The following is a 142,483-nucleotide window of genomic DNA, read 5'->3' as shown; positions in this document are numbered from 1 at the left end:
CTGCAACTGCAGGAAAGAGCATCTGACCGCAGGTGGCATTACACAAATGTAAGGTGCCAAGGGATGAAGAAAACAGGGAGAAGAGGAGGCAGATAGCTCTGTCAAAAAGCAGCTCTTTCTTGGAAAGAGGTAAAAACTGAAGCAGAAAGTCAACCTGAGACCAGCTGTCTGAGAATGGAAAGATAAGAAAGGAAGCAATAAGAAAATGGCTTTCCTTTCAAAGGGTGTGAGAGAGAAGATCCCCCATGTTTGCTCTGTAGTCTGGAAAACACTCCAGCCACCTTTTCTTCTGCTAGAACTAGGTTTGTCTGACTCCTCAGTGCTCTGCTGCTGATTGAGAAGGAGTTTCTCTCTACTGAATGTTTTTCCTAATCTTCCCCATACCCCACATTAAGGTTCTGTGGAAGGGGTAGAGGAAGAGGTACGGAGAAAAAAGCTTTTTCTCTTGCAAGCATTTGTGACAGATGATACAAGCAAAGCACATTCAGCCCAGACAGGAGTAAAATCTTACTTGGATCCAGCATTCTCTGGGCTGTCATGGAGGTTTTCTTACACAGGATCTGGAGCTGCTAGAAGGACAAAGCCACTCTGCTGAGTGCCAAGACATGCAACCTACCTGCCTGGAGGGTGGAGCTGGGATCCATACCCCACCTGTGGCGTTCAGCACCATCTCTTCCTTCAGAGAGCTGAGTGGAGGTTGAGTTGTTCCTGTCCTGCCTCCCTGGGAGGGGAGCAGCACTTCCCAGCCTTAGCTGGAGTCAGACTGCGGCCAGCTGGGAGAAGACAGTGAGCGCTTCTCCCAGATCCGTGAGAGGTGGCTGAAGACAGGACCACAGTCTCCACTCTCCCTGGCAGTTTTTCCCTCCCTCTCCACAGGAACTGCCACCCTCACAGCTCTGCCAGCAGCAGAGACCTCATACGTGCTCCCACACCTCTGGCAGTGCCAGGTCAGGCACCTCCACTCACAACCCACCAGCAGCAGCAGGCTAGGCTCAACAGCTGAAGGGCACCCACGTGCTCTTTTTCGGTAGCAGAGCAAAGAGGTCCTGTCTTGAGTCAGCCTGTCCTACCCCTTCCATCTGGGACAACAGATGATGTCCAAGCTGCAGCATTAAGAATCCCTTGGCAGCTCCCCACTCAGGCAAGCCCCTCTTCCTGCATGGAGGGAAGGTGGAAACGCTTCCCTGGAGTATAGGCAAATATGCCAGAAGCAGAGCTAATTTACTCTACAGCACTCAGCAGGGAGTTGATTGGTCAGGAGACCTCTCCTGAAATTGTGTTGCAATTACATCATTTTTCTCTCATGGGAAAATGCTGGAAAAATCTGTTTCTTGGCCCTTCCCTTCTCCACGCTCCCAGCTTCCAAGGGGGAGCACTGTGGGTAGGAGCCATGCCAGGTTTCACCTGCATCTAACTGGCTAATACCTCCAGTGGGAAGCAAATTGCAAGTGGTGCGGTTGCAATGGTGCAACAAGATGTAGAGACGTCTGTTAGTAAGGGATTGCTGACCAGAAAGGACAGTGGTCCCAATCTTTTGGCAAAGTGGCTATGTGGTTAGATGGTACCATTTTGCAAAGAAAAAAAAAAAATTTCATCACCTGGCCTGCATAGTATGAGAAAGTAGTGTTCCCCTCAGACATTCAGTGTGTGTTAGGCAGTGGGAGCGAGAGCCACAGCGAGGGGCAGAAGGGAAGGGCAGGCTTCCTGGGGCTCAGCGCTGTACGTGCTGTGGCTGGACATGACCCGTGCGTCAGAAGAGAAGACAGCAGGAGCAGCAAAAAATGGAGCATCTCATCACAGCGTCTCCCCAGGTGTGGGGAGGGAAGGGTTTCCTCCCACCAGCTGCCCCTCTATGGGTCATTGCATTGTGCCATTAATGCTTTCCCTGGATGAGCCAGCCCGGGAGGCAAGGGGTCAGGGCCTGTCCCAGGGTACCGTGGATGAATGACAGGTTCTACCCTGCACTCTACTACTGGATAATCTCAGACTGCGCAGCTATACGTTCTCTCACCGGTCCTTTCACCCCACCTTGCACCTCCTCTCAGCTCCACCAGTGCAGACATGCTGCTTGCCTATGGACCTGCCTCCTGTCACAGGTCTTTCCCCTCGAAGAAGAAGTTACCGATGACTGTCCAGCAGGGATGCAACTTCTGTGCAGAAGACAGGCAAGAACTTTGCAGCCCCTGAGATTAAGCTGCAGGGAAAAAGTTTCACCTACAGACCATATCCTATCAGAAACAAATACAGTGCAAGGGGAAAATAAAAGGAAAATGAAAGGTCTTTGCTTGCTGTTTCTCTTATTGCCCTCTGATCGCTGTGTGTGGCTTCCCACAGCAACATGAGAGGCAGACAGCTGCAGAGCAGCTAGGACATGCCCCGACTGACCTACAGAAATGGTCCAGCAAAACAGCCATGGGTGGCAGAGCTGTGTGCTCTGCCTGGGGTGCCCGAGGTGCCACAAGCAGGCAGGGGAGCGGCAGGAGGGGAACACAGGAGCTAGTGGGTGAGATGGGGGGAGGCTTGCCCTGTCCCCACCAGTGGGGCACAGCTTCCTGCAGCACACACGTGCAAGGGCCCTGCTGCAGTGGGCCTCCCAGGCTGCCCCAGCACCACCATTGCAGAAGGGAGCCTCAGAGACCTTCCCACTCCCATGGAAATGGGCAACCATTGAGAAACAGCCTCCTCCACTAGCACCCCACCCTGCGCATCCACAGACACCCCTCCGCATGTGTGCATGGTCCCCCTCAGAAATACACTGCAGCACGCCCGCCCCGATGCTGTTCAGGGCAAGCTGCGCTCCCAGGTGCATGCAGGCAGATGGGGCACAGCCGCCCACAGCCCGGGGTGCTGCCAGCACTGCGGGGTGCGCTGGGCAGGCACCCTGCGCTTCTCGTGTCAAAATCCCTGCTGGAGCACCCTGCAGCGCTCCAAACGCCTTGCGCTGCGCACAGCGGGTGGGAAGATTAGTCTCCTGGCTTTATTTCCCAAAAAATGTTTGAGGACATGAGGAGCTTTTCTCAGTATGTAAGTGTACAGTGGCTTGTGGTGATCTTTGAAAGCCCACTGCTCACCACTCTGCAATACCTTGTGCATTTTTCCTGCTGAAAAAAATGACTTGTTTGACTTCATATGCTGTATGATGAAAGCCTCCTACATGGTTCTCAATGAAACTGAGACATAGACATGAAATCATTATTAGTAGCGTATTTAGCTTTCACGCATGTGCACAGGTTTCTGTATTTTCCTGAAAGACAACTTGCTGCTCACAGAATTGCTGCATAGTGATAAGATGTAATTCTTGCTTACTACACTGAGACACAGATAAATGATCACCAGGTACCACCAAGGGTCTAGTTTTCCTTTTACTTGCAGTATTTTTGTAATGCAAAACAAGATACTGAAGGGTAAAAGCACTGAAGGTAGCAGGAATAATAGAAGAAGAAGAAGAAAATCCCCAGCAAAACAGATCTCCAAACACTTTTAAAAAAAAGGGAAAGAGAGAGGAGCAGAGAAGGGTGTGTCTACTGCTACAAGAGTGTAATTGAATGTTCTAATATGGTTGCGTGAACAAACATGAAAACTAACTTTTATCTGAAATAAAAGTCTGGAGGGGAATCTAAAAACCAGACATCTCAGAACAGGAAGAGGAAAGGAAGGAGGATTGGTACTGATTGGAAGAGGACTGCGTTAAATAACATTGGCATTATCAGGCAAAACAGAACAAATTTAGGAGATGCCACAATTCAGGTTGCTCAGGTAACTGTAACTGGAACTGTAATGGGTAATGACAACACTGTTGTCTTACAATCACGTTAGAGACCGAAGCCTTGTTTAGCACAGTGTGGATCCTGCTCACAAAGATGGCAGTTACTGGGTGTTAAACGAATGGCTCCATGCTTTAGAGCAGCCACCTATCCAAATTCTTGAAGTGCGTGCAGAACTATTATCTCTGTGAGTGATCTTGGATTTACATGGAATTGTAACTTTTTAGAGCAGTTCAAAAGTTTTACTATGGTCAGTTTTCATGCTTTACCCCTACCCACAGGTTTCTTTCTGATATCCTCACAGATACAGGCTTAGATATGATAAATTTGGCTCTCCTTCAGTTTTCCTACTGTGCGGGCTATGGTTGCATACATTGTCAATCACATGGGGTTGTATGGAGCAGGATATGAATTCAGCTGGCCCCATCAGCTTTGGGGTAAGAAGTGTTTCAATGGAGGCAAAATAGTCATGCAACCTGATTTATTGGGCCAAATGTTGTTCTGACTTGCCATATGCCACCTGACATCAGGTGCATTACATGGAGCAAGAGACAGGACGGAACTGGCTTCTCACCATTAGGAAGAGATGCAATTAAGGCAAACAAGATCTAGCCCCTCCCTGGTTGGTCATAAGCCTAATTAAAGTAGCAGAACAGTCCAATCAGGAATGTATTTGTACGCCATGATTTTTTTTTTTTTTTTTTAAAAAAAAGCATGGGCATTCTCATTTTGGGTGGCATATATTGCATTGATAATAGATCTAAAGTATGCTACAGGTTTTAGAAGCTGGAGCTGTTCCTCCATTGCAGGTTATTCCATCTGCCATATAAAAAGAAACACAGAATTAAAGGTACAGTCATAAATGTCCTTCTCAGTCATTACAGGAGGTTTTTAGCACTTCTAAGTTATCTAGTGATCAATGTAGGTCATACCTATAGTAGCCATACCTAGAGCTGTGCAAAGTAATTGTACAGTTTACACTTGTACAGCCTTATAAAAGTAAGGTTGCTTGGAAAGACTGTTTTAGAGTTAGTAGAAAGCTTCCTTACTTAAATACTTAGTCAGGAAAGAATTCCTCAGAAATTTCCCAAATCATAGCTAAAGCACTTAGTTTTGATATTTTAAGTTAATTATTATGAATTAAACTGATATAAGACATCTAGACAGCTCTAATAATTTCTAAACTGTGTCATTTGAGGAATGTCCACCCCATGGGCTGCTGGGATTTTGGTTCTGTTTGGAACAAAAGGAGACTTCAGATGCAGTCTCTGTGGAGTGGAGGCACCAAGTTCTGACAGATGTTTGCTCAGACACTTGGGAGAGGCCAGGAGAGCTTTTGCTTCCACCTTTCTGAGAGTGAAACAAATGCTCAGGCTACCAAACAAGCTTTCACCCAACACCCACTGCAGCTGATGGATTTCAGTACTACCCAGACTGGGCTCACAGAAGAAGAAAAATGGATTTGACTAAAATAAATTGCTACTACTAAAATAAATTAGGTACTGATACTACTGCTTGCTTCTAGGTAGTACCAAATCTGGGCCAGAAATGGGATGAACTGTAATTCCTCAAGTGTTCTCCCTAGGAGTGTGTTAGCTTTTCTTAACTCCTTTTGCTTCATAACCTGTGGGACAGCGCATCGGCCACAGCCCCAGTGTACAAAGAGCTGTCTCTCTGCTCTTTTCCAGGGACATACGTATACTGCAAAGGACTTTCTGCTGTCCCCAGCTGCATGGCCATTCATGCTGAGTGAACTCTCACTAGTTTCTCAGGCACTAGCTCCTGGGCTTTTGAGCAGGTGGCCTTTTTGACAGCCTGTCATGGTGTCAGGTTTAAAAACAAGGTGTCTTCAACCTTGCCAGTGGAGCAAGATTGAAGAAACTTGTTCTGGGCATCTGACTTTGCCATGTCAGCAAAGCTTGCTGCAGATCTGGAAGAGTATCACATAAGTATGTTTTTGAGTTAGGAATGAAAAACTAAGTATTGTTTCTGACCTTTCTTTGCAGCCAACTTCTCTTCCTCTTTTTTCTTCTCTTCCTCCAGAGCTTTCATTTTTGCATCATACTCATCAGCACGGGTCTTCCATTCATTTCTGTTGTTCAGCAGCCCATCAAGCATAGGCTGAATTTCCTCGTGGAAACGGGAAAATTCCTAACCAAAACACACCCATCAGCACAATGCAGCGCAGAGTCCGAGCTTGCCCATCATACCCCAGGACAGACCCCAACATCTCATCTTCCAGGCTGGCTCATGCAGGGAAAGGGTTAACGGCATGAAGAGAAACCATGCTGCAATGCCCCAGAGAGACGCCCACACACCTGGGATTTGAACCCCTGTTGAGAAGGATGGGGTGTGCAAGGGAGCACTTTGCTTACCTTATAGACAAACGTGCACACAAAGTCGATGAAACCCACTTGAAGCTTTGGAAGCTCAGCAGCTTTCCTCCGGTCCATCATGGGCTGTTGGAGGACACAAGCTCACCATGATTTGTGAGAACACTTAATTGAAAAACACACCTCTATTTTCTTCCCAAAACTGCCTTGTTTTTTCAGCCTGGCAGTTCTGCCATGACATCCATAAAGACAGGGCATCACAGCCCTCTTCCTCCACTGCAGAGGAGTGAAGTGGGCTCATTTCCTTTGCTATTTTAGCAGGAATTTTAGACAGTTCTTTCAGTGTCTATGGGTGGGGAGAAGGACAGCGATTTTTTCCCTTGTGCCTCTCCACCAGATACCTGAGAAAAGGTTCATGTTATAAAGCACTGAACAGGTTTTAAATTCTCTAAAACATAACTGAACATAAAATTATATTCTTATAAGGCCTTGTTGCTTACTGTAGCATTTGTGATGCCTCTGTGTGTAAAGGGTGTGTATGAAAGTCTACTTAAAGAAAACCCAAACCACACAGGTGGAAGCCACATCAAAGAATGACTCTTGGCTCTTTCAATACCAAATTTAAGTATTTGTTATTATAGCAGAAGAAAATGTGTTAAGAAACATTGCTTTAACGCACTTCCATTAACCAGAAATAATTTCTGGACTCTATGCAGTTCGTGTTTGTAATTTTTTTTCTTTATTGGAAACTCTGCTTTACTCTATGATGTATGTATTTCATTTTCCTTTTTTCTGTAAGGGACCAGCACAAAGTCTCCAGCGGGACAGTCACTCCTTGCTGGTTCACAGCCACTGGGACTCTACTGTGGAGAGCTGGAGAAGAGGCTCTATCGCAGAGGGTCTTCCCTAGCTGAGTACCCACTTTTCCAAGACGCACAGTGCTCTGAGAGCAGCATTGCTTGTAGTAAGTCTCTGCTGAGACTTGCTCTCTGAACGGAACTGTCTGGCTCTTGCATGGTACTTACAATAGGCTGTTGCTGAAGGACACTTATTTCTAAGTCTCCTTGCTCCCAGAACTCAGCTGCTACCAGGAGAGCTACCTACATTGCCAGGGAGGGAAAAAGAAAAGTTAGCACTGACTTTGGCTTTATAACTTGATGTGCTCCAGGTCTCCACCATGATGCAAATCTCAGTTCTAGGTGCCTCTGTTACTTCATGTCCAACCCCCGCCCCAGCTTTTCTCCTGGGGAGGGCAGCAGTAGCAATGGGACAGGCCAACAGCTTTATTGTAGTGGACGCTGCTCATCTATTAAGAAATATTTCCAATGCATCCCCCTCAAGGATTTGCCTCTTGGTCACAGTTGTGGCTGCCTATTACGATTTTCTCAGTTGTCCTTTCTCCATGCTGAACAGGAAGGTGGGTTTTATTTCTTTTATCCTCCTTTAAATTTTCGTGTTTATTACTTAGCAATTGCTTAAGTACAGTTCAGGAAGGAACTCCTAAAGGAACTCAAACAACTGAACAAACAGCCGGTACTGCTGTAAAAAAAACAAACCATGTTATGTGCAAAAACCCTTAGTGTAACCCAAGAAGATAAGTACTTGGTTTTTTTTCTTTTCTGTGTTGATAAACATGAATTTTCTACAGAATTCACAACTACAATCTTAAAGATTGGTTTGTCCATCAAAACCATAGTTATTCTAAAGTTCTTTTAGTAGTTTTGGTATGACACACTGATTTAGCTTCTAGGCAGCTTAGGAAATGGCATTACTTTGAACTATAAGCTAGAGAAATCTGACAGTATGTCAAGCACCTGACCTTACTCTGGACTTCCCAAGGCTTTGTGATTGCTGACAAATCACAGGCAGTCATCATCATGGCCCTAAAAAGAGGAAAGAAATTAGTTTCTTCTCCACAGCCTACACCCTACCTCTTGCAGGATCAGGTTGCTCATACCCCAGTACTGTGTCAGGTATCCCCCAGTCCCTGCTGAAGTGATAGGTAAAGACAGACAGGTTGCTGTAACAGCCTTGGCTCTGACTGGGACACTCATCAAGGATTGCTCTCTTGATTAAAATGGATTTATGCTAGGGAACTGCTTGCTTCTGGCACTAGGATGTTTGCTGCTTTAGTCATTGCTGGGCTGAACTTCTTGGCTTTGGAGTAACATCTTTAGTTCCCTCATGGATGTGTAGCAGTGCAGATGGCAGTGAGACTGCGGGTGCACTTTGTCACCAGTGCAAAGCGTCCTGCAAAAGCATCTGTCTGGTCACAGCAACCCAGATTTGTTGCCACTGGGAGGAATAACTAATGGATTGGATTCCTGTAGATCTGCCATTGCAGCCTGCCCCTGCTTGTGGCCTACAGGGTGGTCTGGTAGGAGTATATGGCCAGAAGGGATCTGGTATCTTGTTAGGAGTATACGACCAAAAGGACGCTCCAAAACCAGCCACTTATCTGGATGAAGAACCACTTTAAACTTTTTTCCCTGTTTTTTCCCTGCTTCTCCAGATCAGATTTGAGTGGACAGTAATGTATCATGTTCTGATTTTGTACTAAGTCCAGCGCAAGGCATGTTCTGGAGATCTTGCCAAGTGACCGCATCACTAACCTTTCCAGAGCCAACTACTCACATGACAACCTCTTTCTTTGTTGTCTCCAAAGACAGGTATTCAGTCCAGGCAGTCATGCTATCGTACGTCTTGGACTCGTCAACAATCTTTTGAAACATTGTTCTCTTTCTTTGAGGGGGAAAAAAAAAAAAAGAAAAGGTCCAAAACAAGGTAACAAATGTGTTAAACCCAGGTGGCTGATCCTGGTATTGATAACACTTCCAGAAGGGTTTCCAGTAGTTGCAGTCCTAGCATTTAGGTCCTCAAAGAAGCCCCCAACAAAACCGAGCACCATCACCTGCTTCTCTTAAGAAGGGAAAACTATTGTAGATGACTTAAAAATAAATATAGTGGTGAGACACGAGCAGGAACTTGAAAGTATGAGCTACTGCAAGTTAGCTGAGAAATGTTTCCACCTTTGTTGGCAGCACAAGAAAGCTTTTTCCCTGAATCTTAAGCAAACTGTGGAAACCTAGAGCTGGTTGGAGTATTTGTAAAGCTACCCGGCTTTATATACTTAGTCTGACCTTGTAAACCTTGTATATTACCTAAATATATGTAGCAAATTCTGGGGAGGGGTTTATACACAACACACCCATGTTTTGAGTGGCATGAAATCTGGAAAAATCTGCTGTTCAATGCTAGCAGAGAAGACATTTAGGCCAGATCCACAAAATGACTTGCATACATGTTCTGGCCCTATCATTTTGCCTGGGTCTGATCTCAACCAAGCCTTTGCTTGCAGACCATGGACCAAGGAGGGCAAAGACCGGCTTGTTCCCACCTAGGAAGGAAGTGGTGGTATCTGCTCCCATATAGCCACCCTACCTCTGGACTGAAAGGACTGCGTATTGCACCCTCCCTCATATTCCTTTTTTATGGACTGCTTATATTTTACATAATCATTCTTCAGTGCAAAACACAGAAGCTGTGTCTGGTCTTGGCACTCTATTTTGAAAGCATATTTTGAAAGCTCCTTGCTAATTAGGAAGTCATATGTTGTTGACTTCCAGCCTTATGTCCCAGGAAGTCAGCACATGGTGCTCCAAGATGTTTGACATTTTGGGCTTTTGGGTGTGAAATAGACTATGAACTGTTATTTGGGTTGTGCTGCTCTCCCAGAGAAGTTAATGTAGCCCTGGCCAGGACATTTGCCATTTATAAGTATTTTTAGTGCTGAAGTGCTAGGTAAAAAAAAAATATCAGGCATCTCTTTCCATTAGGGGATTATATAGCACTGCCTTGCTGGAAATAGAGTGTTAAAAAGTCACATATGTGAGCTAATGAGTAAAAGTCCAAAATTCTTTTGAACGATTTGAGCTCTCCCCACCAGCTCTGATGTCAGCATTAAAGGCAATCTCCCAGAGGTAGTGTGCGTGAAGAGGATTGCTGCACAGCAGAGCTCTCAGAGCAAAGCATCACATCTTGCTTTTGTGAAGTACCAGCTACTTTCCACCCTTCACACATGGTGTACATGACCGACTTACTTGAAGTAGAGTGCCAGGTCTGTTGCTATAATGGCAATTTCCATCAGGTGAATCACATGCTCATGCTGTCTGCGGTTGAGGTTCTGACATATATTCAGTGACTGAAAAGCAAAGGAAAAGGAGCTGCAAAATCCAAGCACTGTGTTGTTGTGAGTTACTGGCCATCTCCCTTTGACAAATGCGCTCACTTTTTTTTTTTTTTTTTTAATAATAGCTTCATCTTGCTGCCCTAAGGTGCAAGGCTTGTGAGCCCCATTCACTGTATGTTGGTGCCTAGTCTCCCCGTCTGTCCACTGAACCGGTTCAGTGTCCTGAAGGTTGTTACACAGCGTGTGCCCAAACCCTGTTCCCTGGCCCCAGTGTGAATTTACCTGAAATGAAAAGTTAGCTGGGGGAGTGTGTCAGCCTTGGCCCTGTCAGAGGGGCTACAGGAGGACAATCCTGTATTTAACATATTCCTATGGGGATAAGGATATGACTTCTGAAGAAACCAAGTCATGCATTTAGGAAGCCTACACATTTTGGTCCTGGGTGAGCACAGAGTTCTTGGGGAGTGACACAGCTGCAGTTCCTCACATATCCAAACCAGAGAAAGGTCTTGTGCTAAGCTGACAGCTCTGTTGTTGCTGAAAGACTTCCCTGCTAGTAAATTTTTCATGTCCTTAATTACAGTTCATTACCAACCTCTTCAGAGAGCAAGAATTTTCCAAATTCCAAGTGATGTCTCTCTAAAATTGAGGATCCATGAAGTTTAGCTAAAGGATTTTGAGATCTGGTTGCATAAAGGAAAAATTAAAGATGTTACTGCAGCACTTAAAAAGAAGTGTCCCATTTTATATTTAATTTTCTCACATACACAAGTTCAACTAATTTTAAAAGTCTTAAGAGTAATATTTTGAATAGCTAATGACTTCAGCCTAGTAAAAGACGATTGTGACACTGCTTATAACTATTTGTACACTGTATAAAACAGTATTCCAACCACAAATTTCACCTAAAATGTTGCTTATGACTGGACTGTTATTACGCAGCATAGTAAGCTTGTTTCATTCTTTAATATCTACATGCTGGTATCTAGTAATAAGAACAGAAAAACCAGCAGTCCTTGGACACTTTCCTAGCTGAAAAGTGAGACCCTCTTGTATCCAAAACACTAGCCATCTTCACTTACATTTTTCCAAGAAAACAGAAAACAGTAAGAAAACAGTAAAACAAGATAGCCAGCAAGCATTGCAGAAGAACTGTGATCTAACACTACTTTAAGTGAGCAACAGAGGCTTAACTGGTCAATGAAATCATGCAACTGTTTTTCTGTAGCTAGTAACTCCCTACTGAGAGCAGCACCCTCATACTCATAGGTGCTTTGTTTTTGCAGGGGGTGAGGGCAGTGCCATGCATGGCGCTTTCTCCATAGATACCTTCCAGCAAAAAGTAGGCTTCTTGTGCAGGATGCTTCTTGTGGCATCCCGAGTCTCTTATGATGCTCAGGCTACTAAATGCCTGTGCTGCACTTGTTCCACCCTGTAATAGTAACGTAGAGTGTTGTTTTAACCAAAGGAGGTTTACTAGGAGGTAAAGAAAGCCCCAGAGAGCACTGCAAAATTTCAGTTTCCCCACTGGCAAAAGCATAAGCCCAAGTGCTGTAGCAAGCTGAAAAGCAAGGTTATTTGCAGAAGTTGTTACCCCTGTGTATGAAACAGAGCTGTACTGGAGTTTGGTGTGATCACAGCCTGATCCCACTCCACACAAGAGAAACAGTAAATGGTTTGAAGTGGTAGGAAAGTGCTTACTTCATTTGGTAAAGGTTGTTGGTTCCCCTGTGGTCAATATCATGGCATAGAGCAGCAGTTACCATTGCAAGGGCTTCAAGGTCTGTGTAGTAACGCTTCAGTTTACCAGTCTGGAGGGTGAGAATTTGCATGTCGTCTGTTAGTATCTCTTACAGGAAAAGCTACTGAGCTATGACTGCCCTGTGCTGGGAATCTCCTTATTGAAACAGTCCAGGAGAATTGAAAATACTTGTGAAGCTAAATGCAATACACACTACACTTAGGTTAAAATGAGGAAGCAGCTGGAATGAAATGTTTCAGACTCAGAATATGTCATGCATATGTGCTCGATGCCCACCTGTGATGTTGGCTACCTGCTGCTATAGCAGCCTCATGCCCTAGGGACACCTGGGCCCTCATAAGCACGCCTCCAGTCACTGGACACAAAATACTTTGTGAAGGGGCTCTGCATCTTTCTGGCAATGGGGTCTCCAAGATTAATCACCCAAAGGATTGTCTAGTGGTGGTAGGTGTAATTCTGCTGCAAGCTGTGTGGGCCATACCATTTGCACCGGGTCCTGGTGCTGGTCCATCCCTGGTGTGAAGCAGCAGTCTGACACCTGTTTTTCTTGTTGGGGCACCTGTTTTTCTGAAAGCCTGTGAGAAATGTCACTTGCCACATTCATGCTAGTGATAGACTTACACCTGTGACTGTCCTGCCTGGGAATGGAAAGCCTGAGATTGTGTCCATTCCAGCCAGCTAACTTCAGTCTGGCTCTTGCTGTCAGAAGGTATTGGAGGAAGGGAAGTCCTGTAGCCTCTCTCCACTACCCTGCAGAAGGATTTAATCTGGAGGCTCTTCAACACTACACACGTCTGTACCTGTGAGAACTAAAGCACTCCATTCATTGGGCAGTACTGGCCACGGCTTTAAGTGTAACGCAAGGACTGTCACTTAAGGCAAACAGAGACCTCATTTAGCAGGACCTGTGCTAGGAGTGACAAATTCTTATCCTACACCAGGATTCAAAGGAAGCCCTGCATATCTCCAGGGCACCACGGAAGACCTCCTGTAAATAAAGCCATGCCACAGAATTAACTGGGGTGATGTTACCTTACCATCAGGAGCGTGAACATGGTCTGCGCAACGTTGAAGCCATGGCGCCAGTTGTGGTAAGTTATCTTCCGGTAGCCTTTGCTGACAGAGTACACAAACCTTACCAGAACCTGGAAATTGGGGAAGAAGATATTAGTTTGAGTGATGAAGCTGCTGCTTGTTGCTGTTGCAATAAAGGCCATGTACAGAAGTCATGGTGAGATTCAGACCAGCTCTACAGGAGGTGGCCCCAGAAAGGAATCTGAAGCTGTAATATCATCAGGCTTCCCTGACGGTGGTGTATAGTAAAGCCTAGTGGAGGGCTAAAGGGGACACTAAAATATAGCTCTGTGCTTTCTAATATCTTTTTCTCTCTTTTTTTTTTTTTTTTAAGAAAAATAAAACCACAGAGATACCTGTGGGAGAAGCAAGAAACAGCAATGTCTAGAGGAAAAGAGATTTCATCCTGTTGTTTGTGAATCTATTGAATTTCTGTGTTTCTCTATGTTGTCACTCACAAGATTTGTCCCTCCCATGTCTTGTGATTTACTAATTCTGATACTTTTCTTCAAGAGATATGGCTCCATAGATGTAGAGATGGGTTGTGTTTATATCGCCTAAACAATTAAAATATAGGGCATTAAATAACAAACTGTTTTTTCCCTCTGCATTCTACTTCTTCATGCGTACTGCCTCTTGTAGCTATATAGGTTTTCTCATTAGAGAGCAAATTAATCATGGATGAGTATTCTTTTTTTAAAATATCAACTGCCCAGAGTGGTAGCAAAGAATGACTGCTTTTCACACTTGTACCAGGGATTAGTTGTTGCAGAGTAGATATTTTGAATACTTTTTGACATTGACATGCTATAAGTAAGAAGCACAGAAGTAATTCCCATTCAGAGCCCTTCACTTCCCTCCTACTTCCCAGCCTGCCTTTCCAGGGTGAAAACACTTCCTGCAGTTACCTCCAGATCCCGCCAGATGGAAGTAAACCTCAGATAATGTGCTGAGAAATCTCTTGGGGAGCACCAGAGCTGCTGAAATGCCTACATGGCATTCAGGAAATGCCTGAAAGTCCTACAGGGGCTTGAGCTGTGGCAAAAGCTGTGAACTTGCACATCAGGGGCTATGGGGTCATTGTTCCCACAGGGTCACACCACTCCTGTTTCCAGCAGTCAGGAAGTTGGTGCCAACTGCACCAAATGAAGGCACATCTGTGTTTGCAGTGGGAAGAAAAGAGGGACCTGCCAGTGCAGGTTTCAGCATACGTTGGCTGAAAGCTATAGGGTATATGCTATAGCAAATGAAACACATGCACAAGTATGCACTGCCCCATGTTATGCCTGGAAACCATGCTTTCACACTGTGGCTGTGAGTGGCAGACACAGCAAGTGCAAGCAATTTTTTGCATGGTATAGCCCCCATCTGTGTAGACCCAATAGCAAACCCACATCTGTAGCAGACAGTGCAGAGCAGAAGAGGCCAGCTTCACACTCCAAACCTGCATGTAGTGACCAGGGCCTTTGTCAGGGGGTTCCCTGCCCTCAGCAGGGTGAGTGGGCTCAGGATGCACGCGCCTCTCCCTGCAAGCTCCCGTGAACCCAGACTTCTGGCTGCTCCATGAGCTGTGCAGCACACGCACAGGGACCTCAGCCACGCAGCGAGTCTGCCATCCAAGACGGGAGTCCCTGGGTGTTGCCAGCTCCTACCTCCTGTGGGATCTGGAACTTTTTAACCACGCCGAGCTCATAGTACATCTGAATGCCGCACTTCACCAGCTCTAGCTCAGTGCAGTCAAAATCGGAGAACCTGAACTCATAGATTTCGAACTTGGTGGGTCCTGGGAGTTCTTCTTTCTGTAAAAGAGGTGGGACTGTTTGTTGCTTGTGCTATTTACACCATCCCTAGAAACACCTGGAATGGGTTTTGCTTAACAAAATTTCATCAGTCTGATACTGCTGGGAACTTTTCTGTTTAGAATATTACACATAAATAGACTGAAATGCAGCTTTTCATGATAACCCCATTCGTGGGGGAAGAAAGAGGGCATTTTTGGTCAAGTGAAAGAAATATTGCTTGTTTTCTGTTAAGCAATTTTCTTGTTGATTTGATATAGTTTGGAGACTCCAAACTTGACATGTCTTACAAGGGAAGACTTGCAGCCCTCCATATTTACTCTGGAGAACAAAATGTGTGACAAGTCAAGGTGGCTGCTGTGTTTCTAGATGGACTTCAAACCCCTTGAGATAAAGTGGCAGAGAGCAGGTACTCCCCAGGAGCTGGGGAAGGCATTCACTGCCACCTGATAATACTAATCTCAAACTCACCCAGCAGAGGAGGGCAGGGTCTGCTTTGCCTTCACCCTTCACCAGGTGCCCTGTCGATGTGTACCAGTGTGCCAACACTGGGAACTCTTCCCTGCATCCACCCAGGCAATATTTGTTTGCCATGGCTGTCCATTCCAGTGCTACATTGCTCTTACCAGGATGCTTGCCAGCTCCTCTTCCTCACACTCACTTGGTTCCTTCCCCAGCTTTTCTCGTGTTGGCTGCAAAGAGCATGGATGTGTTAAACTGACGACTGAACCCCACTGGACTTTGCACTGTGCAGCTTTGGGGCAATCTAGGGCAGCTCTCATATGCAAATTTTGTTTTCCTCCTGGACCTTGCTTTTATTTCTGGTCTTTCAATCCATTCTTCCTGGTAAAAATGTTCTCCCTCTCCTTGATTATTGTTCTTGTTTCCCCCAATTGCAAATGTCCCCCTAGAGCCAGTGTCCCAGCTGGGTCCTCTAAGTCCACATCCTCTGCACTAAGCAGGTTTTGGGGAATAAATCAGCTCCTCTTCCACCCCTACTGTCCTGCCCTGAGTAACACCCGCATGAGCCCACATCCAGGGATGCCCTTGCTGAGGAAATTAGAAAGACACAGCATGCCAAGGTGGAGGGCAGACCACAGACTCAAAGTGTTGTTCTGCCACTGTGCAGTAACTGGGGCCCCTGGTGCTGCCTCCACACCGTGGTGGCTGGAAGCTTTTCCACAGGATGGGAGACCTGTGTCTGGGCCATAAGTCATGGGCCATGCCAGTTGCATTGCCATGCCATTGCCATGCCAACTGCAAAGCATTACCAGAATTTCCTGGATTTCATCCTTGTCACATTTCACATGGTAGAGCACCATATCCTGAGCAATGTCCTTCCGGTTCTCCAGCTTGTTCATCTTATCATATGTGTCTGTGTTGAGTACAGACCAGCCCAGGAACTGTGTCAAAGACTTGGTCAGGGGAAAAGAAGGAAATAATGAAATAATCAAAACCCCTGTTCCTCCAAGACACAGAAATATAACTGCATGATATATTTTTAGAGAAACACAGGCTCCACTTTGGCCACAAGTCTAGCAATGAACAACCATGTGTTTGCTCCCAGCTACTACTTGCTCCTCAGCAGAGCAGCTCCCCAGCTGTTGAATCTGCCCAGGCTTCCAGAGCATACATGCTGTGGAGGTTCAAGGACCCTCTGTCCAGTTCAGCATATGGAAAGCTATTTCTGTGTTGTTGCAAGTGTCTCCACGCCTGTGGAAAGGCTGGTGTCACAATGGTGACAGCAGGTCAGGAACCCTTGTATCAAGGGAAAGCAAGGTGGTCTCATCACCTTTCACATATGTTTACTCACACCCTCTGTTTGCTCTCAACTTGTTTGCTGTCCAGTGGCCAATTCAAACTGATTTTTTTTTTTTCAGTCTTTTTGTTTGGTAAGAAAAGCCTATTTCAGGAAACATTCTGATTGGTAACAGATGCCAAGAGCTGAATGCCTGTATTGAATTGAAACTAGCATAGGAGCATTTCTAAGCATCGAGGTCTTTAATTACAGCTGCTGTTGGTAGATTCAATAGCCAGTCATGCTTTGTATCTTAGCTGCAGAGACAATTTCTGTGTAATTTCTCGAGGGAGTTGCTCAGCCAGTGTGAGACAGCTGGCATGTATGTGAACACAGCTCAGAATGGTCATGGTAGCTGCTCATGGCTAGGTGTCCAGTCCAAGAATGCTGAAACAAAATTATGTGAACACAGCTGGGTTTCCAAGACCGACTCCCCCCCCCCCCCAAGTATTTCATATAGTTGCTTTCAAAACTTTCAAGCTGATGCATAACACCTCTATAAGCAACAAAGAAACTCAGCTGCAAAACACTGGGGGATGCTATGCAGATGTACAATGAGCAATAGTGACCTCTCTCAACCATATGAACTACTTCCAGCTGCAGCAAGGAACTATACCTCCATGAGGGTCTCGTCCTGTTCATCAAATGGTTTCCCATCTTTTCTGTTATAAAATGTGACAACGCCAACAATTTCTTCCTTTTTGTTGACTATTGGCATGGAGAGAACATTTTTGATAGTCCATCCTGATTCATCTAGAGGACCTTCCTTGAAGCAATAGCAAGCAGAAGACACCATGTACTTAATGTGTTTTCTAAATACATTAGCACTCCCATTTTACATCAAGACTACAGGCTAAAGAAATATTTGTATGCCTAATATTGAGTCTAAATTACATTTCTGCAAGCAAAGTAGAATCCTTGATGGGACTGGAAGTTTTCACGGTACCTGAAAGTTAAACATCTCATCTGCAGCAGCATTCATAATGTTGCAAATCTAGGGGATCACACAAAAGAAAAGGTTTTACAATATGGGCAATGCGAAGTTAAAATACCAAAACTAAAAAACTGAATTGATAAGAAAGCAGCATTAGTATGACTTAATCTCAGAAAGCCTTGATGAAGCCTAAGTTATGTACTTACAAATCCACTTTCAGCCACATAAGTTGGCAGTCCAGTAACTAGCGCCCAGTGATCTGGGGTAGGATTTCTGAATGAAAGAAAAAGCATGAGAGAAATTAAGGATATATATTTACTGAAGAATGATCATGGAGCTGAAATGCATCCAGCTGATTGCACAATCCACGTTTACATGTTTCACCCTCAGTTACTAAACAGTCCTGTTACTTTCAAAGGACCCATGTGTGCAAGCAAAAATTTTTCACTTAAGTAAATAATTTTCCTTCAAGGATTCAATACAAAATAACTCATAAAATATCATAGTCTGCTGAGACTTAAGAAAAAGTTGTTCCTGGGAGTGGGGCCCGTGTTTCAGACCTTCAGCGCAGAGAAAGATAAAAGAAAGTTCCTGTCTAAGAGTGTCTGCCAGCCTGAACTTTTTAACACTGCTGTACCTAAGCAAGGGAGGCCTTTCTTGCAGCACTTATACCGATGCAAAGCGGTGTGACCAGAACTGGGCAAAACTATTATGTCAGATTTGTCCAAGGTTCCTCTGAAAAATTCAGTGGCAAGAAGACAGGGTGGTTTTCAGAAAGAGGGAGCCTCAGTGTGGTGTCAAGAGAGGAGGTAATGCCAGAGGTAGCCTTGAGATGAGGTCAGTGACTGAAGGATAAGAGAGAAGCAAGGGGAGCAGGAGTGACCATGAGAGGTTGGAAGGGTAGCAGAGGGTGAGAGGCCGGGCTGGGACAGTGGGCGCCACAACACAAGAGCAAGCTGGATGGGCTCACCCACTGACACAGGGAAGGTACCAAGGAGCAGTGATGCCTCAGCCTGGCAAGGAGAGTTGCAAAACTGCAGGCAGGCAAGGCAGTTCACTTCTGCATCTAAAAACAATCACTGGTTGCAGTGACTTTTGGAGCCTGACTTGCAAGCCAGGATCCCAATGCTCTGGAGGAAATCTTTGTCCCACAGAAATGTGAGTTGAATCACCAACTTACTTACATTCTGGCTCTCTTACTCAGCCTTAGTTGGTCCTTTGCATATCTCCTCATTAATGTCTTTAAGTCCTGGGGAACCTTGGTTTTAGCTACACTCTGTGTCAGTACCTAGCATACAGAAGCTGGGCACTTACGGGATAACTTTAATGTCTTCTTTTCCATGTAATATATAATCAATGACTTTGTAAAAGACTATTTCCTACAAATAAAAAGAAGACCGGTGTTAAAATAAGTGGTGAGGCAATCCAGCCAGACAGGAAAGCATTTAAGAAATCTGATTCTCACGTACCCTGCCATCTGGGGTGCGAGGTCCTGAGTAGGGGGGAACTTCTCCCAGCAGGACTGGCCACAGGTCAAAAAATTCCTGGTTTTAAAATGAAAGAAGCATTTTTAGAGTAGAAAAGTGTGTTCTGCCTTGAGCCTCAAAGGAACCACTGCTCTACCATGCTACACAGTTTGGTACTGTGTAAACAAGGCATGAAATAATAAAACTAGTTCAATGCTAGGTAGCAGAATGGTATATCTAAACCAGGAAGTATCAGGTGCATTGTATGTCTATATATAGTCATATACTGCCTATATACAGGATGTTGCTTCATTCAGTCAACAGCACAGGCTGTACTCACAGAGCAAACAGCTATGTCAATATTTTATGTGTTCTTCATTTTCGAGAGTGTGACCATAGGGCTGACCTACTACTTTCTAGCTTGCTAAAGTGAAAGAATATTTTTTATTTTTCTTAGGCTACATTATAATGCTGATCAAAATGTCTTTAGCACACTAATGATGTTTTAATACAACACTTCACAAGACGGCGTGCTATAAAGGCTCTGGCAACATGGTGGAGATCAAAGTCCAACGTAGCTTGAGTCAGTCTGACTATGGACTAAAGCAGGGCTCCTATGACAAGGATGCTGTGTAACCCCCACATAAAGCTTGCCAAATGTGCAAACAATCAGAGCAAATCAGAGCTGCAGAAGTAACTTAGCTTCCTTCAGCTTATTTTCATGAAGCCAAATTTCACCTAAAAGCCTGGATAGCATACATGTGGATGAGTCCTTGAGGAAGGTGGCTGCTTTGTTGCTGGGGGTTTCCAAAGGTATCTCATTATACTTCTGATATCCACAGACTTTGTGAGGCTGTGCTTATGTTGCAGGCTTTGACCAGGATTGCCATGGTCAGACATGTTTGCCCTTCCTTTGTCTTCCCAATCTCGGGCTCCTTCCATAGTCTCATTCCAGTGATAAGCTCTTCCTTTTCCCTCTCTTTTGTTTATCCCAGGGTCTTCATTTGCACAATAGCAGGAATAATGACTCAAAGCTAGCTAGCACTTTGGCTGCCCCACTAAAACTTATCTCCTCACATCACCCCTCAGTGGATAGCAGCAATGCAGAAAGATGTGCAACACACATGTGAACCCTCACCTTCTGCTTCGTCATGTCCAGCAGACCTACTGAGTACCGGTCGCAGTTCAGGTATGCTCTCACTGTGTAAAAAGCCTTGTGAAACTGCCTCTCAATGTCTGTCAATTCCTCGAAAACCTTATTAGCTGACCACAACAGCACCTGCAGGATAAAATCCAAATGTAAGCATAGCCTCTCCTTGAAAGTAACAAGGAAACAATTGGGGTTTTATACTACAGTTCCTGAAAAGTGCAATAGTAACCTATACTGTGAAATGTAAAAGCATTGTTTATTCACACTGGGAATTACCAGGGAAAGATGCAGTCTGAGGAAGAGTCAGGTCATCATGGAGTGTTATGTGAAAGTCCAGTCTTATAGCACAAAAAAGTAGTACTGCCAGATAAAGAGATGGCCCCACTTACATTTTATATCCATAAGTAAAATCTTGCATCCAAAACCACTTGACACCAAAAGCGTTGCAAATTCCAGAGGCTGGAGTTGGAAATACCCAAATTAACACTTTCCTCAAAGTCTTTGCACAGCTGCTTCGTGTGTGCATCAGCCTATGATCCTTTTCCCCATCCCATGCCCCACAGATGTACCCTTAAGAAAGTTATTGCTATTAGGCTCTTTCATTTGTAAAAATGGAGGTTATGCAGCGAGTTAGGCAAGTATTTCTGGTGGCACAAGGGAGGTCTTTGTGGGCGTAACAGAGAACTTAATTTCCTCTGAAATGGCAAGAAAGCCACCTATGCAATTGCCTAGCTCAACTAGTGCATGTGTGCCTGTATCTGAATGTGTGTGCTTCGCTTTCCAAGCCCAGGAGACATGAGGAGCAGTACTTCAGAAGTGAGAGCAGCTACCTGAAGCTGGCTGGACCTGTGCTTTGAACAAGAAGTACTGTTACATGGCCACAGTCAGGGAAAGTGTGTCTCACCTCCTCATTGGGCACTAGTAGGTATTTTTGACAATTCTGAGCTGCATTGGTCTCTGTTTCTAATCCATAAATTGGGACAACTCTGCCAATCCTATAAAGTCTGAGGCGTTCAATGTCACTGGCCTCTGAGCATGAGATAGGATAGTGGGGTTGTCATACAAACCACTAGAGAAAAATGAGCAATGGGTTATTTTTTGCATTTTACAGCATGCAATAAGTAATGTTGAAAGCCACAAGCCCAGTGAGGAAGACTGAAAGAAACACCTGAAGAATGGCCAGTTCATGGAATAATGGAAAGAAGTTGGGCAAAATGTGTTATATGGTCTTCTAATAAGATTCTTACACAGTATCTGAGCACAAGCAGACTGAACTGTCTTTGCACAAGCCATTTTACTTCCAGTATCCCCCAGTCTTTGCAGTTGGGATTTGCAATATTAAAATCCTAGACCACCTTTGAAAATGTCATTTGCTCACTCTACTTCAGTACTTTTAAGTCTAACACAATGAACCGTATTAACTCTCACACAGACATAGATCTAGATGGCCAAAGGTCTCCCAATTGAACTATTGGGAGAACTAGCAGTGGGTCTTGCATCTTGTTTTCGCTTTCCTCCCTTTCTGTGGGACTTGCTGATGCAGCAGTGATATATATGAACGCAGGACTTCTGGGTTCAGCCCCAGACCAGAGCACCCTGCAGGAGACATTATAGAATAGAATCATAGAATCATAGAATTGTTTAGGCTGGAAAAGACCTTTAAGATCATCAAGTTCAACCATTAACCTAACACTACCAAGTCCACCACTAAACCAATTAAGAGTAGAGTAATAATTAATTTCATGTTTCCTGGCTTGGTGGCTGGATTATTTTTTAATGAAAGTAAAACTAGGAATCATTAAGGTTAGAAAAGACCTCTAAGATCATCAGTCCAACTGTCAACCCAACACCACCATGCCTACTAGACCATGTCCCAAAGTGCCGCATCTACCCGTTTTTTGAACACCTCCAGGGATGGTGACTCCACCACTTCCCTGGGTAGCCTGTTCCAATGCTTGACCACTCTTTCAGTAAAGAAATTTATCCTAATATCCAGCATAAACCTTCCCTGATGCAACATGAGGACATTTCCTCTTGTCCTATTGCTAGCTACTTGGGAGAAGAGACCGACACCCACCTCACTACAACCTCCTTTTCAGGTAGCTGTAGAGAGCGATAAGGTCTCCCCTCAACCTCCTCTTTTTCAGACTAAACAATCCCAGTTCCCTCAGCCACTTGTCATAAGACTTGTTCTCCAGACCTTTCAGCTTCATTGCCCTTCTCTGGACATGCTCCAGCAACTCAGTGTCCTTCTTGTACTGAGGGGCCCAAAACGCAACACAGTAGTCAAGCTGTGGCCTCACCAGTGCTGAGTACAGGGGGACAATCACCTCCCTGCTCCTGCTGGCCACATTACCTCTGATACAAGCCAGGATGCTGTTGGCCTTCTTGGCCACCTGGGCACATTGCTGGCTCATGTTCAGCCAGCTGTCAACCAACACCCCCAGGTCCTTTTCAGCCAGGCAGCTTTCCAGCCACTCTTCCCCATACCTAGAATCATAGAATCATCTAGGTTGGAAAAGACCTTTAAGATCATCCAGTCCAACCATTAACCTACACTACCAAGCCCACTCTAGACTAATCAAGGGTAGACCAGACTAAACCATATCCCGAAGTGCCACATCTACCCGTTTTTTAAACGCCTCCAGGGATGGTGACTCCACCACCTCTCTGGGCAGCCTGTTCCAATGCCTGACCACCCTTTCCGTAAAGAAATTTTTCCTAATTTCCAGTCTAAACCTCCCCTGGCGCAGCTTAAGCCCATTTCCTCTTGTCCTATCGCTAGCTACTTGGGAGAAGAGACCAACACCCACCTCACTACAACCTCCTTTCAGGTAGTTGTAGAGAGCGATAAGGTCTCCACACCTGTAGCATTGCATGCAGTTGCTGTGACCCAAGTGCAGGACCTGGCACTTGGCCTTGTTGAATCTCATACAATTGGCTTTGGCCCAATTATCCAGCCTGTCCAGATCCCTCTGCAGGGCCATCCTACCCTTGAGCAGATTGACACTCCTGCCCAAAGGGCCTTCTACTTCTTGGGTCTCCACTTTGTCTTCTAGCCCCTTTCTTACCTCCCCCAGTCCTACTGCTAAGCCCTCAACAGGAACAAACTTCTGCTAGTTCTATTTAGTTGAATTACTCAGCATTACTAGATGGCTGTATCACCAGACAATTGTTCATGTTTTTGATTACTGAAAAAATCAGATGAAGTACATGAGATAATGAATTAGTAAGTATAAGTGCTCTTCCAAAGCTTCTAAAATAAAATTTTATTCTGCATCCATTTTGCTGAAACAGGCATTTATCCCCTACAGGAAACCCCTACTGGAGGCAAGAGCATGGCTGCCATGAAGCATAGACACGGTTGCATGTCTTCTTCAATGACAACCAGTTGTCTGCTGCAGAAAGTGATTGCATGGATTCACATCCATCCCGATAAATTTGAGAGCCTTTTCATAACCCAAATCATGGAAAGGAATGGTGGCTGAATTATTTCAATTCAGAACACCCTAAAACCCTCATCTCTGTTAATTTCTACTGAGGGAGGCCACTACAACAGGCATATGAGAATCATTTTACTGGTACTAAGAAAAAATTTGATAGCAATTTTTAATAAGCAGATAAGGAAAAAATACCACAGTCTTAACTGTTTTGGGAAATCTCTTGGTGCTGCTGCCTGAAGTGGTTAAATGCCCCAAGAGTGTTTCATAGCCTGAGTTCAAGAAAACATCTGGAGCTCAGTCCTGCTGAAGCTGGTGCCACTGCATCGGCTCCTGCATTTTTGCCAACAGCAGCAGGAAGAGAGACTAATGAAGGACTCTGGGGAAGGAGCAGTATCCGAAAGCAGATGAGGGCACCTTTTTCTTTCTGCTCTTCAGGCACAAATCTCTGAAGCAGATCAGCTACATCTTTGAAATCAGAAGAACGCACTCATTTGACTTTGAGATACATTCCAATCTTACATTTTCACTCTTACCTGGCCTCTTCGAGTCTCACAATTGTGAAGATAACTCAAGTGATAAATTTTCAAGTTCAAGGAGGCAAAATTCAGGTACTTCAGAAAAAGCTGAAAAGGCAAACAATGAGATTGAGTCGAATGCAGTAGCAGCCTCGTGTATACTGGATTTCATAACACTCCTTTAGCAACGTCATGGTAATTCCCCTGGATAAACCTTTTGCTTTGCACTGGTGTGAGATGAGGCTTATCCCACTGTAACTTCCCTTAAAGATTTCTGAGATAAGCATCCTCATAATAAGCCTCTTCTGTTACAGAGTGAGTCCCCTGTAAGGAAATTCACACCAGTGGAGCTTCACTAAAGCAGACATCCCTAGTGTAGAAGAGTCAGTGTTACATGGCAAAAGCAACAACTGCTTGATAGAAACTGAGCTACTGACCACTTACTGTTTCATCAGAGCTGGTGAAGTATGGGCCATTCAGCTTGTTAATAGCCAAAATGACAGCAACTAAATCTTTGCCGTTCAAGATTGGTGTCGCAAGGATGCTTTTCGTAGTGTAGTCGGTGAGCTCATCAACAAATGGACTGAACTGGGCACACTGTTCAATAGAGAATTTACACATTAAACATTTTCTACTATGTCTGTAGTCTTAAAACCAAGTCAAAGCACAGCCTCTTGAAGTAAGCTGGCTAAAGAAAGTTTTGCTTAAAAGATTATTGAGGAAGAGAAATGAATTAGCAGAAAATTAGACAACGTACAGGTAATAAAGCTAGTATCAAGAGAACTGGCTGTGGCTTCTGATTGCAACACGTGCACTTTTGGCAGTTTTTGCAAAGATCTTGCAAATCATAAGCTTTAACCTGTCAAACTGTCAGAACAAGGAGGCTCTCCAGTGGTCATTCACTTCATAGTACCTCCTCCATCCTTTCCTCTGACTTCTTGTTAACACTGCGAAGTGGGTACAGCCAGTTACCACGCAGCACTGTGTAGGCAAAGTTTATAAACCAGTGCTGTCTGGTACAGTCACTGGGAAGTTCACTCACCCTCATTTTCCTTCTGCTTTTGCCTGGGCCCTGAAGCTGCCATCGGCTTGCAGCCTCCATGAAGCCATCTACCTCTTGATTCTCTTGAAAATGTTCTCCCAGGCATTCCCTCCCATGTTGCTGGGCCTTTGTGCATGGGGTGGTAGATGGGTAGGGAAGACATCCCAATGGAGGATGTAGCTGCCACCAGCAGTGTGTGGTTCTGGGCACTCTCCCCCTGCCCCTGAAAGCAACCCACTCCCTTCTGCCCTAGGAGCATTTTGGCAGCTGTTGCTATATGCAGATAGCATCTGTATGGACTGGGCTGCCCAGGGGGTCGCCCATGAAGGAATTGCCATCCAAACCACTGGGAGAGTGCTAGGTCATGGTGCAGGGGCAGCACAAAGGGATCTCCTCCAGTTGTTCCTTATGTGAATGTCACTGCCCACTCCCCCCAAAAAGAAAACAAAGCAGAGAAAGGGTAGTGCGGGGAAGGCAGATGGCCCATCACCTCACCTGCACAGGGTGTTATTGACACCATCATCACCTGCCAATAGGGAGTGCAGGGATGGTCTTGCTGACCCAAGATCTTCTCCCTGCACAGCTGCATAACTTGTCAGCTACGAGTCCTTCTAGCTGCGTTAGAAAAAGTCCCACAGCTCTGATCATATTCAGAAGGCTACACCAGAAAGAATAATCACTCCCTGATGCACCTTCTCCCCATACCTCCCTCACTGCTGGTCTTCCCTGCCAATTGGGGTAGACTGAGCATTTACCCTCTGGGTGTCCTTCAAAGGGAGTGCCTTATGGCAATGCCTGAAAGCACTAGAGTTGGCGTGCAGCACTTGGCTCACAGCACTGAAATCCTTCCATATTCTTGGAGAAATATCTGATGCCAGAGGGCTTTAAAAAGTTTAAGTCACATTCTGATGCTTCCCTCCTTTCCCCCCAAAATGGTTGCAAAACCAAATCAATATCTGAGTATGTTCTGTGGAGGACAAGAAAGTTTTTGCTGAAGCATTTGGATATTCTCGTATTGAGAAACAAATAGATGGGTAAACAGGTGGTCTCTTTGTAACTAGCAAACAATAGATGGAGTAATCCCAAATGCTATATTTGGGTCACATGGATCTTAGTTTTATACCTATGATTAGAACAAGCGGATTGTTATTGCTGCCATTCAGGTTTACATGATTCAACCCAGGAATATGGGGGGTAAATATTGTCATGAAGGCATAAAAATAAAGCATTAAAATTCCTTGGAACCCTCCTGGTATTGCAGTGTGCAGTGTCTGCTGAAAGGGGTTTTTTTGGTCAAAGTTTGTCTCTTGCTGCTTATGGTTAAGACCACCCCTACACAGGTTGCAGTTAATCCATCTGTTCTGAGGTCCGCTCCCTCTGGTTGATAAAAATGCCCCTAACTGCCCCCAGCCCAAGCTTCATCAGACAGCAAACATTTTCAAATTTCATTTATGGTGGAAAACCTTTTCTAGACGTACCATAAAGCATTTATGTCTCTTTGCCAATTACTCATGGAATATAAATGTGTGTGAAAAATTCCATGTGCATTCAGTGTAGATCTGACTGTACCTCACTCTCTATTCTCTGCTGGACTAGGTGTGATTTTTTTTTGTTTTGTTTTTTTTTTGTTTTTAATTAGACAGGCAAGGTGTGACAGTGCACTTGTTTGCAGGCATTAACACCTAGTGTAACTAATATGCTTATCTTCACCTCACTCCATAAATGAAATGGGAAGCAACTTACAAACTTGCTACTGGTGCTTTGGTTTCCACTACACAGCGGTTACACACATCTGTTAACACCACAAGAGGTTTGACCAAGCCCTGAGATGCCCTGCTACCTCTTGAACCCTTTGTACTACCAAGCATGTAATATTTTCTTCTACCAAGTGAATGAATAAATGGAAACCTACCTCACTGACATCCTTGATGTTCATGGTTTTCTTGGTTTGCGCAACGTAGCCCACAATGCCTATGTCCAAAGGATAGACGATCTCACAGTCTGGGGAGACCAGGCATTCCTCCAGGGTGCTTCCCTCTTGGATGTTGAAAAGCCTTGTTGCCAGTTCAGGCGTGCCATTTCTCTGCCTGTACATGAAAAGACTACAGCGGTCAGCGTGAATAAGGGACCTGATTCTTCTCAAGGTCTTGAAAACAACTTTCTCCATGTTTATACTTTCTTGCATATCTTGGATCAACTCAAAAAGGATTTCACTCTCATTGCTATCCCAGGAGTCTGTTCTTAGTTTCTTCTCAAAATACTGCTTGGCAAAAGTAGGGTTGCCATCAAGAAACTTCTCCACGTCGTCTTCGCTAATGCTCATTGTGAATGCCCTGGGTCTTGTGGTAGGTAGTAGTCCAAAGATGTGGCCTATGCAAACAGTGCTCTAATTTGTGATGTAGTTCCTAAGTTTTTGTAATAGAAGATGTTGCTTCTAGAATGACCAAGGGTGAGGTAACACTGCAAAGAGAGCTTGTCATCAGGAAGAGGTATTCCTTTATAGTGCCGAAGGCGAGTCTGTGGGAGGACAGATCTTCTCAACCAAACAGATTAGATGACCTCTACAAGAGCTTTGAGTCAACTTTCTTCTTCTTAATCTAAACGCAAACAAAAACAATACTCACAATATCTGAAAACACTCTCCTTTCTCTTGACAAGCAGAACACTTACTGAAACAATTATATTGAGGCAGCAGCAACAGGGAAGAACTGCATCTCCTAACATTGAACTAAGCTCTTTAAAGTCTAATTAAATATATACTGCTTGGGCCTAATCCTTGGCTAACAAGGTGAGCATCTTATTATTTCTGCTCTCCCAGCTCCCTGCAGTAGTAGGAAGTGCATGCTTTACAAAAGAGCACAGTGGTCACAACAAAAATAGTGAGGTAATGCTGCTATTTCAGGGCTCCCTCTACTATTGCATCATTCTTTATCTGCTGCTGTAAAGGCTGTTCTCAAACAGAAGGACCAATCGTGAACGATTTAGTCCAGGATTTGAACTGAATTTGCAAGGTCTGTGGCCTTTTCTTCTTGCTAGTAAGAACAAGGAGAGGAAAACATGCCTCTTAATGGTATCCCTTTAGGAAGGAATGTGAAGAGCTTCAGGTTGGGGTGGCTGGGTTGAAACACTCTGAAGGAATCATGGGAAGCCCTGCAGACAAAAAAAACCTAGACACAAATACCCAGGAAGGTAGAAAAGCTTCCCTTATCACTATCAGTGGGGAAAGGGTGGGAATTACAGCTGTGAGGGACAGAAGTTGTTTCACATCAATGTACAAACAGCAGGTGAGTGTCAGCATCATGCCATGGAGGCCACTTCGTCAAAAACAGCCCAAATGTGAATGTGGGTGCTTGGGAGGAGGGTGACAGGAGAAGGAGATGTGGTGGCAGTGTTAGAAATGCTTGTGCAGGTGGGTCTGGAGCTCAGGAGGGTGACAGGTGGGGAGGGCCTTGGCTCCCATCAGCAGGGAGGACAGAATAGATAGCTGCTGATCCATCCGTGTCCACCCCTGAAACAGGAGGTGAACACCCTCACACAAAGGCATAGGAGTATTGGGGAAGGGATTTAAGAGAGAAATCCTTTCAGAAGATTGCAGGTAAAATGTGGAAACCAAGACAAAGACCTACAAATGTATTATTTATAATTCCGTTTTCTCCTATTCCCTCTTTCAGTTCCCTGGATTACTGGAGAGGCAGTAGAAAAGTTGTTGGGCCAGCTAGTTGAATATCTTAGATACCTTTATGCTAGCATGGGAAAGATTTGCTCTGGTAATTCTTGTAGTAAGGATATTAAAATAGAATTATTGCTCAAGAAGACTTGGAGGAGGTGATGTGTGCCAAGCATGCATACACTGACTCCAACATCCATGTTCTAAGGGAGGGACAAAGACCTGCTCAGCACTAGCATGGTGGGGGTCTGCTCCAGGTCTTCAGAATGGGGCTGGATGAAGCCTTTTTGTGAGCAACAAGCTGGACTGTCCCAAGCACCGGACTTAGTGGCAGTGGGGAATTTTAGTTGCCTGACATCTGTAGGGATGGCAATGCTTCAGGCTGCAGGCTGTCCAGCAAGGTCTTACATGTTGCAGCAGTTTTCTTGTCACAAAAGGTGGCAGAAAGAGCAAGAGAAAATTTTCTTTGGTTTTGACTGGGGGCAAGAGAAAGAACTATCTGAGAACTTGACGATGGGAGACAGTTTAGGTGAGCAAGACCATGAAATGAGAGTTTGAAACTGGAAAAAACAGGCTATTTTGTAAATTATATGACCTAGTTAATCTTAAGCAAGAGAAAAACAGACAGAAGGTGTGTAAGCATGGTGAAGTTATTGAATATGAGTATAAAAATGCCATAAAGAAGTAAAAATGGGAAGTCAGAAAGGTCAAGATCCAAAATGAGATGAAATTAGCACGTGAAGCGCAATGAGCATTTTCTGTTATCATGTTGGGAATAGTAGGAATATCAAGGAAACTATTGAAGGACTGGAGTGCTTAGAGGGTTGTGTGAAGAAAGCTCTAAGCTGTTAATGGCTTTTTCTGACAATTAACAGAGGATCTTCTGTTCTGAAATGCTGGGAAAAGGTAGATGTAATGATTATTTCAGCAAAACAGGAAAAAGAAAGAACTGGAGAATTCCACAACAGGCCGTTTTAAATCTAGCTTCTAAGAAAATACAGGAACAAACATGTTTCTGTAAATAACTAGAGCAGATAAACAACAGCCAGTGTGGTTTTGTCAAGAGCAAACTGTGTCATACTGGCATAATTTCTTCTACACCAGAGTAAGAAGTCTGTGGACAGAAGGAAAATAATGACTGTCACAGCTCTTGAATCATGAGGAAATGACACACAAGATATTCTGTCTCTTAAAGTGAGGGCTTAGATGAAACAGTTAAAGGTGGTGGCAAATCTATTTGGAAGATGAAGAGTCATTGTTAGTAGCTTACTAGTGAAATGTAAGAACTTCTTGAGTAGGATTGTCCACAGAGGATGACTTAGATGTAGAGCATCTCAGTATTTCCACTGATGGGTGGAAAAATGCATATTAAGCAGCGTACGAGCTGCAGTCAGGTGTCTGTAAATGTGTTTGAGCACCATCTTAAACCTAAATTGCAGACAGGAGGGTACAGAAGAAGAGGACTAGAACTTACCAAGGGTGCGTGGAAAGCCCTACTTATGTGGAGAATAGTCACCTGGTGAATTCACGGGGATGAGTCACTACGTGGGCTTATCACAGGCTGAACATCTGTCAACAGTATCAGGCAGAAGGAGGTGTTACATCCATTAGGATGAACCTTCTATTGTATAACAGATTACGCCAAGTTGTACTAAACAGATGTATCACCTGGAAGACAGTGGGAAAATGTGACCTCTGAGGGAAGACTGAGGTTTGTCATGTCTCTTTTGAGTCATCTCTTTTCTAAACAAAACTGTCCCCAATTGAATAAAAGGCTACTGCTAAGAAAAAGGGAACAGTCTGATCTCCATAGTCATGTAGGATGGGAGATTTCAGATCTGTACTGAAAGGGCTTCCACAACAGTGGGAAGAGGTGGCTCTCACCTTATCCTAGATACCCCTAGAAACAGAGATGCCATCCTTTTTCCCAATAAACACCTCTTGTCAGAAGTGATGCACATGTAATGACACCAGCCTGCTGGAAGTGGTATGGACAAACAACTTCCTAGAGCTGGAAGGAAATGTATTTTTCTATGGGTCCACCCTCCCACAAACCACAGACTACCAGGCCAGTTAGATGTAAGGAAACCATTGCTTGGACACAAGGAAAAACTTCAGTTGCAGCAGTGTAAACGTGCCAGATGGCAGTAATTTTATTGATGATTAATGCATGATGAAAGCTGGAGGCATCCTTCTGCCTTCCAAGGCCTCCACCCCAGTATCAACCTGGGCCCTGCCAGTGTGCTGTAAAGTACAAGCCTTGTTTCATCCCACAATGATGGGGAGGAAAAAGGACTGGGTAAAGTAAAACCAATTAAAAAACTTGCCAGGGGATTAACATATTTTGGATTCTGGTATCCCAAAGGAATGAAGTTTCTTATCACCTGGACTTTGAAGAAGGTCTGAAGTGAAGTGTAGCTCCTCTTATGGTCTAGCATACAGTGGCCTAGCAGTTTTGCTGACCCAGTGTAATTTCCTTGTGCCAGGTCAGATTTGTGGAAGGAGAGAAAGTCTCCTGGGAGCTCATAGCTACATTCCTGAACTATTTCAATGTCCAGGAATCAGTGGGTGTATGAAATGGAAACCACAGCACAGAGCTATACTGGCAGAGGATGCACTCAGGATGCCCTGTGTCTGAACAGAAGGTCCTTTGAGCTCGATAACATATGGTGTTTTCCAGGCTACATGGCTTCACTCTTTACATATAAGCTGACATAAACAGGTTTAGTGGCTGTATTAAGGGGTACGCAAATCGTTGTATGCACATTTGAGTTGTGATTTGGGAGCTGAAAAATTGCAAATGGGTGAACTCTTCATATTGAATCAAAGCTAGCACTCTTTTGGATCCAAACCTCCCAGATATTCACACTTCATTTGGTATGAAATGTTCTGTTCAGTTCAAGATAAATACTTTTGTTTTGAAACATTTGTAAGAAAAACAAGCAGTGTCCAACAGTGACACTCCAGGTTAAAATATGAAAGATCCAAGCTCAGTTCCTTCCTCTGCATGTAGGATTTGAAACTTAACAAGAAGATTTCCCTATAACAAGGGGAAAGAATAAAGGTCCTAAAATACTAGTTAATAGTTGTGGAAGTGGAGAAACCGAGGCAATATTGGTTAAGCCAAGCCAGGGCTGTATAACTGCAGTACAATTGAAACCACATAGGAATGGCAGGTGGAAATCTAAATCATCTGTGCAAAGGCAGCCAGCAGTGCCAGAGAAAACCCCTTGGAGAAGGGTGGTGGGCTGACGTTCCCAGAATTTAAAGCATGGTGCAAAGGCTGCAGGTGTTCCCTAGGCCTTCAGGGAAACTTAGGTGGCACCATTGCTTGTATACCAGTGATAATTGAGGTGGATAAAGTCTAAGCTTGCAACAGGATAATGCTGTTTGATTGGACTTAGGCAGACAATGGAGGATTTTTGAGGAAGATGAGACTGCTATTTTAGGAAACTTGCACTAGGCTGTCACACAGCATAATAATATCTGAGCACATGTGGTTGCACACATTTGTTTTTAATAGCTTTAAAACTGAACTGCAGAGTTGGCATAAGACCTCTGCCTTGTTGGGTGTTGGTGGATGTCCTTTCAGCAGTGTTTCAAATGGAAACCTCAAATGCTTAAGCTGCCCTGAAGGCTTAGCTGGTTACTGGGAAAATGAGCTGGAGTCTCTGGGAATAAAATTCCTCCCCTCCCAACAACTTATATCCCACTCTCTCCCCAGTCCTAAGGTGGACACTACTAAAAACTCCAATTGTGAAGTAAAATCATCTAGCTGATGTGGTGCAAAACATACTGCCCAAGAGAAGCAGTACTGTTAGAGATATTTATGGGACTGTGTCCAAAGCAGATGGTGCAGATACTACCTGCAAAGCAGAAAGAGTGATGGCAAGCATTGGGGATGTTAGGTCCGAAGATGCTTTTGCCCCTCCTTCATAGGAACAATGCTTTCCTCCTAACCAAGAGGCTGTGGGGAGGGGACCTGCAAGTGACTAATTTGATTAGACATTATCCTTACAGGATACTGTATTGACAGCTACACTCAAACCTTTCTGGCCCACTCATCCGCCAGCATAACGAGATTGCAGCTTATCTGATTTACCAAGTAATATTCTTTTGCCACCTGCTTGTATCCAAGAATAAGCTCTCCTGCCTGGAGCCATGGGACCCCAGCAAGGATCAGAGCTGTGTCCCTCACCCCTCCTGGGCCCGGGTCTTCTTCTGCCCCCGAAGTCCAGCCCGCTCCTCCAGCCGCATACTGATTGTCCCTTGCCACACGGAGGGCTAGCCTGCAAAACCTCAGGGCTTTTGCTCATTATCCTCCCCCAGCCTTTCCTTCCCCTCCGTGGCTGGCCAGGGACCTTTAGATGGCACCACAGCATGACTCTGCCACCTGGGTCTCTCGCCCCCCGTGCCAGGCACCACCGGGGCCCCACTCCCCCCTGCAGCCCCAGCTAGTAGAGCCACCAGCGGGTGGGAAGCTGCCGCAGCCTCCCTGCGGGCACTGGTGGGCAAGGTGGCTGGAGATGGATGTGGGGTGGAGGGCACTCCGGCAAGTCTGGGGATGGTACCAAACTGGGGGAGCAGAGTGCAGGGCTGCTCTTCAGAGGGACCTCAAGGGCTGGAGAAGGGCACCGGGAACCTCCTACAGCCCAGCCTGGGCAAGCACTGAGCCCTGCCCCTGGTTGGCAGGAGCTCCACAGAGGTGCAGGATGGCAGCAACGGGGATGGGTGTCAGCTGGAACGCGTGCATGAGCACAGCCTGAGCTGCATACTTGTTTTAATGTAATCTGGCTGTTACACAGAAATGCAACAGCAGAGTACAGGAGCACTGCTTAGTGAGGATCCTAGGTCTGCAGAAAATGCAGCTTGAGCAGTAGCTGGTTATGCTACAGTTCTATTTTCTTGCTGGCTGGACAGGTGATATCTGGATTGTAGCAGGATCATTAAATACTTACAATGAAGTATAAATCCCATGCACTACTGTGGACAGGGGAAAGTATGCTGCTGGCAGTTCGGTTGCAAAGGGTCAGCAACGGTTTTAGAGTCAAAATTAGAACCTGGACACCCCTTGGAAAATTTTGCTTGCATTTTGTACAGAATGTTGGCTCCATCTTGTCATAACTTGGAATATCAGCCCTCCCTTTATTAATACTTTTGGAGAATTACTCTAAAATTAGCATACTGATTTAAGTATTGCATTGGTGAACTGCAGAAAACAGTCAGAGATTTGAATCTGAATGGTTCTCACAGAAAGGAGGTGGTGCTATGGACACACACATAAATACAAAAGTTTTGCTTTAGATAGTAGTGCGTTCTGAGTAAGCAACAATCAATAGGCATGCTGGGTTAGCTTGCCAAAATGCTTTCAAGCTCCATAAATCAGTAAGACACAGAAAGTATCTCTTCAGGTTAACATGAGGCTAGTTCTCAGTTAATTGTTCTATTTTATTTCTGAAAAAAAAGCCCTCTCCCTAAATGCAGAATCTTGCAAACTTTTAAAATAAATGCCAGGTTTTTGTTTTGTTTTGTTTTTTAATAATTGCCAGTGTTTAGAGGAGGTATAAGAGCACCTGCTGTACTGGAGGTACTTCACTCAAAGGAATGGTAGTGTGTAAGAGGCTGGACCCTGCACTGCCCAGTGCTCCAGGATAGGTCCTGGGTTTCTGAAAGTGGCAGCCCTTCCCTTGTGCTCTAGCACATAAGTCAGTTTGGGATTTTGCAAATCTGGCTGTTGTTTTTTGAAAGACATCTATCAGAAAAGGTATCTTTGCCACACCAGAAGACTGGAAATGTACCTGAGCCTTGAGTAAGTCCACCAGACCTGGCATGGTGATGTGCCTTCTTGTCTTTATCCTCCTTGTATATGTTGTAAACATGCACAAATTCTCTTCCTCTTAATTTTGTGGAGAGATGGCTCAGTTAAAAAAAATATTACAGTACAGTAGCAATGGCAATTTCTGCAATAAGACTACATAAGTTTATTATCTTTCAATTGACAGATTGCATCCAAAGCTCTTAGCACAAATCACTGAACCTTGAATAAGAAGATTACTTAGCTGGTCAAATGTCCTGTGAAGCTGAAGAATAAAAAAGATCATTAAACTCTTCCCAAACTCTGCCATGTGCACTCCTTGTGCAACCATCTTCCCCAAATACTCTGGGTATGGAATTGAGGAAAACACAATGTTAGGACACATGAAACTTTAATAAGGAATACTAACAACACAATACAGGTGCTCAGATCTACCCAGAAGTAGGTTTGCTCATGCAGTGTCAGGGGGAAATGATGAAGAGGAGAGAAGAGGCTCTAAGAAAAGGTTTGCAGATGTCTGCAGAACAAGATGAATGAAGTGATTTGTGGGAAACATGTCCACAATGGGGGGGGCGCGCGGTAAGGCAGAGAATAGGATTGTTTAGCAGAAAAGAAGTGGAGCAGAAGAGATGATAGAGTAATGAGGAAGAAGAAAAGGGCTATTGAGTCCATAAGAAGCTGTGGAAATAGCCAAGGACTGAAACCCAGGAAGGAACATAGAGAGCATGGAGACTACAGTGATTAAAAAGAGTAGTGATGAGCCAGGAGGGCCATGGGGCAAAAGCCAACAGAAAATGCCCATACATACTTCTGGAACTGGTTATTGAGGAACATCCTTGGGCATCTCATCAGGGAAGATCCAGGGGACAGAGCATTTCTGCAAGCCAGGGGGGCTGTTTGGTAGGGGAAAATCAAGGCTGAAAGGGTCCCACAGGGAGTACTGCTGAGTTTGCTTTTGGCTACTCAGATAGGAACAGGTGATGCTGAGTGATTGTCAGCACAACTGCTCCAGGACAACTAAACCAGGCTGGGAAGCTGCTCAGAGAAACACATGTTCAGGTGAGTTTAGAAAGAGGCTGATGGCAAACAGGTAATGAAGATGTAGGTGGCTCAGGGATAGGCCCTGCCAGGAGGAGGTGACAGTGCTGGGCACAGGGATGCAATCACAGAAAGTGGCTTTAACTCAAAGGACAGACTACTTTGAACAACTGGGGAACCAGAAGTGTGGGACTGAGGGTAGACACCATGGGTAAGAAGAGGTCAAGCCAAGAAATCATTGGAAGAAGCTGGGAGAGACTGTGTAGTCTCAGTGCACACAGCAGAACAGTGTAAAGAGGGGTGCAACACTGGCAGGTACAAGGCTGCAACAAAGGGGAAGCAAGTACTCATATTCCAGAGACCAGCAACAGGGTTGGTCATACAGGTGTTTTACTGGTCATAACAGGAGTGGCTGTAGCTCCCCATGGTGGGGCTGCAGGAAGAGAACTGCAGTAAATCCTGCAGAGGTTTTTGATGGCATTTGGGCATACTGCAGCCTGTCTCCTCCTCCTTCTCTCCTTGTGGGCAGAGGGATGCTTAATGTTCATTTCCTGCAGCAGAGGTTCCTGCAGTGATGGTATTTTTAACGGGCATTAGTAACCAGCTCTTTGAGGCAACACTGCAATTTTCAGTGTTTCCAGCTTGTTGCTCAGTCTGAAGTGGATGTAAGCTTGGTCTCTGGGTCAAGTGGATTCCAGTTGCAAGTTTACAGAGCTGGTAACACCTTGGGACCCTGAGAGTTGACTGGAACCTCTGGGCCTCTCTGTAAAATAAATTGCTTTGCTATGTAAGTGCCCTCAGCTAAGAAGCATGCCGTGGTGAAAACAAGTGGTTTCCTGTCCATGGAAGATTGACCCTTTCTCAGGTCTTGCAGCTTCAAAGAAAATCAGCTGTTTAAAGCATAAACCAAAACCAAAATCCTCTGTGAAAAAAAAAAGAAAAAAATTATCATCTTTGATAGCTTAGAAAGAGCCCTCACAGTTCCTTTCCCTTTTCCAAAGCAATATAATGAAGTCCATCCTTTTGTCCCACAGAGGAAGCAGAGATAGAAAGCTGAAAAGCAGCTGTATGTGAAAGCCTGTGCTCTGCGACTCACGAATCAACCTCACATTCACAACTGCCCTCTCCTTGGAGTGCAGAGAGGTGCTCTGACCTAAACCTTCACTCCTTAGTCTGTTTCCGCCTTCTGTTGCAGATGGAAACAGTGTCCTCTAATGCTTGCTAAGGCCAGGTGCCTGGCTAATGGCCTTTGGCTGCATGCACATACAGATTCCCCTGGCTTTGGTAATTTGTGCTTCTGGTTTTAGCTTTTAAATCCATCATCAGGGCTGGCATGGACATCCTGGCTTATCCAGAACTACTCAAGCTCTGTGCCAGCAGTATGACTTTTGTAAAGCACCTTGAGATGCATGCCACGTAAGGAGCTGTAAATATCACGTTGGAGTAATCTGGAGCAATAAACTGGAGGCAGCACTCAACTGTCTGCAATATGTAATGGAGGACATATGTTCTGCTGTTAGATTGTGCTTTGCAACAATTTAGAGCCTATAGATTTATTCCTGCATTTTTGGTGTTAAGCTGCTTCTGTTGCATGAACAGAAAAGGAACCAGATTTAGAATACTACATGCATGATTTACACCTTTGGGGATATTCACATACCCGCTGTGACTCTTATTTTTGGAAGGCATCCTGGGAATAACGCCAGGGATTAAATAAGCTCTGGTCCGTTACCTCACTGGAAGATGTGGCAGGGGGTACTGGCTGCCTCAAGGGAACAACCCCCTTCCTCCTGCCTTCCCCCAGGAGAAGAATAGGATCAGGCCATGGAGATAACCCACAGCTCTCTTCAAGGGAAAAGACCTTAGCCCCAGAGAGCTGAACTTCCTTCATGTTTGCAGATGCCACGCTCCTTGCCCAGTTTAAAACGGCAGGCTGTCCAGGCTTCCTGTGTTGAAAGGGCTGATCTCTGCCCTCCAGGAGCTGGCGCGTTGGCATGAAAAGACAAATACTGTATATTTAAACAAATGTTGCAACTAAAATTAATAAACCTCCCAATGTCTGCAAATGGACCAGTTCAGTAGTAGTAAACACTAGATATTTATATAGATATGTCAACAGTATGCCTAGTAGTAAATACTAGAAAACAATAACCAAAATCCACCCCTTTATTTGATGGTCATAAAAGGTCTCCTTTTCATCAGGTTGCCTCAGGCCTGGGTGGTCTTTTGGTACAGAGTAGCAACAAGCCATTAGGGAAACAGCCATCTCTTGGAGAGTGAAATCGAGAAGCTCACTGATCAAGCTGCAACCATCGTCCATACAGTTGTGCAGAAAACATGAAAACTGATCTGCCTTTTTGGCTGGTGGATCCCTGTATGTTAAAATCCCACTTCAGGAGAGATTTTAGCCAGCTCTGTATTCATGCTGTGCTGCCAAGATGGCAAAATGCTGAAGGGTTTGGAAGAGAGGCTGTAACTTAGTTTTGCTGCCAAGCCCTTGACAATGGCCCTCAGAAAACCATTCCCCCCAGGCTGGCTATGCATTATGGCAGAGGAGCTGAGACTCCTTGACTCGTCTGTGCTTTGAGCAGCCTCCTGTTTTCGCTTGCAAACTGTGCGGACATGTGTGTCTGCCTGTGTCTGAGACATGTTGGGTGCACGGGAGCATGTGAGCCCCTGCTTTGCCAATTGTCAATCAATACAATTAGCAAGAATGACATTATCGTAGTTCAGAAGGGAAAGGTACCTTTCAGTTTATGTTGTTTAAAGCTATGACGTATTTGAATGGCACCTTGAAAGTCATAAGACAGTGATTTATGATGCTTTTTTATCTAATGATGTAACACACCCAAGAACCTTACCCTTGAACCACAGAGGAACAGACTTCAAATGATTTCTTCTTCACCTGTGTTGCATCACTCTCTTCATTGGGAAAGATCAGCATTTCCAAGCAGAAGTCACATAAACTGAGAACCTCTTAACCAATGGCCTTCATGTGGTGTGCCACTATGGGAAAGCTTTATTTCTCCTGCACCCCGCCCTGGTGAGGAAGTAGAGCAGACTATCGCTGTCCTCTCAGTCCCTGGCAGACCTGGGGCTGGGACATGGGTCCTCCAGCAATGCAGGCACATGTGTGTGACACCCCAGAAGGAAACCCTGCATTCTCAGCAGCACAAATTAGATCTAAAGCTAGAGCAGGAAATCCTTCTGACTTACAATGCAATAACCACTACAATAGCTGTCAAGGGCAACTCAAAATGCATCTACATGTGGTTGTTCTTCAGCACCCTGGTAAACAAGCCCACAACTTGATTGCCTGCTGGGCAGCAGGGAACTTAGTGCCTGATGCAGGAGGCTATTTAGAGATCTCATACTGTGCCATTGGCTGCTGAGCTAGCACATGTTGCTAATCTAGCCAGCAGTGCAATTGCAGTAATTCCCAGAGTAGTTTACCCAATGCTTATTCCAATAATAAGGAAGAAGGAGGGGGGGTGCTATGGGTAGGAAATCCAAAACTGTTGCTGCTGTATTTCATAGAATAGGGCAGAAGATAAGATTAATCATGTCGTCTGCATACCTGTTTTACTGCAGGGCATTAAAACTACCAGTTACTCTTGTGATGAGTCCAGTACACTGAATATATGTTTTATTTGGTCAGGCCACCTCTTCTATTAAAAACAGCCAGTTTTGATGAGCAGGTCTGGAACAGGCCCTTGGATATCTTTTTTGACAACCAGACCCTGCAGTGCACCTTTGTTTTTATAAGATCCGTTTCATGTTACATCAAATTTAACAGGACCAGAAGTATGCTTCAATGCTTTGATGCCTCCCTTTTCTTTCTATGCCCACCACAAACTACCATAATACTGTGAAAATGAAGGTTAGTTTGATTCCCTTTTCTTCTTGCTCCATACAGCAAATAATGCAGTGACAGATGTTATGGTCACCAACCAAAATCTTGTGCTGTGATTAGCTATTATTAGCATGTCTCTAATCCCCAGGGGATTAAGTGGTCACCTAAGCATGGCTTCAAGTGTCACCTATGTCTCACATGGACATAAACTAATCTGTTTTGTTGGAAACAGATGAAGTAATAAGTGTTTCAAAGCCCTTCTAATTTACAGAAAACACTGCAGTTCGTGTTGTCTCAAATCCCTGTGTTAGGGTGGAAAAGCACACTTCTGCACTCGGATTCAGTGTCAGGGGAAAGTCCTTTGAAAATCTAGTGGGCATCTAGGCCTCAAAAACCAGTTTAAGAAGTTAGTTACTTTTTATGTCATTCTTTAAGTGGCCAAGCATTTTAAAGAAATTAAATGGGTTTTCTGTTGATTCTTCTTTCACTTCTAAATGAAGTAAATGATGCTGGTGAAGAAGACGCAAGTGCAAGGAACATGTGCCAGGGGAGCTGACTGTAGGCAGCACAGTGTGTGTGCAAGGCCATAGGTAACAAATGGTGCCTGAATTATAAGAGCTGGTTATCTTCACACTCGGTGCAGGAGGCCACCAGCCCTCTGCAGTCCTTTCAGGAGCCCTGCTCATCCCTGGAGCACAGTACATATGGTGAGCAGACAGTTGTAGCTGAAGGATTAGTTTGGCAAATGGCTGTTTGGCATCTTTCTAGAAAATCAGGCCAAGGGGTCCAGGCTGGACAAGGTGGATCCACATTGCCCAGGACACGAAGCAGCCAGTACCTTGTCACAACAGCTGGGTGTATGCCATCTCCCCACACCTCCAGGTCTTGCTGTTCCTGGATGAACCCAGACAAAATGCCCAGGGAGAAGAAGGGGCCGTTGTGCATTACAGTGGCCAGCGCCAAAGTGCTCCACCCGCCCCAAAGGACTTACACTTACAAAGAGCCAAGAGCATGGGTCAGGGGGTGGCGTGGCCCCACTGTGGCTGGGGAGGGCATGGAGGCTGCACCCAGCCCCTCTATCAGGTGGAGGGGGGGCATGCTGTGGCACTTGCTCCTGGTCACCCTGGGCTGGGGCAGGTGGTGTCACCTTCCTGTCCCAGTTACCAGAAGGTCACTCCCCTGTGAACTTGCCCAGGTTGCCTTTGAAGCCACGCAGATGGCATGAACAGGGTACGCTCAGTACCCCCACCAGACACACGCATGCAAAATACATTGCCTCCCTCTAAAGTGTAAGCAGAAGCTGCACAGAGGTCAAATCAAAGTTTCCTCTGGCAGCAAGTAAGGACTGTCTTTCCCAGATAATGGGCAACCCTAAACAAGCTGCCTGGAAAGCAACATAGTTCACCCAGCTACAGGGCAAGGTTGCATGCTTCTGTTCAGGAGTTCCTGGGCAAGTGGCTGTAAGTGATCTCTGCAGGAAGTCCAACACATCCAGAAGGCTTTAGCCCTAGTCTGAATGTCCAGATTGTTGGATCAGTACCAGGAGGTTCAGGACTCCCCAGACTTACTCCGTAGGAGTCATCCCTAGTGGGTATGTCCAACGCTCCCCACCACCCAGCAGCCCAGTGGGAGAAGTAACTGCTAATGCTGACAGCTCCTAGATGAGCGTCTGAAGTCTTAAATCTCCCAGGTAAGCCTGGGTAGAAAGAGTACGTGGGCAACCTTTGCAGTTGGGGAAATTCTTTGGGCCCTTGGGGAAATTGTAAGAATGGCAGGCACAGTTTGCTACCAAAAATGTTTTTCTAGCCATTTCTCCCTTCTCATCTTTTTGTGCTCTATTGCATCCCCATGGAAGGCTTCTTGGAAGAGCATCTTGGGAAGGAGAGAGCTACAGTATTTATGTAACTGGAAATGTTGACAAGATGAGCTGGGAAGAATGTGTATATGTTTCAGTACACAGGAGAACTGGGGACTCCGAGATTTTGATGCAAACGTGAAGGCAAAACCTTTACTTTTGCACTTTCTTTTTCCACCAGTAGATAATGCATAGCATCTTTCTACTCTTGCAAGGATCACCTTAGTTTGACAGTGCAGATATTGGAAGAGCTAATTATATATCTATCCTATGCAAGTTGTCAAATATGAACACGTGCCTATGCAGATGAGTATGTATAGTCCATGAGTTTTTCTGGTTAATGCTCTATGCTTATTCTCCTAACACGTGTTAGAAGCAGAAAGACTTCAATGAGACAAAGGTGCGGTACAATCACATCAGCAGACTTACTAGCTTTCTGGGCAGCTTTTTCCATTATGTAAAAGCCGTGTTTGTATTAGTATAGCAGTCAGACCCACCAGTGTGAGGATTACACTTGGTTTTTACATAATGGATTATCCAAGATTAAGCGTTTTATTCAGGCACACGAGCAAAAATAACCAATTAGTGACTTTGCAGATTCATTATTTAAAGGCAGCTGGAGGGCAATTGACACAAAACTCTCCTGCTGACAGCAGCCCAAAGACTGAAGCAGAGTAGTCTCGGGGATCTCCAACACCTCTACCCTAACAGGTAGGTCTCTCTTCAGCAGAGGCAGGCCAGATTAGCATCTCTTGCAGCAGGGAAATGTAGCTTGCAGGGCAGCAGCTGGGAACAGAGTAGCAGCTTGGGTATTTGGAAGTCCTGGGTTGGTAGCTCAGCTTGGATGCTGCAGGCAAGTTTTGGGTAACTGTGTTTTATCTTGGCATCAGAACAGGCATTCAGGGACAAATACTCTGCAAGAATGTATATGCAGGTGCTCTTTTCCCAAAGTGTGAGAAACAAATATGCTGGGGTATGGATGAGCTGGGATACCCAAGGAGGCAAATAAAGCCACGGCCACTTTGTGGCTGTGCTGCAATGGCAGACCAAGCCTCTAGAAATTGAATATTATTTGTCATGTCTGTAGAGGGAATGTTCTGAGGGCAGACAATACCAAGATGTATTTTGCCATTAAAGTAGGCAGCTAGGAAAAGCCTGTTTTGGTGATAAGAACTGGTCATAAAGAACATAGCCTTGCTGGCTTGAAAGCAGAGTGGATACTCACCATGAAATAATTAGAAACAACATCCTTACAACCTACAGTGCTTTACCAGAGCTCATCAGAACATTATTCTTCTTGTGAAAACAAAAATTTAAAAAATTTCAAATTTTTATCAATTCTTATCAACATTTTCCAGAGTCTGGCTTGATTTCTAATGCAAAAATATAATGAACTGCAGTACTAGTACTGGCAAGCAAAATACTTGCTTGCAAATTTGCAAATTACTCTTGCAAAGTAATTGCCATTGATGCTCAGTTTTGGCTGGATTTAGGCAACAAGGACCTAGTGGTTTCTCAGTGCAGGATTTGGTAGTATACTCAGCATGAAAAGAAAGTAGTTTTAAAATGAGGGCAACATATCTGTAGACACAGCACTAGCTACCCACATCTACTGCCTGAAATAAAATTCCACATTTGCTTTTGTCTTTCAGAATGAAATACGCACAGTATGTTTTCCTGGCCTCGATCTTCTCCACTGTTGAATATAGCCTAGCTCAGACCTGTGCAGTGGAGTCTTTCTCTGTGAAAGACAATTTTGATCCAAAAAGGGTAATTATGTTTACTTCAATGGTATATGTGAAGAAGCTTCATATATAAACTGTTTTTCCAGGTTATGGGCTGTGTTAATCTAAAGTGGTTCCTCACCAAGAAGTTAACTTCTTCTGTATGCTGTCTTCAGACACTGTTCCTGTAGTTTGCTTTTCTCACTACTATTTAACCTTCTGAGCATTATGGTAAAACTGGCCTTGAAAGTCAGGGGTGTTATTCTGTTAGACATCATCTTCTGTTAGCTTGAAGCTTGGTACAGGTCTCAGCTTTGAGCAGTTCCGTGAAATGAAACAATTTAGATCCCTCAAACACATGCCCTGGGGGACTTGCATCCACCAGCAGACATTCTTGGGAGTCATAGCACACTGAAAATTTGTCTAATTGGGTATCCTGAACACAGACTGACTCTTGTTTAAACACAGCACTTGATCTGCCTGCCTCTGAGGAGGAAATCAGGGCTAACCTGGTGTTGGAAAGGTCCAGACAGGTCTGCCAGTACGTATTTTGACTGTCCCTCAGCAAACATGACTTCCAGTTGCAGCTGGGGTAGGGCCAGCACTTCCTCTATATAAGATGGGCTTTGCTGGAAACAAACTCGTGTCTGGGAGGAGCTTTGGGAACATCCCAGTTTTAAAAAGTCAAAGTTTTTCTCAGGCTCCTGTATTTGGGAATTACAGATTTTGTTTCAGGTTTAAGCATGCAACTTGTCAAACAGATCTCATTATATTCACTGAAGAATCAAATTTAACACAGCCTAGTTCTGCTTTCCTCAGTGTTTCTACTAATAATGTTAACTTTAGGGGGCCTTCCTGTCTGTCAGTCACCTGTTTAGATCTTGATTTCATTTTACTAGGTACTGCTTGTACATTTCCAGGGACCCATTTTTTGCTAGAAATTTTCTTCCCCTGAATCTCATTTCATTACCCCCTGGTGCTAGTCTCCCCAACACACCCTTTCCTCTTCGTAGTGCACAGAGTCATTGCTTTCTGCTTTGCTGGGTAGACCCTTTTCACAGTCAGAGATCAACTGGGGCCCCTGGCAGCCACAAGAATGTCTCCAGCCAGCTTGCTATGGTCTTTGTGGCTGCAATTTGGTATCATTGATGGCATCTTCCATGGAAAAACAGGGGCCTGAACAGGAATGGGGAAGAACTGGTCTGACGCCTAGCAGGCATCTTGGGATGGAAGAAGCTTTCAGTGTGGGGTCACTGTGACAGGAACATCTCACATGACAATGAGTACATGCACACAGAAGTGCAGAGCTGCTAGACCCACTCCTCCTGGCACAGCGGCAAGGGTTCATTAGATGGCATAGCAGGACCGGTGTGCTACATACCCACCCAGACTCAGACTTTCTCCATAGGCCAGGCAATGGGTAGTTAGAAGGGCACTATATTTACAAAAATGCTTTTGTGCTAATCTTGCCATGGTGATTAATCCAGATATTAATAGTCTTTCATGTTAGTATGCAGGGAAATGGTATGCCCTGGCCAAGAAGGATCCAGAAGGCCTTTTCCTTCAGGACAACATCTCTGCTGAATACACTGTGGAGGAAGATGGCACAATGACAGCGTCTTCCAAAGGCCGAGTGAAGCTTTTTGGGTGAGCTCTCTTGACTTTCATCTCTAGCTGCTGCCATGAGGTACTAGAGGAGGGGGGCATGGATGGTGATCTATCCTGAGCACACAACACGACTGAGTTTTCTTCATCAAAAAGGGAAGCTCAATCAAGGTAATATATTAGAAGATTAGAAGCCAGAGGTTAGACACTTTTGAGTCCTGGGTTACTTCTCAGCCTGGCTCTGGTCTGGGTCCATCACAAAACTACTGCATAAAGTCAATTATAAAGTCAAATCTTGAATGATGGAGCAGTTAGGTAAATGAAATGCAAGCAAGTGAGAGGAGCTAGCAAAGCCTGTGGGGCTGCGAGGGCAGGGCAGCTCTCATTTCACTGAGCGGTTCAAGGGAAGGAGAGGAGTGTAAGTGAGCATTACTTTCACACATCTTTCAATGCAGTGTTGGGTGGACTTCTGAGGAAATCCAACACTTGGATGCCATTGTGACGCCTGAATAGACAGATGGAAGGAAGCTTAAGTTTTGCCTGTTGGTCATGGTTACTATAAGGAATTACAGCATTTGAAGGGATTAAATAACTTTCCGGGTGTAGAAAATAAAATCTGGGGCTTCCAGTAGGCTAGCACTAGTTCTGTCGTTCATTAACTACCAAAAACTGTCTAACTGCATGAATAATAGAGTAGAGCAGGTGGCTATGAACCTTTTAAGTCTCAACAGCACAGCTCTCCAGGATATTTTGGCATGGGGCAAATGAAGCTTTGCAGGCATGCCACACAGATGGTGGGAAGATTCCTGAAAGGACTCTTCAGAAACCAAGTGGGGTCTCAAGGCTGCCAGGAATTTGCTTCTGCAATGGCAGGGTAAGGGGGAAGTGCAGCCTGTGCAAGGAAGGGAACGAAGACCCTTCCACTGTTTCACAAATCCAGGTAACGCTTGACAAACTATGGTAAGACGCAGGTCGTATTCAAAGCAAACAGATGTCAGAGAAGGGCATTAGAAGAAATGGACAATGGAGGCTGTTCAGGCACCTACAGGATTCCCACAGCCTGTGTGAAGGTCTTTAACTAGCTTGGAGAGCAGAGTGGCTGTAATTAATTCCGTGCTTGTAACAGATGTCCCTGTACCAATAGAGCTAGGAAGGGTTAGAGAGAGGAGAGCCAACTCCCCGCCTCTGCCTGGGGACACAGCAAATGAGCCCAAATTGAGCCCAAATGCAGGTCATCTCACTCTGCAAACTGCTGGCAGGGAGCCAAGAAAAGGTGTCCATCATTTTGCTGCTTGTACAGAAATGGGTGGTAAAAAGCCTGCTGATCTGAAGGAGGGTCAGGGCACTGCCCCAGCTGCAGTGTAGTTGCACAGCACAGGGGGCGACCAACAGCAGCAATGCACTGTCATTGATGGGGTGCGTGTCACAGATTTGCATTGCTTAATGACAAACGGTGACTTTGCAGCAAAGCAAGCCATCCCACACTGAGGCAGTTGTGCTGAACCTCAGCCTGGTTCTTGCCCCCACGTCCTGAGTGAAGGACACCCATTTGAAGCTCATGTGATGCAGGGTTTTACCTTCAGTCTCATGGATCTCGTTGCAGGTTCTGGGTGATCTGTGCTGACATGGCTGCTCAGTATACAGTACCTGACCCAACCACTCCAGCTAAAATGTACATGACCTATCAGGGCCTGGCCAGCTACCTCTCCAGCGGTGGTGAGTGAACTTCTTCAGCCCCCCGGTGCTGGTCGATAGCTTACAGCTGCCCAGATTTGTGTCTTTCAGTATATGAGCAGGAGAAACAGTTGAGCTCAGATTGCTCCAAGTAGAGACACAGCATCCTTTTTTAGGGGGACACTTTATCCAAGCAGTGCTTTTTATCTCCACAGAAGGCGCAGGATCCAGACACTCCCCAGAGACCCCCCCCCATACACCAAATATATATTAACAGGGAGGATCATAGAATCATAGAATGCTTTGGGTTGGAAGGGACCTTGAGAGATCATCGAGCCCAACCCCCCCCTGCAGTAAGCAGGGATTGAACCTGTGAACTTGGCGTTATTAGCACCATGTTCTAACCAGCTGAGCTAACCCAGCTGGATGCAGCTTAGGGGCAATGGGCCATGCACATAGATTTTGTACAGCCAAGTGGGACGCTGAACCTAGGGAAGCAATACGTCCTGGGCCCTGCAGTGGGCATTATAAAGGTGCTGACGGCCAGTTGTCCTTGTACTCCTCATAGCTAATGGGAGGCAACATGTGGGCCCACGTCAGTGCTCCAGCAGCAAGGTGCAGTTCTCCTCAGACAGACACAGCTGGACTCAACAAAAGGGAGCTGTTAACTGAAGTCCCTGTGCAGAAACTGCTTGTGCTGCACCTCAGTTATGCACGCTGCACACCCCATACTTTGTGCCTGATCCTCCCATAGCTGTGGGACTCCCACCGTGGAAGTTGGGCAGGACTTGGCCTGCTAATGCATAAGAAAGAACTACATTCACTTAGTACTGGCAGATAAGCCACACCAAAATGCACTTAGTTGAGCAAGGCTGGAAAACAGGAGGCATGTTTTGCCGAGGCTTCTTGTATAGGAAATGTAATCTGTACGGCCAAAATTGAATATGTATGCCCTGCCCCCCCACGCTTGAGCAAGAAACATGAAGCAATTTTTTTGTCATGGAAAACATGGAGAGTCCTAGTCCTCCTAATACTTCTAGACTAAGAAACCAAAGGTGAAAATGCACTGAGCATCACGGGAAGCAACATGGTCTCAGGATGCCCTGTGCTTGTCCCAGTTCTTCACTTCATGGCGTGGAGATCAGCTAGATGTGGACAGTGACTGTAGATCCATTGGGAAGCTATGCCTGCCATGCGCTGAAGCAAGGTGTCTCCCTGTGGGATGACTGGGTCCACCTCTGCTCTGTTTTGCCCACCATGACAAACATGTGTTCTGATGTTTCAGGAGACAACTACTGGGTGATTGACACCGACTATGATAACTATGCCATTACCTATGCCTGCCGCAGTCTAAAGGAGGATGGCTCCTGTGATGACGGCTACTCCCTGATCTTCTCACGTAACCCCCGTGGCCTCCCCCCAGCCATTCAGCGCATTGTGCGTCAGAAGCAGGAAGAAATCTGCATGTCTGGCCAGTTCCAGCCCGTGCTTCAGTCAGGTACTTCAGGTTAATTAGCAAAATCACTGAAATGGCTGCACTGGCAGCTTGTAGAGTAGGTGGTTGCATTTGCTGTAAATGCGACAGAGCTGTAGCAAACTAAGTTGTACTCTTTTAGCAACTTTTTAAAATGTTATATCTAATAAGAAAATAGCTGCAAAGTCCACGCAAGGGAGAAAGCCTGTTACGGGGTGGTTCTGCAGCCTTAAGTTTGCCCTTACAGGAATCCTGTGTGCTGAAACTGGCACACTACCAAAGGAAGATCAGCTTTGTTACTCTGGGATAGGGATGGGTGTAACACCCTGGTGTTTCTGCACTTGGAAATGTTTATCTTGGCCACCTGGATAACAGCATCTTACCTTAGATCTGTGCACTGTCCTCCAGGAAAGGAGGAGAAGCTGCCTCCAGGAAGGAGCACCATCACCCTTCTCAGCTCCACCATGATTTGTGTCCTGGGCGGTCTGGGTAGCAGAGGTGAGGGGCTCTGAGCAGTGGTTCTGACTGCATCTGCTGGCAGTGGGAGTCAGCAGCTGTGCCATGCACATGCAAACAGAGGATGTCTAAAGCCCATTTTGAGAAAACTTTTTTTCTGGAGGCATGGGAGCTGATCTTATAGCTCATATGCTGTCTATGAGATAGGCACATAATTTTTGAGGGCTATGCTGGAGGCAGAAATTCGTCTTTGTTGGCAGCTGAGTGCCCTCACCCTTCACACATACGCTGCCTTGCCTGGAGATTGGTCCTTTACTAAGCCAGGTCTGATGACCTGGACTAAGGGATTGCCACAGTAACACACATATTCTGCACTGCTGGACAAGAAATAGCAGCTAAAACCTTCTGAACGGCACATCGTTGTGTGAGCCAGTCCTCCACTACAGAGCAGGTGCTGACATTGTCCAAGCTTATGGGACCGGTATAGGCATACCTGCCCCATGCCCCTCCATACTACTTACTGTAGCAGAGAGAGGGTAGCTGGTTTGTGGGCTCATGCCTAGGTGCTCATGTAAGCTGAAAATTCATGGCTAGCTGGGACTAGCAAAGGCTGCACAAGTGCTATGCCAGCAGACACAAGAGCAGTGCAAATAGCAACCTTTGTAACCCCCCTGCTCTGCCATCCTAATCTTGTACTGTGGTTCAGAAGTACCCTAGGAAGGTTGTAGCTACAGCTTCACTGAACAGGCTGCTAAAGGACTTTGCAAATTTACTTTCAAGGACTGAAGTTTACTTTTCTTTCTTTCCAGGGGCCTGCTGAAAGCACACTTCTGATCCTATCCTTAAGCACAGAAACCAGACCTCTTGGTCTTGAAGTTGCCACTCAGCTAATAAAAAAAGAAAACCATAGTACGGACTAGTGAGTTTTTCCTGAAAAACACAAGAAAATGTTGGGGATTTCGTGAACTGTGTGCAATACAGTACTGGTATTTGAATTTTCAAGGGAATACCTAATGTGGCATTTGTCAATAAATGTTTTTAAAAAAAACACCTCTGGAACTGCTTTTTGCTACCTGCTGTCCTGTTGGGGAGCAGGAAGAAGGGGCTGCTCACCGAGGGGAGGTCAGACAGCAGCCAAGGGTGGCCCCAGCACAGGCAGGGCAGTGTCCTTCCCTGGCACCAAGCAGGGAGAGCAAGGGCAGGGGTGGTGACAGGGACAGGTCCCCTGACAGCGCTGATCAACAGACAAATGCATGGTGACAGGGCAGGTCTGGGGTTCACCTGGGAAGTCCAGCCAGCAAGTGAGGGCAGCAAGGCACAGGGCAGGGCATGCCTGCGAGGTGGCTCCAGCCAGAAACAGGACTGGAAAGTCAGGTCAGAGGCAGAGCTACCTGCAGCAAGGCTCCCAAGGGGGCAGGGGCCTGGGCTGAGCTGAAGGGGGTTTGTGGCCCATGGGCAAGGAGAATGTGAGTGGAAGTCCCAGGTGAGGCGGCACAAAGCAACAAAGGCTCGTGGGTGCCTGCAGGGCCCTGGCATACACAGCGTACCCCTCCCACCAACATTTCTATTAAAATTCTGAAGCTAAGAAATCATCTTGAACAACCCTGAGATGAGGCTGATGGTGTGATCCTTGCTCCCTGATAATATCTTAGTTATTTCTGGTACGTCTGAATACTTAAAAGTCTGCACAGAGTATTTCCAACTAGCCCGTGAGTCACAAATGCAATAAAGTAGATGTTCTTTTCAGTAACACTGGGACATTGTTTTAAATGAGCAGTTCATTTCTAATGGCATAGGCAGTAATTTCCTCCCTACTGCCTTCATAATCCAGCCTCCAGTATGAGAGTTATAGAACTGAAAGATAGAGAACTGACAGGTTTTATGGACAAGAATTTCATAAATAGAGGGAACCAAAACAGTAGTATCGAGACAACTCCATGCAGAAGAAGGGTAACCTGAGTCAGCACTTTTGACATGTATTTCCCACTGCTCTTAGTAAAATCACATTCACTTTGAATGTTTCCTATGAATAAAACTACCAGTCCAGAACACCCCCAGCACCCTGCTGAACCCTGCAGTTTGTCAGCAACGCAAATTTTTACAAGTCATGATTACCAAGCATAGAGGGAAGACCAAGCTGTACAGCCCCTGCTCCTGAGGCTTTCAAAAGGTATGTGGCACAAGGCTGATGTTGAGTGAAGACCTTCAGAGCACTACACTATAAAACAGCTTCTGCAAAATGCTTGCACAATCTTATCTACAGTATCCAATGATTATCTACTGCATCTGTTGGAAGGAGCATAAAAACCACTGACTAAAGACTCTTCTCCAAGGCCAGAGACATAACAGAGATGCAGGGAAGTCTGCCAGAATTTCCAGGTGGGACTCCTATGGCTCTCAGCCAGCAATGAATAAAAGTGTTCCTTGCTCTTCTGGTCTAGGAAAAGCTACCCTGATGGGGAACAAGATTCTGAACTATCATCTAAAGCTAAGGACAGAAAAAGAAGAGCAGCAGCAGGCAATGCAAAAAAACCACATAGATGGAGACTATTGAGTGTTGGAAAAATACCAGCCTTTTGTGCTGGACTAAGTGCAAGGTCAGTGCATTGATTGAATGTTCATTGCTTGCCCCCCTCTCCCATCAGGAACTACTGGGGTGGAGATCTGTGAACTTAGGACTTGGATCACAAGTGATTAGACAATGCTAACCCTTAGCTGAAGGAGCCTGGCCTTTGGCCAGGACATTCAGATCAATACTACCAGTCATAGAGAAGTGGGATTTTTAATGTCTATGGTTATAATAACTGTATGACCAGAGCAGATGGGAGTTCTAGCAAGAAGGATCTGTATGCAGGGCCAAGTGCATCCTTAGTGTGCTTGGTATAGTTTGTCCAGATGAGTTAGGCAGTGAAATCCCTCCTCGGCCACACAAGGTTGTGCCTCCAGGTTTGTAGGAGGATAGTTGTGATTCTGGGAGAACGCACCATGGAGTTATACACGCCCCAGGAATCTGCCTTGTTCTTGGAGGAACTGGGGGAACATGTTCCCATCAGGACCACATGCAGGCCCTCATCATGTGATTTGGTGAGTTAATAAGCAGATGGGAGTTAGCTCATATTCATTTCTTTCCACTGACTGCAGGAAATGTGAAAGACAAGGTAGGCTAGGTAGGCAGCTACAAGTGTATTCTGATCTGATCTACACTTCTTTTGTCATTCCATTGAGTTCAACATAAAACATCTAGGGTATGTCTAGAGGCAGACACACTTCTGTCTGCTTTTTGAGCTGGCTGATGAGAACCAGTCTATTATTCCTGGTTTTAAGTGTGTGTATAGGTCCCAAGCCATAAATCCGTCCTGCACAAACTTTCCACTACCAAGAGAAAAGAAAAAGCTGTTTACAAATGAAAAGGACTGTTGTTTTGTCCTCAGAAGGTCTTTTAGTGCTAGCAGAAAGGCTACAACTGTGCATCAGCAGGAGGAACCCTGCAAGGATATTGTCCTTCACACACCAGTGAACCTCCTCCCAGCAAGGACACTGCAAGTCCTGAGATCTGACGCTATGATATCGTGTTGAGTTAGACCAGTTTTCCCTGGGCTGTGTAACGGACACAATCTATGCGTTTAAGTTCCTACTTCAGCCTTGAAATTTCTTATGGTCACACTCCCTTCATGCTTCATTTTTATGTAATGTGGGAACTTGCACCAATCAAGCTATCTTTTATACCTTGAGAACAGGTTTTACTTCCCATGATTAAGTTGTTGACACAGTAGTTTTGAGCAATTTCCAGAACACAATGATCAGATTCATGTGAAAGATTAAAAACCGATTTTATTGGGTAGCACAAAAGATGGAAACAAATGCAGTATATACACAATTAGACAATATAAAACACTCCTTTGAAAGGTTTTTCCCTATCATTCATCTTAACAAACAGTTGCAAAACTGTAACATAGCCTCAGAAGCTTTTGCTTGAAGAGCAGGCAAACAATCTCATCTTGCAGTTGCAGGTAGATTTTCCTATCTGGATTTATGGCCAGCAAGAGATGTATCTGAGTGCTCTCCAGTCTTGCTTTGGTTCTGATGCTATAGAACTACTAAGGACCTGCTACCTCCCCTTTGCGCTATGCACATCTGGCACTTTCGAAAACTCAAACTGTGGGGGGGCCTGATCACTGCCTGGTAATGGAGGAGATAATAGAGTTAAACATGCAATTCTGGAAGCCCTATCAGACAGAGTCAGTGACAGACAGTTATAGAAAACTTAAGTTTCAAGTATTAAATATAATTTTTCTGTAGACATTAAATTATAAAAAGACTAGGGCAGCCCAAAACTTCTATAGTTTGTTGGAAATAAATTCAAGCCTGGAAATACCAAATTCTCTTTGCTGCTGCAATTGTTTAGACTTGTTCATTGCTTAAAGGAGTAAGTTTATACCAAAGCAGCAAAGAAGAAGAAAAAGAATGTTGCTGAATATTTGAAACTTGTTTCTGAACAGACAGTGCACCATTTTTGGTGCACAGCTCTGCCTTCCATGCATATTTGCCACTGCCAGAAAAATACCTGAAAAAGCACTATGTCTCCCACACTTTGGATGATGTTTAATGTAAAAGCCCTAGTGACAGATTTTCAAAGTGGCTGGACTTGACCCTAAGAAACTGGATCTAATTTGCATCTACAACATGTTAAGCTCTGCCCTTGCAAATAAAATTTCTGCTTTTCTGTGGCTTCAATAAGCAATACAATAACATATGAAATTTCACCTTGAAACTTTAATCCTGCACCAGCAGAACTCCCAGCCTAAAATCTGCTAAAAAATGGCAACTTGCCCTAAAGGAAATCACTTGCCATAGGGACAGGCTTCAATTCACTGAAAGAGTAAGTGAATCACCATTTGCTGTTCTGGACCTTTGCAAAAGCCACACGTTCCACCAGGACTCATCAGCTCTACATCATTTGCCTCATATATGTCACTACTGACCTCACTTGTGTGAGGTATAATTTGTCTGCTAAATAAAGGAGGGCAGTAATTTTTCATCTTCTATTTTTCATTATTTGCACACCTATACATTTCCCACTACACCCCACACAGCAAAATCAATACTCTTCATGACAGCTATACTTCATTTTATTTTCAAACATTTGTAACTAGTGCATGGTCCTTGGATTACCCTTAACAGGGTAAATTGTCTTCTCAAGCTTCTGTGTCTTCCCCTGCTTCAGATACACTGAAGTCTCTCAAGGACCTGTACTTGAATGTTTCTAAAAGTCACTTTTTCTGTGGCTCCACTTCATACCGGCAAAACAGTATGTCCTAACTGCTAGATTTTCTTTAACTGCATATTCTGATTTTTCACTTGGGGGCCATTATAACAACTTTGAAATGTATTTTGACTATCTCCATCCAAGTACAACTTCTCACTAACTTTTCTGAAACCGAGAGTTATCAATTAAGCAGGCTCCAGTGGCCCTTTTCTGTTCTGCACAAGCCTTTATAGGCAAGGAATTGGCAGATTAGGATGTGACAAGTGCTCCTTATTCAAACTTCAGTGAGGTCAGAAATATTTCATCTGAATTTTGCGACAAAATGAATCTTCTAAGGCTAACTTTCAGCATAAGCACATGAACAAGTAACCAGAAGGTAAGGAGATACAAGACCTTATCTCATATATACTGACTTTTTGTATATGTTTCTTTTCTGTGCTGTAAAAGTGAGGCCATTTGACGTAGTTCAGCTCTCTCCTACCGTGCAAACTTGGTTTTTTTGTCTGAGACCTGAATGTTTCATCAAATACGCAGTCTTTGTTGTTTGTAGATGAGGTGGCTGATGTCAGCAAAGAGAGCAGTAGGGGATTTGTTTGTGCGACAAAGTTGCTCCTCTTATGGAAAACACTCCAGCTGTTTTCACTGGCGTTATCCTTCCCTCTGCAAGCATTTTAAAGGCACAGTTGAAACTGTGCCAGTTGTGAAAAGGGGAGAGTAAAAAAAACACCCCCGCAATTTCAGGGAACTTTGCTGTTACATAAAGTGTTTGGCAGCTGCAAGGACAGCCAGAGGTGTTCTGTAGCCCATGATCTGGGGCTATCACACGCTTGTGCACATGCTTTGGAAAGCACAGAAGCTCAAACTGTTCTTGGTTAATTTCCTAACCGGTTGTCAGTAGCAGCCCTGTTACATTCAAGAGCGTGCTCTCCCATAATATGAAAACACAAAAGGCTCTAACTAGCATTTCAGCTTTCTCCTGGCCACCCAAAGCTAAGCCTCAAGTGACTTACAATCTGAGAGGGGAGGCGTGCTAGGGAGAGTTGATAGCTGTAAGGGCTGTAGAAGGCCAGGCTAGGTGACAGCAATGAAGAGAAAGAGGGGCTTTCAGGCTTAAAGCCTCCACCACGAAGAAGCAGCGGCTGGTGGCCACAGTGTGAACAGGTGGCTTGGGCAAAAGCAGAAAGCAGAAAAGGCAGGGAATTCTGGAGGCTAGATCTTCCTGTGCCTTCTTCCCCTCTGAGGATGAGCTGCCCTCTGCCTGTGTGAGGAGAATAGCTCTGGCACCCAACTAACAGCCACAAATGCAGACAGAGCTGGGTGGAAACCCCTCTGTGAGAGGGTGAAGAACCTCATACATCTGAAGACCTGGCAAGTGCTCTGCAATAACCCACTGGAGAATGTGCGATTATCTGGCAGGGAAGCAGGGATCCTTCACTTCATGCTCTGGATGTGTCTGGTTGCTGTGCACTTTTTCATCAAACCATTATGTCAAGAGAGCCTGGCAGCTCAGGCAGGCAGTTCACTCCTTGGCACAGGTCCTCCTTGTGTCTTTGCTGCTATCCTCACTCATACAGTGAAGCAATGGCCCTGTTCCTGCTGCAGTTTGTGACCTCTATAAATCTTTGGTTGTCCTGGCCATTAGCTCACGGTAAAATAGGGAATAATAAATATTTATTCCCATAATTCCCAGTTACCAAGCTGAATCCCAGTTCTAGAGCAGCCTCTTACAATTGTACAAGTTGGGTTGTCAGTTGTGGCTGTTTGATAATGCTGTCTTTTGAGCTCTGAAGAGTTAATAGGGGCAGCTGCTTCTAACTTGCATTCCTAACTTGCTTCCTCAGGTCCTTTCAATACTCCCTCCTCAGCTTGGGAGGAGTTTATTTTTCTGGGGAGTTGTCATTTGCAGGGAGCATACACCACTCAGTCACCAAGCCAGGCACCACTCTTCAGAGTCACTTGAAAGCTTCAACATACTCCACAGGAAGAGAGGACAGGCCTGCCTTGCCCCAGTAGTCAATGGCACGCACTCTGTAAAAGCCGGAGACTGAGCTTCCTGCAAATGAAAAGGTTAGAAATGGTCACTGTGAAAGGCTGATACATGTGGTTCTTGGAGGATGTGGAGCAGGCACTACTCCTATAAAATGCAGGTTTGTGGAATGGGCTGGGGAAGTGGTGAAATCAGTTCTGCACCCTATGTAAGTGTGTCTGTGCCTGTCTAACTAAAAATTATTATAAATTCCTCATGGCGAAGTACTGGCTCTTTTTCCTTGTTGCACCAAGGACCTCCTCTCTCCTCATTGGGATTTGCAAGTATGGCTACAGGACTGTGCCCCAGCAGTCCCTTTGGAAGAAAGCTATGACATCTTCTGCAACCCACAACTAGTAATTTTCTTTTTTCTGACTTACATTTCTGCCTGAATTGTGCCTTTGGAACAGGATATGTGGAGACAGGATCAACAAAGAAGCAGAACAAGAAGCATGCAGGCTGACTGAAAACCCTCTGCTCAACTCAGGAAGCAGCACCACTTCCTCCAAAGGTATGTGAGTTGATCTTCTGTGGCTCTGCTGGTTTTCATCCTTGATCCAGTTCGAAGAACACAGCCTTCACTAGCAGAGTCTTTAACCTCACAAGCAATATAAATGTTTTTTCCCATCTATTTACTTGACTTTTATGTGTGCTTTAGTATTTAATTCTTTTTTCTTAAAGAAAAAGGATGCTAGAAACAATCAAGTGAGAATGAAGTACCTAGCAATAAAGGCTGCTGAGATGTGAGATTTTTTCAAGCAATCTTTTCTTTTTTGTTTTTGAAATGAACAATTGAATCTGGTAGGTTCCCCAGATGTGCAGCACTAGATGACAACGAATACTAATTTCAGAGATTTGCCTTAGCCATGATTTACAGTCTTTGCTTACCTGTGTAGCCTTTACTTTGTAATAATAGGTCTGAACTTTACTATGCACCCACTGCTGATGCTAAGCCTTTCTCAGGCTAAGATGAGCTTGTGTTTCTGGAAAACCTCTCTTAATTGTTCTTTATTGGTACCACTTTGAGGCAAGGTCCGTCTGTGTTTCACACAGCTCTGATCAGTGTATTAGTAATAGTTGTTGGGCAGTCACATTGCAGATTAGACCACATCTGGTTAAAAAAGCCCAAATAACAACAAAAAAAAACCCAAAGAAAACATCACTACCTTCTTTCAGCGTTTTTCATCTGGGTATGTTTCTATTGCATCTAGGCTGTACTTGAGAAGAAATGACCACAGGCTCTGGGAGAAGCTTTGCCTGTTGACAAAGATTAAACTCACTGCCCTCTAATATGAAACACCTAAAACTTAGGCAGCTAGTCAGGGCTAAAGAGAAAGCTCTAGGAAACAGCAAAGAGAGGGGTCTCCCCTTGGCTAGGTGTTCAGATAGCCAGGACAAACTGTCCTGCAGGAGGACCTCTTCTGTTCTTACAAGGGAGCACCTCAATAGTTTAAGATTGCCAAGCCATAAAAGGGTATGGGAACAGGGACAGGTGACCACAATGAGAGCAGAAATGTAGCCTTCCCCTGGAGCAGCTCAGAACATGATAAATGCAAGACAACCAACCCCTCCATGAAAGGTGGACATGACCTCCCACTTATTTGTGTGTTGATGCCACATATCCTTAGGCAGTCTAACACCTCAAGACTCCATGGTACAAAACAAATGTTACCAAGGCAGTTTGCTTCTACTGCCCTACCCCAAGAGCACTATATAAATTTAGGCAAGGGCATGGCCAATACCTGTGGGACTGAGCCCAAACTTCAGACTTGTCTTGCTGTGAGTCTACTACCAAGAGCACAACACCAAGCCCTGGTAATGTGGGGTGATTTTTTTTGTTCTCATTTTTGCATGCTTCTACACCAGCTACAAATAGAGACAAAAGCACTGCTTTGCCTCTCAGGGAGCTTGCCAGGCCCGTGGCTGAGTGCCTTTGGTTTCTGTGACAAGGAATTTACTCATGGCAATACTCCTAATAATGTCCTCATGACTATTTGTTAATTAGCGCTTATCCTTGAGAATAAGGCTTTCACTGAGAACATGGTCCTAAAGGAAGGGATGTGCTCTTGTTTGTGATGGGAGTGTATGTCACTAGCAAGCTATGTACTTTTCAGTAGTTACTAAATGATGTTTCATACACTCATGAGTGGCACTATTAACATGACAGATTACATAATATTTGTATTATTGCCTTACCTGGACTGTAGACCCAGAGAGTGAATATTGTGTCTTTCGCATTAATCCGCTGGTATGCTTTTCCATCCGGTGAGAACTCTACTTCAAATGTCTTTATACATCTAGAAAAGAAAATCAGACAGCTCAGTAAATACAACTGATAACATGGTGAGCAATCAAATCCTAATCTCAGGGACATTTCAATAAAGAAGGACAAAAATAGGAAAAATCCAGGTGACTCATTCCTACCAAATGTGGGATGGCACGAATTGTCAGTATTAACAAGAACCACAGCTCCAGCAGCCCACAGAAGAACACCCAGACTGACTTGCTACATTGGGTACTTGCAGCATCACAAACTGTTAAGCATCTTTTACTCCCAAACCAGGGTTATCAAGGCTGAAGAGTCTAAGTAGAATGTCTTGAAAAGGAGCTAAATCAGTGCTTCCTGAGGGAGTCTGGATGCACACTGGTTCACGTCTGACGGTTCACCTCTGACAGCTCACCTGCAGTTTCCAGTCTAGTACAGCTTGCTGAAGCAAGGAACTGGAGGTTTTCTCTTCCGGCTTACATCCCTTATAGGGATGTGCAAGAGCTCACTTAGGCACCTGCTGCTAATACAACTTTTATCATGGATCTTCCTGCCTGCTATGCTGAAGGCAAGTCCCTCAAAAATGCCATTGGATGCTGGTGAGCAACAGGCAGATTCCCTTGCTCAGAACCGCAAATTAGTCAGCGTTGCTCTCCGTAGCTATTGCATGTAGGTCCTACAGTTCATTTTGTCAGACAAATGCACTGTAGCATCTCTCAAGGAGCAAGCAGTCATTAATTTGTGAACTCCTTTCACTTTGTAGGACTGGTGGCAACTTAGGGAGTAATGTGCTGGTAACTCAGTTACATCCATTTTACATCCATTTTATTTTAAAAGCTACTTACTTTGAATTTACACAGCCATCGTCCCACAACACAATGACCTGCCCCTTTGTGAGAGGGATCAAACGAACACCAGTCACCTGTCCAAAGACACATGCCCATGTAAGAAAACTGTACAAACCAACCAGCCAGGTCAGATTTCTGTGTTCATCGTTCGTTACTGATTATTTGCTTTGATTCTTTCCATTGAGACTGGGGAAAGAAAGAAAATTCCTGGGCTCTGCGGCTTTGTACAACCTGTCAACCTTGCAGAGGACCTTCAGAGGCTCTGGGCACCACTATGAACATGGGTGGGACTGAATGAGCAGATACAGATGTCTAATCTACAACAGCCATGATTCCATTTTATTTTTAGGTATCAATTATTAACTGGAGAGCTGTTGTCAAGCCTGGCAGCACATGATGTGATTTTAAAAGATACTGCACTTTCCAGTATTGCATTATTATTTTCCCACCATGGATAAACTTGCATTTATCTCAGTGATGGCTCCTATCACTTGCTGTAGAATGCTTTACCTTGAATTATGCCTTGGAAAGCCTTCTCATGAAAGGAGAGAAGAATTGTTTATTTACTAAGTACTTTTAACAAATAATAGGCCCAAATGCTAGTCCAGCTCTTCTCAGCAAGACTTAAAGCAGGAAGCGGTTTCTAATTTGGTGAGTCTGACAGTAGAATACAACACATACTTGATCAGGAACAGATCTGGGTCTTGCACAGATGTGGATAAGAAATACTGAAGGAACAGGAAAGTCTTGCTTTAGTGTCAGGATGCCACCTTCAGGAAATGGGAATGGGCCTGTTGCCACCGGGTCCTGTGGAGCCAAAGAAAAGTGTTGTGGATAATCATTCATTACAGCACCTGAACGCCAACTGTTACATCAGCATAAAGTGACTGTGTATTTACTTTGGGACTGTAAATTTCCAATAGAGTGGGTGCTGATAAGTGGCTTACAGCCACCAAAGTTCTTCAAGCTGGGAGACTTTTCTATCTCACTTGTTTTCCAGCTCTTCAGGAAACAGAGGGTTTGTCCATCTCACAAACTGGGTTCATCACAAATGCCCTTCAGGTGCAGTCTGTCACTTTTAGTAACTTCCCATGGATGCCTTTCAGGCTAGTGGTCTTTACAGACCTCACCCCTGTTGCTGAGCTATGGATTCCCAGTGTGCAGTGAAAGCTACTGCTAGCTACAACAGCCACTCTCCGAGGATGAGGTTTCACAAGATGGCCAGGAGTTTCTAAAACCTTGCTGCTTCCCTGTTGAAGGAAGATCTGATGGCTCCTACAGTATCCCACAGGCCTTAGCAATAGTGGGTTATAGTGACCAGGAGGAGAAGACATAGCACTGCACACCAAAGTCAGAAGGCAGTTACTATCTATGGGCACCACAGGGGATAAAGGTGGCGTCCTTTATTTTAACCCATGGGTCTGAATGCATAGGGAAACTATAAGAGAGGGAGCTAAAGTAACAGGCTGCTCACATATTCTTACATACAGTAAGTGGTCTGGGCATGGCTTTTCTCAGTAGGGAGGAGAGGAGTCCTCAGAGAGGACTTTCTCCTCAGTTCCCTCTGGGGTGCATTTAGAACTGGTGAGGATGAGGGGAAACTGCAGGCATCCCTGTGAGCCCCTGAGAGATGCCAAGTCACTTCTGAACTTACTCAGGGAGCTGTTTGTTTTCTGTTCGCAGCAATTTCTTCTGTAATATTCACAGGACCATGTGACTTATTTGGGGAGACAGAACAGAAAGGGTCTCAAAGCTCATTGAAGTTTCAGAGAGAAGGTGGAACTTGCTGTGGAGCAACTCCGCCTCCTTAGTTAAGGGTAGCCCAGTAGCAACGAAGTTGGTCACGTACATTTAGTCTCACTTAATGTAAATACAAAGGCATCAGTTGTGTATCAGCTACATTTCTCTGCGTGACTGCAAGTGCATTTTCATATGTATATGAGATGCTCATGACTGTGGGCTAAGGAAATTTTGACTACCTGAGCGGATTTCTTGTCTCTTTAGCTGTAGTTAACCAATTCACAAGCACTTTACCCATACAACACTTCAAGCAAACACATGGACATACCTCAGCATCCCTTATTTGCTGGAACTGTTCTGGGGAAGGAAAGTCAGGGCTTCCTAGCTTTTTCCACATCAGGTAGGGATTCGTTTGGTTGTTATCCAGGTAATATGTCACATACACCAGCTCTTTAGGAACACAAATGAAAGAGTGAACTCTTTACTTGGATTTAAAGATTAACAAGAATAAATTTAGCAGAAGGTGTTTAAGTCTACCTTCTCAAAAATTATTTCAGCGCTTCGGAGCCTGGCTTCTGCTGGAAAGTCACAAGACTGGCACTCTTACAAGGCTCTACAATTTATATTTGCAAAGTTTAAATTTCAAGCTATTACTTCCATAATCAAGAGTTTAAACCCTCTTATTTTTTGGACAGGTGCTGCACACATTTGTTGGAAAACTGAATCAACTGTGTAATCATGTGGTCATGTTGGCTGTCTTGGAGTCATCCCAATACGGGAATTGTTGCCTGGCAATATCCAGCCAAGGACACTGATATTAATAGCTTTCCAGAAACGTAGCACTTGCAGCTGCCATTAAAGGCAGGGTCAAAGTGCAGACATTAGGAAAGAACCTTTTCTAGAAGAGCACCATCATATCTCAAAAACCTGGGAGTGCCCAAAAGATGAGGGAGAGAGAGTTAGCTAATGAAACTCACTCTTGAGCGAAAGGCAACTCAGCAGAAGTGATTCAGCAGATGTTCTATCCTAAAGATCAATCATGTGAGCTGACTACATGATGTTTCTTTACCTCTAAGTTTGGGGAAGTGGGTGGCATTCACTGTGATGGTGCTGATGTTGGATGATGTCCTGTTATCCTCACTTGAATACATCAGCAGAGTAGCTTGCCAACTGTCCGAGGGTTGCATTTCACTTGGGGTGTGCACAGATGCCAGGACACCAACTGTACTGTTTTGAGTGCTTTCGCCTTCACTGGTGCTCACTTCTGCAAAAACCTGCTTTTCTCCTTTAAAAAATGTGACAACTCTGTAAGCATCACTGCTAGTCAGTCCTGTATCAGCTTCTGATACAGGAAGGGTAAAAACATGGGGATCTATAGGTTGAGCTATGTTCTAGCTTATTTTACCAGGTATAGTATTCAGTCAGGCTTATTTTACAACAGCAGAGCATGCACGTATTACAGCAGTTCTTATGCTTAGCAGTTCAGGTAGCAACATCTAAGCATGTAACAGTGAATTAGGATCTTCCTTTAGTATGCTGCATGGGTCTTCCAGCTGTGGGGATTTCTTAAAAGACATTTGCATCTTGATGTGATGGCACAAGAGGGAAGTACCAGTGAAGAAAAAAGGAGTGGTTGACATACAGAGGGTATAAATGAAGCAGTAAATTAAATCAAATGTATAACAGACTGTCAGGAACATCTCCCAAGCTATTAATTTCTCAGAGGAAATGAAGTTTCATTTTTTTAACACAGCTGGTAAACAGAGGGTAGGAGAAAACCTGCTTTTATCAGTGGTGAGACAACTAGAATAATCTCTCTTAGGCAGGAAGCTTTTAGGCAGAAGAGGTTATTGAGTGTGCTTTAGTTAGTCATTACTATACCTAGCAGTGCCAGCAAGCCCATGACAGTCAGCACTGGTTTCCGCACCATCTGGACATGAGGTGGCTTTGTATTGTTCATCTGAAAACGTGCTGTCAGAGTCCGCTGTGTAAAGTAATGGGGGTAGTAGCTCAAGAAGGCATTGTCATTACTCAGCAGTGTGTAGTTGATGGTGTTGTTGGCCTTGGCGATGAGCAGGTTTTGATGCTGGATGATAACCTGCAAAGTCATAGAGAAGATGGAACTTCACTCTGGAGACAATCCAACAAACACATGATGTCTTTATTTTTTTATAATCTTTACAGCATATTGAAAAGAGCTGTCACTACCATTTAGAAAAAGTTTGAAGAACTAAACTGTTCCTCACAACTCTTGGAGAAACTATTCTTTAGTTTACATTAATCACTAGAAAATCTGAAGTGTCCACATAGTTTTGCCAGTAAAAAGTCTCTGAAATAACTATTACTAGTACTCTGCATAAATTATTAATATATTTCCCTGGCTACTGCACTACAAATGATGCTCCTCTGTCTTGAATATTAAATCAGTAATCTGGATTTACCATCTGAATTAAATCTAAATCGTTCTCCAATTTTGGAGTTACTTTGTACCCATTACACGAATGTCTGTGAGCTAGTCCTGGATTCTGTTCCTCAGTGAGTCATTTTACTCACTTGGTGCTAACATGGAATTAGTTCTCCTGGTATATCACTGGTTGCTGTGCTGCTTTTCTGCAAAATGTCAGAGCTTCCAAGCTCTCTGTTTACCAGATTGTGCCGAAATATCAGAATCAAACAGAACTTCAGAAGGCTGACAACTGGAAAGGTCTCACAATTGTGTCCCTGAAGGAACACAGGGCTCCAGCTCCTATCCACTCATGTGCTAATTTTCTGCTGGATGTGTTTCTTCTCCCTTCATATCACCATGTCATTATAAATACTGTTGTTTGCTCTCACAAACTCCCTGCAATGCAGTCAGTGACTTGTTGCTTTGGAGAAGACTGCTTCTGTATGCAGCCCTAGGAGCTGGGAGCCTTTGTCTTCACAGGAGCAGCTGGTAAGACGTATCTGGTTTCCAGGTCATATACGTGCTCCCAGGTTTGGGAATTACTACTTTGCACAGGAGCACTTGGACTCTGGATGCTGTATAAGGTAGTGGCTCGCAAGCAACAGGCCTGCAGTGGGAACTGTTGCTATGCAGGGGCAAGAGCTGAGCTCGCTCTGGGGCCAGGCTACAATTCCTGCAGGGGCAGGAATGCTGAGCATGCTCTTCTCCTTCTGCTTTTCTCATCAACAGCAGTAATTACTAACAGTAATTAATAAGACCATGTGTACAGTCGTTATCCAAAACCAAAGAATGGGCTTATGTTGAGAGCTCAAGAGACTTCTTAATTATACCTGATGTCTTCTGATGAGATAAACTTCTGAAGGAGCTGGGAAATAATGTCTCACATAAGTGAGGTGATAGCTAGCAGCAGTGAGATGATAGCAGTAGTATTACATGGAGAGAGGATGTGTGGGTATAGTCTTATCCCATGGATCTAACGGGGGTACTGTATACAATACCTGACACATTCTCCAACGTATGGAGGGCTAGTTCTCAGGGTTTTTTTTTTAAAGAGAAGTTGAAGAAAACTAATACAAACTAAATAAAGCTACTGAAAACAGCTTATTCAGGGAAACCCCAGCTGTTTCAATAGGGAGCTCTCCTTTTGTTGCATCTGTTATTCTGAGTAGCTGCCTAAAAATTGACTGTAAGTCTATTTTTGCAACTGCATTAAAGCATCAGGAGACCCTACTGTGACAAGGCTGTCAATGAACTGAGTTACCTTTACAACCATAGCTGCATAGGTCACATCAGCTCGCCACAGCTGTGGAGTGGACCATCCAACCATTGGATCTGCTTCATCGTTGTATATGGCAACAGAAGCAAAATTTGGAAACAGCTTCTGAATTTGTGCAACCGCTTCTGTTTCTTGTTGCAAGATGTAGAGAGAACTTCCACCTCCCTGCAACAATATTTCGTATCTGCTTAGTGACAGTGAGCAAACAGTAGTAAACACATAGATGTAACATACAGACATAAACATATTCTGAAAACATGTTCCCGGAGTCCCCTGGGGAGCTGTGGGCCAGACGGTATTAGTATTTTTACCTAATCCATTACAGCATGTGCTGTTTGCATGAGCTCCTCCTAGAATATAAAATGGAAAAGAGGTAGAGTTGTTGTTTACCCCTGGGAATTAGGCAAAGGCAAATTTGTTTTGAGGTGAAGTCTTGCAACTGACATCTTCAAAGTTTCGTTAGAATAGGTAGCCATGCTTCCTGCTATAGGCTGGACACGCACCTGAAAATCAACTTCATAAAGCAGAATAAAATGTAACTTGGATTGAACTGATTAAAAAAAAATCCTTAAACTAAAATCTTGGACTGACCTTCTTGTGGAGAGATATGTAATCCAGCCTTACACCAGTCTCCCCTGTGAAGAAGTTGGTTCCATTGTAGCAATGACACAGAAGACTCCAGCATATGGGTGACTTGGGTAAGGGGTGGAAGGAATCCCCAGGCCCTCCAAATTTTAGTAGAGGACTGGCTGCTCTTAATCCTTCTGAGCAAGCATCGTAATAGTTGAGAAACCCTGAAGTCCAAGCAGATGCATATATCGAAGATGATAACTCAATATAGAATCTTGATCTAAAACTACAGGGAGATGTTATAACTCTATTATTGCATTTATTGGCAGGACCTCACAACCTGGGTCTACTCTTTCCTATGCACTGACACCATGAGAAGACATCAAAACCTCAGCTGCATTCACAAGGTTCTTCCAAAGGTCTTGTGAGGACAGGTTCCTGAAGCATGCATCTGTCAATGAACAGTTTTGCTCTTACTCTACTCTTCACCTCCTTGCCCCCAGTAACCTTACTTTATATCCAAACAATGAACTGCATCTTCTTAGTGTAACTCCTGTTCTGTTCTCCCTGTTCTACTATCCCTGTATTTATACTGATGTCCAAGCAGGGAACAAAGTGTAATCAGTAACATGACCTTAGCCAAACAGACTAAGTATACCTTTCACATTCCTTATCTCTCCTATCTACCTTACTTCTTTGCCAGCATCTCTCCTTTCTCACTGTCACCCCTCCACCCATCCCACACACCTGACTCACTTTACTACACTAGTAAGTGCTCCAAAACATGCTTACCTTTCACTGTCATAGACACATTGTCAAAGTCATGGTGGTCTGGTTCATTCCATGTTTCAAAATTCCATTTAGCAACATGCTCCAATCCATACCTATCTGTAGGAGAGGCCTCATTTATCAGTGAGCTGCATATTCAGACAATCCTATCAATTAGGGCTGCAGGTGAGGTTCAGCACCCAGAGCTACAACAGGGTATAAATATTACCTGTTTTTAATAATGAGGGAAATGTGATTTTGGTAGTTTCAAAATGATCTCTCATTTTTGATGAAATACAGCAATATTTGAAAAAGATGAAGGGTGAGAGGGAGGTGATGTGAATTACAGCCTTCTGGTTAGGGCACTCACCTACCCTTAATTCAGGTTCAGACTTCTGTCTCATTAGGGATATTCGAAGGTGGCATATGGGAAGTATTCAGGTTATCATGTCCTAGTGCAAGCTGGTGGTTTACAACCACAACAACATAATGAAGTTAAAAGTCAGTCCTCAGAGCCACACCAAATGTGTGACCCAGAACACACTACTCATGCAGGATGTTGGTCATGGATCAAAAAAAAAAGGGGCTATTATCCCATTGTCTGTTCTGACATGGGTTGTTTCCTGTTCTGTGCTGAAATCCAGGGTCTTGAAATTGATCACAATACACAGAAATTTTTCAGGTAGTTAGAATGGATTACAACAGAATAAATAACAGGGCTTTTTTTCAACCTTTTTTTTTTGAACTTACCTATGTATCTGCTGGCCAGAAGTGTAATTAAGTTTCTCCATCTTACTACCTGTTCTTTATCTTCAAAATCTAAAAAATATCCTGATGGATTCCCCATCAATTCAAATCCTAAAAAAGACACAAAAGAGTGGTCTCCTTTTTTTGTGAATGCTACCTCCTTTTGATTAACAAAGGGGTTATTGCGTGATCTGAAACAAACTTGTTAATGAAGAAGCATCATTAAACGGGCTTTCTTTCCTGTTTGTACATGTCCCCACCAGGAATATTTCAGATTTGAGGTTGCTCACACTTGTTACTCGTCAATGACTATAGTAATCAATACTAATTCTTACCATCATAAATTCAGGGCTCACAGGGAACTTTAAACAATTGTCGTTTGCAGAAATTCAAGGGAAGCTATACCTTAAGTATCTGCTTCTCTGGCCCTTTTAGGTACGTATTAATGGGTACAAAGCTTTCTCCTCTTCAGGAGATCTCATTTCCCAACTCATACAGCTCAAACTGTTGTTGAAATCAATGTAAGACCATTTGTGCTCTCTCAATTGCCCTAATAGTGTTTTGCTCACACTGTTTACATTTACATGGACATGAGGTAAAGGCAAGTAGGAAAAGAATTATTTTTTATCAAAATCAGCTTTGGCAAAGTTCTCTAAGGATTTTCTGATGATTGCATAATATGGGCAAACAGATGTAGCAAGGTCTGGAGGTAGGGAGCTGCCCTTACCTGGAATTAGCTTATTTTCCCACAGCCGATCCATAAGGTTATCCAAGGCAGTAAAATTGTAGTGAAGTTTCCCATTCATCACTCTGAAGAATATAGGTAAGAAAAAGTACAGATGTAAATATTATAGCAAAGGTGGCCCTTTGTTGCAGATAATGGGTCAGATGGCTGCCTTCTTTTGACTGTCAAAATTTACATGTAACTAGGGTTCTTGGAATTGTACACAAACTTCCTTCCTCTAAAGTAACAGCTGTTCACCATAAGCAAGTCACGTTTCTTCATGTCCAATCCATGCCCTTTTCCTATTCCATCAGCAGCAATAGAAGCAAAATAATGAACTTGCTTGCTGGATTTTGAGTTTTTAACAGGATATTAAGATTCCTAACTCTTTGCTGAAGTGAAATTTACCTAGACTTCTTTGGGCTAAGCTGTTTTTTCAGTTTCCATTTGATTACCTACTGCTAGGGCAGCTGGTTTCTGCCTTGTCTCATATGCAATCTTTCCTGATGTTATCTTAATTTGCAATATATAATATAGCTTTCTTAGAAGCACTTCTATGGGTTTAGGTCCAGCTGAGAAACAACTTTGTACCTTTCAAAGAATGCTGAATTTATGCACATAATGTCTGTAATTTCTACTTCATTGTTAGCATCTGCTTACTATTTCTCCTGCACTCCCAGCATCTCAGGCTGCAATCTACGCAGCTTTGAATACATGTGTTCAAAGACTTAGGAGCAGCTCCATGATGCACCCCTTTGTGTCAGTGAATCTTGCAGGAACACAGGTAGTACAACTGGGGCATGGACCTGCATGGGAGCACTGGAGCTCTTTTACCCAGGGAATGAAAAATGGCATTTGCAATTTATCTGTGATACATTTGAAGATATGCTTTAAATTCCTGAAAGGCTTTTCTTGCGTGCTATCCAGTGAAAACGAATATCACATAATATGTGGGTCAGTGTATGATTTCCCATAACTTCTGCACTTGTGGCCTGATTTAACTGAAATCTGACAGGGCAGGAGAAGTTTTGCCAGTATGAAGTGCCAAATAGGAATTAAAAATGAACTTCTGTTGACAATATTCTGATAGTGTGACTGACTGCCATTTGGCCCAAGCCACAGCCTTGGCCTGATGCCCAAATTCTGACCTCATATGCCCTGAGCAAAAGGCTTTGTAAGCACCCTTGAGATAAGTCCAGGCCTGGTCATATAGGAGGGCTGATCAGGGTCTTGCCAGCGCCTCTCAAAGCTGGTTTCTCCAGCCTTGCCAAAGCACTACACCTAATTTCTCTGGTACAGTGCAGCCTGAGTTCTGCCTCTGCTGTCTTGCCTACTCTTTCCTAGGCACCTTGCCTCTGCTTGGGTGGAAAGCTGTACAAGTGAACTGCAGATGCCATGTCCTGGGTAGGATGGAAGGGGGAGAGACAATCACTTACAGTTCCTGTAACTGATCAGTGCTAGTAAGGCATGCTGGGCACACAGGACAAAAAGTGAGAATGGGGCAGCCAGGACATCTCTTAAATCAATGCTGGGCTCTGTGCTGAGATTCACAACATTTTTCTTTCTGTGCCTTCCCATGTGTTTCTGAGCCTCTTAGATTGAGACTCTTCCTCTGTGCTTTCTTGCCAAGGGAAGGTTTCAGTGAAGAACCTGTAATAGCAATCCCAGAGTTCTCAGAGAATTAAGAAGGGCTGACAGAATTTCCTAGTTAATAAAGAAGGGAACTGTGCAACCTGAAGAGGACAAAGTGTCATCAGCATCTCTGACTATGATCTAGAAGAGGAAAACAGGACAGGAAAAACAAATGTAACATAAGCCATATCCACTGTACCAGCTCCACCTGTGATGTAAGCAGTCTTTGCCCCAGCAGGGTCACACTCTTTTACCAAAGACCTGAAGCTGGCTTTTCTCTTTTAAAGTATGTCCTACCACCATGACAGAAATTCTCATGTCTGCAGCCACTGATGGGCTTGCAGTTCCTGCCAAAGTCAAATGGTGCAGCTGTGAAAGAAGCAAACAGCAGAAAGATATTTACTTTAGTATCCACAAGAGCATTTTAGAAATTACTGTTGAACTAAAGAATGGCCATTTGGAACTAGGGTTTTTTTTTGGCTTAGACAGAGGTTAAAAAAAAAAGAAGTCTGTCAGTCCTATTCCAAAGTTCAAAGACAAATATTTTGTTGCAAAAGTTAGCTCTGCTCCCTCAGATCCATTAACTATTTCCAGTTGTACCCTGTGTTCTATTGAAATATTTGCTTACATGCACACTTACAGTCAGTGAGCATAAGAATGATTAACTCTACTGTCTTGTAAAAACTTAATAATGCCATTTAGATAATAGCAAAGGAACTAGTGTCTTCCCGACTCCAGTCTAAGGTCTATACAGTACTATGTGAAAACATATGGGTAGATAAGGCCTTCTATCTGATGCATGTACACTTAAGATCCCAGCATATCTACATTTTTTCTCCGTATCAATTAAGTAAAACATTTACAATAGAATGCCATTGCTAGCCATGACTGAAGTGACGGTACACGAGATCATGTGTTATGTGTGTAGGTATAGCAGAACTTCTTACATCCTTTGGCTGATCTGCGACCTTATGAGAATCTTTTCTTGCTTGCAAATGGATTAGGCAGTATGTTCCTATTAATAAAACGATTACTTTACTGATAGGATTGCTGCTTTCTCAGATCTTGATCTTATCCTTACCCATACTACTGTTCTGATGTGAAATTGATGCTTTTTTTTACAAACCTATACAGGATCACTAGAATTTGGGTTGCATGCCATGCGGTGTCTGGAAGCCATGCTGACTGCCACACGTGAGGCGCAGCAGGAACCTCACAAGCTGATATTATTTACAAACATTCTGCATGGGGAAGATTGGCCCAACTGTCAGGCTGTTACCAGGAGTGCTATAAATATAATTTTAGGACACTGAAGACCAGATCAAAACTGTTACAGGCACATGACAAGGTAAATCCCTGACCCAGGATAAATTAACTTGACATTGTCAAAGTTGTTCAAAACAGCTCTGTACATCTGACCTAGGACCTGCTGGTGCAGCATTGCGTACCTATGATTGGGCCCTTGGCAGCAAGCTCACGGACTTTTACAGTCTTCCACCTTTTTTTTTGCCTACTCCTCTTGTGATCTCTCTGCCATTAAGTCATGGTTTCTAGACACCACTGTCTTCGTTTATGACGATGTAGAAGGCTATGTTCTTGTCATTTCATTTAGGTCCTTGCCAGACTGGGATTGTTCATCGTTTGCTGTTGGGTATTTCTGATGTGGAGTGGCAATCACTGTCCTGTCTGTGCCTAGCTTTCAAATGCTCCTCAGCTGGGCTTTTTCTGGGAGACTTGCCACATAAGGCATCCCTCATCTTCAGTAATAACAAGCAACTACACTAAAGCACATTTACTGGCATCCTGGTACCAATGCCCTTATAAGCCCCAGGCCTGAGGCTCCCATACTCCAGACACTGCTGCCTGCTGGTGAGGTGTCTTTCCAGTCTTTGTCATGGTCTCAGTTCCAGACCGATTTGTATGTGCTGCCTCTTGAAAGCAACAACCATGCTGTGAACATGAAGAACAGTGATGAGTAAGGAGGGGACTCCACCGGCTGTCACAAAATCTTGTTGCTCTCTTCCTTTGAAAGGCTTGTTTTGTTGGCCATCCTTTGCTGAGTCAAAGGTTACAGGCCCACGTTAACAGCTTTCCACTACTTCCCTTTACTGGAGTAAGGTTTTTCCGGTATGGAGGGAAATTCTTTTCAGGTGCATAGGCAGCTACTGGATAGCTTGCTAAAGTGTTCTAAGATAATCATGTTGTGCTTCTGATCCATGCCACTTTTAGCCTACTCCCATTCACAAACTTAATCTCTTGGGAGGGCAGGGGTGAGCTAGCTTTGGCTGTCAACACCCTGCACCACAGCCAGATCTGTTCCAGTTAGCACAACTGTGGATACTGCTCCTTAGCCTACAGATACAGTTTCCTTCCTGTGCCCAGCATCTGCTGCTTCTTTTCTGTCCTGGGTTGATCCTGTCCAGGGATATAGCTGCACACCCTGGAAAGCAAGTGCACACACAGACATTGGACCAAATATCTTATCTACAAACAAGAGAGCAAGAAAAACACAGGCAGGGAGTGTTTCCATTCCAGATAATCTTCAGTAAAGTATTGAATCTCTGATAACACATCAAGCTAACTTTATCAAACTTTATTGTAACGTACTGAACAAGATCTCCTGGGATAGAAAGCTTTATGGCTGACCCCTGTCAGTAGGTCACAGCCTCTTTAGGAACTCAAAGGTAACATGTAGGGTAACCGTCAACTATTCTATTGAAGAGAGCTTTCTCTGGTCTGGATTTGTCTGGATTGATATGATGGGGAAATACCTATATACCGGAGTAGTGCCTTTCTCATCCTGACATTCTCACTCAGCTGGTGTGGCCTCCCTTTGCATTTCTGGTGGACACAGTTACCCTGCACATCAGTAGCTAACATAATCTGGCTTGCTTTCACCACTGTCTGAGAACAGCTTCTCTTCTGGTAGATTGGCCATAGTGGCTGGCTAACACCACTCCCAAGGCAGCAGAGCCTGCTTACATCCTCACTGGGAGCTTCTGCTGCTTGCCTAGTGGCAAATGCAGCCAAGAAAGAGGGACAGAAAACTGGCACAAGGTGTTGGCAGAGGTGAGGTGCAAATGACACCTTAACAATAAACAAATTTTTTCAGCAAGGTATTGGCTGACCTCAGACTTGAAAGGCACACTCCATGAGGGAGACACCTAAAAAAGACCCTGCTCCATGGGAGGTTTTCTGTATTACAGTCTTAGAGAGGAGTGAAAGTGCAGTCTAAGATATTACCCTGCTATGGTGTCTGCCGAGATAATGATCATAGTACATACCACTATTCATTTGGTAGAGATGCTTAGCTGTGTGCCAGACCTGTCTAGCCTTGTAAGCCGGCTCCTGCAAACATACACTCCCTCGGCCATGGTGCCAGGATGTGGACCAATGGTAACACAGTCACTGTTGTTCTGATGAGTGTAAAGTGGACATGGCAGTGTTAGGTTAATGGTTTGACTGGATGATCTTAAGGGTCTTTTCCAACCTAAACGATTCTATGATTCTATGATTCTAAATATGCATGAAAATCAAATTCCCCCTCTCGAGAGTAAATCAAGAGTAAACAGTTGTTGCAGGTGCATCCTTAGATACAGTGTCCCAAGGAATTGCTTACCACCTTTCTAGAGTCCACGATGCCATTTTAGGGATCATAAAATTCCAGAACAGACACAAGTGCCCATCTAACCTGGAGAGGAGCTCAGTGTCCAAAGCCAAACGTTCACTGGCAAGACATAGGAACAAACACTGATAAACTATACCAGTTCAAACTTGCTGCTACCAGGTCCTCCAGAAGGAACTGTCTTCAGAAGTAACTGTTTTATTTCTTTATCCAGGAAAGCAGGCTGTTGAAGTGACAGTGAAGCACATAAGCTCTGAGCACAGCATCTCCAAGACGAAGGTCAAAAGCTCTGGATAGGAAATGTCAGCAAGTTTATCTTTTCCAAAAGGGCAACTTGTTGCCCTCCAAGTCCCTCTTACAACACAAAAGGATCCTGCCTCCTTGTTTTTTACTCACTTTTGCAGCTATGAGGAATGAAATTAAGCCAGTTTAAAGTTCAGGCTGTTACGAAGACCTTGTTTGCTGCAAACCCACCATCTACATAAGCTTCTTGTTCTGCTGAGTACTTTAAACACCTCCGGACCTTAAAAGCAGGCCCTAAGGGACTGTGAATGCTATGTAAATGATACCTCAGAGTACATGAAGGGCAGAATAGCCTTCATTAGCATTCAGCTTTCCAGAGGCTGCCTTCTCAGCAGTTGTTGTCCCAGGTTTCCTCAATGTCCACCAAAAAACCCCTACTAGACTGGTACTTCAGGTTTAAGCACAAGATCATTAATGAATAACTATGAAATCATCAGGGTTCTGGGTAATTGATAAACAACATTTTCCCCTTCTGAATTCAGTGGAAGCTGACAATATAGTACTCATTCACACCAGAGCTGCTTCTACCACGTTCTTGTTCCACTTGCTCTCGACCCTATGATCATTACACATATGGTAAATCGGCTCCCTTACACGAAATCCCCATATCCCAAAATAACCACGATCATTTGACCTTTTGCAGGTTCATGAACACTGATTCTTTCTCCCTGGCAGTCCCCAGGCAAAACACAGCCTGTGCCTTTCACACGAGCTTTGCAGACCAAAAAACTCACTCAGAGCCTTTTTCAAAGTTGCAAGGCCAAAGACTACTGCACCCATGCTAAAGAACTGGCATATTTTATCAGTTGTGGGTTTATTTATTAGCATTAATAGTCCTCTGCATTTGCTTCTCAGCTATATCTTTTGTGTACGCAGGGACTGAAAATCTGCTTGCTTTACAGTTATGGCACAGCTTCTGCACAGAGGCACAACGCTGAAGACTTCAGTCCATGCTGGGCCCATAGTACACATAATTCACTCACCCTATAGCATGAATGAGTCCGCCCAGCAATAATGGGAGGATGCATTATAAAACCACACAGCCAGGCAGCATCCAGCCCTTGCTGATGTCACAGCTTGTCACAGTTAATCCAACCACACAACCAACCAGCATGATACATGCGCAAAAAGAAGGACGGGTATGAATCTTTGTGGTTTCGGAACAAACTGGCTTCAAAAATGCAAAATACAACATCTGCTATTTATTCGAAATCACTGCCTCTTCTACAAGCCAGCCAGGAGGCTGTGCATTCAGATGAATCTTTTTTTTTCTTTTTTTAATACATAAAAATAGATTTGACTTGGATTTATACAGCCTCTTAATTAGCTTCTTTCCTCTTTGAAATCACTGTTATTTGACCTTTACCTTGCAAAGCAACTCACAAAATCCTTGCTGTGATCTGGCTAAAACTCACATTCACAGAAGTGCAAGCACACAATGAATGCTTTCAAGCTGATGCTAATCACAGCCTATGATTTTCCATTTCTTACTCAGCCGGCTTTTGTGAGCACAGTCTCAGTCCTTCTTTCAGCAATGAGCATGCTGTGTGTGGGGGGAAGAGAGAGTGGCAGACAAAGCATCAACAGCTTCCTGTGCCGAGGTGAGTTAGCTTGCTAGGAAATTATTGTTAGACTGTTGTGTCTCTTCCCCCCCACTTCCCCCCTTTTAAAACAAATTCAAGATGTAAAAGGGAAACAGGCTACGAAAGCATAGCAATTTAGGCAAAGGCATAAGGTATTTTAGTATCTGGCCTCTCCAGACATGCGAACATATCCAATCAGATAATCTACACATGGATAATCTAGACTGTTGTGAGATCTTGTTGTGATCCCTTGTTGAGATCTGTTGTATCTACATTCATTTACGAAGTAATCAAATAATGACAAGGCAAATCCAGTAGCAGGAAATGCTTTTTGACTGATTCTTCACTACAAATTCAAAGGCTTAGTCAGTGACTGAAACACAGGCTCAGTCACTGTATGTGAGCTGGGCTGCTAGAGGACACCTTTCTGTGAGTTTGATGTATGGAAGTGATTTCCTCCTGCATAACACATGGCTACAAGTAAAATGTTCATTGTGGTTTTATGCTGTCCTTGATGATGGAACTCCAAATAATGTCATCTATAAGCAAAAGTTTTGGAAAAAGGGGATGGGGAGACTAAATCCATAATGAAGATTAAAGGGTGACTTTTCAGATGCACAAAGAAGAGGAATGCTGACCAAGTGCTAAAACTAGCTTGCTTCAAGCACATAACTGCTTTTGGCACTGCCTGGTAAAGCTGTCACTGAACTTTTCTTTCCAAGCAGCAGCAGAACTGTTCTCTGTATGCAGCCAGCATTCTAATTCAAGCACCCAGCCTAATACTGCACCTTCAGTAATGAGTCTTCATGGTACATATTTGACTTACTGTTTTCATTTCACAGTACTGATGTTGTCACTCCTTCGTTTTCACATCTTTATTTTCTGTTTATGCTCCTTCTGTTCTTTTGCCTGTTAGCTGTACATGGAAATACAGTCCAAAAGTATGTGAATTCAAATACGGCACAGGACATAGCTTATTTACTCTTGTGTAATATCACAAGGAGTTGGAATGATTGCCCTCCCTGCTGGCAAATATACAACAAGAACCAAATTCAACAATGCTCTTCTTAGTCTGCTGTGTACACCTTGCAAGCACTCAGGTTGCTTATAGGTTCCACTCACAGACTGTAACTGGACCTGAAATTCTCCATTAATGCACAGTGTACTACTTTTATCAGGTGTTTAATTTTTTCCATCTTATGGTTCTCAAAACTTGTTTCCACTTGGTGAGATCTGTATTGAGGAGCATGCAATGGGACAACTAACAAACAGTCTAAGAAAAGAAAAACATGGAGCTAAATACTGAAGGTGTGAAGATCTGCAGCTAGACTGCTCAGCTGATGTAGTTCTCTAATGTCTGAAGTACAAAGAGCACGTGGTGTCTGACGAAGTCCAGCTACTCCTGGATCTATTTGCATGGCAGATATACTTTCGGGTGTGTGTTTCTAGACCAACCCTTGCATGCCCACAGGCAACTGTATGTCTAACTTGAATACATCACTTACTTGCAAAACAAAAAATAGGTCTTCACTAAATGATACCGAGTTCATTTCCTAATTTACTGATGTTTAATAATTTATGATGGTGAAAAGGCACAATGGATATGCCATCCACTGCCTTGCTCTTAATCTTGCAGAATTTTTATGATGAGTGATTTCTGAATACTTCAGAACTGATAAATGAGCACTATAACCCAATCTGGAAAGAGCAGCTCTTTAAATGGCATCCCAGTGTCTACTCTTGGCTCTTGACTCTTGGATGTAAAATACAGCAAACCCTCTTACAACTAAGGAGGTAAAACTAACCGATTGCATTTATAGACAGTTTTCAACGAGATGTAAACCTACATGACTCTCCAAACTCAGAGCTGGTAATTCTATTCTGAACCTGGTTTTGGCATTACAATTTAGGCTAGGGATGTATTATTAAATATGGCAGTGATAGCTCTTCCACTCCATAGTCTTCATGTTCATGCATAATCCTTTTTTCTTCTTTCTTCCCCTATCCCAAACAACTTCCACTAATATGAAAAATACTTCCCTTTTCAGTATAAAAGTACATTATATTCTGAGCTTATGAAACATGAAAATTTACCTCACAATGCAGTAAGAAATCCTCTATTTTCTTTGCACACAGAAATGTGTTTTGAATATCCAGTTAAGATTACAAATGAATGCAAGGAATGGGTGAAGAAGCTTCAGTATTCCTGAGAGACTATCCTTGCTACAGTAAATTTGCCTCTAAGATTTACAAATATCAGTAGTATGTTCATCCTAAACCAATCAATAAGCAGGGTTTGGTTTCACAGTTCTGGCTGTTTAGGGATGAAACAACAGGCAGTTTTGTTTACGAGGCAGACAAGCTCAGACATTTTATACTCAATGGCAGCTGAAGGTATGTAAAGTCTTCCTAGACATATGATTTATCAGCCAAGCCCCCTCCATGATGTATTTTAATAAAAATAGTTTTCCAAAGGACACAACTCCATTAATGGCCATGGACAACTCAGCACTGTGTGTAAGAACAGTTCCATACACCGCCTATCCTAATCCCATTTAACACATTAGAGTATTTCTTCGTCTAATTGAAGTAAGTATACAAAACCCCTGAAACTGTTAAAGCTAAGTCAGGACTGCATTTCTATTTGATCTCCACGTAGTACAACTGGCTCTATTAAAACAGAATAGCAGGGATAAGTAAGAAGGCAGAGATTACCAGCCCCTGTAATGTAATGATTTTAAGCTTATCTTCTACCTGTGATTATACTCTACAGGACAAAGATTTTTTCCAGTGCTACTATTTATTTATGTTATCATGACAGAATTTCTAATCTGCTCTTGAGAAAGCTGTGCTCCTGAGGAACTGTGCTACTGCATGCTGATAAGAAATCTGTTGCGGAACTATTGCAGCTACTTTGTGCCTTTGGTAAGTGCTAATCAATTGGTTCTATGTTTGTAGTGGGAAACAGAAGGAGGGATGCATAGTAAAGGATGGTCTTACTTAGTTTTGAATATATACATTTGCATGGAACTTTGCAGATCTCAAGAGTATCTCCTGCAGCAGGGACTACAGAAGATTTTTTTTTTTAAAAAAAAGCTAATCAATAACATGTCTCTCCCCCTTCCATATACACATCATTTTCAGCTGCACTGGACACTTGCCACACCTAGAGAAGGAATGTTAGGCATAGCACATAGGGGCTTTTAAAAGAGTGGATGCTTCTTTTTAGTGCTCCCTTATTTCCTATTAAATAGCAACCAAATGTGTGCTTTTTAGGCATATCACCTGGTCACTATGCTATGAAGGTAAATTGTAGACTAATTGAGGCTTGAGGCCATTTTAAATAATGCAGACATTAGGCTTAAGTGTTTTTTATAATTCGCTGAATTTATGAACTTCAAATGCTTCCACAGAAGGAAGAATAAGGCTATTACATTTGCACTATGTACTTTTGAAGATTTGATGTTATTAATTGTAATCCAGTAAACAAACACTTTTAACCTTCCCTGTATGACTAATTTAGCATTATTTTTTAAGTATATAATTAGGTTACCAGATATTAATTGTATGTAGTAATGCTGTGAATTGTTCTGAAATCTTCTGAAATCCTTAAGCAAATGTGTCAACAAAGCCAAACGTATTTTACCTCTTTACAGCATTTATTTCACAAATACCCTCAGGTATTTTGCTTTTAACCTTTTGCAGTTCTGAATCCAGCTAGTATTAGGCATCTGTTCATAAGGATAAATAGTAAGTCAAATAAAGGAAAATAATCTGTAAACTCTCAATTACCGGTCAACAGTCATCTTTTTTTTCAATGTAGTTTCTATTTTTAAAGATAGGTGTTTCATTGTAACATGTCTTTTGGTTATTTTGGCCAATAACCATTGTTTCTTAAATACACAATTGAGCATTGACATGGAAAGGCATTCCTTTCAGAATTTAGTCCTGTTTTGTTAGTGTCAGTGGAACTCAACCAGGACACCAGGAGCTGCTCACTCAGAAACTACTGTTGAACTGAAGCCTTCATGAATGGCTTCATGCTATGGAGTGTGAACTAGCATCTACATCATTAAAGCACTGATGAACCTTCTGCTGTCAGTACTTCTGTATGTTAAGTAAAGCTTAACGTGTATTTTCTTCAAAAATTGATTACTTTCACAACTCCTAGAGACAGAATAAGACACTGCTTTATTTTGTCACTTTTTCCCCATGTGGAATTGTCTTCTCCAGAGATATTTAGCCTCACTTGCATAAATAGCGTTCACATATTTCAAAATTGTAATTTAAAATTTATTTCTTTTAAAATTTCAGGAAGTGTTATTTTTAGGCTAGCTTGAGGCAAAACAAAGTTACAACCAACTCTATATGGTAGGGGTCAAGGGATTACCTGAACATCCTGTAGTAGTCTTAGGAGCCTGATATTGGGAAAAGTGCTGTCAGAGAAAAATGCAGAGAGGTCTCTTTCAAAAAGATGTTATAGTGGGGCAAAACCCAGTTATTTTGCAAATTCCAGGATTGCAAACAGTCGAAGTTGCTGAGTTTCCAAGTATTGGAAACATGTTGTAAAGGAGAACAGAGTAGGCAAGCTTACTTTGGTCCTGAAGCAGATGGCATGCCCATTTTAAGAGGTCCCTAGAGAAGATGACTCCTGGTTCTAAGAATTAGGTAGTAAAATGGATGAAAGGACAAATTTGAGAGACTAAGTTTAAGTTACTTTATCTTCAAGAAAGCAATACTGCAGGCCTGAAAAGAAATTAACAGAAGCAATAAAGCCATTTTCTATTCTGTGGTGCACAAGACCAAAGAGACACACTATCTTACTGCTACCAGTGTGCAAAATCCATTATGCAGATTGAGTGCACTACTGCTTCCGTTTTATTCTAAGAGCTACCTTGGGAATGGCAAAGGGACAGGAATGCTTGACAAGACTTTCTATAGGAAAGGGGCAAGAAAGACGATTTTACTAAGACTTAAATGGCCTTCGTTAGCTTTTGGGATTAGACTGTCACAACTACTTTCACCAAGTTTGAGCTCTTGGTAACAGCCAGTAGTTTTAAGAATCCGTGACTAGTTTATCGTCACAGAGGTGAGATGTGCTTCCCTTTCTTTTCCACCTTCATGTTGCTGTTTTGACATTTCCATAATTTTCACATTTTCTTTTTATTTTTAAAGACCAGCAAACAACTTTTTGCAATGGGATAAACAACAATGTTGGAACCTGGCCTTCTGTAGACATGCTTGTGCACTGCACCCCCCTGCAAGCACTCCTGAGGGCAGGGAAAGAGGAACCATCTTTGTCTATCCAGCAACACAGCCTTTTTCAGGCATCGCACCTCCAATCTCAGATTCTTATTGCAAGCATGTTGGTGTTCTTCCTTGGCTGAGAAACATACACATCTCCTCATCCCTTAGCTTGTAAGCCAACTGAACGCAGTCCCTGCAAGTCCTGGCCTTGTGCCCAATCTGTTCATCTGTACCACTTGGTTACCATTAAACATTACCTATCACCTTTGTCAAGAGGAAGAGATGGATGATTATTTGTCATTTCTGCACCTATCCAAAATTGGTCACATAACAAGAGAGGGGACTTGGTCATTTATATACCTCACAAAGAATGAACAGTCAGTCTTTGTCCTGCGGATCTGCCTACATTTTACAGTCTTTGGTTTACACAGAAGCAACAGAGATCTTGTGATCTGAATGTGCTGATGTGTAGGAATGGAACTCTGACCTCCAGTAGTCCCATCCTATGCACTGAGCAAAAGAGTACTTATTCCAGCCTGCAAAATGCACCAATCTCAGGCAAGACGGCAGTTCTATTCTTACACCTTGAATATGTAAAATCACAAGCTAATGCTGTATGAGGATGCATAAACCAGATCAAATCTCAGATGAGAAGCAGCTCCAAAGGTCAGAGATGTGCTAGCCTGAACTCAGCATAATTTTTGGATCAGCATTAGTTAATTAATAATCTTACACATTATTTAAACTCAAATCCTCAGCGAGTGCTCCATATATATCCAAGTTTTCAGAGCAGTGCAAGCAACAACAACACTACCAAGCAGCAAGTTCAGGATTCCATAACTACCCATTCTTCCCTTGATGAATATTTAGCTAATAATTATCTTTTATGCAAATAGAGCAATGCCTGACTGAAGACTTGCATTCATTCCAACGTGCAAAACCAGAGCTGAACATTCCTGTCAAAAAGCTATCCAGGTAAGAGATTTGCCTCCCCTCCCACACCTCTGAAATCAGGTTTTATTTGTTCTTTGCCTGTTTTGAAAGGTGCAAAACTGCCTCTTTTCAGTTATTTGGCACACTGCTGTTGCTTTTTAAGTTTTGTCATTATTCTGTTCTTCATAAATATTGCTTATAAGGTAGATACTGGGCACAGGTTTGTAAAACGTACTCAGCTGCAATTGGTATGGAAGTAATCTTTCCTGCAAACCCTGGTCTAAGAGTTCAAGACCAGCCATTTGGCTAGTTTTTATTTGTACTTAGAGAATTCCCAGTTCTGTTTAATATCAATGATCTGGACAAAGGGAGAGAGTGCACCTTCAGTAAGTTTGCAGATGACACCAAGCTGGGCAGAAGTGTTGATCTGCTTGAGGGTAGGAAGGCCCTGCAGAGGGATCTGGACAGGCTGGATTGATGGGCCAAGGCCAAGTGGATGAGGTTCAACAACGCTAAATGCTGGGTCCTGCACTTGCATCACAGCAACCCCATGCAATGCTACAGGCTTAGGGAAGAGTGGCTGGAAAACTGCCCAGCGAAAAAGGACCTTGGGATGGTGGTCAACAGCTGGCTGAATATGAGACAGCAGTGTGCCCAGGAAGCCAAGAAGGCCAACAGCATCCTGGCTTGTACCAGAAATAGCGTGGCCCGCAGGACTAGGGAAGTGATCGTCCCCCTGTACTCAGCACTGGTGAGGCCGCACCTTGAATACTGTGTTCAGTTTTCAGCCCCTCACTACAAGAAAGACATTGAGATTCTGGAGCATGTCCAAAGAAGGGCAACAAAGCTGGTGAAGAGTCTAGAGATCAAGTCTTACAAGAATCAGCTGAGGGAACTGGGGTTGTTTAGCCTGGAGAAAAGGACGCTGACGGGAGACCTTATTGCTCTCTACAACTACCTGAAAGGAGGTTGTAGTGAGGTGGGTGTGGGTCTCTTCTCCCAAGTAACAAGTGATAGGACAAGAGCAAATGGCCTCAAGTTGCGTAAGAGGAGGTATAGATTGGATATCGGGAAAAATTTCTGTATGGAAAGTGTTGTCAAGCATTGGAACAGGCTGCCTAGGGAAGTGGTTGAGTCACCATCCCTGGAGGTATTTAAAAGACGTGTAGATGTGGCACTTAGGGATAGGTAGCGTTAGGTTAATGGTTGGACTTGATGACCTTAATGGACATGAGCCAACAATGTGCACTTGCAGCCCAGAAGGCCAACCGTATCCTGGGCTGCATCAAAAGAAGCATGGCCAGAACGTCAAGGGAGGGGATTCTGCCCCTCTACTCTGCTCTGGTGAGACCTCACGTGGAGTACTGCGTCCAGCTCTGGAGCCCTCAGCACAAGAAGGACATGGACCTGTTGGAGCAGGTCCAGAAGAGGGCTTGAGCACCTCTGCTACAAGGCCAGGCTGAGAGAGTTGGGGTTGTTCAGCCTGGAGAAGAGAAGGCTGCAGCAAGACTTTATTGCAGCCTTTCAGTACTTAAAGGGGGCCTATAGGAAAGATGGAGACAATCTTTTTAGCAAGGCCTGTTGTGACAGGACAAGGAGTAATGGTTTTAAACTAAAGAAGAATAGACTTAGACTGGATATAAGGAAGCAATTTTTTACAATGAGGGTGATGAAACACTGGAACAGGTTGCCCAGAGAGGTAATGGAGGCCCCATCCCTAGAAACATTCCAGGTCAGGTTGGATGGGGCTCTGAACAACCTGATCTAGTTAAAGCTGTCCCTGCTCACTGCAGCGGGGTTGGGCTAGATGACCTCTAAAGGTCCCTTCCAACCCAAAGCATTCTATGATTCTATGATTCTTTTCCAACCTAAACAATTCTATAATTCTATGATTCTATGAAAAAGTGGCCTATATGAAGCTTATCTGGTTCTCAAAGTATTATTATTAAAACTGAGCATTTTCATAGTGATTAAATATGAAAGAGGGTTTCCAAAATATTGTCCTTATTGCATGTAGTAAAACTAAGATACCAGGGAAGGCAACAGGAAAAAACATGAGAATGGGTTATCAACTTGTTTTTCACTACAATCGCTTAATGTGACTAGACAAAGTCCAGCAAAACCACAGAGCAGAAAACACAGCTTAGTGTTTAGCTTTGTGACTGATGACTAAGGACTTGGAAAGCTGTCTTGAAAGATTTTTTTAAAAAGCAAACTTTCACTTTGGACCAGCTACCTTCCCAAAAGCAAGAAGTCTCATTTTTAGGAATGTTCTTTGACCCGACAGAAAATGTCTTTTTAGTGGTCATGCCCTAGGACTCTCCAGAAGAATAATGCTGCCCTCCCTTCAAGTATGTGCCAATATTTTGATGAGCACATTCTAGAACCCCTGAACAAACCCAGTCCCTGAAGAACCAGTGAAACTATTTGATCATTTATTTCCAAGGCCTGACCATTCCCATGGATGATCTGATGGGCCAGCCTTAACAAAAGCTGCTGGCTGATGGTGTGAGTTCTATTGTAGCCTGCTCATCACTTCTGGCATTGTTACATGTCAGTGACTGTCATCTTACTCACTGAGACACTGGACTGATAATCCTTGGGAAAACAGGAATTGAATCACAGCTGCCGGTGAACGTAGGAATTTGAAAAAGAGCGTAACTTGCCTTGGAAATCCTAGATCAATTTACAGCTGGAAGTAGAAGTTGTCAATTGGGAGATTTTAATTAGAAATACACAAATCTAAAAGATTGCTTGACTCTCACAATAACTCCTTAGTATAGCAGTGTTAATTTGTAGAGGACTTAAGACTAATGTTCTGGCTTTCCTGATGCATAGAGGCCAATAAACTGTAATATTTTTTCATCTTTCACTTTTGGATTAGTGTAACATTGAAACTCAACAGGAAAATGCTTTGAAGCCACAATATTTTGCCCAGATATAGCAAAAAATTAACTGAGCCCATCAAGTTTCACATGATTTTCCTAAAAAGCACTGCAATGTTCTTTGCCTATAGCCTGAAAGCTCGCCAGGTCAGTGTTTAAATAAATGGTTTTGGTTGCTGGCACCTTGCTTAAGTCTGCTTCCAGGCACACCTGGTGCTCTGAAGGTGAAAATACAATAGCTTATGCAAGACAGAGAGAAACATTAATTTCGCTTGTTCTGTTTTGTCACTAAAACTCATAGGTTATGTTGACATCTCTAAGTAATTCTGTACAACAAAAGCAGATTAATAAATCAAAGCAGTAGGTGCTGAAGCAGTACTGTATTACATTATGTGCATTTCAGGGGATTTTATTTCAGATTAGTCAGGTCCCACAGACTAAATGTCCTCACCGCATCTGTTCAAATCTGTCCAAAGAACCAATTGCTGGGTCGGTTTTTATGCTACCATAAAGGGTCAGAGTGCACTGGGGCAGAGCTTCTGGGTACTTGCCTCTGAAAAAAGTCTGGTTTGCAAGCATAACACGCCTCTTACATTGAATCTATGAGGCTAAGGAGCCTAACCAGGGATTTTTTTCAAAACTGTGTTAATCCTCAAAACCAGAACAGGAATGTAGTCATAGCCATTAGAGACCAAGAGAGGTTTCTTACAGGCAGAAAAGGTTGCTGATATGAAAGATGAGTAACATGAGCAGTTTAACTCAACACCTACAAGTGTTTTAAATCAACTGCTTAGCTAAACTGATGTCTCATGTTTTTCTGTGATTTGTGCAACAAATTTACAATGAAACCTCAGATGATAAGTACAAAACCTGCTCCACCCACATTGGTTTTTAGCTGATTTTTCATTGTTTGAACATAAAGAAAACTGTAAGCATCACTTGGCTCAAATTATACAAAGGGCTCTATCCTAACTTACACTTGCAATCACTATTTCAGCAAAAGTGAGCGATTCTAGTATAGAGTTGTGATATACCATCTGACTTCTGTCCCAAATACAGCATTTAAGAGATCTTAGCATAGAGAGACAGGCTCACACTGCCTACTCCCTCTTGGGGTTTCTAGAGATACAGCTTCAGATTTTCTGGTGGACAATCAGGATGGGGAGACAAAAGAATGCATCAGAATAAAGGTTTTTTGGGTTGTGCTGTTTCACAAAAAACAGCTCATCCAGCCAGAATGGTTATATGTGTACCAGCAGAAACTGCTTGCCAAGGCATCTGCAAAGAGAAAACCCACTGAACGTGCTGTGATGAATGTTTCCTCCCCTGCAGAGAGGTTTTTTCAGGTCAGTGGCATGGTGAAAGGAGGGGAAGAAAGGTGGGACTAAGGCCAGTTGGAAAGTTGGCAGTGTGTTTGGATTGAACGGGTCTTTGCTTTGTTTCTCTTATTCACAAGATAAACTGAGTCACTGCATTTAACCTGAAAGAATGATTGGTTCAGACAGTGGTTCTACTCAAGCAGGGGGGAAAAAAAAAAGCTTTTTTGCTTATATAGTCAAGGGCAACTTGAAAAAACTTAACTGTGAAGATTCCAAACATCAAAATACAATTAAAAATAACCAAGACCACTTTTCATTGTAATGATATGGATGATACGTATGTATATGAATGTGCACACATGTAACTTCCACTTGTATTAAACAGTTGAGAATGTTCCGATACCAAAGTCAAATGCAATGGATAAACATGTTCTACACTATAAGCTGCTTCATCTGCACACCCCTGCTAAGAACAGCTCTTTCAGAAACTGATGGGAAGCCTTCACTTGAATAAAATGCAAATATTATGTTCTGTGAAGCCCTGGGGGCTGAGGGAGAGCCTGAAATAGGGATTGTCCCTTTTCTTATAAACCACTTAGTATGGGCTGAGGTGAAAATGGGTCAGTTTGGTGAACCAGCAGAGGAGCCTATTTACTGACACCCCTAGGGCTCCTGAATATCACTCAAGTATTACCCCTGTGGAAGGATGCTGGTGTATCTCAGTGCCAGAATCAGAAGCTGGAGCCTACTCATGTGCACAGGAGTAGAGAGATCTGCTCTCCACCCTCCTGCCTTTGGAGATGGCAAGAGCATTGGAAGCTCCCAGCTCTCTGCTAGGCTGCACCAATGTACAGGGAATAGCATGCAGCCATGCTGGAATCCTATTTTGTTCAGGTGAAGCAACTAAGTTATTACTGAGCTACACGGATCACAGCCTGAGAATTCTTGCATTACACAGCTGCAAAGTATTTTGCTGGTAACAACGTCCCTTCCATTATTTGGTGTGGCTTTACTATGTTCTAAAAGTAACAACTAAACTCTAAACATGAACAGTTTATGGAAACCAGTAACATCTTGTTTTAGAGCTGAGTGTTTTACAGCTAGCATGTTAATTTGACATGGATTCTGAAAATGTATCTAGCAGAATAAATGGTTATTTACAGGAAGGAAACTGTTATTTTCAGGAGGAAAAAGAATTGAAGAAAATGACCCCTGGTCAGCATTTGGCTGTGTTTTAGCTTGAACTTACTTAATTCCACAAGTAAAGTTTTTTTGACCTTTGTCTAAAGCATCAAAAATGCTGAGAAGATACATGCTTTATTATACTTGCTTTTTATTTTGTTGGCTTTTACAAAAACTACTACTCTGATTATCCAGTAAAGCAGTACAGCCAAGATATATTACTAAATTATCATTCATACACAAGATCTCTTAACAGATTTCCAGAGAAGTTATATTCCATTAATGTTATGTATTAAAAACTACTGTCATCCCTCAGGAATCTGCAGAAGCAATGCACATGCGTGAATTTTAATGGTGTTTTTTTGTAAATACAATTTTACTTGCAAGTAATTGTGTGAGTTAAGAGAGGCAGACAGCAACTGTACAATTAAATATATGAGCCTAGTGTACAGAAGCCAATGCAATCTTTTTTATGCAGCCTATCAAAAGCACTCATTGGATATTGAACTGCCCACTAGCTTTTAAGTATGTAGAACAAGGGCACCGTATTTATTTCTTGGCTGTCTGAATTCACTTGGCTGTAAGAAGTGGGTGGCATTTGAATAGGACTTGCTGTCCTCATGCACAACCCTCTCATTCTCCAAACTAATTTCGGTAAGACAGGAAGTGTTGGTTTTTTGCATCTTAAAAACGAGTGTCTTTATTACAGTTGCTAGCATTCTGTATTTGGGAAACTTTAATCATATGGTCTTAAGTATTTCTCTTGGCGTTGTAAGTTATCTTTTCTTTCTATCTTTCCTTTGCATTCTAACAAAGACTAGATCCAACCTATTTCCTGTCCAAGCAGATCTTGCCTACCATAACCATGCAGTCATCAGAGTCTAAAGTAAATTTGGCATTACTGGTAAAAAATAGCCATCAATCTTTCTAAATAATTGCATTAAATTCTAATTAGTTTTCCCTTATGATGGAAATAAACCTTACTTACAAACATAAAGAAACTTATACAGTGGGAGCTAAAAAGTATTTAATGTAACTCAGATGGATAGAAATCTACTGATTTTTTAAAAATATATTTAGACTACTGCGCAGGTCATTTTCAACTTGGACAATCAGTCCACACATCTCTAACAAGAATCTCTTTTCTGCCTTTTACCAAATTATTAATTACATACCTGTAACACTTAAACATCCTGTTTCAAGTCACGGTTAAACTTTGCATGGCCTTAGAAATTATGCTGTGTCATTTAAAATAATACCTGGGAACTTGTTTAAGACTTTTGCACTAGTTACAGATACATATCTTCTTACTGTTTTCTATTTGCTGGCAAAAGGTATTTGTTAAAATGTTGGAAAAAATTTCTAAGCAGAGCAGACAGAAGACTTTGTAATAAGCCAGTCTCTGTTTGGAGTGCTACACATCAAAAGCTTACAGGCTGTTGGTAATCTATTCTTCTGCTTATCAATTATACTTCCAGTTGGGACTCATAAGCTCTTTGTTTTTTCTCAGCCTAGAATTCTACACTTTAACTGGGTGTTTCCAAACATTAACAAACCAAAGTACTCTTCTTCACAAAAAAAGAAAAGTATGCAATTTACACAGAGAATGATGACTTCTTGTCACCAGAGTCTAAACTTACTATTAACTGTTAAAATCATTAAAACATACCAACAGAATACTGCGCCAGTGAGTGTATGTCAAGTTTTAGGAAACTGATGGGTATGGCTTCTGCCTCGATACTGAAAGAGGAATGAAAAAGCTTTTGCTTGTAAGTGAAGACAAGCTTTGGCATTATATTGCAATGTCACACCTGGCATTAAAAAGCTTTGTTGCAGAGATCCTGGCTGTTTATGACACTGGGAGAGGCTGGGCTGGAGAAGTTCTTCTTTCCTAGAGATTCTGCGTACTGTTGTACTAGCACATACTCTCTTCTTCTAGGTCAATAGGAGCCATTCCTTATCTCCCAGTACTTATACATGGGCGTCCACTCTTCGAAGTCTTTTCCTCCTTTCCACTGCAAACCACAAGGCAAGATTTGCCACTTGGCATAGCCTGTTTGACATTTTCCACCTTCCTGCTCCTATTTTTACTTTTAGACTGTTTAAGGTAGGGCACTTGCATGACATACTGTTTTGCCTCTCAGTCATGTCCCCAACTACTCCCAAATGATTTATGAATGCACTAAGATAATTTCAACCTAATTTGACAGTTGAGCAAAACTGCAGAGACTGATTCTGGTGAAAACAATTGTGTTCATAGAGGCAAGAGACACCAAAAGCATCTCCATCTGGAGAATACAAATTTTCCCGGTCATTATGTATCAGAAAAGTGACATGCAGTAGAACCATAGGAAACACTGCTGCGTTTGTTCTGTTGCCCACAGAATATCTTGTTTTATCTTATTCCCTGGAGAGCAAAGCTAGGGTAACTATGGGTTTAAACCTGAAAATACTAACATGTGGCATTCTTCTGAGATGGTAAGAGATCTCATCATGGTGCATGGACCATATGTAACCAAAGTGGTATTTCTGAGGAGATGCTTATTAATTAATGGAAGCTGCACATCAAAACAATTCACAATTCAACAGGTCCATGTTATGTAGCAGCTTCTAAGAGTCCATCAATGGTTTGTGCACAAATTTTTGCTTAAGACTAAATCGTTGCTCTCCAGAAAACTCTGCTTTACAGGTTCTACTAGAAAAATTTTTCTCCTGTGCATTGAGGACAGCTGCAGTGAGAGATCACTATACCACATGTGAGTTCCACACCAATGACTACAAGATGCATTATTAGAAAGACCATAGCCTACCTCACTAGTATGTTTATTTCACACCATCAAGTGCTGCCTCTGATCACAGAGACCTCTATGATGGAGTATTTGGAAGAACTGATGGAAATATTTGTTGTACAAAGAAATGACTAATTTAACTCCATTTCTCCTTAGTAAAACAAACTGGATTCAATCAAATGTACTCTTAAATGTCTGCAAGAAAGGGCTCAATCTGCAGATTTATTTCTTAGTATTATGTGTCACTGGAGCCCTGGGGTGGTTTTCTTGTTGGGATGATGCTTCCTTAAAAGCACAATCAGGTGACAAACTTTTAGTGTTAAGCATCTGTGCTAAAAAAACCCTTAATGAGCTGCAACCTAACACCCCTTTTCTTCACATTGCAGGAACACATACATGAAGTAAACACTGGGACAATGGAAAGACCACTTGAAGCTACCAGAATGGAAAACAGCACCTCTTCCTGCTTTCTTATGGAAAGAAAGACTCGTGTCAAGATTAATAGGAAAGAAGTCATGCTAGCTAAGCTGAGGAAGAGCTGCTCCTGCACCCCAAAGAAGCTGAAGAACTTTGTCATGGACTTTCTTCCTGTTTTACGATGGCTTCCCAAATACCAGTGCAAAGAGTACATTTGGGGGGATGTTATGTCTGGGTTAGTGATTGGGATCATTTTGGTGCCCCAAGCAATCGCATACTCACTGCTGGCAGGTCTGAAGCCCATTTATAGTCTTTACACATCATTCTTTGCCAATATCATCTATTTCTTAATGGGCACATCCCGTCATGTCTCAGTTGGCATTTTCAGCTTGATAAGCTTAATGGTAGGACAAGTTGTGGATCGAGAACTTCTCTTGGCTGGGTTTGACTTGAATGATGATGCCCCATCAGCCTTGGGTGATGGCTCTCTGCAGAATGACAGTCAGTCCAACACAACTGCCTTCAACCTTACAATTGCAGGGATGAATGCTGAGTGTGGGAAAGAATGCTACGCTATTGGCATTGCTACAGCCTTGACATTTGTGGCTGGAGTGTATCAGGTAAGTGGTTGCTGACCTCCAGAGGCAAGGTATGAAGTTCCTAAAGTTTCTTTGCATGACCTAAGCTTTGGTTTGACTCTCTTTCAATGAGACGTACAGCATCAGTTCACTTGAATGATGGACTGTTTTCTCCAGGAAGCCTAACTGTAGGCTCAGAGAAAGCATGAGGCTGGCGGTTTTCTTAGCTACTAGCAAGCACAGGTAAAACAAGAGACTTCTGCAAGACCGTTAACATTGTTTTGATACTCTACTGCATCTTGGCCTTGCTGCTTTCATGGGACCACGACCTTGAGGGAAATTCCACGGTAGCTGTGTACTTCACCAATAAAGACACAATTCTGTTTCCCCAGATAATTTAATAAAGATGCAGACCAACTCACCTACTACTACACAGGTTCAGAATGTGCTGCTCAGCGTTTTGCTAGTGGGTAATATGTTCTACCAAACTGCTGTCCAAAGATAATTCAGAAGCAGAAAGGACAAGAGGGGAAATAGACTGACTAGCCTACTTTTCAGACACTGGTTGTGCTGGGCTCTTTAAGACTTACCAACCTGCTACCCATCCATCACAAGGATATCAAGAGAACACAGAAGGAAGCACGATGAACATACTTACCTATTAATTGTATATGTATATGAATTAAGAAAGAGCTAGCTACCTTCCTGTTTACTAAGACAATTCAGGTCACATTTATGAACAACAAAATGCCCTTGTGAAGCTGTATTTTCTAAAGCCATCAAAGGAAGGAGAAGCAACTAGTTAAGGACAGCATCCTGGGATCTGGGAAAGTTTGTTAGCTCTTTGGACGTTAGGCATGCCACGAAGACTGTCAGTGCTCCACTTTCCCTTCTGTTCACAAGGCTAAAATTAAAAGCTGTTTAATATAACAGTGCCACTAAGGTAGGGATTTTAGCTGTTGTCATTCAAGTTCTGTTTACAAAGTAATGGCTGTAAGTTTTAACTTTATTCACTTTAAGTCAGGAACAAAAGAAAATTGACTTTGGTATAACAGAAGCATTTTTTGATCCACTGCTCTTTGCATTGGAAATAAAATTCAGACAAGCCACTTCAGTGGAGTCACTTCAGACCAATGTTTGATTGACCCTGTCTCAAACTCCTCATTCACCTCTCGGGTTTGTAGTATCCCACAACAGTTAGGAATCACATTTTAAAAGCAGCCTGGAAACATCAAAGGATAATTCCGGTTTTAAGATTCAAATAGCCAAATGCTATCTCTGCCTCCAGCTAGTTCTCTCCCATCTGTACTTAATTATTTGCAGTACCATTTAAGGCTCATCTTTTTTTCTCTTTTTTTTTTTTTTTTTTTTTTTGTCTCTCCTCAGGTTCTAATGGGAATCTTTCGTCTTGGTTTTGTATCTATGTACCTATCTGAGTCCGTACTAGATGGCTTTGCAACTGGTGCTTCCTTAACCATTTTAACAGCCCAAGTGAAATATCTGATTGGAATAAAAATACCACGCAGTCAAGGGCATGGGATGCTTATTATTACCTGGATTAATATTTTCCGGAACATTTCTCAGGCTAACCTTTGTGATGTCATCACAAGTGCTATTTGTATCGTGGTGCTGGTCACTGCTAAGGAACTGGGAGATCGGTATAAGCATAAGCTGAAATTTCCTCTTCCCACAGAGCTGGTAGTTATTGTTGTGGCAACACTGGTGTCACACTACGGGAAGTTAAATGAAGTGTATGCATCCAGTGTTTCTGGAGCTATTCCAACAGGATTTATTCCACCCAAGGTACCACACTTCAACTTAATGCTCCAAGTCGCTGTAGATGCTTTGCCTCTTGCCATAGTCAGCTTTGTCTTCACTGTATCCCTTTCTGAAATGTGTGCAAAGAAATATGCTTACACCATCCGAGCCAATCAGGAAATGTTCGCTGTGGGGTTCTGCAACATCATTCCTTCTTTCTTCCACTCTTTTGCAACCAGTGCAGCTCTGGCAAAAACACTCGTCAAAACATCTACAGGCTGCCAGACTCAAGTTTCTGGAGTAATTAGCGCAATGGTGGTTTTGCTGGTGCTGCTCTTCTTGGCACCTCTCTTCTACTCCTTGCAGAAGTGTGTCCTGGCTTGTATCATCATTGTCAGCCTCCGAGGAGCCCTGAGGAAGTTCCGAGATGTGCCAAAACGATACCACGTGAATAAGGTGGACACACTTGTTTGGGTCATTACCATGTCTGCCTCTGCCTTGATCAGCACAGAAATAGGGCTATTGGTTGGCATTGTTTTCTCCATGTTATGCATCATTGTTCGGACACAGCGGCCACGGACAACTCTGCTTGGTCAGATCCAAGACACCAGCTTTTATGAGGATGACTTAGAATATGAAAATCTCTCTTCTGTTCCAAAGGTCAAAATATTCCGTTTTGAGGCCCCACTTTACTATGCAAATAGAAACTACTTCCTAAAGTCTCTGTACAGATTGACTAACTTAGATCCTAACCTAGAAGCTGCTAGAAGGAAGAAATATGAGAAGAAGGAAAAGCAGCATCTGAGAAAGGGAAATCACACAACTGCTAATGGACTGGGCATCGGAGAAACCACTCTGCAACTAGTTCCTAAGCAAATTGATTTTGAAGCCCTTGTTGTAGATTGCTCTTCCATCTCATTTTTGGACACCACTGGAGTGAATACTCTAAAGGAAATCCTGAAAGACTACAAGGACTTAAACATTTCTGTTCTCCTGGCTTGCTGCAATCCCTCAGTGATAGAATCTCTGAAAAGAGGAGGTTACTTTGGGAAAGATTTTGGAAGTATGCAGGAACTGCTGTTCTACAGTATACATAATGCTGTGCAGTTTGCAAAAGACCAAAAGCTTCCAGCAGATTGCTCAGTTTAATCCTGTGTCTTCCTTGACGATTCACTACAAAAGTGACAGCTGGGGAGGAGCAGTTTGCAATAATTAAATTATCAGACACACTGTTGGCTGTGTGCAGCAATGGACCTACAAGCCATTCTCCCCTAAAGAGCTCTCGTTTGTCAAATGCCACATAGAACAGCCACTGGGGATGCAGTCCAGGACCAGGATGGAACAGGTTGTATTACTACCTGCACCTTCACTTTAAAATGCAGGTGATGAGCAATAGGGAAGTTCGGGATTGTCTTGCCCCTTGTGCCATGATCATGTGTGACCCCACATATGCATCATGAGACTGTTGCGCTGGAAGGTCTGCCCAGTGTCAGCTGACTCTCCCAAGTGGTTAAATGGCTGGTTTGAGCTAAGAGGGCTAAGCCATCTCCATGAAAATGCAATCAATCTAGCATCTTGGACACATAATGGTTTAAATTCTGGCTTGCAAGCCCTGCCCCTTCCATCATTCTAGGTGTGCTCCTAAACAACTCCCACTATTTGCATACAGATAAAATGTATAAAAATATCGTGGAATGTAACATGTCTCTCCACCTTGATTACATAGGCTTCAAGACACAACCTGCCACAGGAGAAGAAACCATGATCCATCACAGGTTCCTCTCAAAACCATCATTTCCAAAAATTGCTGCTGAAGTCACCTCTGTTATTCGCTTCAGTCTGTGGTAACTAGTTACTGAAGGTTGTGTTACCCTTAATGATGCTGGAACAAATGTGACTCTGATACACAATGTTGTAACTAGTAAGAGGATAAACAGGATTAAGAAAAATGAATGGCTTTAACTGGCAGTCACACAGTTACCCAGGTAGTTGTATCATCCTGTAAAAGTATGTTGCCTCTGGTGGCCAGATGCAACTCCAATTCAGGGACACATAAGGACGATCAAACATAACACCTCAGAACTGTGATGCAGCAGAACATGTTCTTCCTACAACTGCCTGCCTGGGTGCAGAGAGAAACAGGAGGAAAGGGGATAGGGTGGGAAGGTAAATCTGTGATCTGCCTAGAAGGGGATGGGCCAGTCAGAACTGCCTGGCTGGTCTTCTCTGATGCAATGCTAATGAAGCTTTACAATAGCACACCTGGGTCAACTAAAGGGAGCAACACTTTTTAAGTTGTGTATCCCCATATGCTGGAAAAATCCCGCCACTGTTTGTACATACTACAGATGTTTGTTTGTTTGTTTGTTTTCTCCTATTGTATTACTCTTTGAGTTGAGGTCCACTAAACCATGTTTTCCAGGGCTAGGTTACTTTCTATAATAATTTGCATTAACTGCTGTTCATTCTGCTTTGTGTCACATGATACCCCCCGAGTCAGTTGTGCTGTTATATATGCATGTTCTCTCTTTACAAAGCATAGATTTAGATCTTGATCGTAACACGGTTAGTACTCAGTGTTCTGGCCCACAGCATTGGCAGAACATCCTCTCAAGATCTCATACTCAAGCTTATAAATTACCTGCACAAAAGGTAGGACAGCTGCCCCGTCTTTCTCTCCTTATTCATGGCTGGTTCATACACAGCACCAAGCATGGAATCTATGCCTCTTAAAACTAGCAGACTCTAGAAATAGGTTCCATGTATGCATGAGCCATTTCTCTGCTGTGCCATTTAAAAAAAATCAGATCAACACATCATGTGACGTGCTTATTTCAACTTCTCAGGTCACTGAATTAAAGAACACTCAAACTGAGGTTCTCCAGGTGCCCCCAAGCCTGTCTGGCTCTCTAGAACAAATATTTTGTTAAAGGAGAAGCAGGGCATTCCCAAAAGACAAAATAAAAAATGTCTTCACAGGGATTCAGAATAGCACAATATTAGGTAAGTGATTTAATGTTGACATTTTCATGCCCTCATTATTAAAAAAAACATTATCAGCTGTACACTGTTAGTACTGCCAGAGCAGCAAAACCTGACAGGAATGTCTGTCAACAGAATAAAGGATTGACCATTGGCAGCATTTTCCTGCCATAAAACAATTTAATTACAATAGTCTTTAAATTGCTGACTTGGTATGACTAGCTTCTTTCTGTCATAAAAGCAAATGGGCAGAGCCCAAGGACAAAGTATTGCTTTGTGTCTGCTTTTGTTTGTAACCATTCTTTGATCAGGGGATATCTCTTTTAAGGTCCTGCCAGGGCCTAGCATGAGCATCGGTTTACAGGAGTTACTGCCAGACAGTATCAGTATAGACACTTTTAGGCTGTTGTGCCAAAGCAAGCTGTCACTGGAAGTCAAATAAAATTGTTTCAGTACAAAAGAACACACATCCTAGCAATCTAGACTTCTTTTATGGGTCAAGCTACCAGCTTAGGACATAAAGGAAAAAATGCAAAAATACCCTTAACTCTAGATGAATCTCATTTTAAAAAAGAAAAAAAAAGGAGAGATTCCAATGGAAGATATATCCTTGCAACAGTCTCTGGAGAAAAATGAAGAAAGGCTGCCCTTCTCTTATCCAGCAGGCTGAGAAATTAAGAGTCAGAAGTCTCTTTTTCATCATATTTATTGTAAGAATGTCACCAAAGGATACCTAAGCAAAGAAACTTGGCTATGCATAAAAGGGGGGGGATACGCTTTAAGACTTCTACTAGGAGGAAACTATTGACCAGAAAAAAACATAAGAATAATTTTCTGTTTCAGTTTCATTGGCAGAGCTGGCTCACAATCAAGTTGTTGTGTTGGACAATGTCAAACACAGCTCGGAAACAGCTTTCAGTGCTATGATGTAGGGATTCTGGGAGACTGTAAATTATTTCTAAGGAGTATGTAAAAGGTAACTAAAAAAGCAAGCCTTTTTCTGGCATGTTTATATTTGCTATACTGCGTTATACCAAGAATAAGGGTCTGAAAATCGAAAATGTTAAAAACTGCTGATTCTGTTGTCTCCTACCACTAATTATGTACTGTGACTTAGAGAGGAGCTGGGGATGGGCTTGTAATTCCAACTAGGTTAATACTAATGTTGAAATAAAATCATTATATGCCTTTTAGGAAATGTTATATCCATCATGTAGATTGACTATATTTTTGTTCACTGTGATGCCTTGTATAAATCATGTATCCAACAAACTTCAGTACTGCTACGTAAGAATAGGAAAGGGTTCTTAACTTGTGGACTGTGTGGGTCCCATGGAGCTGGTGAAGGAGTTGGGAATCTTCACCTCAAACTCTCCTGTTGACTAGTGCAGCACGGCCAGAATGTGTGGTCTAGGTGTCAAAATGGCTGTATTTATTGGCACTGGTAACTAACAACCAGAGAACTGTCCAGTCCATGAAAGACACCTTGGGTTCCCCCATAACCATGAACATTCCTGTGACCTAGAGACAAATGTGTGCTTTTGGCTGGAAAATAAAACCTGCAGTTCTTTGAATCCAGTTGGCCTCATGGTATCCTTTCATGGGTGCTGAAGTAACAGGATAACTTGGAATAAAAAAAAAAGATAAGAGGTGGGTTTGCTGTCCTAGAAAAGGGTTAGAATATAGGGATGCACTCAGCAGTTTTTTATTGGAGCACATCTGCTTCTTGGGAGGAACATTTATGACACTTTTTTACAGATGGCAAAACTGTGAGGAAAAGCAATGCCTTTATCTGTTAGCCTTCCACAGTGGTGGTGTCTCCTAGTCCTCTGTTTTCTGTAAGTGATCTTCTTCAGGGAAGTACCTCCCATCACCTTCCAAGAAGTCTTCTCTACTCACTGACCCCATGACATAACATGATTTTGCTGTTACAGGGTTCTCACTCAAAACCTCTTTATGTCCTTCTGGAAATCACTGGTTCAGGAAGAAAATTGCACATGCACAGAATTCAGCATCAGCACTGAACTCCTCCTGTTCGGACTTGAATTCTTGCCCGTTGCTTCTTTCAATCCCAATGCTTGTCTGCAGGCCTCATGCTCTCTCCCTTTCCAAACCATTCCTGCCACTCAGTCCACTAGTTGCCCTTCCACAACTTAAATGTCTTCTTGTCTTTGACAAATGCACATTTTTGCAAAATGAGCCGTTTTAGCTTGATTAAACAGTAACAAAGTTTCTAATTGCTGTATGTCGAATCTGGGCTAAATATTGAGGCTAGTGGGTTAGAATCCTACCTTTGAGGCACTACAGCTTTTCTGGGACTTCTTGCTTGACTGCTAAGTTTCCATGTTCCTAGAATTTTGATTGCGTCAAGGATTGTGTCCCACTTTGAAGGACTCAGTGCCTCACACCCTATGAAGGCTGAGCAGAATCCATGACAGAAGCATTCCTTTCCCTCAATCATTTGGAAAGCCCCATCCAACACGTGGCACATCTGAAACAGGCTGCCAGGACGACTTTTGGCCTCTGAGTGTAGATGTGGCTACTTTCTTTTCAAAGGTACTCACTGACTTTTGTGTAAGTCAGTGGGTTACAGAAACCTGAAAGACCCAAGCCATCTCTCAGGAGAAACATCTGAGGTCTGAGACAGGGATTCCAGTGGTGGTGAGCAGTGACAGTTGTCCTTGCACCTGCTGGAGCCACCCAGCTTCAGTAAGAGTGAGTACAAAACCCATAGCCCAGTAAGAGAGGAAGACACAGCACAGGAAGGGGTGTTTGCTGGGAAACTTCCACAGGGAAAGACTGGAGGGAGAAGCTGTGTTATCTGCTGTATTCACAGGTGGACTAACATACAGAGGCAGCTCTGGGGTACAGATGCAATACCCATCTGTGTATGGGACCTCCACTCACCTTCCCAAACAAACCTACATACACAACCACACCCTCATACCTAGGAAGAAAACGTCTCTTGTTCCTAATGTCACTCTGAAACCCACTACTCCTCTGCTCACATCCCACTTCCAGAGTCCCAGCTCTCCTTCCCCTTGTTCCTTCCTCAAATTTACAGCTGGTAAATTCTCATCCTCCTGGGTCTGGGACAGCAGATGCAGTAATGATGTGGACTGTAAATATGCTCAGCTCAGCAGCAGCCTGAGCCAGGCAGAATTTTAAGAGCTATTACAACTTTTAATGGGGTTTTTATGGTTTGTCTTTCCTCACAGACCAATCACTCCTGTTCTAGGCATCTGTATTTGGTTCTTTCCACTGGGCTTATTGGTATGAATGTGTTTAAGCTGAGTTAAATGGGAGTTGAGAGGCAATGCATTCCAACGTTGTCCTCCTAAAGTCTGACAAATATTTGCCTAGAACTAGAAATGTTATTATAGAGTCATAGAATCATAGAATCGTTTAGGTTGGAAAAGACCTTTAAGATCATCCAGTCCAACCATTAACCTAACATTACCAAGTCCACACTAAACCAATCAAGGGTAGACTAGACTAAACCATGTCCCAAAGTGCCACATCTACCCGTTTTTTGAACACTTCCAGGGACGGTGACTCCACCACCTCTCTGGGAAGCCTGTTCCAAGGCTTGACTACCCTTTCCGTGAAGAAATTTTTCCTAATATCCAATCTAAACCTTCCCTGGGCAGCTTGAGCCCATTTCCTCTCATCCTATCGCTAACTACTTGGAAGAAGAGACCAACACCCACCTCACTACAACCTCCTTCCAGGTAGTTGTAGAGAGCAATAAGGTCACCTCCTCTTCTCCAGACTAAACAACCCCAGCTCCCTCAGCCGCTCTTCATAAGGCCTGTGCTCCAGACCCTTCACCAGTTTCGTTGCCTTTCTCTGAACACGCTCCAGCAACTCAATGTCTTTCTTATGTTGAGGGGCCCAAAACTGGACACAGGATTCCAGGTGCGGCCTCACCAGTGCCGAGTACAGGGGGACAATCACCTCCCTGCTCCTGCTGGCCACACTACTCCTGATACAAAACAGGATGCTGTTGGCCTTCTTGGCCACCTGGGCACACTGCTGGCTCATGTTCAGCCGGCTGTCTACCAACACCCCCAGGTCCTTTTCGGCCAGGCAGCTTTCCAGCCACTCTTCCCCAAGCCTGTAGCGTTGCATGGGGTTGTTGTGACCCAAGTGCAGGACCCAGCACTTGGCCTTGTTAAACCTCATACAGTTGGCCTCGTCCCATCAGTCCAGCCTGTCCAGGTCCCTCTGCAGGGCCATCCTACCCTTGAGCAGATCGACACTCCCACCCAACTTGGTGTCATCTGCAACACGACTGAGGGTGTACTCAATCCCCTCATCCAGATCATCGATAAAGATATTAAACAAGGCTGGCCCCAAAACTGAGCCCTGGGGAACACCGCTTGTGCCTGGATGCCAACTGGACTTAACTCCATTCACCAGTACTTTCTGGGCTCAGCCACCCAACCAGTTTTTTACCCAGCGAAGACTACGCCCATCCAAGCCATGAGCTGCCAGCTTCCCAAGGAAAATATTATGGGAGACGGTGTCAAAGGCTTTGCTAAAGTCCAGGTAAATGACATCCACAGCCTTTCCTTCATCCACCAGGCGGGTTACCGGGTCATAAAAGGAGATCAGGTTGGTCAAGCAGGACCTGCCTTTCATGAACCCATGCTGGCTGGGCCTGATCCCCTGGTTGACCTGCACTTGCCTGTTGAGTTCACTCAATACAAACCGCTCCATAATCTTTCCCAGCACTGAGGTCAGGCTGACAGGCCTGTAGTTCCCCAGGTCCTCCTTCCGGCCCTTCTTGTAGATGGGCATCACATTGGCAAGCCTCCAGTCATCAGGGACCTCCCCTATTAACCAGGACTGCTGATAGATGATGAAAAGTGGCTTGGTGAGCTCCTCTGCCACCTCCCTCAGTACTCTCGGGTGGATCCCATCTGGCCCCATAGACTGGTGAGCATCCAGGTGGCATAGCAGGTCGTTAAGTGCTTCCTCCTGGATTATGAGGGCTCCATTCTAGTCCCTGTCCCTATCTTCTAGCTCAGGGGCTTGAGTACCCTGGGGATGACTGGTCTAGCTGTTAAACACAGAGGCAAAGAAGGCATTAAGTACCTCAGCCTTTTCCTTGTCCTCGGTGACAATGTTCCCCCCCACATCCAGCAAAGGATGGAGATCCTCCTTGTCTCTCCTTTTATTGCTGATGTACTTATAAAAGCATTTTTTATTATCTTTTACAACATTGGCCAGATGGAGTTCTAGCTGGGCTTTTGCTTTTTTAATTTCCTCCCTGCATGACCTAAACAAGATCCCTGTACTCTTCCTGAGTTGCCCGCCCCTTCTTCCAAAGGCAGTAGACTCTCCTTTTTTCCCTGAGTCCCCGCAAAAGCTCCCTATTCAGCCAGGCCAGTCGTTTTCCCCGCTGGTTCATCTTACGGCACACAGGGACAGCCCAATCCTGCGCCCTTAAGACTTCCTTCTTGAAGAAGGCCCAGCCTTCCTGGACCCCTTTGCCTTTCAGGACTGCCTCCCAAGGGACTTACCCAACCAGCGTACTGAACAGGCCAAAGTCTGCCCTCCGGAAGTCCATGGTAACAGTTTTGCTGCCCCTCCTCTTTACATCGACCAGAATCAAGAACTCTATCATATTGTGGTCGCTAAGCTCAAGACAGCCTGCGACCACGACATCTGCCACAAGCCCTTCTCTGTTTGTAAACAGTAGGTCAAGTGAGGCACCTCCCCTGGTAGGCTCGCTTACCAGCTGCATCAGAAAGCTATCCTCCACACACTCTAGGAACTTCCGAGAGTGTTGCCTCTCTGCTGTGTTGTATTTCCAGCAGATGTCCGGCAAGTTGAAGTCCCCCATGAGAACAAGGGCTAGAGATTGCGAGACTTCTGCCAGCCGCTTGTAGAACGCTTCATCTATCTCTACATCCTTGTTGGGTGGTCTATAGCAGACTCCCAACAGGGCATCCGCCTTGCTGGCCTTCCCCCTCATCCTTACCCATAAGCACTTGACCTTATCATCACCACTGTCGAGCTCTATAAAGTCAGAACACTCCCTAACATAGAGAGCCACCCCACCACCTCTCCTTCCCTGCCTATCCCTTCTGAAGAGCTGACAGCCATCCAGTGCAGCACTCCAGTCATGAGAGTCATCCCAACATGTTTCTGTGATGGCGACTATGTCATAGCCATCCTGCTGCACAAAGGCTTCCAGCTCCTCCTGTTTGTTGCCCATGCTACGTGCACTGGTGTAGATGCACTTGAGACGGGCTATCGATTTTGCCCCCGATGTTGCCATGCCGCCCCTGGGCTCCTCACTGGTGGGCCCACTTATACCCCCTTCCCCCTTCAAACCTAGTTTAAAGCCCTCTCAATGAGTCCCGCCAACTCATGGGTGAGGATCCTTTTACCCTTTGGAGACAGCTGATCTCCATCAGCCGCCAGCAGACCCGGTGCCATGTAAACCTCCCCATGATCGAAAAACCCAAAATTCCGCCAATGGCACCAGCCTCTGAGCCATGTGTTAATCAGGTGAGTTTTCCCGTTCCTTCCAGCACTCTTTACTGCCACTGATGGGAATGAGGAAAACACTACCTGTGCTCCCGATCCTGCAACCAATCGCCCCAGTGCCCTGAAGTCCCTCTTCATTGCTTTAGGACTTCTCTCTGTAATTATGTATATGAATCCTTTTGGAAGAGGTTATTAACTAAAGTCACCCTGGTTTAGTTGTCATTACCTGTCACTTGATGCAGTGCACAGGCAGGTTCAGGATGCAAAAGAAGCTCCCAAGTGGAAGGAAGATAGAATTAGTAATAAAATAGCGGCAGCTCTCATTTGGACCTCTCAATAAGTCAGACTTGTTTTAATCTTCGTGGGACTTTTTTTGCTGTATCATGTCTCCTAAATTAAAACGCAAGCCATCTTTGTAGCCCCTCAGCACTGTTCTTAGAATGGCTAATGGTTAGCAAAGTACATAACAGGATGGGTGAGAAGTCTTGTTTGGGACAGTATTGCCACCTGAAATGCTTTGGTAAGGAAAATACTGAATTTATGCCTATGACTCTATTACATCTGATTTCTAGCTTCCACCAAAGACTCATATGACCTGGAAAGGGAGCCTAACACTGTGACCTGAATATTAAAAGCAGATCTACAGCCAGGGGGGAGCTCTAAGTACATGTGCGGACAGCCGGGATGTGGACAGGAACTGAACTCTCAAAGTCTGGCTTCTCCCAGCAGTTCTTCTCAGTACTGAGTAGTTGCTGGTGTTACTGCCCTAAAACCAAACTCTGCTGGACTTGAAGGAATGGCAGCAATAACACCCAGTATAAGTCCTGAAAACAGTCGGAATGACTGTTGCCTGGAATCCAGCTGAGAGCTCTCTCTGTAACACTGGGCATAGATGCCCTGACTGCAAAGCAGAACTCTTCCTTCCATAAGGAACCACTGGAGTCTCGTCTAGAGCTCTCCTTTCAAGGTTGTGCCAAGCAGTATTTTAGAAAGGATGCACCCAGTTAAAAAAAGCTGCACTAGAACCTTGGGCATGCAGTGGTCCATGAAACCCATTTCTGCTAGCCTGAGGCCTATCTGGAAGTCACGGTACAACTGGGAATCAAGATGCTGAGGCCTGGACATGGCAGCAGGGGAGACATGGAATGACTGTAGTATATAACCTGAGATGGTCTTGGTAAAACTTGACAAGCACACCCACAAGACTCTTCAGATGAAAGGAAACCTTAAACTGCTCCTTAACCTGTTGTTAGGATGTAATGCATGCAGGTTAGCCCCATCTTTCTCAATACAAGCTCTCTCTTTCCTAATCTCATACACCCCCAAATTGATTCACTTCCATTGGCACTTTCCTGAATTCCAAGGAAGCAAAGACATGCCCAGCTTGCAATTATACTAAGATAAATATCAAAGTGAGCACCCATTGGACACTTTAATGTGTCACATTTTTCTGGATTTTGACTTGAGGTGTTTGCTTACCTGAGAGCAACTAATTCCAGTAACCAGTGAATTCGAACTTGTTCAATGCCTCCATGCGGAACTGAAGAAATATAGGCAAGGTTCATCTCTTGGTCTTTGCTCAGGTCAAATAGGTCAGCACGGCTGTGAGGTAAAGGAGGGCTTCCGGAAAGAAGGGACAGAAAAGAAACAACACATTGCAACATTAACTAGCAGCTCCATTGGGTATCCAAAGATCCCTATGCTAAGTCCCTATACCACCTGCAAGATTCTCCCTGGCATGAGGAGCGCTGTCTAACATGAGATGAAAGCAAAATGGAGTTGCAGGTTATTTGGGACTAACTGGCTACACATGTAGTTTGGCAAAGTGGAACACAGCTCGGGTACATCTCATTGCCATGCTCAAAGGAACGTATTACAAGCAGTCACTGCTGCACAGATAGCAACCTCAGGCAGCAGTGGCCTGGAGAAGCCATACAATGGCTGTCATCTTGTCTCTATAATGATAAGGGAAGTCAGTGTCTTTTAGGCTTTGGAGTGGAAGTCAGACTGGCTGAGGTCTGTAGTAAGACAAGTATGGGCTTGATCTTCCTGCTGAAGTCCATGCAATGACATCAACTCTTGCTCTGCTGTGGAAGCTACACTTGTTAGAAGCAGAACTAGACCCTCAGAGCCTCAACATTCTTCAGCCATGTTCAACTCACCCCTAAGCATAAAGAAGCACAGGAGTATGTGGGTTGAGGTTTCTGCGCTTGATCTGCAAGCAGTTTAACCTGCTCATGGCTATAGGCCAATGATCACGTTAACATGACTTTGATATCTACTTATTCCACCGAAATTAAAGTAAGACTGGGGCAAATTTCTACTGCTTCTGTTTCCACAGATTAATAGCTGTGAGATGGAGGGAGATCTCACCCCCACCCTCCACAAGTGAGAAACTTAGAACACCGCCCAGTTCACCGGGTTTTGGCATCCTGCACATTAAGCCTCATGGTAACGTGCAAATTCCGAGTGCTAACGCATTTGTATTACAAGAAAGATAAAACAACATTGTCCCCAACGTTTGGTAAAATACTTCCACGTCTTCACATTGCAAAGAGAGATGACTTGTGCTCTAACTACAGACTGTATATTAACTGAATAAGTGAAAAACTAATACAGTTTATGCTTTGCCTACTGTGATCTGCCTCCTCTGATGGGTGGATCAGCTCTGTGCTGACTGTAACTATGCTGGGAAGAGTCATACTGTCATCTTCTCCTCTGTCCCCCTCCACATATTCATCCCACCTCCAAGGACCCCGCTGAATAAACCTGCTACTCTATAACCACCTGTGTGCAAAGGGGGAAAAGCCTGACCCCACCTGGACAAGAACTTGATGCAACTTTTGTCCTAGCTAAGACACTGCCTATCTATTACCCCATCTCCTGCACCCTTATCAGAAAGTGCAAGTCTTGACACAGATTACATCCTTGTAGGGCTTCATGCAAATCAGCCAGCACATGTGAGCCCCTCTGTGCAACTTCACCAGTATACAAGGCACTTAAAAATCATCTGCCTGGGATTGCTTAAAGTCACACAAGTGAGACTGAGGAGTTACCAATTCCACTCTTACTAAAAATGTATTAGCCATTTGGGTCTTTTTCATTGTTCCAGTGGATAAGGACAATGCTAACTGTCGGGTTTTGAAGGAGTGCTTTACTACTACTCTGAGATTCAAACCTGCTTCAGTTCAAGCAGTGGCAAAGATGGAAGTCAAGGCATAAAGCATTTACATATTTTTGCTTAGTCCACGCTGAATAAACACTCTGAAATTCACACTGTGCTAGAGAGAAATCTAGCAGAAAGCGTGACGAGATACAAAAGAAAGCTGGCAGAACAGTGGCTTTTGTCAGTGGTAGTACTAGTATTTGTCCTTTCCTGTTCTGAGTGGAAAGTGCCCATACAAGAGAACATCAAGCCTTGCAGTTTCCCAGGCTTTATCAGCAGCTGATCCACAGCTGTCCATTTGCTCAACTGTCTGAAACTGATGTAGAAAAGAAGCTTTAACAACTGGAACCCAGTTCTGTCACAGCGTGAGCTTTCAAGGGACCTGGGATCCTACAGCTTGAGAAATAGCGTTGGCCAGGTGTTATAATTGAATAGCTGCTGACCCATGGAGTGCCTCTGCTGCTGCTCCTCTGCCTTCCCCTGACATGCTTTTCATGTTTGCAGCTTTCCAAAGTTTCTTTCAGACAATTAAAATCATAGGTGTTTCTTGGGCTGCAGTTTAATTGGGCAAAACATACTATTTTTTAAGGTAGTTTTTCATTAATGTTTCCTAACATTGCAAACAAAAATTAAAACAAGTGAAACAGCAAAAGAAAAAAAAAGAATCCAGAAAGCCCAAACATTTCCCTTCACCAGAATGTATTTTAGGTCCTGTTCTGTTTTTCCACCAACATGGAAAACTAATGGAAAATTTTTCAAGTTTTTTCTTAGACCACGTTTATGCATTATACAAGTGCACGAATTCCTTTTCATCCAAAGCACACGCTGCTGATTCCATCCCTGTTGCAACTCTTGTTCCTACGACTTTTATTTAATCCACTGTATGCCTAAATGAAGGAGGTCATAATCAATTTAGAGTAAGACACGGACATAGCTGAGGAATACACTCTCGCTTTTAAGCCTGCTCGACACCTTCACGTATCTCACAAGACTTGAAGGCTGCTCAACCCCAGTTAGCTCAGCAAGACCGGGCTTTCTCCAAGAAGCAAAGCACTACCAGGATATGAAGCGGTGGAGCTGGCACTTACCCATGCTCCCACCCATCCCCCTGACTTAGCCCAACCAGACTCACTGGCCACATCAGGAAGACGGTGCGTGTCGAAAGTGTCTTGCAAGAAGAATGAACTCGAACTAAGCGGCAGGGAAGCTTTGCCTGGGCCTACTTAGGGACCGTGACAATGGGAATGCTGAAAAGGAAAGGGAATGAGTTCCGAACATCAACACACGTGCTGCGCTGGGGAAGAGAAACGGTTTCACATGTTCGAGGGCCCTGGAGGCAGCGGAGCAAGTCAGAGGGGATTTCGACGGGACCCATCTGGTGGCCTGCTTTGTTTACGTTAACTGGCCCCGTCCCACGACCAGCTCCACGCAGGTAGCACACAACAGGCTAAGCAGCAAAGGCCAGCAAGGCGCCGGGCCCTCCGCTCCCACAGCAGCAGGCCCGGAAAAGCCTAGGTTCCTCCGGAAAGGCCGCCTCCTCCCGCCCGGGCGATCCTTCGCCGGCGGAGGGCTAGCGGAGCGGCCTACTGCCGGCCGCCGGCCGCAGGGCTGCGCACGCTTACCAGAAGCCCGTGCTCCTCCAGAAGTGCTGCAGGGGCCGCTCGGCTCGCCGGACATCCACGTACACCACGGGCGCCGCGGAGCCCGCGCCCAGCTGCACGACCAGCCACAGCAGCAGCCCCATGGCGCCACGGGGGGCCGGGACGGGCCGGGACGAGCCGAGCCGAGCCGGGCCGGGCCGGGCCGGGCCGAGCGACACCGGCGCCCACTACCGACGCGGCACGGACGCGACGCCAGGCGCCCGCCCACGGGGCGACGGGGAGGGCGGCTCCCGCCCCCCAGGGCTGCCGCCGGCCCTGGGGCGAGCGTCGTTCATTGGCTTCGGGAGGCGCAGCTCGGTGATCCGGGCAGTAACGTCTCCGTCTGAAGCCCCAGGCCTCTCCTGCTTCTTGTTGTTGTTGTTGTTGTTGGGGCGTATCTAGCGGCCGGGAGTTACTTCCCTGAAGTTGCAGCACGGCATGCAGTCACTGCTGTGAAGTTGCAGCACGGCATGCAGTCAGTCACTGCTGTGAAGTTGCAGCACGGCATGCTGTCACTGCTGCTGCATTTCTCCTACAGACCACGTGGGGGAAGTATACCCTTACGCTATTGTTACCTCCTCTTGCTCTGTGTCGACAAACCTGTAGGAAAGAGGAGTAGCAGGTGGTAGTGCAGGTGATCAAAACAGCCTTCCCCGGAAGAACATAAGAGCAGAACTGCAACTATGTCCCCTTTTCCAGTCTCAGCGTATTTATTGATCTCAGTATGGCAAAGAGCTGGAAATGCACTTCATAATAGAGAGGCTGTAGATTGACTTTCCAAATGCTTACTTCTTATGATGTGTATCTGAGGACTGGGTTTTCCATGGGGGTGCGACTCTCTTCCTTAGGATCTCTCTCTTTTACGTATTGTACTGCCTTTGGGAATCTTGTCAAACCTGGCCAACATTTTTATGTGGGGAATTGGGCCCCCTTCCACATCCCAAACACCGTGGTAGCGTCTCATTTTGTGTTCATTAGTTCTGATTAGTTGGGTGGATGGGTTACTCCAGTCTGATTTCCAACAGAAGCTTTAGGTTAAGCAGGGGAAATAGCATGCCAACAACAGGGAAACTGCAGAGAGCTGCCAGGCAAAGAGCTGGGCTGCAGATGATCTCCAACGAGAGAACAAAGTGACAACTGTGTTCATGGAAATCAAGGCTGTCAGTCCTAGTGTAGCAACCAAAATTTGCCACCCCAAAAGCTCCGGCATTTCAGCCCCTTTCACCAAAGCTCTCCCTGAAGCAGTTATGCCAGAGGTAGCAAAGGGGAAGTCAGACAGACAATTTACCCCTCAGGTCAAGAATATTGCAACCAGGAAAAGACTCTGCACGAGTAAGTTTATGCCATGTGTAATCCTGCTTGAGCCAGGAGGTTCCCTGTCTCAAGGGAGAGGTGAACTGGCACCCATCTCTAAGAAATTACAAAGTGGCTTGGTTCTGATTGCTGATACGTTATTCCTCTGTTTGCAGCTTCATTTGCCTTTTGAGGCCTTCAGTCCCTGTGGGACTTGTTGTGAGCTTACAAGGCTCACAGCCAAAATTCAGGCAACAGCATTACGTCCCCAGAGGTTCAGGTAGGAGTGATGATTTGGCATTGTGAATTGACTCTGGCAAGGAGGATTTCCCTAAATTCCCTAGGGCTCCTCATGCTGTGGCTCAGCTCCAGTACCCCAATGCCTTGGAAGAGCAGCAAGGCCCAGCCTGGGCTCTAGTGAGGTTTCCATGCAGGATATTTAAGAGAATGCCTTTATCCTTACAGGAAATGCCAGTTTGGCAGCCAGGGCTTCTGCAGGAGGATATTTGTCTCCTCCAAACTCTCTGTTTTCTGAGAAGACCTGAGGAAGGTGTTAAACAAGCAGTGGAAGTGCAAACTCAAGTGGGATCTGACAACCTGGGGGCCAGTAGGCCGGGTAGTCAGCCCTGTGCTGCTAGCTGCACCCTGAGCTGGGGCAGCAATTTCCTTTGGGGTGAGTGCTGCTGCCTGGGCTTCAGTGAGGGATGCAGGCATTTTGCCAGCTGGAAAGAATTGTTCCTGGGGGGAAGGACCTCACTGACGTTGCCTCTCTTGTTGGCTTCCCCTCCAGAGGTATAGGCTGGAGGAGATGAACACCTGACTATCAAATGTCATACTGTGGTTTTTTTGCTTATAAACAGCAACCCTGCACCTCTCTGCCTGTAAGTGTGGAGGATTCATTGCAGGGCAGGCACAGATACCAGCACCTCCAGCACCTAGCTGCAATGGGCGTGGAAGCTATCCCTTGCAGAGGAGCCAAAAGCTCAACCCACAACCAAAGACCTACCAGCAAATTTCAGCAAAAAGATATTTACAAGGGAGAAACCCCAGGAACCCCATGGTTTCCTACCAAAGACTGTCCCCATTGGCATCAGGAAGGCTTGAGCCCTGGAGACCACTCTGACTTTCCCTCAGAGACTGACAAAACACAGTGGCTCCATTTCAGCTTGGCTGATTTTAAAGTCACATCTGGAAGACAAGGTGTCAAACCAAAACTATGTTAATTTGGCCTGGAAACCTTGGCCCTTCTTGGACACAACATCAGGCATGCGGTAGAAAGTCCTGAAACACAACAGAGCCATGGATGCAGATAGTGCTCTGTTGGTATTTTAAGGAAGTGTCTGTCAGAGCTCAGGGAAAGACTCTTCCCCAGGAGTCTAACAAGACCGTGATCTCCAGAGCATTCTGGAGGTCCTTCTCAGAGACTGGGGTATGGCTAAAGAGACTGTCTCCATTGTTTTCTACAACTTCCCCCAAGGCATGGGGAAGTGCTGCATCTAGCACATCAACCACATCAGACCAGAAGTTGGGAGACAGAAGATAAGACAAAACCCCTGCCAGAGGAGAGACAGAGAACTGGAGGCATCTTTGCATCGCCCCCAGGTTTCTCTTCCTGTGTCTGAGAAAGCAGCTAACAAGATTTTTCAAGGTACGTCTTCTGAAGAACTGCAATTCCCACCAGAAAATCTTTACTGCTCACCACAGCTGCTCTGGTGCCTCCTGCTAGAGAAAGAAAATGCAGCTCTCTGTGAATGAGCCTGATATGCCTCTGTTCACAAAACATCTGCAGGGATGCTGCAGGAAGAGCAGCTGGGGCCAAATGGTTTGATTTTTCCCAACCAATGTAGCCAACTGGACCAATGTATTCCTGGAAACATTTGCAGGCCAAATGCCAGGCTACACCAGTGAAACCCAGTGGCCTGCTCTGCAACTCTCCCAAGCCTCTTCTCCCAGGGGCAGGGCAAATGCCAGGGTTACCACATGATGACCTCCAGCAAGCAGTTTCCCAGGTGTAAAAGTTTGATTCAGAGCTGAGCACCTATGTCCAGCTTGCTATAAGCATAGTTCTAGAGACCTTCAGGCAGAGCCCTAATAAAGACCCTAGCCAAGGAGAAGCCCCCCTATTGCCTTTGACTTTCTGCTCATCCAAGGGCTGGGAGGTGCCCAGCAGGAGGCTTTCTGTGGAGCATTTTACCAGCTACCTGGCCAGTGTGAAATTCTCCAGTGTCTCAAGCTGGGCAGATGAGAGATGTAAAACCTGTTACTCCTGAACTGAGTCACTCCTCACAGAAAGGCTGCGGAAAATTTTTGGCCCCAGCTGCTCTCCCTGCAGCATCCTTGCAGATGTTTTGGGAACAGAGGCATATCAGGCTCCTTCAGGCATATCAGGGCACAGGTAGCTTGTCATGCTCCGTTTTCTTTCTCTGTCAGGGAGGTACCTGCACAATACGGAGGAAACCAGTGCACAGCAAATTGGGGGGGGGCCTTTTCCATTCAGATGCCTCCAGCTCCTTCAGGACTTAATTGAACTATAAACTTGGCCTCAGAGTATCCCTTGAAATGCCAAGATCACATTGTCACGTAACCATCTAATAATGCCACATGGCAGGAACAAGAATTTTGCTATAACATAAGGAATCTAAAGCCTAGAAAATCATCCAGAGCATGAGTTCTGCTCTTGGCCCTAGAAGGAAATGACAGACAGCTATCTGGATATTTTTTGTGATAACTAAGTACTAATAATGGTGAGGCATTCCAGGGCTTAAGACAGCCTTTGCTTCTTGGATAACTTCACATTCCCGCGTGCTAGCAACTGGTCTTCAGGCAGATGGACTCAGCTGAACGGTCTGGAGTTTCATGTCACATCTAATCCAGTCTAAATGAGTGCTCCTGCCAGAAGGGCTGGTCCTGCTCTTCTTCCCTGCCACTTCTTGCCTGCTCCTACTGTTTCCTGTGTGTCAGGTCTGACAGCAAGGCAGCTGAAGGGAGCTGAATTCAGCTAAATTCAGCTGGCTGGCTGGGTGGGAAGCAACTCTTTTTTTGGGTCAGTTTGTTTTCCTGTGGACTGCTAAGCTGCAGAGACGTGGCAGTGTGTGGCTTGGGTGCCTGGTAGTCTACAAGAGAGGAAGCACAGGGACAGGGGTGGGAGAGAATGAGACCAGGCTTGACTCAACTGCCTGCTGTTAGGCTGGAGAAGGCACAGTACAAAATTGCACTCCAACTCATGCATCTCCATGGCTTCCATAGCATGGGCAGCCTTTGTAAAAAGCTAATTCTGAAGTGATCCTGTTGCTTGCAGGAGTCCACCAAGCTGTATACACCCATCTCCACCACCTAGTTGCCTCTGTGCTCATAATTGCCTGCAATATACTACAGGTATCTGTTGATCAGACATATATATCTCACATCGGCAGTCGTATCAGCAATGCAGCATGTATCTGAGTGCTGCATTACTTATGGAGGGCTTGTTTTTAAAGCTCAGTTTATTACAATGTTGCAGCTTTCCCTCAGGACCTGGTGGGCTTTGTGAGCCCTGGGATTTCCTTCTTCCTCTTCATTGATTCCTCCCCAGCCCTTGGGATGAGTACTTGTACTGGATGTTGCCTTTCACCTCAATGGGACAGTCTTACACTGCTTCAAGACCTGCAGTACCTCTAGCAAGAGGTTTCTGCCAACAGGCTGTGCAGATTGCAGACAGACATAATATCTGCTCCCTGCTGGTAATTGCCTTTGCTCGTGCTTGCTTTTGCCCAGAGCAGCAGTGATCAGCCCCAGCTAGAAGTGGGATGTGGTGCAGGTATGCTGGTGCTCTCCTGAGAGGCACTTAAAAGCTTGAAGGTGCCTGGGACCTTATAGAGTTGCATGGTCATCACTTTGGGATTAGCAAGGCTTGATCAGTTGGGTAGGAGAGAATAGGGTGCTTTACACCCCTGTGTAGGGTGGGATGTGCCATTTCCTTCCAGGAGTTTTAGATTTTTCAGTGTCTGCTGCTTTCTAGTGCCCACCATTGCTTTTTTCCCAACTCCCACTTTTGGTCTAGAGATACAATTCTGCCAGGTTTAGAAGTCTTTTATGTCTTTTGCAGTGGACTTTCTGGACTTCATAGCTAAGGTGCAGGTCCTCTGCACTCTGAGGAGATCAGTTGCTGGTATACAACATAGCCTGGGTAGATGCAAGCAGACAGACTCAGAGTGATGAAAATACTTCTCAGTCCTTCACCAGTGCTTTCCTTCTCATTACTTAGTTTACATGAGATGTGGTTAGGAGGGCCTGTTATCACCTCTGCAGAATACAAGAAATTTAACAAGTAGTATGGGGATGCTTGCAATTCTAGACACAATCCATGTGCATATCTGTAATATCCCAAAGCTGGATACATTCAAGGACAGGATTTGACATCTCCCTGCATTGGTGATACCTGTCATTTTACCCTGGCTTTCACCCAAGTGAGTATAGCCTAGGGTTGCTCAATAAATGCTTTCTCATTTTTCCAGGACCTTATCATCCAGATGTCACCTCCTAACTCACCTTCATTCAACATGACTCAAGGGGGTTGCTTTGCTGCGGTTCAGCACTGTACATCTATTTTTGTCTTCAGATGTAACCTGGTGCATATAATTCTGTCATTACAAGTATTAGACCAAGGGCTTTACATTAACCCGACAGTGTGTTGTCTCAGGGCTTGTCTTGGCCTGAGATTGTTTTAGCTGTGGTAATGATTGTTTGGTGGTTGGGTGACCGTTGCCTAAATTTTTTTCAGCTTAGCTTGGTGAATACCACTGAGGGTAAAATCTTTTAGAGTGCAGCAAGGGCCAGAGGGAGGCAGAGGGAGCCAAGGGGGCTAACAGCGCTGGCAGGGGCCTCACCAGCCCCATCCACTGCCTCTGAATCAAGGAGCAGGGCAGGCACTGAAGTGGCAGATGTGGTCAGCCCAGAGTCCAGATCATCAAATCTGGACCAGGCAAACTCATGGTGACAGGGCAGCTCTGAGGTCAAGTTGGGAAGTCAGTCTACAGATCAGGGTCCAGATCAACAAGGTCCTAGGCCAGCTGTAGGCAGTGCTGAGACCCAGCACTTCTGCAAGATTGCTGGGCTAGGTGTTGAGGGCCCCAGGCTGAGCTGAAGTGGGGCTCCTGGCCCATGGGCAGAGGCTGTAGGTGGGGGCTTCAGGGGAGGTTGGCCAGGGCCATTGAGGCCTGTTACTGCACTCAGGCCCTGAATAAACCTCTGTCAATACAGTCATTGCATAGTTCCTTATGTTAACTGAAGTTGAGAGAGGTTGTATTGCAAACAGTGGCAACACTTATGTTTTGTTGATGGAGAGCACTACTGTGAAGGTGCAGTGTTCATCCTATGCTGGATTATGTACTTCTTCCTTAGGAGTATTGTGTTGCTGGGCTTGATGCTAGTGTGTGCTCCTTCTGCACTTTACTTGGGAGGGAAATAGATCCAAAAGATTTTACTGCTGGTTGTGAAGTTCTGGGTTTACTCCACTGTTCCTGAGCAAAGAGCTACCCTGTGTGCAAGTGTCAAAGTTTAGCTGGGAACTAATGAAAACAAAACAGACTTTATTAAGAAAAAATATGAAAATAGCCCCAAGCAGGGCTCAGGCAACCATCCTACAACCACCACTAGCCTACCTTTGGTGAAGAAATTGGCATGCCAAAGTGATACCCACTTTCTGCTTAGGGAGAGCTTATGTCCTCCTGGAGTCTTAGGACTGAGAAGGACAAAGGCAGGCTAAACATAAGGGCAGAGAAAAGGGATAGATACTAGGAACTGAATGTATACCCATCTTAATCTTAATTTCAGGATGTTGATATTACTGTAACTGAACTAATGAGAGTGATCTCCTGTATTTTAGTTAGACTGTGAAGACCTTAATTAGACTAACAATAAATTCTGAGCTCTGCATATAATCTGCGTAGGTGGTTCCCTCCCATGTCAGACATAAAAATTTCCTGGGAATCCTTCTGGGCAACATGATCTTTTTCAAAACTGTCTCTGCTGGGTGTCACAAAGACGCAGCTGAAAGCCGGGCTCTGGCCAATTCTTTTTACTTCACTTTTCTGCTCTGCTTACTGTGTACTTATGCTCAAAGCCTTTGTAATGTTCATGCAGAGTAACCTTGAAGTTAGAAGGGGAAAAACCCAGCTCTTTCTTGCCATCACCCATGTCTTGGGATGGGCAAAAATGTGAATGTCCAAAAGCAGACAGAGAGCCATGAGGCTTCAGAAGAACACAACTGTCAGGAGCTCAGTTCTGAATATGGGGAGGAAAACATGCCTACCAGGATGGAAGAGAAAGGATTTGTGATTCTGTGAGGACCAGGCAGAACCCTGTTGAGTTAGCTTTTGTTGGAGACCTTGTGCTAGGCAACAGGGCAGTTTTGGTAGCGGTGCAGCAGCAGCAGAAGCTGCATAGCCTCAGAGGTGCCATGCAGAAGTGCCCATCAGAAGTTTTGGTCTAGTTGTAGGAGGAAACCACACTGTCTCCAACTCTCTGATTCCTTACGTGCACTGGGACTGAACAGGAAGAGGTGGTGAATCTGTTTTATCCTCTGTCAGCACCTTTCTTCTGCATGAGTGGGAATAGCTAAAGACCATGAGGGAAACTTTCAAATTCTATGGTCCAACAGTGATCGTACTGTGTGCTACCATTCAAAGAACATTAACCAGTGGACCTTTCACAGCATTGAATTGCACAGTACTAATTGGTACTAAACAAGTGGAATTTGAGTCCAGTCACTTGTAGCTGGGCAAGAGCAAATCCTAGAGCTGTGGTTACAGTTTCCAGGTGCTCGCCGTTGCTACAAGATTTGTGTCAGCTTCTGTTTTGCAGCCGATCCAGGAGGGAATATTTATTATTTATATATCTGTTCTTAATGGGTCAGTTAACTTACCGTTTGTGATAGTGTTTGGTAAACAGAATCCAACAGACACATTTTTTTGTGTGAATTAGAATTAAAATTGTCTGTATTTGGTCTGACAGCAAGTTTTGGAAATCTGTGATGTTGGTTGCATTAATATCAATGATGGCTCATGGTTTGAACTTTAAGTTCCGGTTAGATGCCAGTCAACATATTAATTAATACAGGTTTTGAAGCCTGCCCCAAAATTGGAAAGGCACAGGTTTTACACATTCTCACTCATTTGTTCCAGAGGACATGGATTGTAACTGATGTTTTATGTGTGCTGTGGAGAGGCAGAGGCAAAAATAATAACAAATCATGAAGTCCTCTAGAAAAATCAGAATGGCTGCTCTTTTAATCCTTTGAAAAGGACTTTCATTTTGTCTAAACAAGTCAACCCAACTGTACTCAATTAAAACTATATCTCTGTTACAAAGCTATTTGCCACTTTGACACCAAGCGTAGCCTTAATTTCCATATTAGACCTCCTGTGGCCACCACATGAGCTCATGTGGCAACCCATTAGAAGCCCTTCCAGTTAGGAACAATGTCAATAATTGAGAACGTTAAGTACTCTCCCAGCACTGTGCTTGTGAAGCAGGTAAAGAAAATGAAGGGCATTGGGCCACTACCCCTTTCAAAACAAGGAATAAAGATGTTTTCCTCTGTGATATGATCTTCTCAGCTGTAGGTCTGTATTGCTCATAATCAGTCAAGAAACTGAACTTCAGAAATAAATGCTCTGGCTTTCATTCTACCATTGCTACAGCAAACCTACGATTTGTTTCTAGGTCCTTTTATATCCATCTCGTATAAGCCCTAATTAATGTTTAATTCCTTACCAAAGTCTTCCATTAGAGATTCACTTTATTTCTGGAAGGCAGAGGGCCATCACAACTAATACATATCATTTGTTTGACAGTTTTATGGTTCAGTTGGAACAATTTGCAGAGCTGTCCATCAGTATCTTCCCCGCAGCTTTGCAGCCTTTCTATTTTAGTCATGAACTGCAGAACAGAGCAGAGTAACAGGCCACTAAGTGATACTTAGAAACTGAAGGAATAAAGTTCAGAAAAGCCACTGGAAATACTTTGCCTAATGATTTATTAATTTGTGTTATTTTGTTTTGCAAAGGCTTAATGCTAGTGCATTAGAAGAGGAGCTGTGCTTCCAAGACATCTCCTCAGCAGTGCAGGGCTTCCAATATTTTTGTGTCATGGGTTTACAGAGTTCTCCCCAAGTAGTATCACTGTCACTTCCCTAAAACTGGGTAGGGGATGACAAACACCTGTGCTGTCTTAGTGTGGGCTTGACTGTGGAAGGCTGGTAAAAGCTTTTTTGCACTCTCTGAGTGTTTGGGCATCATCTGGTAGGCAACAGAAGGAGAGAAGGGAAGAGATGTCAAGAACTTCAGCTGTTGGGCAGGTCCGCAGGTGCATTGCCTTGCAAAGCAGGAACAAGTCTGTTCCCTTACCCCTCCAGGGCTGGACAATCTCTAGCTGTTTGTGAAATGGCTGTGCCTCTCTGTGCTCCCCAAAGGCCTCTTTAGGTACTTGCATACAATTCTCAGGCATATCCCCTCCCCCACGCTACCTGGCTTAGACTCATCACAGACCTTGTCTCTTAACAGATTTACCTGTGGTCACAATTGTACACAAGCCGTAAATAAATGGTGAAAGTGTGTGATAACCTTCCCATTTCAAATGATAGTGCATGATATTCATGCCAGCATTTCACACAGCTTCCCCAGGAAGCCCATCCTTCTTCTAAAAGAGCAATGACCAGTCCTAGGGCAACAGCCTCTTGCCAGCTGCTCCACCATTTTATACAGTGCTCTCTGGAGGCTTTTTATAATGGCAGGAGAGCCTGCTAAAACACAGAGTGCACTCATGAAAAGAAAAGCTTGGGATTTGTACCTCAGACTTGTATTCATGCTTAGCCTGATACAGAATGAGAGAAACAAGACCTGAAAAGTACGTGTGCATAGCGGTACCCAGGCTAAAGCAAGACGGACTTGTAGGGTTGTTTGAAAGATTGTTGCTATGCTTGCCCACAGCTTTCAGTCCAAGGAGAAGGTGTATGTTTTACTTGTGGGTAGATAATTCATGGGAAAACTTCTCAGGCAAGGTTTTCCCATTTGCACAGTGGTGGAGTGGATGTGCTCGAGTTAACAGTACCTATTTTCAAGGAACAGAACTCTTAAAATAATACACATTAAAACTGGCAATTTTTGAAGTTCAAACAATATATTAAAATAGAACACAAGGTCATCTAGCTTCAGGGGTTTGCAGATGCTTCCTAAATAGACATTGTGATTTTTTTGCACAGTTAGACTTTTCAGTTTTACCACTTTCTGAAAATGAACTGGTAAACTCCTTGAACTGGAGCACAGCTGCTTTCCTCCGAAGTCCAAAGCAGCTTTAGCAGCTCAATAGACATGAGTGTTGCACACTCATTTGGGATTTTATGGACATATGTGTCTGTACCATTAAACACTGTGATGCAACCTAATCTGGACAGGACAGGATCATCAGAGGGTTTAGATTAGCACAGTGCATCAGTTTCAAGTATGTCTCGCACTCTTAGGGCCTTCCCAACCTATCAACTTGATTAGAAAAACTTATATGCATGCACACACAAACACATACATCCATATTCCCCATATCAGGGGAGTCAACTCTCTTGTCAATCAGAGGTCGCTGTCTGCAAACATGTCTCCTTAGAGTGATGATATCCTGTATTATCATTTTGCCAAACAGTGGTTTCATTTTTCTTCATGGGGCATATTTTGCTGCTCCCAGATTTCCACGTTACTCCTCACAGTTTCTATCTGACCAAATGGGTGAGAAAGGATGATTTTGGGAGGAAAAAGGGATGCAAAGGAGCAGCACTGGAACCTCTACTTTCCAAACCGTATCCTCTTCTTTGACTTGTATTTTGCAAACTTCAGCCATACTGACAAGAATTTCTTTAGAGTCATTGGAATTTGGGGGTTAAGGGTGGAAGGATGAAACAAACTATAGAAATGATAGAAACAAAATAAAACTCAGTAATATCTTTGATAGCTTTTTATGTGACAAGTAAAAAAGTATTCTGTGGGTACAGGCTACCAAGGCAGTAAAATCTAGAGATGTTTATCAGGCTGGTTTTAAATTTTAATTTTTTCCCCTCCCAAAATTAACCATTTTCTTTTCAAGGGAAATCACTTTGAAAAACACAAATTAGGATACTTGAAAAATTTCTATTGGCTGTAGAGGTGGCCAAAGAAAATGAAGTGTCTTTGCAAAAAATGTGTCTCTTCTTTCCATTTTTGCCTTCTTTCAAACTTTGTCATTGTCTGAATTGCAAGGCTTCTAGCCATCTCTAAACTAGGGGGTCCTGTTGGCTGAGCCAGCGACATTTTAGTTCCAGCAGATGTTAGCTGTCATTGCTGCTCACTCCTCATGGGCCTACTCAGGGAATTTCGCCCTTTGCTCTTCCTTGTCAAGCTGCAGCTCATTGATAATGTAAATATGTTACACAAGCACTGACATGCTCTTGCCTGTCTTGATGCTGACATTTGACATGACACCAACTTGCTGTGAGGCCCAGCGGATCACAGTTGCCACTTCGTGTCACTTATTGCTCTTCATCATCTTTTCCCTTAATGTTTCCATTTGTGGCCCTGGAACTTTACAGCTAAATTTGCACCCCTGAAGCCAAGGGGTGTCCTGCCAATTTATATTTACCTTCTTCACCACTTTTGATTCCAAACTGCTGCATCCTAGTTTTTACTTTCATTATAAATAATCCAGCCACAAGCCAGGAAACATGAAATTGCTACTCTACCCTTAATTGGTTTAGTGGTGGACTTGGTAATATTAGGTTAATGGTTGGACTGGATGATCTTAGAGGTCTTTTCCAAACTAAATGATTCTATGATTCTATGATCTTTTGTAGCATGTATGAATGACAGTTGAAATCTGTCTGTCCTGCTCTGCACATTCCAGCTCAACACATGCTTCATCTTTGATTGTGACTGCATATTTACATTCCTCCTTATACAAGTAATGCAGGCTGATTTAAGATGCTCTTAATAATGTGCTACTGGATGCTCTGCCAAAAAGGAAAATCACAATAGTTAGTTACAGCACTCTGCTGCCCAACTGTATTGCTGATTACTATCATATGTTTTGCACCAATTTTTGCTTCATTAGATATTCATATAGATGAGTCATGAGCTCAAGTACAATATGTGTACAATATTATAGTTACAATGTCTTAAGGCACATTGCACAGAAAACTAACATAGGACCTGCTGCACAGCCTCTGGAGGCCTGCAAAGGCATTGTCATGTGTTCTCCTTAAAGATAAGCAATCTTCTCATCTTTCATGTACGTCTGCCCTAATTATTACGCACCTGAACATCTTCCTTGTTACTGCCTACCTTGCAAATTTTAGGGGGTGTCAGATGGCACAAGCATATAGCAAATGGACAGTCTGTGTCAGTCTCAGAGTCTAGAGAAGATCTAAGAGGCAAAGCATTGTTATCCTGTTGTGCCAGATGAAACAAGGGCAGGAAAAAGGGTGGGATCTGTCTGGCCTAACCTAAGCTACCCAGAAGGCAGAGTTAGCTAGTCCCTGCAGAACAGGCTCTGAGATGTCCCTGTTCTAAGTCAAGCTCTGCAGTAGCAAATCTTCTTTCACTGATAACAGAGAAAGCCTTGAAATGGACACCTCATTTCTGGATAGCTAAAGTTAGATAAAATTAGTCTCCCACTAAGCAGATTATCTACTTCTGCCTGAAGCAAAGATAGGAATATCTCAGCTCTGCCTAAATCTAAGACCACATCACAAGGGCAGTGGCATGGCAACTGATCACAAACATGCCCGTCTAATCCCAAGCCTATGCACAATACTTGAAGCCTGTCCCCTTCAGACATTGCCTTGCTCATAGTTAATAGTCAGTGGCAATACTTGTGTAACTAAAGCAGATGATGTTTTTAATTAATTTTTCCACTTCCTCCCTCTCTCAGTCACAATGCTCATTATGAGGTTGCTGTTACTCTCCTTTCTTCCTTCCAAATGCTCTTTCAGAGCACAACAGAAAAGATGGTTTCTAACCATAATGACATCAGGCTTTCTCCTTACACTTTTTGGCCAGAGGCACAAGAGGTATTGATGGCTTAGCCTGCCCTAGAAACGTCTGAACTCATAAGGTTCAGAAAACCATGCATTAAATGAAGTGTACAGATCTCTGTAGCTGTCAGACAGTCATTTAACAAAAATAAAGTATTGCTACATAAAGAAGAAGGTCAGTCTGCTTTGCTGATAGCCTCCATGCCTCCCTCACTAATATGAAGGTGTCCATGGGAGAGATACACAAGTCCACCAACCTACCAAAAGCAAGATCCTGCCACTTGGCTCTTGTTAACCTGAATGCACCCATTTGTGCTTTCAGTTACAGAGTTACCGTTTTCTTAGTGGGATTGCTCCTCACATAGCAGAGGTTAGATTTTTTTTTCTTTCTTTCTAAATTACCAGAAGATTTGGATCTTAATTTGTCATCTATTTAAATGTGAATGGGCAGCTAGTCTCCTTTGGCAGCCTTGAAGTGCTCTCCTTCCAGATGCAAACTTAGGCCAGCCCCAAAAGGTTAAAAAATCATAACTCAGGCATCCCAGAGTAACACGTTTCGGGACCACTGGAGCTTTGGTCACATACACTGCAGTGTCTTCGTTCTTTGTGCCTCTGCAGATGGTGATTGATTTAAATTCTGTCAGTCCCACAGCTGTCTTTCTCAGTACACTTTGTTTGAGAGCCAGCAATTAAGTAATGAATAAAGTGGATTAAAAATATTTTCAGCTGAAGTCTGGATTTTTGGCTAAGTGGTTCTGTTTGCAGAAGGATGGCACCATTTCTAAGGGTAAAAGATCCTCTCCCTGCCCTTCATACAAATCAACTGAAAATTGAAATATTTCACATAGGAGGCATGTCGTGATGAGACTTCATGGGAGATGTCACTTGGCTGCTTGCTCTTCTGGGCTGCTGTATGTCACTACAGTCATAGCATGCCTCTTCTCCTGACCAGGAGCTCTGTCAGGGAGTTTAGGTCTGGCCAAATAATTCTTTTCCTCATTTTTCATTTTTTACCTAAAAGGAAATTAAAATGTCTTGTGAAAATGTGCATGATTTTCTGACAAACTGTATAAACGGCTCAGAAAAATAGCTCTGGGCTATTTAAAACAACACTGCTAAGACATGTTGGCACAATCTGAGTACAAGTTCTGTGGCACAGTGCAGACTGAGTGTCGTGGTTTTAGCACTGAGATAACAATTTTCTCTTTCAAAATGATGAAATTCACCAGAGACTTGTACCAGTTCCTTCTGGAGGAAAAATGTCCCCTGAGAAGAATTCTGACCAAAATTCTCAGCTGATGGGAAATCCAAACACACTTAATGTGCTTTATTGCATGTCGAGGGTCTGACATCAGTACTGCTCTAAACGTGCATACTTTGATAGGTTTTCTTAGAGTCCAAAGAAAAACATTTATACAATTTCTCAGTTCCACATGGAATTTTAACAGGACTATTGAGGTCTGACTGATTAAATTCCTGCCTGTTTCCGTCATTCGTTTTGCTCCAACATTTCTCAAGATTTTATGTCTTTAGTTTTTGCCTGGAGGACTCCTGCTGACCAATTTCCAGTGAAATCTGATGAAAAAGAGAAATAGGGGCTTAGTTTCAGGTGAAATTATGATTGTGAATATGCCCGTTTGTCCAGGAAGTATCCCTTTGTGGTTAGTGCCCTGAAGCCCACATTTTCTTGTTCAATTTTTGTTGACTCCCATGATTTCTCAGTGCTTTGGCTGTTCCAGGTGTTCATGTGACTGTTGAGATTTTTTTCCTTCATGCCTTGTCTCCTATGCCAGTTTAGATACTGACTCCTTTGAAGATGGGCTGTCTCTCAGTGTGTTTGTGCAGAGCTCATGCGAGTCTATCTTTTTGACACTGGAATATTTGGCTGCCTGTGCATTACAGGATTGCATCTTCACTGCCCACTGGCTTTGAGAAAGTCCAGAAACCTTTAGTGACAGGTTCAGAAAATAGGTGGAGAGAGAAATATTGGGTTGTCTCAGACCCAAACATTTTTATTACTACTTTTGTTATTCCAGAGCAAGGATCTAGTTTTTAGGAGCAGAAAGGGAATAAGGCAGGTTAAAAAAAAAAACAAACATTAATACTTTCTGATCAGAAGGGATCAAAACTGCTCACAAAACCGAGCACAGATAATCCCAAACAAGATAGTTTGTTCAAAAGTCAGAGGACACTAAGGATGAGAGTATCTCACAGACTCTGAAACAAACAGGATTACTTAACCTTCCCAGCTCCCTGGCTCATTTTAACAAAGATGGCAGAGTGAAGAATTTTTTTATATTTTTGCTCAGCTATTTTCCATTCATTTGCACCGAATATGGCAAATTCCCACAAAAACTTTGAGACATGTCTTAAATATATTGAGGTTTTACAAAGTACTGCAGCACCTATCTTGCTTCCAGAAGGATATCCTTCTCTGTCTTCAAGACTCACTTTACCATGTGCAAACACCCTTGCAGTGTCCATAAAAATGTTGTAATGCCCTGGGAGATGTTGTGGGTCTGGACATGAAGAATTTTTAAGAGAAACATTTGTAAATCATTCCAGTGCTCCAGAATAAGGAGTAAGGACTGAAGTCTTGACAATTTTCAAACAAAGTTCATGGCCTCTTTATGATCCATGGAGAAACTGTGTCCTTCAACATTTTCATCACCTGGGAAAGTGCTTCAGATTCCAGGCAGAGGTACCATCAGTATTTTTAAAGGGGCATTGGTTTAGTTTTATTACAGGGAAAGTCTGAGAAATGAATGTCAGAATTCCTGCTGACATGGATTTTTCACTTCATGCATTTACATGTTCTCTCAAATGGCACTTTTTTGGTATTGGTTGGGGTGCCAGCTGGGAGCTAGACTTTCAGAGTACCCAGTGCATTATTAAGGCTTTCCTCCAACATCAGCAAGGTACAAGGGTTTACTTAGGTGTCCAAGCTGACAAAAGCTTTTCCCACACTCAGCTTCTCTTCAGTTTATGTCCTCTGACAGAAAATCAGTGACAGATGAATATCAAGCTGCCTGGTCTAGATGTGGTGCATTTCTGAGGTTTCTATCCCAGGTGGAATCTGACAGTTAATGAGACATGAATGGATACAGTGTTTATCTCCATGTAGTCAAGCATTTGTTATCTCTGCTGCACTTGGATGCACACTGGGCAGGAAGCTTCCAGGAGATATGCCTATGTTGAGAAGATTTATCCTGCATCTCTCTCTTTTGCTTGGTATTCTTCCTACTTCAGATTCTGGGATAAAAATTGGGAGAGGTACTGTATTTTATTTATTTCCTGTCCAAGGGTTTTATTTTCTATATATGTTGCTAAAGGTTAAAGCAGGATTAGTAAAACTGTTCTCTATTTCAGCCCAGCTTCCTGTTCAAACAATATTTATGTCGTCATGTTTTTTTTCTGTCTGCTCACTGACCCCTCCAAAGGCCAATTTATAATGAATTTTAAAGGTAACTATGTTTCTGTAAATTTGGTGTGAATCAAAAACTGTACAAAGGGAAGAATCCAAATGAGATTTCCTCTTTGCCCTATCTGAAGGAACAACAGACAGACTATCTCATTTGGAAGTAGCTGCATGGCTAGTCAGCACATATACATTAGTCCACTAATCAGCATACACGTAGCTCCTGCCTAGCTTCTACAGATGCTGCTTTATACACCTTAGGGATCTAAAAGGGAGCAGGAAGAATGGTTAAAGCTGTTGAGGTATGGGAAGTTTAGAGACAAAAGATGCATGCACAAGAAATAAGGTTTCATTAGTCCTCCAGCTCACTGACCAGTGCATTTCCCTCATGATAACTATGAGAATTTTTTTCAATTATTAGTATTTTTTCCCACACTAATTAGTTTAAGGACTCTTTTTTCCCCCCAGTTTCCAGCCACGAAGTTCCCCATGCATTTTATTATTTCTTTGGAACATAGCAATGAATTAGCAAAAACACTTAAGTTTGAAATCTCAGTCCACTAGAATACAGCCTCAGAGAAGTTATTCAGACAGCATATGAGTGTATTCATGAATTGTCAGATCAGCAAGAGCACTGTCTGGTGTGCTTCGTCTGTGTGGCTCTGTTCACATGGTGCTTAAGTTACCTACTCCTTGCAATGGTCTATGATTTTAGTGAACTCATAAGGGCTAAAACTGGGCATTTGCATTGTCATTTTGAGCAGCCTGAACTTCAGTTCGTTCTTCCAAGAAACAAATGTGGATGACGAGGAAATCTGCCTTGATGCCTATACACAGACAAAGCCATATTGTCACCCAATAATTCTTTTCTGGGGCCATCATACTCCTCCCCATTTCCAAACAACATTCCCTGTTGTGCTAAACTCTCTAATATTCTTTTCCTTCATCCCTTTTAGGCTAGGAAATTTCAGACCTTCAGTCTGGGACTCTTTACTGCAGTGATATTCCCATCACTCCCTTGCTCAGTCTGACCCCGTACCTTTTGTTCCAAGACGCCTGCCCTTTCCAGTCACCATACTTATTGCTATTGTATTTTCCCTAACAATATTGCTACTATACCCATTATCCTCAATACAGGAAGAAGACATTAGGAGACCCCTCTACACTCACTGAATCCAACAATCCATCATTTCAGGATATTATGTCATAGCATCCCTGTAAGCATTTCCATTTATACTTCTGCTTGATTTGTTTTTTTCCCTGCTTATGAGATGCTAAATTTCTTAGAAGTAAAACATTGTCTATACTAGCATCCCTGGAGGCACTGCAGATGTCATTGTAGAGTTAGGTGGTTTCCAAGAGATCCTACTCAAGCTTGCGTGGTCTTTACCTTATTTATGTTATCACAGCTACATGCATAAACAAAGAGATTGTCTGCTGGTCTATCTCCATTATATCGCATCAGAGTTGCTTCAAAATATGTCTTGGTTTTCATTTTGGGATTAAGCAGAAATGGCATCTATGGCAAAGAGGTCAAAAGAAGGTACAGAAAGATCCAGTCCACCCCTCCCTATAATGTAAAAGTATGTTTGCAGCAAAGAAAGGTATTTACATTACTGAAATGTGGAAACATGTGTTTTACATGTTAAAAACATAGTCCCAGGACTTGTTCCTTTAGTAAGAATGCTAGAAAAGCCAAAGAGAGATGACTGGTTTGGGTTTTAGTTCCTTGAAAAAGATCAGGTTTTATCAGCCTATGGAAGAAGAATTGGTCCAAGCTGGAGGCCACAGAAGCTAAAAAAAGTGATGCTATTTGACCCCATATGTATAATGGAAGGTGCTTTGAGAGTGTTGCCATCAGTGATGCTTTACGTTATAAAAGATGGATCTTTGCGTTGTACTCTGGGTACTGCAGCTACTTAGCAGGCAGCATCATGGGAATAGGCATCCCCATTAATGTACCTGGCTACTCAGTATGTAATGACTGCCTGACTTACCAGACTATAAGCTGGGGCAGCACAGGGAGTCTCACAGAGATATTGTGGTTCAATCTCTTTAAAACAAAAGAAGAAGGAAGAAAGGACTGTATTACAGAGCAAGCTACTGAACTGAAGAAATTCTACGGCCAATATGTGGAAATGTCCTAGTCAACACAAGCCTCTTCCCACCCATCATTTAAAGTCTGACTAACAAAAAAATGCTTTAATATAAATGATCCTGAAGCATGAGCACATTACTGTGCACATTTGCACACAGTAGCCGTTGAAGTTCCATCCTCACTCAGGCTTCCTGTCTCCTGCACACTAGAAGCCACTGGTCAGTGAGTAGGGGATCAGAGAGCAAACGCTGTTGGCACATGAAGTCCCAGAGCAGGAGAGAGGCCAAAGCCCAGGCCTTACACATGGGTGAGATCCAGGCTTTTCTGCAGGGTGGGATGCAGTTCAGAAGCAAAGAGCAGGAGCAACCAAGAAAAACAGCTGAGACAAAACACCTCCTGGATGATGTCAGAAGGGAGAATGTAGGGAGCAATGATTTGCTCTCCCTTAGTAACAGATCAACACTTGGTAGTGAAGGATAACTCTGATAACACAATTAATAGATTCTGAAGTTTTGCCTCCAGAAGGTATAAATCGTTGTGACCATTTCACCCAATTACTTGTGTGAAAAATGTCTCTTGGTGTTTTCCACTTCGAGCCCAGTGCTTGCTGAGATAGAGCACTTCTCCCAGAGGGTTGTCCCGGAGATGGCCTTTGTCTCCCTGCCCAAGGCCTGCGATGCCTTGAATGGTTAAAAAGCCTGCTTTATTTCTACTGTCAGCTGGAGTTATGCCTGACAAGGGATAGCAGCTTAGCTTGAAAGACCTGGAAGGTGACGTATCCAACTGCCATGAATCAGAACAGAACATTTTAAGGTAAAATGTCGGTGTTCACAAACAGCTGAGTTGTCCATGCAGCACAGGCACAGAAAAAGCACTAGTCCCAACAACCTCTGCAAGCTAAACTATTCCTTCACCGCTCAGAGTCTGCAATGCAGCTTCACATCCCAGCCTTTACAGCTCGTCCTTCATTTCCCTGCTCAGTTAAAGCATCTCCCACTCTCAGAAATCTCCTGTGTGTCTGTGAGCTTTACCAAGTTCCCTCGTCACCTTAACTTACCTAATGCACAAGCTATCCAAGGTTGACTACAGAACTGTCAGTAAGATGGTGGGATTTGACTGATACTTTTACTATCCCATTACAGTTTCCTTCCTCTGGAATAATTTTTATTAGCAGTAGGGTGTCCCATGCCCAGGGAAGCACTGTGTGTGACTACCCAGATACGAGTGAGCTGTAGCTGAGTCGATTGCTTCCTTAACAGCTGTCTGCTTGCAAAAGTGGTAAGTAGCAGAATAGACATAACATGCAATACTGCTGAGATCCCAGACATCTTCACAGCTATTTCAGTGCAGCCATAACAAGCAAATGCACAGGTAGCCCTGAGCAAGAAAACCGTGAGAAGTGGCTCATCCCCCTACAGTGCTTCTAGACCAGCAATGGAAAGGGGAACAAGTGCCTCTGGGTGCAAACTCATTTACCTAGTGATAGTTAACAAACAGTCGACAGGGCTGGGAAGTGAAGTCCCACACTGCGTTCAGTGGCTTTTCAGCAAGTGGTCAGGGCATGAGTGGCTCACCATGGAAAAAAGTGTCACAGCTCCACTTCAGATTAACCCACTGCATTGTCAAAGCCTACAAACAATTCAGATACTGCTCTCCAGCAGTAAGCTACTGGGCTCTAGAGGGAAAAATCAGCCATTCAAACCTAGGCTTGACTCCAAAAGTCAGGATCTGTCATTAGGATTGCCAATAGCACCAGGGCATGTGCCTTCAGCCAGCGTTACAGGGCACACAGGCAACCCTCCAAATGTGTCATGATGGTTTTTTCACAGTCAACACCATGCAACTTTTACAATGTCAAGCTCCAGTGGTGAAGTTCATCCATGTGCCAAAACCTTTATAGTGGGCAGATTTTGTGCATCCCTGCAAGCTGCTTGTCCTCTTTCGCCTGAGCCACCTCACTTGAAGCAAGAAGGCCAGAGATTTTGCTCTGAGTCAGTTATGTTCTTGGAGAGTAAAAGCACATGTGAAGGGACTAAATCAGCCTCTTCTTCCACGCATGGATGGCACAGGAAGAGTGAAAGCCTGTCAGTATGTGTTTGCTGTTTGAGCCTGACATGTTGACACCTTCCTTGGCCAGTTCATGTTAGATTCAGTTAGGTACCTTCCTTAGTGGCAATGATGCACAATCATTTTGCTCCACTTCCAGCTTGCTTCCTTGTCACTGAGGCAGTACCTCAGCTGGTCTCTCTGGATTCTCCATTTGGATGCCTCATCAGCTGCTTGTGATGGCCCAGTTTGAACTCTGCCTTCCTCTTCAGCCTTTCCCAAAGGCAGCACCCACTCCAGCAGGCTCCTACCAGCAGGGCAGGTGTGGCACAATCCCTCCTGCCATCCGCTCACTGAATGATTGGTATTGCCTCCTAACTCAGCCTGCTTTCCCAGTCCCTTCCTCCCCATAACAAAGCAGCTCTTTACCCTAAGTGTGGCAGTAAGGATCACCTTGCCAGCTGGCCTGCCATTGCTCTCCTTCTCTCCAGAGAGATAATCTCTCATTACCCTTACCTCTGAAAACCTTTCAGTTTAACCCAGATACACGTTTGCAGGTATGTTAACTTCTCACACCCAATTCTCTGTTCTGTCAGTTTCTTGGAAGAACAAAACGTTTGGAAATGTCAAAACATTTTAATTTGGGGGCAGTTTGTTTTCAAATTGCATCTGACTATGTTACCATATGTCATCTTTCTAAAAGCACTGGACTTTAACAGGAGTGCATACACCATGACTACAGCCAGTCCTGTGAGGCCGCATGGCTGCGTAATTCTATTAGCCACAGTGAACCATGGTCAGGATGTATGCAAGGAGGAAGTATGAGCTTCATTGGATAAGGTGAGGGAACTGCAAGGTTATGGACCTGGACTGTTAACATCATTCTAACAAACATTGCAGCTTGGAAAAACCAGACACAAAACAAAATGGGGTTTGTGGTTTTTACTTTTTTTCCTTGGAAAATGTTGGCAAAATGGAAATTTACAAGAAAAATCACTATGCTGAAATGGACATTTTCATCTAAAATCATTTGTAAGGAAAATTTATATCTAACTTCAGCTTGGAGATGCCTCATAACCATGCCTTGTGGTCTCCACTTACAACCATGTTTAGTTTGCTGCTGCTTTTGAGAGTGCAAGATGACTCCCAATGCCCCAAACACTCTTGTGGTTTGATTTTTTTGTTTTCTTGTCTCTCTGCTCAAGGCTCCTTGAGTCCAGTGATCTCTGGAGTAGGGCTTCTGTTAGTAATACTCCAAGACTGCCTTTTTATCGCTCACAACTTGCCATGGGCAACTTTGTCCACTTTAGATATCTTCTCTATGCAGGCAACTCATTCCTAAGTCTTTTTCTTCCAGACAGACCTCTTCCCTTCTACCCATATTTTAACAACTTGTGTAGAAAATAAATCACTTTCTCATCCTGAGCTGCAGCATTGCCTCTGTGTTCTACAGTATGAAGGGCACCCTTTTTCTATTTATGGCTTTTGTCTTCTCTCCACACTTACACAACAATGTAACTGCCTGGAAATCAGCAGCATTTCTGTTTTGATCAAATCATTCATCCAGTCACTCAGATTTGTTCATGCTGGATTGAGTACACATAAAGGAGATTCCCTGTCCAAGCTGCTTTCTGGGAGTCTGGACAGCACCAAGTAACCTGTGGGGCCTTCCACCCCTCTGCAGTCAAACAGGGCCCTCTGTTTCTCAGACCCTTTGCATACAGATTCTTTTCAGGGATTCCTTGTCCTGTTGCAAGGACATGCATACTGAATGCTTGAGGAATGAACACGCATTAATCTCTACAGGATCATGTTCTTTGTTTTTTTAACTTCTGTGATTAAGAGTAACACTCTGTCCCAGTGAACTTGGCCTGGTAGGTACTTCTGTAACAGCGCCTGATGTTTTTCCTTTATTCTACTGCTCTGTTTCCATACTTAGCAGGATACTGGCACAGAAATCACTGCATACAAAAAGAAATATAGATAGAAAAACTGATGTTGTGAGCTGACTTGTCTGTCAGGAAGGAACTTAGCATGCTTAGTTGTTTCTGTTAGATGTCAATAATAAATCTGCTTGCCTTAGATTTATTCACTCAGAATACAGTCAAGTAATTCTATCACATGATGCTGTGCATATTTCAAGGTTCAGATGGTTTCTGGTAGAGGTGTTACAAGCAAATAGCATCCATGTCTCCTGCTGCAGAATTAGTCCTCAGCCAAGAAACTGAAGTTGTTTCACCTCTCCATATTCTGGCGGACTCACTCAGGTGAGCACCAGACAATAGCTAAAGCACCTGCCTTTGGATGAGTGTTCTTTAACCAGTGGGTGGAGGGCTGAGTGAATTCCTCCCCCCACTCCATGCTGGCCGCCCTGTGTCTTGCCTTCCCTCTCTCTCCTGCACTCTTATACATTCCCCCAGAGGCAAGGGTGCGGGTGACTGGAAATGTGGAAAGTCACCTGATAGGATGCTGCCCGACTCCCTTCTCTCTGCACAGCATAAGCTCTCCTCGCCTGGTGGTAGTGGAAGCAACTCTGCAAGGCTGTGCTCTGCTTAGCAGGCTGCAGAGTTTGCTGCAAATGCAAAACTGAAATCCATCTTTGTACCGCCTACTTACCGTCCAAGGGGCTTGTATGTCTTCTTGCCTCCTGTTTCTTTCCCCAAACCTCTCTTCTCAAAAGGAAGCTCTATTCTGCAGCTAGCAATGCATCCTGAGAGGTGGCTATGTTGGTGTTACCCTGCTTTCTGTGTGTGGGCATTCGTGTTCACATCCTTGATTAAAGGTAGGCTCTCTCTGATACTAGTCTCTAAAATATTTTCTAGTCACTGTCTCTGCTTCTGTTTTTCTGTAATGAATTCCGTGTAAAGCTTCTACCAGCTGTTACTAACCTGAAATCTGTAATATTTCAATAATATTTTAAGAGAGTTAAAGCAATACTAGTTTTCACACATAAAACTCTTCATTTTTGTTTGATAACTAATTGAGGAACTGTTTCTCGCAAAGAATGAAAATGAAATAGGAATTCTAGTAATTTCATTTGGTGCTTGAATTTTGCAATTGTTTAAATAATGCAGGAAGGTGTGCATGTTTGGTACTCACACCTTCAAAAGTGAGAACTTGATATATTTTTGTTCACTGGTGGTTATGATCTGTGATTAAATATGCTGGAGTGATTTCCATGCATAAGTCTCACTGAGGTTCAGCACGATTTTTGCTTTTAAGACAATATATCTTTTCTGAAAGTTTCACTTCTGCTGATGACCGAGACATGTATGAATTACAGTGCTTGTGTTAGCAAGGCATAAGGCACTGTCTTAAAGCAGCACGAATGGGATGAGAATCTGTAACTGAAGTATAAAAATGAAAGGCCTAAATACTCATCTGTTTCTGTTACTTTATTTTAAAGCATGTGTCCGTTAAGAAGCCAGTAGGAAAATTTCAAATAAAACATGATTTCAGACCCACCAGCTTTAGTCATGAGACTTTGGTAAGAAACTCATGTTCCCCCAGTAGGGTACTTCTAGTCACAGTGCAATGGATGATAATGAGGAAATCTGAAAAGGAAATCGCAATTTCCTTTTTGAATGGCACAATACATGATATACAAACATCCAAACTTTACAGACATTCATGTATCTTCTCTGGATGATGCTAAAAGGATGAAACAAAACATCAAGTTGTGTAGTTTTACTAGAATTTTCTTTCCATACCTGTAAGTCACCAGTAACCAACATTTCAGCTTTTAATTGTGATAATCTGAGCATGCTTTGTATCACCTTAGAGGCAGAAATGTCATGTTTTTCAAAAACAGGGGAAAGATGGCCTAAGCATGAAAACTGCACAGTGTGCTGAGACTAAGCATCTCCCTGTAGGATGTCCACAAGCCCTTGTGTTCACTGAAGGAAATGTAAATTTCAAATTTACATCCTGCGCTGTGCCAGAGACCATGCTGTCTGACACAAACCCCTTCTATGTTTAATATTTGCAGTCATAAAGGCTTATCATGATTGCTTTCCTGACATCTTCTAGTGCAGTCTGGGACTAATGCAAAAACTTATGACCATGTATCTGAAAAACTAATTTTTGCTTAGTTGCATCAGTAATATCTTTGGCATTATCATATAGCTTTGGTAACAAAGCTGTGTTCAATATGAGGAGCAAGTTCTAAATCTTTGCCTTATAAACTGTTTTGAATTTAAGTGCTGAATTATAGTAGTGCATTGAAATAGCAAAGTTACTGAAGAAAAGTATTTTTCTGAGCTGATGTCACCAGAGTCCACATGATTTAATCTTTCCTTTTGAAATCAAAGTCTGTAGCCTTTAACACTGTGAAAATAACTATTTCAGATTTGGGCTGTATGTAACAGATGAGGAGCATTCTTCTTGACTCTGCAGTGAGGCAGCTCAGTGCCTGTCATATACCTTATTCCCACTAAGTTATCCAGTCTTTCCTGCATTGACTGGGAGTTACAGCTATGATCTGCTTGTTCCCAAAGAACGTCTCTGTATTGCAAAGATGCATGCTATTCTATAAGAAATTTTAATATTTCCACCCTTTTTTTCTCATAGAAATTCATAAATGAACTTACTTCAGAGCAAAAATTGTGCTATCTAAAGAGCTGAAATGGAAACATGAGGATAAAATGTAGTCATAGTTTTTAAGACTAGGAGGCATCATTATAATCACCTAATCAGAGTCCCTGACATAGATTTTGATCCAGTAGTTGCAGCCTCAAGCTTTTAATTTCTGAGTAAGTATCTATGCTTTTCATAAACTCTTAGTTTTACCATAAAAACTCCCAAAGATGAAATCCACCACATTTCTACTTTTTCTACTTCACACCACCTTATTCTGTTTTGGTCTGGTATCAGGGTGAGCCAAATGGAGGCCCATAGGCTAGATCCAGCTTAGGAGAGGTTTCCATTCAGGCCATTACCTTCCACTTTGAGGAGACGGAGCGGTGGGCAATGTCCTGCAGGAGAATGCTTTCAGCTGGCAGCGTACTGGCCGCCCTCTTCTCTCTGCGCTCCTGTGTCTTGATACATGGGCACAAGCACAGGATCCAGAAATATAGCATGGACTAGGATGTTATCCAGGGCCTTCCTTCCCTCGTCCTTACCTCTGACATAGCTCTTATTTATCTTTACCAACACAGATACCACGGCCTGCGAATCAGAGGAACGGTTATTTCACAAACTCTTCTCCCAGTACAACCAGTTCATCAGGCCAGTGGAAAATGTGTCTGATCCTGTCACAGTGTATTTTGAAGTGGCCATTACCCAGCTTACAAATGTGGTAAGACTCTTTACAGAATACTGCCGAGATTTGGGGGTGGTTGCACACACATGGAAATTGCTAAAGCAGCAGATGTAATTGTGATGGTTGCACCTACGACTCTCATAGCTGATGCTGTCATGTGTGCATATGTGTACACGCTGAGACCTTTGCTGTTCTTTCTGCCAGCTGAGTCGCTCCAGTTGCTCAAACAAGCAGTTTGAATGACAGATTCATTTGCTTACTCTGTAGCATCAAATCCTTCCGCTCCGGGCAGCAGCCTCTGGCACTCAGAGCAGCAGTACCAAATGTTCAAGTCCACTCTCCACGGGGCTAGCCCACTCCAGAGACACCTGGCTGTGTCCATGTTGTGTAGCATGTGGCCTAGTTCTCCTGTGGGGCCAGTGTCATTTCCCAGTGTCCCTGAGTGATACAATCTTTTTTTTTTTTTGCATGCTTTTTCAGTCTGTTTGTTTCAAAATAACATAAGAGAACTGCAGCCTGCAGAGTGGTGTTTTAAAGCACGGAGCTGAGGATGAATGTTGTGTGTTCTGGGGTGCACTGTGTACAAGGGCGAGTGTGTCTGAGGTGGCAGACCTGCTAGGCAAGGCAGAGGGACTGTGGAAGAAGCAAAACCTGACCTTAACCCTTGCTGAAGTCTGCACTGTGAAGCAAATTATGCACAGAACTGAGGCTAAGTTTTGATTCTGAGGTACCTAGTTGAGTCCATAATGAAGTGACAAGCAAACAGCGAGGAGCAACATTCAACAGCAGCCAGGGAGCTAAGTTATCTGAGAGTATAAATGAAGGCATTGTAAGTCCTCATGGTGAAGGCAGTTGTTACCTTTTGGAGTTCCTTTGTCAAAGTATTTTGTTTCCATGTTGCAGGCAGCTTGGCAGGTTTCAGCAGTTCTGTCTCACATTGCAGCCCCTTGCTCCCAGTGCTGTCTTTGGAGAAAAAAAGGAACATCATAAATAAATCAGTTGGATTTTCTCAAGAAAGAGTCATGATTTTTACAAGAACTTAGGTAGTTTAACCCATAGACAGGAATCCTATAGGCCTTTCAAAGTTATTTTTCTGCTTAATCTACAGTACACAATATTGAAAATTCATCTACATTTTCTACCTTTGGTTTGTAAATATCTTAAATTTTTTGAGTCCACATGCTTAAAAACTGAGAACTACCCTAAGCAATACTCTTGCAGATATTTTTGTTGTGAATGTCAGCCTACGTTCATAAATACATGTGATATGAGTCTCTCTGAATAATTCTAGGCTGGAGGCTCATTAGAACGGGATCCAGTCTTTTATTTTTGTGTCTCTTGCAACACCTTCCTGATTCATCATTGATTTGCAATAGCAATAATTGACTGTAAAAAGAAGGTCTCAGTACAACAGTGCCATAATGTAGTGCTGGTTGAGTGCATCTGCTTTAAAGGTTTGCATAGAAATGCAAGAACACTGTGGTATGGATGCCATTTTCCTTGAATCTTGACCGGTACTGTACTGTGTAAACAGAGCTTTTTAAACACTGAATCCAATAAAATGCATAGCCACCAGCAGAACCTTATTCCTCTGGTACTGGTCAGAGCAATTGTAATTTTTGTGTTCTCCAGGTACTCAGGCCCCTGGCAAAACAGCGCAGCTCTTTATATGTGTGGTATTTGTGGGGCATAATTTTTCAGTACAACTTTAAAAATTTTTCAGTAGAGCTGCACGTGACTGTAAGCCCCCTGAAAATAGCTAGAAAAAAGAACTGGTATCAGCTAATGTGGAATTCGAGTTTCCATTTTTATCAGAATAAGTTTGTGGCCATCTCAGGATACTGTAACTGATTTATGAAGATGTGCATGCCTGTGTTTCTTTCTAGGATGAAGTCAATCAGATTATGGAAACAAATTTGTGGCTAAGACACGTAAGTGATTGCATTGCATTTCTCATGCATTTTGGATTGATATGATGAAATGCGTGTTATCTTGTAAGCTACATCTATAGAATAAGTGCTTGTTTTGTAACAAGGATTTTAAAGGTATGAATAAGGAGAAGCTTCATTACCCAAAGCCACATTGGAAAAAGTAATTTATTTATTATTTCCAAGAAGATAGATCTCCCATCTTTCCTGTGTGGTATATTCTCCTGCAACTTCATGATCATTGGTTTATCTGGTAAATCTAGCTGGATGTACCCATTAAAGAGTCATTAAATATGCAGTCCTAGGTCACCTCCGTATTGTAGATTCCAACCAAAACATTTATTAGCAAAAGGAACATACCTCCATTTTTCCTGATGGTTTTAGCATTTATACATAGACAAAGATCCTTAGAGGACCTAAACTGCTGAGAAAAACAAGCCAACTTCCACCAAAACCAGTTTCCTTCAGGCACTGATTGTGGTCCACACAAAGCCTTCTGTACAAGATACTGTACTTATGATCAGGGTCTTCAGGGTAGGCTGCGAGAGCACGGAGCACAGCCCCATGACAGGGCACTAGACAGCAATGCAAGAGAGCTGCTGGGCCTCCCTCACTGCCCCTGGCTTGGTAATTTGCTGTCCTTGTGGAACCAATAATCTCCCCTGGCAGTAACTGCCAGTTTAGTGTGCATATGTGCCTCCTTTCTCATTAGGATGCTGGTGTCCTTTGATGCTGGCCTCCTTTAACCTGCAGGATGCACATGACAGCAGCACCAAGGCCCGTATTTCCTCTCTGCAGTGGGTAGGTAACCTTGCAGAGGTAAGGGTCTATGCAGATATAGCAAGACAGAGGGGAGATCTCAGCATGTCAGTGATGGGTAACAACTGGCATCCCATCCCCTCACAGAGGAGGGAGTAGTAAATCAGTGTGAGCATTATTCATATATGTCCAGTGTTTCTCCAGGCCTTCTTGTTTTACAGACCATTGTCCCCTTCTATACATGCTGCACTTTCAGTCTTTATCATAGCCTGTCATTTTACAGGAAGATCTGAGAAGCATATATTTTCTGATAATACAAGGTTTTTAAATTCTTGTCCGTTCTTCTTTCAGATTTGGAATGACTACAAATTGCGATGGGATCCCAGAGAATATGGTGGCATTGAATTTGTTCGGGTACCAGCAGATAAAATTTGGAAACCAGATATTGTCTTGTATAATAAGTATGATGAACACTTTTCCATTTTACCCTTTATCTCAAAGGTATCGTCTTGCAGTGTCTATGAAAGACATTTTACTTTCATGGTAATTTTCTTTTCTTTGCCTCATTTGCCTTTCTAGTGCTGTGGGAGATTTTCAAGTTGAAGGCAAGACCAAAGCCCTCCTTCGCTATGATGGAATGATCACCTGGACCCCACCAGCTATTTTTAAAAGTTCCTGTCCTATGGATATTACCTTTTTCCCATTTGATCATCAGAACTGTTCACTGAAGTTTGGCTCATGGACCTATGACAAAGCCAAAATTGATCTTCTGATCATTGGATCCAAAGTAGATATGAATGACTTTTGGGAAAACAGCGAATGGGAAATAGTTGATGCTTCTGGCTACAAACATGACATAAAATATAACTGCTGTGAAGAGATCTACACAGACATAACATATTCCTTTTATATTCGAAGGCTGCCAATGTTTTACACCATAAATCTGATCATTCCCTGTCTCTTCATTTCATTCCTGACTGTGTTAGTTTTTTACCTGCCATCTGACTGTGGTGAAAAAGTGACTCTTTGCATCTCTGTGCTCCTTTCTTTGACTGTATTTTTGCTGGTGATCACAGAAACAATCCCATCCACCTCTTTAGTAATTCCTCTCGTAGGTGAATATTTACTCTTCACTATGATATTTGTGACTCTGTCAATTGTCATCACGGTGTTTGTCCTGAATATACATTACAGGACTCCAACCACACACACAATGCCCAAATGGGTAAAAACCATCTTTCTTAGCCTGCTCCCCAAAGTCCTGTTGATGCAGAGGCCACTAGAAAAGCAAAACAAAAACATCCCCAGGAAAAACAAGAAAGGATCAGCTAACACATCGGGCAAGTCAAAGCACAGCAAACACAAAGATACCAAATTACACAAGGAGCAGCGATGCAGTCACTGTGATAAGGCAACTGAACTCACTACCACCAAAAGAAGAGTGAGCCATCAATCACTGAAGTGGATGGGGGAGCACATGGAGTACTCCCCAGAAGTGAAGGATGTCATTAGCAGTGTTCAGTTCATCGCAGAGAACATGAGGTCTCAAAATGAAACCAAAGAGGTAAGGGAGGTAATCACCCAGCTGGGCATGGGACCACACTTCCAGCAAGTGAAAATATGATCTGGGAGGGCAGCCCAGAGGAATAGGAGTTGTTGGGTCTAGAGAAGAAAATTTTGAGACCTGTGAATGGGTCAATGTTTCCTACAGAAAGGGAGGAGATAAATCATCCATTGGGGATGGAACAGGAAAAGTGATCTCTTCTGTTCTTCCTCTATCCCCAGTGGATAATTCAAGCAGCAAAACAGTTTTAGATTAGACATGAGGCTCACCCTACAAAGGAAAAGAAGAGGAGCATCAGCCTGTTGCAGCCATGAGGAATGAACTTTGATCAGCAGTGGTTCAGGCAGAGCTGATCCTGCCACGGAGCAGGAGATAGACTAGACGGGACCTTTCAAGGTCTCTTCCGACCCTACTTCTGTAGATCCTCAGAAGCAACCCTCTTCCACTGCTCACCAACTGCTCAGCTGTGGCAAGCAGTGACATCTCAATACTAAGCATGCTATTTGCCAAGCAGGGTATTTTTCTGTGTTAGTAATGGAATAAGCAAATTTGGGAACTGCTTTTTAAAGAACAGGGCTTGCCTAGCAGTGCAGTAGTTGATCTGGAGAAGAACTATTCTCAGCCACTGATAAATCTGGTAAAGATATTCCTTTCAGAATGCTGTTGTCTGTACTTCATTTCAGTCTGGTGTGTTCTGATTTTTCTTACAGTGATTTGACTAATTGTGGCTTCAGCAGTACGGTATTTTCAGCCATGACAAATATACGTTGAAATAAAAGTTGAGTTTTGGCAGAAGACAGCTGAATAAAAACAGACAACAGATGACTAAAGACAGATCTTTTAAAAAGAGAGAGGAGGGTTTAAAAATGAGACTTGGCATTTGAACTAATGGATTTGCTTGTGTGAGGTTATAAATCTGTCATCCTAACTGGGATTACTGTCATAGAAAATGATGCACATTGGAATTTAGAGAATTCTGGGGCCACATCCTCAGGTGTAAACACAAGCAACTGAAAGCAGCTCCAAGAAAGATTATCTGACATGCCCCCACACCCAGGCCTCACAAGGAATAGGAATTCTCTGACACTTCAAGATGTTTTAAAAAAGTGTTTAGAACCTAATGGAACATTTATCTTTGATCTGTCATGAAATGTTTGGTTTTGGTTTTGAAGTTTTTTAGATACTCTAGACAGCAAAATCCATTTCAAAATTAAATAATTCTGTATTTGTATTGAAAAACACAAATACTTTGTGAGGAAAATGTTGAGAGGTATTCTTTCTATCAGAATATTTTGTTGAAAAGAGCACAATTTCATGCAACTTCTGTGCAACCCAAAAATTACTTTTTTTTCCCTTTTTTATGTCCTGCAGAAGAAGTTTCATCTGAAAACAAAGTCCATAACTCTCTGAATAAAGGGCTACAGTTAAGGCCTGGTGACTGAATTCATAGGATGAGTGGGTAATACATGCCAGCTCAAAGCAAAAGACAGGAATCTACCAGCACAGAGGAGGATGGGGATTGAGCTGAGCCTTGCTTAGTACCTATGCCCTTAATGTTTTGCCTGACCCCAACATTTTAGCCCTGCTCTCACTGCCACACCAGCTGCATAAAACATATCCAGGTACTGTATTCAGCTGATTTCTCTGATGCACTCCAAAAAAGAAGAGGCTTTGTGTGAAACAGTCCAAATAACATGCCGCCTTGATTCTATAGCTCATGATAAGTCTTCCATTGCCAGTTTTGCTGATTTGCATTTTGCAAATCTCTCCTGCCACATCAAATTGTATTCTTAGTCTGGTGTGTGCATCAGCAGCTTGGTATCTTACCTTTCAAAACATACTAGGGATGGGAAGCAGGATTTTCCATTTGAGAAAAATCCTCTCTTTGGGGAAAAAAAGGGTGTGTTCTCAGGCAAGCACTGAGGAAACGATTCTGCAGGCTGCTTCTGCTTCAGCCAGACATACAAAGCCATATGGGTGATATCATGCACTAGTCCTGTATAAACAAAAGTGCTTTAAAAATTGTGGCAACAATTACAGCAGCTGGAGTTCTTGCTACATTTTCTTTCACAAGAAGTACAGCAGCAGCCTCTTGGAGGAAAACATCAAGAAACTGGAAAAACAAGTGGAAGATGCCTCAGCAGAGAGCTCTTAACCAGTCACTAGTTTTATATGAGTGCATGTTCTGATGCAGTGGCCCTTGTACATAGGTACAGTTTAAAGGGCAGCAACTTCATTGAATGTGGTTCTAAGGTATATCTCTCAGACATACAGAGTCCACTCTGGCCTGCTTAGCACATGACACTGTAGTTTTTGCTCAGTCAGGGCCCTTGCTTTGCTATAGTCCATGTGTCCAGCTGTCCAGTTTGCTGAAATCAATGGGTCTTGATTGGAGTGACAATGTGGCAAATCAGGCCAGAATAGCAAACTGCATCTTGTGTGGGCTGTCAGGATAAGTCCTTTGACAGGGTCTAGAGATGTGCAGCTATGGTGAATCTGCCTGCTGTTAAACCACCCCACTCTGCACCCACCACATGATCAGGTCCTATTTGTTGATGTCAGTGTCACAGCCATAGCTTGCCAACAGACTTGAATATTTAGAAAAACTCAGCAGACTACGACAGTGTGGAATGTTCTCAGCCAAAAGTGGTAAATACTATTAGAAAATCAGCCCCCTCTAAAGGCGCTTGAAAACTCCAGCAACTCTAAGCCCAACAAGCAACATTCTTGACTGCACGTATGTTCTTCCTCACATTCAAAAGCGCAAGGGATATTTGTACTGCACAAAGCCAACTTGCAATTGCATGTTACATTACATGTAGTTTATCCTTTCCATTTTTTTTTCTCTTGCAGGTGGAAGATGATTGGAAATATGTGGCTATGGTGATAGACAGAGTATTTCTCTGGGTATTTATAATCCTTTGTGTGTTTGGGACCGCAGGGCTCTTTATCCAGCCGCTAATAGCAGATACATAACTTGATCCATTGCTTTTTACCCACTATTGTTCTTGTTTCATTTTCGGTTTGGAACTGTCCTCTATTTCTCTCCTTTTACATAACTCCTCTGCTCATCGCCTCCTCAGCACCCAGCCACAGAGGAAAGGAGAAAGAGAGGGAAGGGTCTTCTGGGAAAGCAAACAGCCCAGAACATAATGAGAAGAGGACTGAAAATGAGAGTTGAGCATGTGGTCTTCCTATGGTGAGATGCCTGGGATTTTTAGAGTGCCTGCCTGTTTTCCCTTAGTGAGATCAGCACTGAGGATCGCAGGAGCAAACTGAAGTTATCGAGCTTTTCCCTTGGTTTCAGTACAGGGGCCTATTAGGACAGTTCAGGCACTTCTGAGTGCACTGCCCAAAGAGGACTCTACCTGATCATTTTTCGCTCCTGATCATAATTCTTCCTGAGCTTTGAGTTAATTTACATTTCCTCTCTATTTCTCTCCTGGTACAACAGCTAGTCTTTGGTACGGCACTTAGACAAGGTACCACAGTCCTACTGACTCGACCAATGCTTGTTATTGTGTTCTTGTGTCAGGGCAGCCAATAATCAAAACAGTGGTCCCAGTCCACAGGTTATGCTCTTGTTTGCTGAGGCTTAGACATAAGCCAAACAGGGAAGGGTTTGTCCCTGAGTAGCTACTCATCACAGACAGAATTGGCTTAACAACATTGGATTGATCTGAGTTTTCCTGTGTTGTTAAAACCCAAGACCACCTTGGGTTACACACATCCCAGTAGGACAAGGCTGGCTAGCATGAATCCTATGCAAAGCTGGGCACCGTGGTCTGAATGGCTCCACAGCAATTTTCTGCTTGCTGGCTCTTCATGGGTCAGTGCTGTGTGTGCAAACCTGTAACTGTAGGGACACTTCCTTTGGGGCTGAGGTTGCTGCTATGTAACCAAGTTCTCAATCCTATTGCATTTAATCCTGAAATACTTCATAGATGTGCACCTGATATGGTTTCTGTACTATGTGGACAGTTTACCCTCAGGTCCCTTGTCTGTTTAGATTCTTGTTGGTTTTGTGCTGAAGGATTCTTCTCTCAAAGGCACCGTTCCAATTAAAAGGAATGGCTTCAAGAGTAAAAAGCCTTTCTTTCTTATAGGAGGCTCTAAATTTAACTGTACAGTGTCAGTGCCGTGTTTTCAGTGTCTGCTATGTATTACTCTCTGCTTTGAACATCACCAATCCTTGGAAAGTACGGCTTGCTGTTTCTGAAGTCCCTGACTGGCCTTTTACTCTTTTTTGATGCTCCATGATAAAGAGAGTAGGACTGAATAAATGTATATGTCAGAGATAAAGGTGGAATGACAAGAACATAACTGTTTTAATCCCAGTAGCTGAAATACATAAAGTCATGATTTTCTAGAAGAAAACTGTATTTTCTGCAATCCCCCTGAATGTTGCATAATTATGTAGCGACTGACAGACGGATCTATGAACAAGCATGGTTTTTTTTGTCAGCCTGTCAATTAAATATCACTCCTGAGATATACTTTCTTGAAGAATTTGTATTTTTTAAAAAACTTCCTGCTGTGCAATGTGTTTAGAGATGCTATTAAATGACATTTGCTATGCTGGCTCTTCAATTAGAAAGGAGGGGAGGGGAAAGAAAGGGAATTTGAAGAGGAGAGCTGTATTCTGGGCCCCAAAGCTTTATTTCTACAGGAAAGACATCTGACTGCCATGATTCACTGTTGCAGTCTATGACCATATAAACAATGAAAATATTGTGGCTGAAGGCGTAGTGCACTTGTGTCTTGGGCATGACAGCTACTACCCCACAGCCAGTAAGCTGACTTTAGCAAAATGCCTGGCTTTTTGTCAAAGCATTCACAATTGCACAGCTCCTCATCTCCAGTTAGGAGGCCTCCGTGCCCCAGCACCAGCTCCCTGTCTTTGTCTTTTACAGTACTGCACATCTCTCTGTCTTGCCTCTGGACCTCAAACACAGGGTTTGGACAGTTTAGTTCATCAGCCTGACATCCTAAGAAAGTAAGATTTACAAAGTCATGTTCTGTCTCTTTCCGAGTGTACTATTTCCCCTTCCTTTCCCCCACTCAGTAACTTTTGGATCTTTCTTTTGCCTTTTTCAGCTGTGTTTGGCACATTTAAGACTGGGAGCCTGTCTTAGTGAAAGTAGTTGGCTGATTAGAGAGAGTGGGGGTGGGTGACATGGTAAGAATCTCACCTTGGGGAAGGCTGCAGTAGGGGCCCACCTCTGAGCAGACATGGAAGAACCCATACAAAAGTGACATTTTTGCTTGCCCCAACTCTTGTTAGAAGGGGGACCTTCTAACTGAAATACCAAGAAAAGTTTCAACCACAGCTGGTGCCATCCCAGACGCTGAGTTGGGTTGCACACCGTGCACAGCCACAGGAAAAGTACCAATGCTCATTGCAGGGCACACAAGAGTGGTGTGTCTATTCATGCCCCATCAGTTCTAAAGCCACACCAGCAACACCCGTTATTATATGTTCCAGTGATAAGTGTAGCACTGGCAGCAAGAAATCTCCTTTACTTGAGAGTGATGGCATCTATGAATTTTAAATTTTAAAAGAACAGAAACAATTTGGCAGCTTGACCAGCTCATTACTTTCTTTTCCCAAGGGAGACCGTCTTTCCACTTTCCCCCCACTAAAAGGCCCACAGGAGTTTGTCATATTTGTCTCTTGGTGAATGGATGATACACATGGTCCTACCAAGCAGTGCCAAGGCCCTGGCAAACCAGTGCCCAGAAATCAAGGCAGCACATGTTGAGGCAGTAGTAAGGCAAAGGGGTGCTGGTTTTTTTTAAGATTTGCAATTTGCAATGTTGTCATCCACAGGCAGAGCACATGGAGCAGAGGGAAGGAGCCCATCGGAGGACTGTGCCCAAATGTCCTCCCTAGTTGTGTTTCTTAGTGGCAGGCCAGGCTGTGGGACATGCTGAATGCATTTGTGGGCCAGCAGAAAAGGGATTCGAGGAAGCTCAGAAACAGTCAGTGCAAGGAAATAATGAGTAGTGAGACTACGGATATAACAGTCCCAGATGTAATGCTAGAAAGGCCAGAGACCAAAAGCCATACCTGTGGAGTGTTCATACATCTCCCACTCCAAGGACCTCTACCAGTATAAGCCAGAAAAATCAGCTTGGCATCAGACACAGCCATGTGAGACACAGCCATGTGTTGCCTGCAGGTGGGAAACCAAAATGTCGCAAGGTGAGGACAGGACCACCTGCCAGCTAAACACATGAAGCAGTTGTCCAGGAGAGGACTTTGTCATCTGTCACAGCTAGCAGGCAGCCCCCTGGCAGCAGTGCTCAGAGGGAAAACCTGTCACTAATAGATTTCAAGAGACTGTAAATGCTGGAAATAAGAGCTTCCTGGCTGTTTTCCTATGGACATTTCACAGTACTGGCCAGGGGAAAAAACCTGACTTAAACAGTGCAAGAAGAG

The 142,483-nt window shown here is 43.7% G+C and overlaps 5 protein-coding genes across 7 annotated transcripts; 3 read left to right on the top strand and 2 right to left on the bottom strand.

Annotated features, from left to right (window-relative positions):
• Positions 1 to 4,524: 4,524 nt before the first annotated feature.
• On the bottom strand, positions 4,525 to 27,592 carry PDE6B (phosphodiesterase 6B). Its single transcript, XM_009487556.2, has 22 exons — positions 27,182 to 27,592; positions 24,672 to 24,824; positions 24,246 to 24,335; positions 20,258 to 20,398; positions 19,123 to 19,197; positions 18,968 to 19,032; positions 17,860 to 17,926; positions 17,666 to 17,713; positions 17,336 to 17,485; positions 16,193 to 16,336; positions 15,548 to 15,613; positions 14,775 to 14,921; positions 13,086 to 13,193; positions 11,988 to 12,097; positions 10,882 to 10,969; positions 10,198 to 10,298; positions 8,732 to 8,839; positions 7,917 to 7,980; positions 7,123 to 7,197; positions 6,140 to 6,223; positions 5,759 to 5,915; positions 4,525 to 4,583 (listed from the first exon to the last, which is right to left on the bottom strand). Exons 1-22 carry the CDS (start codon positions 27,590 to 27,592, stop codon positions 4,525 to 4,527), a joined length of 2,511 nt encoding a protein of 836 aa, XP_009485831.1.
• Positions 27,593 to 43,150: 15,558 nt separating this feature from the next.
• LOC104034526 (purpurin) lies at positions 43,151 to 48,012 on the top strand. The gene is made up of 4 exons (XM_009487554.2): positions 43,151 to 43,267; positions 44,732 to 44,868; positions 46,430 to 46,542; positions 47,786 to 48,012. The coding sequence occupies exons 1-4, from the start codon at positions 43,151 to 43,153 to the stop codon at positions 48,010 to 48,012; spliced, it is 594 nt and encodes a 197-aa protein (XP_009485829.2).
• Positions 48,013 to 53,932: 5,920 nt separating this feature from the next.
• Positions 53,933 to 105,693, bottom strand: IDUA (alpha-L-iduronidase). 3 transcript variants are annotated; one of them, XM_075725942.1, is made up of 14 exons: positions 105,630 to 105,693; positions 102,321 to 102,461; positions 67,111 to 67,193; positions 66,387 to 66,494; positions 65,661 to 65,756; positions 64,890 to 65,092; positions 64,284 to 64,463; positions 62,458 to 62,674; positions 61,646 to 61,861; positions 60,905 to 61,026; positions 59,518 to 59,643; positions 58,834 to 58,910; positions 57,919 to 58,019; positions 53,933 to 55,749 (listed from the first exon to the last, which is right to left on the bottom strand). In XM_075725942.1, the coding sequence occupies exons 2-14, from the start codon at positions 102,404 to 102,406 to the stop codon at positions 55,649 to 55,651; spliced, it is 1,716 nt and encodes a 571-aa protein (XP_075582057.1). In that variant the 5' UTR covers positions 102,407 to 102,461; positions 105,630 to 105,693; the 3' UTR covers positions 53,933 to 55,648. The 3 variants fall into 3 exon arrangements, with proteins under 3 accessions (XP_075582057.1, XP_075582059.1, XP_075582058.1); XM_075725944.1 differs by having other exon boundaries at positions 65,661 to 65,752; positions 66,383 to 66,494; positions 105,630 to 105,691; XM_075725943.1 differs by lacking the exons at positions 53,933 to 55,749; positions 58,834 to 58,910; positions 105,630 to 105,693 and having other exon boundaries at positions 57,960 to 58,019; positions 102,321 to 102,440.
• On the top strand, positions 56,137 to 92,507 carry SLC26A1 (solute carrier family 26 member 1). The gene is made up of 4 exons (XM_009487553.2): positions 56,137 to 56,233; positions 77,093 to 77,175; positions 88,992 to 89,642; positions 90,987 to 92,507. Exons 2-4 carry the CDS (start codon positions 77,125 to 77,127, stop codon positions 92,505 to 92,507), a joined length of 2,223 nt encoding a protein of 740 aa, XP_009485828.2. The 5' UTR covers positions 56,137 to 56,233; positions 77,093 to 77,124.
• A 23,303-nt stretch (positions 105,694 to 128,996) lies between the features above and the next one.
• Positions 128,997 to 139,017, top strand: CHRNA6 (cholinergic receptor nicotinic alpha 6 subunit). The gene is made up of 6 exons (XM_009492979.2): positions 128,997 to 129,312; positions 131,687 to 131,826; positions 133,677 to 133,721; positions 134,829 to 134,938; positions 135,057 to 136,041; positions 138,895 to 139,017. Exons 1-6 carry the CDS (start codon positions 129,234 to 129,236, stop codon positions 139,015 to 139,017), a joined length of 1,482 nt encoding a protein of 493 aa, XP_009491254.1. The 5' UTR covers positions 128,997 to 129,233.
• The last annotated feature ends 3,466 nt before the right edge of the window (positions 139,018 to 142,483 follow it).

Source organism: Pelecanus crispus, chromosome Z (assembly GCF_030463565.1).
Source record: "Pelecanus crispus isolate bPelCri1 chromosome Z, bPelCri1.pri, whole genome shotgun sequence".
In the NCBI taxonomy this organism is placed as follows: Eukaryota; Metazoa; Chordata; class Aves; order Pelecaniformes; family Pelecanidae; genus Pelecanus; species Pelecanus crispus.
This window is presented reverse-complemented; position numbering and strand designations above follow the sequence as displayed.

What these genes read in the sequence shown, in the direction of transcription:
- CHRNA6 (XM_009492979.2), top strand. Translation starts at nt 129,234, where the DNA reads ATGCATCCTGAGAGGTGGCTATGTTGGTGTTACCCTGCTTTCTGTGTG. An exon ending in GTTCACATCCTTGATTAAAG is followed by an intron (nt 129,313 to 131,686) that starts GTAGGCTCTCTC and finishes TTACCAACACAG; the next exon opens with ATACCACGGCCTGCGAATCA. An exon ending in CAAATTTGTGGCTAAGACAC is followed by an intron (nt 133,722 to 134,828) that starts GTAAGTGATTGC and finishes TTCTTCTTTCAG; the next exon opens with ATTTGGAATGACTACAAATT.
- IDUA (XM_075725942.1), bottom strand. Translation starts at nt 102,406, where the DNA reads ATGAACCTTGCCTATATTTCTTCAGTTCCGCATGGAGGCATTGAACAA. An exon ending in CTGGAATTAGTTGCTCTCAG is followed by an intron (nt 67,194 to 102,320) that starts GTAAGCAAACAC and finishes TATATTCTTCAG; the next exon opens with AGTGATGAATGGGAAACTTC. An exon ending in TCTGGCCAGCAGATACATAG is followed by an intron (nt 65,757 to 66,386) that starts GTAAGTTCAAAA and finishes CCTCTCCTACAG; the next exon opens with ATAGGTATGGATTGGAGCAT.
- LOC104034526 (XM_009487554.2), top strand. Translation starts at nt 43,151, where the DNA reads ATGAAATACGCACAGTATGTTTTCCTGGCCTCGATCTTCTCCACTGTT. An exon ending in GGCCGAGTGAAGCTTTTTGG is followed by an intron (nt 44,869 to 46,429) that starts GTGAGCTCTCTT and finishes ATCTCGTTGCAG; the next exon opens with GTTCTGGGTGATCTGTGCTG. An exon ending in CAGCTACCTCTCCAGCGGTG is followed by an intron (nt 46,543 to 47,785) that starts GTGAGTGAACTT and finishes CTGATGTTTCAG; the next exon opens with GAGACAACTACTGGGTGATT.
- PDE6B (XM_009487556.2), bottom strand. Translation starts at nt 27,592, where the DNA reads ATGAGCATTAGCGAAGACGACGTGGAGAAGTTTCTTGATGGCAACCCT. An exon ending in GAAGACATTAAAGTTATCCC is followed by an intron (nt 17,927 to 18,967) that starts GTAAGTGCCCAG and finishes TCTTTCATTCAG; the next exon opens with AAATCCTACCCCAGATCACT. An exon ending in AACAACCTTTACCAAATGAA is followed by an intron (nt 10,970 to 11,987) that starts GTAAGCACTTTC and finishes TTATGCAACCAG; the next exon opens with ATCTCAAAATCCTTTAGCTA.
- SLC26A1 (XM_009487553.2), top strand. Translation starts at nt 77,125, where the DNA reads ATGCTGATAAGAAATCTGTTGCGGAACTATTGCAGCTACTTTGTGCCT. An exon ending in GCAGCTACTTTGTGCCTTTG is followed by an intron (nt 77,176 to 88,991) that starts GTAAGTGCTAAT and finishes TTCACATTGCAG; the next exon opens with GAACACATACATGAAGTAAA. An exon ending in TTGTGGCTGGAGTGTATCAG is followed by an intron (nt 89,643 to 90,986) that starts GTAAGTGGTTGC and finishes GTCTCTCCTCAG; the next exon opens with GTTCTAATGGGAATCTTTCG.